At 41.3% G+C, this 144,179-nt stretch overlaps 2 protein-coding genes across 4 annotated transcripts in view; one reads left to right on the top strand and one right to left on the bottom strand.

The window, feature by feature from the left end:
* The first annotated feature begins 46,940 nt into the window (after positions 1-46,940).
* On the top strand, positions 46,941-128,244 carry KIAA0930 (KIAA0930 ortholog). Of its 3 annotated transcripts, none has more exons than XM_064461226.1 (10): positions 46,941-47,422; positions 84,832-84,980; positions 106,224-106,328; positions 107,595-107,672; positions 110,473-110,574; positions 111,017-111,157; positions 113,716-113,910; positions 116,147-116,309; positions 118,959-119,114; positions 123,259-128,244. In XM_064461226.1, the coding sequence occupies exons 1-10, from the start codon at positions 47,278-47,280 to the stop codon at positions 123,297-123,299; spliced, it is 1,275 nt and encodes a 424-aa protein (XP_064317296.1). In that variant the 5' UTR covers positions 46,941-47,277; the 3' UTR covers positions 123,300-128,244. The 3 variants fall into 3 exon arrangements, with proteins under 3 accessions (XP_064317296.1, XP_064317291.1, XP_064317299.1); XM_064461221.1 differs by having other exon boundaries at positions 106,221-106,328; XM_064461229.1 differs by lacking the exons at positions 110,473-110,574; positions 111,017-111,157 and having other exon boundaries at positions 106,221-106,328.
* A 9,064-nt stretch (positions 128,245-137,308) lies between these two features.
* The window catches only part of NUP50 (nucleoporin 50), a 13,463-nt gene continuing 6,592 nt past the window's right edge, over positions 137,309-144,179 (bottom strand). The window contains exons 4-8 of the mRNA XM_064461218.1: positions 144,052-144,179; positions 142,096-142,758; positions 141,033-141,108; positions 139,843-139,961; positions 137,309-137,689 (exon numbers count right to left, since the gene is read on the bottom strand). The exon at positions 144,052-144,179 is cut by the window's right edge and continues 68 nt beyond it. Of these exons, the coding sequence (XP_064317288.1) occupies positions 137,487-137,689; positions 139,843-139,961; positions 141,033-141,108; positions 142,096-142,758; positions 144,052-144,179 (1,189 nt within the window). The 3' untranslated portion in view covers positions 137,309-137,486. The remainder of the gene's footprint in view (positions 137,690-139,842; positions 139,962-141,032; positions 141,109-142,095; positions 142,759-144,051) is intronic.

Below are 144,179 nucleotides of genomic sequence, written 5' to 3'. Positions count from 1 at the left end.
TGTTGACCATCCTTTAAGCAAAGCTTCCCTTACTCTACACAATACGCAGAGACATTAAGATGTGCTAATAAAATATATTCAAAGTAACATTAAATCCTAAGGCAGTGTGCAATAATTTAAATAGTTATTTCAACATCTGAATAATTTTGTGGAATAATAAGTACTATACTAATTATTTAATTACATTAGAGGTCACTATTAAATGTTGAGACAAACTGGCAATATTACTCTAATGAGTTGCGTTACATTATCGGTAAACAGAAATGAACTGGTTTTGAGTCTCTTTATAAAATTATTTCCTCTCCAGCCATCCCCACCCCACATCCTTTTACAACTGTTTGGGAATACTGTGTTAGATGCATGTGTTTAAGAAGAAATAAGAGTTGTCTGAAATAGGGTATTGGTTTGTAGCTCTTACATTCATCACCTTTTGAAATGAACCTGCAGAAATCCAGAGGTTGTCAGAATCTCTTCAGAAGTCTATTTTTTGTGTATAGTTTAGTTTGCCTGGTTTCCCTAACAGTTCCCCAAAGAGTCGTGCATTGTACGTGCTTGTGACTTTGTAGGGATGTTGTTCACTGACATTTGTGCATGAATGTATCACACTCTGGTCCAGTGATGGGAGCAGCAGTCTGAAAGTCAGGATCTGGGGGGAATCTCTTTGACATTGGTTAGCTGATAACGAAAGAATAGCATTTCTAGGCAGTTTGTACTTACAGTTTCATCTACATAAAGGTGAATTCAACATTGTCAGGAATGTAAACATACATTTTGTGAAGCTATATATCAGAATCTGACCTTTTGCTTCCGCATCTCAGTCTGCTGAGAAATGGCCCTTGTTTGATACTCTTCTGTCTTATAGGCATCCAGGGATATAAAACTAATGAAGCATTTCACATTGGAATTTACTCTACACTGCAACTGCAGAATAGGCTAGAATCTCCCAGGAAAAGACACATATTTTCTTTCGAAAGTCTTTTCTCTGATTGAAGTAGTGACATCTGATCCAAAGCCTGCTAAAATGAAGAAACTTATGCATCTTTAAAGAGATTAGAGTCTACAGTGGTTTGAAAGAAATGTACTGTAAAAGATGAACTGTAATTCATTTTACCAGCCTCATCTAAAGAAAAAAATAGTCTGAGTATAGATTCTTGTTTTTATAGAGCGTATTAGCTGCACTGACCCTTTTTAAACACTTCTTTTTTTTGTCCACTGAAATATTTATGAGCAAAGTCAACATCCCCATTAACATTTAACATTCTTTTTACCTCCTTGAACCAAAATACCAAATGATGGATGAAGTGATAGCTTGAGGGTTGAGGAGACACAGGTTAGTGATAGCAATCTCTCACCTTTATATAGCACTTTCTCATCCAGATGAAACTGGGCACTAAAGCCAGCTTGCTTTACAAGCTAGTTCAGAGCTCTTGAAAGTGGTCAAGGTTACAGTTACTTAAAGAGAATGGTTTCTGTCAGTCCTAATTTAAGAGTGCATGTGTGTGTGATCAGGTGTATCCATGCTTATTTGCTCTTACACTTCAACCTGACCTGTAAGAACAGAGTTCTACTGGCTAGCTGTACAGCTCCTTTCAATCTTCCAGATCTTTGGCTGAGATCTAAAGTCATTGAAACCTGGGCTACTAAACCTATATTGCACTATTTTAATGAAATGCAATTATTATATTTGTAGCATGGGTTAAATGGGTAAAAATTCACTTCACATACAAGGCTTAGTTATCTAAGCCAGAGAATTGTTAATGTCTTTACTAGAATTCTATTTTGGACATTGAGAGTTAGACAAACCTTGGATTTTAGGATTAAAGTCTTCCTGGAATGAAAGAGTGTTTATGAGACAGACATATGGCCAGAATACAAATATCCTCCAAGTACCATGAAGGGGGAAAAACCCACATTGAATAAAATAAACTGAATACACTTCTTCATTATGTATATCCTAAGTTTCTGCAATTAATATTTATCTTTCTATTATATTTCAGATGGACATAGAAATCCCACGAGAGATGCTGTCTTTACAGTGGAAGTCTCTATACAAATACAGAAGAATAGCCTCCACTTTGAAAAGCTGGCAGTAAAAATAGGTAAGTGAGGAAGGAGAGAGACATGCACAGAGTATGTCTCTTGCTACCAACAAGAACATGATTCTTTGAAATACTGCTGTTCCATTAGTGACATTACCACAAGAGCCCTGGATGTCACAAAGGGAGATTTGTTTTCCAGATAGCCCATCAGATTTATAGTTAGCTTTATATACTGATTCCTGGACAGCTTGACCCCATGCTCCTCCTTCCCCATGGTAGTATGGTCTGTGGCAGAACTGTGCAGGCAGCATGCTTCTCCTTTCATGCAGACAACTCCATTATGCCCCACAGGAAGACAAGGTATTTTCTCCTTTTCCCCAGAAACACTTTCACTCCAGATCAAGCTTATGAGTTACTCAGATTAGCACAGAATGGCTTTACAGAATGCATGGAGAGAAACACGCACAGTTCATAGTCTCCTTTTTGTGCACAGGAGAGTATTTTATTGAATCAACCTCTGATTTCAGTCCTGACCTTATCAATCTCTCTTCCTGAGGATCTCTCTCTCCTGTCCTCCTGAATAAACCCTGCACATGGCAGTGATCTAACTTAGAAGGTAGTACTTGCAATTGCTGTTACTCCAAGATAAAAAACAGAGGAGATTAATTATGGTCCCAGGATTCTGCGAACAGGCGTTTCTAAATTGCTTCTTAGCGTTCCTTACTGAGTTTCAGACATAACATGTTTCAGAGATGTGGCCCAAAAACTTGGAAGGGGAATTGTCTTCAGATAATGAATATCTGGTTAAGAACTAGAAAGTGGAGCACTAAAAAACATAAATCAGAAGATCCTAACAACCAGGGCTGTTTCAGCATTGCCTGATCCCTGCACTTGAGTGTCTTATAGTTCTGTCTCTAAGTGTAAACCCCGATATGATACTATGTTACTAATTGATATTCTGAGGTAACCACTATTTTATTTGTGCAACATTTTGTATGATATGATTTATGCCTACTGAAGTCAGTGTGTGGCCTTTCCATAGCTGATTGATTGGGCCTATGTGAATATCTTTCAAGATACCCTATAGGGGAAAAAAAAAAGTCATTGTGCTTACTCATGGTTGAAAGGAGGTGAGAAATGCAGCACACATTCACTCTGCAGGTCAGAGAGCTGGAAGTGAAACCAATAAAATATTTACTGACATTATAAGCACTTTGTGAGTAGGATGTCATGATATTAATAGCATTATCAATTCTAGAAAAGGAGGACTAAAAATTTATCTAGTGAAGGTAAAGAAAAAATTCATATAAAGAGCATTGTTACTACCCAAGAATGAACCCATCTTTCTTTGGCTTAGATTTAATCTAGCATGAGATGCCTACCTGTACTGTATTTGCACTTCTAAATTGCAATGCCATTGCTAAGCCCATGATAAAGGAAGCTGACATTTTACAGTGGGGTTAGGAATGGCTGGCTAAATAAACATTGCGTACAGATCTACATCTGAAAAGACATTTTGGTACACAGTTTCCAGTGTCATTCACCATAAGAGCCCACCCGCTGATGTAGCCAGCTACACAGTCCACAGATGGTATTGCCTGGAAGTCCCAGAGCCAAGGGTGGGTTTCTATCCCAGCTGTCCAAGGCTCAGAAGCGCTGTTCCCATTTCACAGCTGTAGAGCTGGAGCAGAGTAAGTTGACAAGTATATGGGAGGACTGAACAGGAAGGAGGGGGACGGCACAGAAACTGAACACGTCTCTCTTCCATCTTTCATCTCTTGTGCATTGAGTAGGCTGACAGCTTGGAGAGAAGGTGATATGCCAGAGTATATCTTTCTGCCTCAGATGAGTGGCTGGCATGCTGCTAGAAGCCCAGAGGGGCTCTGAGATGCTCCCAAGCTGTTCAGATGAAAGGTGACAGCTTGCCTCCATAGGAGGCAGCAACTACAACAGATTTGGAAACTCAAAGGGAAACAGGAGCTCACAGCCGCTAACTTACACTGATACTTCTTTTGAATTATTGCAGGTACCTGGTCCTAGGCCCACAGTTGCCATATTGTGAAATCCAAGAATGAGCCATGTGCCAGGTTAGGCGTTGAGGCCAGAAGTTCCCAACTGGAAAGGTGGCACCCTTTCCTGGTTTGAATCCACATATCTGGGACAGCTGGAGAGAAGGCTGCAAGGTCCATGAGAGAGCTGATGTTTGGAGCAGACTGCCATCAGCAGCAGATTTCACAGGGGCTTCTGCCCCTCATCTTTGTCTGCTCAGTAGGGACAGGATGAGTTGCAGCATGCATAGAGGCTGTGAGTACTCCCTTGCTTTCACAGTAACAAATTTTGCACTGTCTCTAACTCCCATCAGGGGGCACAGCACAGGCCATCTGGTCCCTTGGGCCAGGAGCCAAGGGCATACCACAGCCAGCATGGCAGGGTCCTCGCCAGGCAGGGCCTCTCCCATAGCCCCAGGTGAGCAGGGCAGGCCTGCAGGTATAGTGGATGCAGCCAGCATCCAGGCCATCAGGCAAGGTTGTGGTGATGAAGCAGGTCCAGCATCAAGGCAGGAAATCAATCCACAAGTCAGGATCTGGTCCAGTGGTGATAACCAGACTCAGGCAGATCCCAGTGACCACCAGGCAGATCCATGGTAACAAGACAGGCATGAGGTCAAGCCAGAAGGTCAGCCCACAGGTCCAGAACAACAGGGTCCACAGGCAGGCAAGGGCACAGCTACAGCTAGGCTAAAGACCAGCACTCCTACCACCCAACTCAGGCAGGGGCTACAGCACAAGGCTGGGGTTAAATAGACCCCTGAGCCCATGAGCAGGGGTTTTGTGGAGGCCCCAGGTGAAGCTTGTCAGGAACATTTAGGCCTATTTGGTGCCCTCAGGGCTTTGACACTTCAGTAGAGTTGCCTCCATGTACAAGGAAATGAAAGCATTAAGTTTGGAAGATGACATGCTGGTATTACTTCTTTTTATAAATGGCTCACTCTAGAGGTTTACATAGTTTTGTATAGCAGAATACAAAAACCATGTATGTTAACTGAAAGAAAAATACACATTTTTAATCATGTGCCACTTTGTTTACTGACTTAAAGCTGCCATTACTCTAGGAGAACAAGGGAAGAGAAAGCCCATGCCTCCTTTGGAAACCCATATTCAGTAAAGTGGGAACATTTCAACACATGTAATTGATTTATACTTCAAGAAAATGAATTATTTTTTTCCTCCCCACTCCTAAGCTGCTTGATTGGAAAGTAATTGCTCTGCTTTAAGGAGGCTAAGAGAGTTACAGATCCAAGGCTTACGTCAAAGCCGGTAGCCTCAATGCCACATCAAAGCCACCCAAAGGTGGCTGTGAATGAAACCAGATAAATGCGGTGATACTCAATCAGCATGAGCACTGGCCAACCGAGACGATGTTTATACATCTGCAGGGAGCGTGTTTTATTTAGTGTTTAGGAGATGGTCATTTGATCAACCAGAACTTGAGTTTGGTGGGGATGAAGGGGTGGGGGAACTGCAAAGGTCCAACCAGATGTTCTGTTTGAAGACTCTGGTGCTGATTTCTTACTCCCTGTTGCCACCTAGTGAATTTGAAGGTGGTTTCATGCTTGCTTTGCATTTGGGGTTTTTTGTTGTTTTTTTTTGTTGCTTTGTTTGCTTTCCCCATTTGAGATTTTTGTTTATTTTGGTTTCTGAGGCAAAAATGAAAAAGAAGGGAAGCCCAGAAAATGTAACCATTGCTGGGAAGGAGTGGAGAGAGCCTTTTCTGGCACATTTTCAGTTCTGATATTCTGCTATATGGCCAGATACAGGCAAACTCATGAAAGCTCTCATAAAATCCCATGCTTATAAATTTTTATTCATGATCCTCTAAGTGCACGCTGGTTGCCTGGTACCTCACTATTACAACAGGGTATGTTGTTGTTTCTTATTCTCCCACTGCAACAGCAAGCTTCTTCCTCAGCAGCTCCTGCCACTTGCTCATTTTGGCATCTTCTCCCTCTCTGCTTCTATTCCCCCAGTCCTTGCAAATCTTGGTCTTCATGCTGCCTCCCTCCCACTCTCCCTTACTACGAGCAAGACACTTTCTTCATGTTGTGTTTGGGAAGTAAGTATCTCCTTCAGTTGCTGTCACGTGTTTTGGCAGGAGTAATGAAACTCCTTTCTGATCTGTCCTAATTCTGCCCGCTGTCATGGCCCCCAAACCATCAGGAAAGGGGTGTGATACAAGAACTCCTGGCTAAGATGCTAAATTGGGCCTTAGGAACTTGAGTTCCTGAATCTCTTCTAGCTTTTTGTGTGACTTTGGCAAGTCACTTAATTGTCATGTGCCTCAGCTGCTCTATCCTGAGAATGCCCCTGGTCTTCATGCTTTGTGTTGTGAGTCTGCTTTTATTATTAAAAAATGTGGCAACATGAAACAGACATCACAAAATGTGTCAACAGATAGAGAGTATCATAGAAGCTGATATATAACATTCACCCCTCTGCACTTAAATAAAGCTTGGTTGATTTCTCTGTGCCTTTGTTGCCATCTGGCTGGCCTTCACTCATTTATTCTGCTATTTTCCTTATGCTTTGAAGTTCTCAAGGGCAATATGGAGTACAGAGGAAGTAAAAAACCCTGCATTTCTGCTCCTTAGTAAAATAAGTTAATAGACTCATCACGGTTTCACAACATTGCTGATGCAAATATCAACCTTATTGATTTGCATCAGCACCTAAGAGATTCTTTGAGACACTGCATTTTACACATTAGTAATTTGATCAACAAAAGAAAGATTTCAACAAGGTAATGCCTCAAATACACACCCCTTGTTCAGTTTAATACTAAGTGAAGCAATAAATTATGGGAGTGAAGCAACTGAAAATCTCAGAAGCAAAAATAATCACCCCTTGGAAATAGCAAATATTGATTTAAACTCTGTCTTGGGAGAGGAAAGGTTTGGCTGCAGAGGTGCTTCATTTATAAATGGCAGAAGACCTGCTGATTAGAAAAGCTGGTAGAATTAAAAGATTGTTTTCCTCAAAGAAAACGCTCTTTTATTTTAGGAGGACAGTCTTTCTGGAATAGAGAAGATCAAGATCTAAGATCAAGAGGATTCATTAGCTGAGGTCAGAAAATTAATAGGTGTTTTCAAACTTCGCAGTTCCAATGCATTTTACTGCTAAAGATTTTCAAACTCACATACTTACACATGGTTGTGTCATTGTTACACATAAAAACATCCTGGAACATGTTCAGCTTCAAAAAAATGTCTGTAAGGTAAGAACTTTTGTAACTTTGATGCACACCAAGGACATCCTATATATAGGAGCATTCCAGTTACGTGTAGGTATTTATTGTCAAGAAGTATATAAGAGTTCTATGATTTCATTTGCACATAAGAATTTCTTCCCCGGTGCCACCTAAGTACTGCTGGCAGGATAAAGGAAAGTAGCAGAAAACTGTAATTTATGACAGGGAATGGACACTGCTCGTAAAATTGCAGGTGACACAAACATTGGCAAAAAGGTTATAATGATAGAGGTAAAGCAACACACAAACTGACCTTGAGAACCTAGTAAAATGCATAGTCAGATGCAAATATTACGCATCTGAACAAGGAATGTAAACCTTAACTATGGACAGGGGAACACAAAGCTTCAAATCGGTCAGTCTGAGGAGGACTGAAAAATCACGAGCAGGAATGAACTGACCCCAGAGAGAAAACTGCCATTGGCATGCTGAGATAAAAATGACTCATGTCATTCTTTGTGAGTTGAAATTGGGACACATTTTAACTAAAACATTAAGACAACATGATGAAGATCACTGGAGGCAATGATATCTGCATAAAATTCCATAAATTTCTCACAACAAAGATTTCAGTCTGTCCAAAAATAATGCATGAAGAGAGAAGTTGGTTACAGCACGTGAGAGCCTCTGCAGGAAGAAAAGACCAGGTACTCTAATCTCTTACTTTCATCTAAGGGAAAGGCAGGAAGAAGCAAGAAAGGAAAATGAAGGCTGGCAAACACAAAGCCTGCCAAAGCCTTGGCCATGAAAAATTGAGAGTAACTTTTGAAACATAAACATGAAGTAAGTGAGCATGCCATGACAAATGATGCATTAATGAATCATTGGTGAATTCAAAACATTATTGGATAACTGTAAGGTGGAAAGCAGAAGTTACATGGATAACTTCAAAAGCCATGTTCCATGACATGCAGGTGTGAGACTGAGTCACGTAGTGCTTCCTTCTAGGTTTAAATTGCACATTATGAACAAGAACGATTTTCAGATTTCCTGAGAACAGTAGCCTCTAAATAATTGTCATCTCTTTTCCAGCCATTTCCCTGTGTTGGAAGAGTTACAAAAGTAGAATTTATACTAGTATCAGTATTTTTCTTCAGGCTTTAAACTTCAGTATTCAGAATTTATTCCCTTATAATACAGGATCTAATTATGTTTTTATTTAGGGGATTTATTTCACCTCATTTCACATCCATTTCTGTAACTGAGTTACTTCTGAGGTAAGCAATAGTTGGCCTTTAATTACAGTAATTTTTATTTTCCGCTAATTAAGAATTTTTAGAGGTTTAGATATCACCTAACAAAAATTACTATTCTCAGTTTTCAAGGGATACCACCTTTGATTGTAGGAGAGTTCTTCTAGATAAGGTTGTAATGTATATTTATAGGAAGAAATTGAACACTTGGCATCTTGAATGCATAACATGTAAAAATGGACTTTAATTAGATGGAAAGAGAATAAAAGAGTCAAAGTCTTAAATGGGAGCGAGGTGAATGATATAAGTACAGAAGAACCTAGCTTATACGCTTGTATCCAGCATTCTGCTGACTGCCAGCCTCTCAGAAAATCTTTCTGCCTTTTATCCTATCTTTCTTTCAAAAGCAGGGGATCTCTGTGTCTTAGAGAAGAAAATTCGTGACTGAGAGGACAACAGAAGACAGTTACTATTCTGTACTGGAAACGTTCCATCTCCTCTGGTTGGTTTTGGTGAAGGAGCCACAAACTGAAATTAAATGGCAATGGCTCCCTCTAGTGAATTGTACTCCAGCAGTCGCGCAGGTGTGCAACCATTGGGACTCCCATTTTTTCTGCCAGAACATCCCCAAAACTCATTTACAGATTCAGCGCTATCACACACTAATTTCAAAACAAAACACTCACATCTAAATCGCTGGGACTTCATAAAAGCTTAAAATGCATCTGTTCCTAACCATATGAAGCTGTAGTCCACACGCTGTACCAGGCCAGTCAACCAAACCATTCTCCTACAGCCAGGATGAGAAACCTTTGAGCTTGGATTTATGCTGATAGGAACAGGCTTGAGGAGGAATCTGCAGGTGCTTCAGTTAAGCTCCTATTTTCCCCTTCCTCACAAAAAACAGAGGGTCAGGCCCCAGGGACCTCACTTTCCATTTCTCCCTCTTTGGCAAGGAGAAGGAGAAACAGGAGTTCTAAGAAGTATGGAGGAAAAGGGTTTTAGCAGAAGCTGTCAAACTGTCATGCCTAACCATCAGCATCTTAAATGCTCCTCTGCCTTTCAGATTGTTCATTTCAAGTGCACAACCATTTCTCTTCTCTCAGGCCAGCTAATGTTGCATCTTTTTTTCCCCCTCTCTTTCCAAGCCCTGAGCCTCACCTCCTTCCGTTCACTCAATTTCTGCAAATGACAGGTACAACAGTAACAAAAGAGAATGGGTGTTTCTGTTTCTCCTTCAAGATAAGACAAAATCCTTAAAGCAATCACCAGTTATTCTAAACATTGAGATATGAACTGTGTCTTCATGGTTATTACTATTTTGTGCTGCATAAACCCCTTGCAAAAGCTTTTAGTGCAGCTATAAATACAGAAATGTTTTCTTGTCACCTAGTTATTTTATTGCTTTTCCCTTCTGAATTGATATTAATTTATCAAGAGTGCAGCCTGCAAGGTGCTGAATGACACGCTCCATGTAAAGCAGTCATGGAAATCAAGTTTCCCCTGACTATGGAATAGAATGAGACAGTAACTGAACTGGAAATAATATTCCTCCAACTTAATTCCTGTGATGTCTTAGATTAACAACATAATTCTGATCTTCCTCTGAGAGAGAGGTATAAATGTTTTTACTCATGACAGGCACTGTTCAGCAAATGATTTTATGGGCATCTTTCATAAGTGTTGCACAATTTAAAGTGTGAATGTGACTATGGGCATAGAGCAAGATTCGCATATGCTTCCTGTGTGGCATTGTATAGAATTAGGTAGGCCGAAAATTAAAGTTTACTGGGCTGCCTTATCCACTGTGGGATGGGGAAGATATCTGGAGTGCTGGAAGGGAATCTGAGAGCTGAGATTCCATAGTGTTGTTCCAGATTATATGTTAATGCTAAACTAGGAGTGAATTAAGTCCACCATAAGCTTAGTCATATTCTTAGTGCATGTGCACAGTAACATCTTTTTCCTTGAACTGGGTAGTAAACTAGCTTGCATTAAAGCTAGTGAGGAAGGAAATAAATCATTTTATGAGCAAGCAAAGCAAGGTGTGCTGTCATCGACTTCCAAAAGGCTACTGAGTCTGCAAACCAAAAACTGAATTATAAATCTTCAGCTCAAACATTATTTCGCCCTTTATCTTTGACTGTGAAACCTGGAAATCTACCAATGTTCTGAAAAATCTCAGAATGCCTTTTGAAGACAAATACTTCGGGAAAATATTTGTTAATATATATAATTAATTCTTACTAAGTGTTGACATTGTCACACAACCCATCAACTTTATTCAGAAGAAGATGGGTAACTATGTGAGATATAAAGGAAGCAAAGCCAAAGGATCTACTGTGACAAGTATGCCTTTGGGCAGTCCAAGAATAAAAGGAAAGAGGTCAATCAAAAGATGCTCTCTGCTGAACAATACTGAGGAAGGGAAAGTGCACGGATTTTAATCTAGAAAATACATAAAGCATTGCCCAGGATTGACAGGGATAGAATAATCTTGCTCATGCCCTCAGCAATCCGGCTGGAGAGAAGTGAACTAACAGTTTCCTAGTTTTACAGACATTTCAACAAGTAGAGATCTTCAATAGCTTTGATTTTGGTTCTGAATTAAGAAGGCATTATCTGGGGAAATTATTTCTAGTAGGAATGATTAGAGGTGACATTGTTTGAGAAAAACTACTTGAGCATTCAGATTCGTGTTCAAAGTAATTTTGAATGTTTTTTCTAGAACTTCCTGTAGTAGTCCATCTTGCCTCCAGCAGTATCTCAAACCATTTCCACAACTGGCATTACAAGAGGACATTAGTAACAGCTATCTTGTTCTTGCAAATAGGGGGGGATGCAGCTCAGTTGCTCCTGGATGTTTAGTTATATATTTGGGTGCTTTGCACACCATAACAACTTCACATATATTCATCTTACGCATCTTATGCAGTTGTAGTTTTTGACTGGTACTTTAACTGATATCTCTATATTGCCAATATTTACACCTTAAAATTGTGTGTAATACAGATGGGTTGTGGTTATAGGGGAAACTATTGAAAAGAGTGAGTTTGTAGTCAAATTGCTGTATTACTTTGCCTTTTGTTTCTTTGTGATTAAAAAACCCAAGTATTCTCTTTTTTCCCTAGTTTTCTTCCTGTCTTGCTTGATTTTTATCCCTTTGTTTTCACATGTTGTGATACTCATCTCTGACACTTCCCAAGTGTTGCTCCTAGAAGTCACATGATAATGTGAAGCATCTGGGTTAGGACAAATCATACATTTGACTGCAATTTGGCCTATTAAAATGACCAGGAGTGTTTCAGGGAAATGCAAAAGAACTTTGTAATAGAAATCTGAAGAGTAGCAGTCTGATTTCTGCCATGGAGAAATCTTTTAATAGCAAAACACAGAGGCAACTAACAGAAGCGAATACGGTGTCCAGATTTTCCAAAGGACAAGCAAAATTTATTAATGCAAGTCAAACTTGGTTGGTTTGCGAAATAAAATTAAACCATCTATTTCTATGAGCCACGGGATCATGTGAGGGGGAGAAGAGGAATAGAATAGTCAGATTTTATATGGTAATATGTAGTACTGGTTGTATTCCCCTGTCTTGCAGTGCATGTAAAGCATGCAAAGGTCTTTTTTGCTCATCGCTTCCTGAGAACCTATTTTTAATTATCGTGTATGCACAGATTAAGAGTCTGTTTTAACGTACAGTCTGAGCTGAGATCACAGAGAGAAGGTGGGAGAAGAAAGTGACTCAGTAAGACCTAAAAAAGAAAAAAAATCCCAACAGACAAATGAAGTCAGTAGAAGAATCAGACACTGGATTCAGGACTGCAGGTCCTCCAGCAAAGTATTCTCTGCACTGCACTGCAGTGGATATCTCTTTAAAATGGGACATTTTATCCTTAATAGAGAAAGCAAATGTAATTAAATGAAAAAACAGGAAATGGGTTTTGGTAAGCAATTTGCTCAAGGGACTCTGGCAGACAGAGAGAAGCTTCATCTTCCATGTTGTACCTGATACTTTCTGGTTTAAAGAGAATTTAGGATGATGCACTGGAGAACAATCAGATAACGTAGAATGAAAGGTACTTGATCTATGTTTGATAGTATTGTGCAATACCACAGGGATATTACTCATGGATTTGAAACCTCAGAATGAATACATAAATGAAAATATCAGTGGAAACATAATAGCTAGTGCTTTGCATGTTTCCAAAAAAGGACATATATACTTCTTAAAATAGCTTTAACAGCTTCCAGAGCGGGTAGATGTATGCAACAGCATGCCGTGATTCCAGATGAGCAAATAGTTGTTGAGGAATTGAACAATAAACTAATATATGGCACCTTTAATTATTTCTCAAAGCTTAATCGGGCTGTATGCCAATAAACATGAAATATTTCTCAATAGTAATGGCACAGTCAAAAGATTCAGTGCATTTCTATAAAACATCCATTGGTTCAAAAAGTAAACACAGATGCTAACCACAGGAAGATGTCACAGATATTACTGAGAAGACAGTACACATTCTCTTAATGTACAAAGCATCTGTAGTAAGCAGGTAAGGGATATTTTGAAGAGGAGGATTTCTTTTATTTTAGGTATGAAGGGACTGTTCTGTCAGCCTGCAAGTTTTATTCTTTTTCTCCCCTCTCATGGCTATAAACTGGACAATTCTAATTTTTCTAAATGGGCTTTTTCCCAGTTTCTTCAGACTGGTCCTTTAAAGACAGTCTAAATGACTAAGGACACCAGTGGTGTGAACTGCGTGGACAATTCCTAGTGTGTGTGCTGACTGTCTGAGGTGCTGTAAGTGCCTCACACACAAATGTAAAGAGTGGAAAATATCTCAGGTTTGTGTTCAGAACAAGGACATTGCCTGTGTTCAACAAATAACTAATATCCAGAGAAGCTTCTATAAATGCAAAGCTGAGTTTAAGGAGAGGTTTTGCAGAGGACCTGGCAGATGAGCTCAGGCACTGTGTCACGTTAATACTGCGAATTGGCTGCCAGACAGGAGCTGGCTCACTTTCTGGGTGACTTGGAGAGCAGGTTAGAAACCACACAGCTATAAATGTTCATAACCAACTGAGCTAGCTACAAAAACCAGAAGAGAGGCCACATGCCTAGATTTCTAGCGCCCTACCAAAATGAAAATAAAAAGGTTTTGCTATTGGTATGTAAGAGATTTATATATCTTTATGTGTGTTAATGGTGATTAGCCAGTCCTTCAATGGGTATATCACTGTAAATTCTTAACACAAAAATGATTGACTCAAAAGAGAGAAGCCAAAATAGAAATCAAATTATGTGTGTCAGCCAGCTCTTGATAAGCTTCACTGGATTAATCTTCTGAATTGGCTCATCCTCAGGCTGTCATGATCGTGTGGCTGAGAACATGCTTGAAATGATTACTACTCTGCCTTTTAAATTTAAAGAGAGCTGATTGAATCAGCTTAAGTATTACCCAATTTTATTCCCATTTTATCTAATTGGAATCTCAGTAATGGAACATCCCAGCCCTTTCGCATCTTGTTATGGAGACACATATTTCTGGCACAGCTGGATGATTGAACTGTTGCTCAAAACAGCCATTACGATATTTCTGTCAGCTTCTCCCAAAGAATTCAGGGAGGACTTTTTTTTGCCTTGTATTCATGCCTGAGTTGGCATTTAGTAATTTTTCTGTGTATGTGCCTTGCCAAACTGTTCTTGTCCTCTGATCCCTGAACTGGCTGATGAAATGTGTTGTCATTGCAGGGAGGTGTATCTGCCATGGAGGCTGCCCTCTTCACTTACTTGATACACCACAGCATCAAGAGTAATGGCTGAGTTTGGGTTGTAAGGAGGATTCAGCTACTCGTACTACCACTGCTTACCTTTTCCAGGGTCAGTGATTTCCTGCGCAGACCTTTGCTTATGACTTTGTCCATAGCTATTTGCCAACAAATTCCTCTGAAAAGGCCTGAGGGAAGGGGCCCGTGAGCAGGTTGCTCTTTGGGGATATTCTCATCTCAAGCAGTTATAAAGCTATAAAGTAGCTTATTGTTTTATGCAGCATTTAAAGGTTCACCATGGAAATCAGAGTACCTCAGTTTCAACAGCTCACATAAACAGCCCTTCCCTGAAGTTTTTCAGTGTACCGTAACTCCAGAATAACTGCTTCTACTGTGTTTCTGCATTTTGTGTGTCAGATCAGCCTCTTCAATACCAGAAGAAGGAGGGACAGGAGGGCATGATAGAGTTTTCTAAAGTTAGCCTCACTGCCTCCTTTCTACTTTCTGAAGCAATACATTTGCCAAGGTAAAGACCTCTCCTAAGGAGGAAGAGTCCTACACTGCTCCCTTGTCCTATACTGCCTTCTCTTTGCATTCTGTGCTCTGAACAAGGTAGTAACAGGCTCCCATGCGAGCAGGCAGCAGATGAGGCAGAGGGCAGGAGGTGGAAATTGTAACAAGAAAGTCACTTGCCTCCAGAAAGGCTGCTGAACGCTTCCTGTCAAAATTGTTTTTTGTGGGAAAGTATTTGTTTGGTGTATTTTTTTGTTTAAGATAAGGAACTTTTTTTGTTTATAAGTTACAGAACTTCTTAGATTATCTGTTTTCAGGGCTGCTGGAAAGTCATTTTTCTCCAAAAGACTTCCCAAGCTATTTTTATGAGCAGGTCTATTTTTCATATTTGATAAGGAATTTGACTAAGCTTACTGTATTAATTAAACGTATACATTTTCTAGAAAGAAAATGTGGACAAGTCTGTATCATGTTGGAATTTAGAAACTGTAGACTATATCACTGACTCTGTGAAGAGAAAGCGGAACATAGCTGGAGGTGGGCTAACCTACACAAATACGTTTAATACTCCCAGAACCTCTCAGCAGATCTGCATCTGTCTTGTCAAGCCTAACTAGTGCTTTTTAAGTTTGCCCAAACTGTCTCTGCTAACTAAATAAGGAAATTATAAGAATTTAAATTTTGCTCCTTTACTCCAAACAGATGGGACAGAGTGCTAGAAAAGGGCTGCAACTTTCCCTTTTCCTTCTAGGAGAGGAGTCATGCTGCTCAAGGCATACTATTCCTTCTCTGGAGTATGTGCTATCACAGTGAAAACGCTTTCTGGTTTCTGTGATAGTAGGACGTTTAGCTTGAACAGAGCCATACAAACTGGATCATTTGAGACTAGGGACCACAAATGCAGTAGTTGTCAAGGTCATAAGCTCAATCAAAAGCTCACAGACTATGCCCCTAGAAACAGATTAAGATGCAGGGACACAATAAGATAGCCATTCTGGCAAGCGGCCTGCTAGAATAATGGGTCTTTTCTTGGCAGGCTTGATAAGCCTGCAAAAGCTACTAGGTAACTGCAATGTTGACAATCCTTTATTTCAAAGACAAAGCAAAGTAGATCTGAGGCATTTAGAAAAGTGGATGCAACAGTGAAAGTTATGAGGTGGCAAAAAATGTACAAATGTCATTTCAAGACTGTGGAAGAAGCTAACATCAGTGTTCAGGAGCTGAAAAAAAGTCACTCGCAGGTGACACTAAAGTTGTAAATTTTAAGGGAAGCAAAACTGAGTAGGACTAGCATTCATTGTGACTTTGAGAACAGAGAAGTGTTTCTGATCTAGAAACCAGCTAACAGCTTATTAGACCAACATGAAACACCAGCCATGGCACACGCAAGACAAATTGTGCAATAAGAAAGATGAATTGAGCACTCACAGAGGGTACAGCTAAGGTAGATGCTTAGTGGCAGAATTGATTTCAGGTCCAGACTGACAGCGCTGCTGAGAGGATCACCTCCTCACACTGGAGCTCCACTAAGAGTTCAAGCTGGAATAAACCAGTGTTGTAGTTTAAAGAGGTGTTCCCACCCTACATGCTATCTGTTCCTGTCACTGCATGCCTGTCATCTCTTGTGAATGTACAAACATTTGTGAAGCTGAACAGTGAATTGGTTCTTGTTAAAATCAGCCACGTGAAAATAAAAGGCTCTAATTAATCCAGAGAACTTCCCTGAAAATGTACATTGCAGAAACCCTCCAGGAATGTCTGAGCACGTATAGGTGCTGATGTGGAAAGCAGAAGTAGTTTGTGTATGGTAAAATTTGAGATGAAATTAAAAAAAAAAAAAAATCCTCAAAGCTCTAACATTTTACATAGGGCAAAAAGTTAACACAGAAGCATAACAAAAGGAATATAAAATTGAACCAAAGAATGAGATAAGTTTTGAGATGGTTAGACCAGTTCAAGAAATTGGCATGGCATCTTTGCTGTGCCAATACTGAGGAAGCCTTAACAATTGCAGTTGTTTTCTAGACAAGCAAATCTGAAGTTTGATGCGTGAAGACACATAAAGCTGTGTGAAAGAAGAGCTGCAAACTGAAGCTAGCACCCATGTCTCAAAAATGCTTCCAGAAAAAGAAGCAGCAAAAAAACCCTGTATAACATACATTGCAAAAAAGCAGCACTAGGAGAAATGAGCGTATATGTGAATTAACATTATCACAAAAGCTGAAAAAGCTTCTGAAAGGCAACAATGTAAATCACTTAAGAAAAGCAGAGCAAGCTTATATCAACTGGAAGACCTGTTACAAATAAAAGGAGGAACATTTTAGATACAGAAAAAACCCAAACCTATGGACAAATCATACTCGTGAGTTGGAACATTGGCAAGCAGCACAGAAAACCAGTGATGTTGGTGAAGAGATTAGACGGTCAGAGCCAAAACCCAAATCATTTCACATCATAAAGCAAGCTGTGAAAAAGCTATATAAAAGGTAAAACCAATGCAGTTTCAGGTAAAGATGAAAAGCTTTAAAAGAAACCAGTCGCAAAAAGGTGGAAGTGGTAAGGTTATCAGTAAAATCACCAACCTGTTAAAAAATCCTATAAGAGTAAGAGAAGCTTTTACATCAATCTGAAAACAGTATTTCATTCAAAATGCCAAAGATGACCCAAGTATATGCAACAACTACGCAGGCTCCAGGGTCCCTTCAGTCTTCTGCAGGCAAAGATAGTACTGACTTAAACAGAATTGAAGGACTAAGGCAAAAGTAAAGAAAGAGCAAGACATATTTCTTTCCAGAAAACCATTGCCCACCAGATTTTTACCCTAAGAATAGTCATCAAAGAGATAATTGAATAGCAGAAGACACTCATAAACTTCACATATTTTAAAAAAGCTTTTGACAGGCTTCAGCGTCAATGTCATTCTAAAACATCTTGAAATCTTATGATATCCAATGAAAATAATAGACATCAAAACTTATTGCAAGGCTTAGCTTTATATTTTAAGTAAACATAGTTTCAGTGAACAGTTTAACATAGAAATCAGCATCAAACCAAAATGTCTTCTCTTCTAACACCATTATGGAATTGCTTGCTTCATGATGAGAGTGGGTTATTACATGAGAAAGTATTTAATGTTTGTTTTATATAGCACCAGATAGCTTAACAGCAGTAAGCTTGATTTAGATTTTGCTGATGATACTGTGACCACCCAACCAACATGGTTATAAAAGAGCTTGTCCAACATTAAGCAAAAATATAGCCTTATAATTAGCAATGACAAAAATCTGGGGAGAACCCACCAACTTTCCATTTAGCTTTTCTGAAAGATGTCATCAACAGTGATAAAGGTCTTACCAGAAGAGGTTTAATTAGGCAAGACAACAGCTTTCTCCAGCTTAAACACTTACACCTTAACACTGCTTGGATTTGCAGGCGTATCAAACACAGTATCCATTCAGAGCTCTATCTGCCCAATAAAACCTATTCGTCCCTGAGTAACACTTATGATATGTACGCTGCATACTGAATGATGAACTTGCATTTCATATTCATTACAGTGAAATATTATAAAGGCTTAAGAAATACATTCCACGTGAAGAGTCACACATTAGCTTCCTAAGTAATCTGAGCTAAATGAAATTGAGAAAGGGCTAGAGAGGAGGACCTGGGAGGCAAGATACTTTTGCATCTGATTATCTTAGGAATGTCCTTTAATTTATAGAGCAAATAATTATTTATTTGTTTAATAATGCATTCTGTACACGTGCCTATAGCTAAGTCTACAGTATACTTTAAAAACAAAACATCAGCTGTTCCCTTGGTATTTATGTGATCATATAAACACAACTGTTGAGACTACATGAAGGAGAGATTAGGCCTCTGGTAGGCAGTAAACATCCTCCATGCAAACAGTGTAATTGGAGACTTGGACTAAGAACAGCCTTGGACCTCATGCTTAAGTGTCAGACTAGGGTGCTTATGGTACTCCTTACTGCTTCTGATTTTAACAGAAGATAAATCAAGCCTTGAATGTGAAATGAAAGTGGAGTAATATTTTTTCTAAGTCAACATCACTACATGATGAGTGCAGACTTCAATTTTGCAGTGGTAGAAAATAAGCAAAATACTTTATTTCATCTTTCAAGAAAGGGTTGCCCCATAGTTTCTCCTAGAAGACAAACTCAGAATGGCTTCTTCTAATTCCACCAGCTATCCAAAATGAACTCAGCCAGCTCATGAACAGGGAATGAGTTCTGTGGAATTCATAGAATTAATCACTACCAGTCAGTGGTCTTGAAATGTGAAAGTGGTTGGTTTGTTTGTTTGTTTTTTAACTTTCTGCCCAACATTAACAGAGAATCACCAAATCACAGAATGGTCCGGGTTGGCAGGGTCCTCTGGAGATCTTGTCCAATCCCCCAGCTCAAGCAGGGCCATCTAGACCTAGGACTGTGCCCAGATATTTTTTTAATATCTCCAAGGATGGAGACTCCACAACCTCTCTGGGCAACCTGTGCCAGTGCTCTGTCACCCACACAGTAAAAAATGTTTCCTGATGTTCAGAGGGAACCTCCTGTGTTCCAGGTTGTGCCCATTGTCTCTGGTCCTGGCACTGGGCACCACTGAAAAGACCCTGGCTCTGTCCTCTTTGCACACTCCCTTCAGGTATTTACATACATTGATAAGGTCCACCCCGCCCCACCACCCCAGCCATCTCTCCTCTAGGCTAAACAGTCCCAGCATTCTCAGCCTTTCCACAGATGTGAGGTGCTCCAGTCCCTTCATCATCCTTGTAGCCCTACATTGGACTCTCTCCAGTATGGCCTCACCAGCACTGAATAAATGGGAAGGATCACCTCCCTCTACCTGGGGCAATATTTTGTCTAATATAACCCAGCATGCCACTCGCCGCCTTTGCAGCAAGGGCACACTGCTGGCTCATGTTCAACCAGGTGTCCACCAGGACACGCAGGATGTCCTTTTCTGCCAAGCTGTTTTCCAACTGGCTGGCCTTCGGTATATACTGGTGCCTGGGCTTGTTCCTTCCCAACCAGCAGGACTTTGCACTTCATGCACTTGTTGAACTTGACAAGGTTCCTGTAGACCCATTTCTCCAGCCTGTCGAGGTCCCTCTGGATGACAGCATGACCCTGTAGTATATTAGCCACTCCTCTCAGTTTGGTGTCATCTGTAAACTTGCCAAGGGTTCACTCTGCCCCATCATCCAGATCATTAATGGAGACGTTAAACACAGAGATGCTAGACTTATTACTATACTAAATGTTTTCCTTTACCCATCAAATTTCTGATGATAGTCTTCTTTCATGAAATCAAAACTAAGTAAATATTTGCAAATGTTTTTATAATAGATTACTTTTGATCAGAACTAGATGACTAAGAACTAATTCTCAGAAGTGTGGGGTAGCTGTATTTTCAGTTAATGTGAGATCTCGTGACTACTTAAAACTATACTTCTCATGGATCTTAAGAGTTCTTTCTTGTTAAAGCTCAGGTGTATTTCATGCCATTTCATGCTCTCTATTCAACTGGCAATAGAACAGACATTATATACTCATATTTTTATGGTATGACTCACAATTATTGAAAAAAATAATTATTCAGGTAATGTAACTTAATGTATTCTAGAGATTCTGCAATTAGAGAAAAGTGCTACCACTAAAATGTCTTTTGAATAACTCTGTATTAGTGTCTTTCACTTTACTTCATTGATCCTTAGGCTGCTTACTTCCAGCAGTCTCATCTGGGGATTCTAGCTCACAAGGTAATAACGAGTTTCAAAAATGCATCATTAATGTCATTCTTTCTTTGTGATAGAGAAGAAGAAGCTGGGAAGAAAGGGGAAAAAGAACCTATTTTTTTTCTTTTGTTCATGGCAAACAAATACTGCTGATAATAATACTGCTGATTTAGGATCAACTGCAAACTGCATTAAATAATATTAAATTTTCTGAAGCTGTTTATTGGCCCTCTCCTAGTCCATGGGGATGACTTCTGTCCTCTAGTCCTTGAGACTACCTGCCTCACACTGGCATTTCAGCTTTGGTGAAGATATACCCCAGTTCCTCAAACACTCACCTGGTTTATCTGCAGCAGCACTTTGGCTTCATTTGCGTACGTACCTCTAGAGAAACCGAAAGCATCCCTAATTTGTCAGGCTCAGAGGAATTCATTTTAAGTGGTAAAGAAACTAAAAATTAAGAAAATGAGGCTTAGTCAAACAAGGTAGAGTTAAATTTTCATTTAAAACTGGAAATAAAAGCATAAAAGCAAGAAACACAGACTTTGAGTATGGCTAGACTTAGACTTTGGTCTGGGGTTGTCAAGGTACCTCTCAGCTGCAGTCACCAGGGCCTGACTCAACAGAATTCTGCCTCGAGGGTGCTGCCCAAGGCTACCTTCCCATCTCCATATATATCCCAGGTTTCCTGATTGCTCTTGAATGTCAATGATGCTTCAAAGGCCACCACAAAAATCCTCTATTTTCAGAGGACCTGGCCTGAGGTGCTGCCTTAGGCATCTGAGAGATTGCTGCCAGAATGCCCTTAAGCTTACCTGACAATAAATTCCTTAGAAGGGTAAAGGCATAATTCAGGAAGCCCATTTCTCTCCTCATGTTTATCTTTTCTTTTAGGAAGTCTTTTGAGTAATAGACTTACTCTAATACATTTTACAAATCATATGATAAATGTGGGGGGTTTATTATGTAGCAGTTTCAGTCACCTTCTGGTTTACTGACATTTCAGGGGGAACCACATTTGCACAGCAAAATGAGATGCCAATTTTAAGAGGCATCCTGTCTCTAAGGTACCTGCATCAAGATTTTTAGCAATCCATGAATGGGAAGTGCTCTGAACAGAGGTTTTGGCTTTAGTATAAAAGAAGAAGATCCATTTGCAAATGAAGTCCCAATTCTCTAGAGGTCCAAGCATCTCTTGAAAAAACAACATTCAACATTCACTGAGTGATATTACAGTAGTATAGAATTCTAATTCAGACAGTTCACTGCAAATTCAACTTTTGACTATTCTTTCAGTTTTTGACTTGTTTCTGTATCTTTTTTCAAACCTGAACAAAGTTTGCTGCTTCAAAATTTATTCCTTAGTAAATTTTTTGCCAGCTACCCCCAAAGCAAACTTCCTAGGATGCATGTGGGGGAATAATCCACTTTTAGTTTGGATTTTGGTGTTTGTAGCAAAAGCCATGTAGAAATCTGAATTTGCAGACTTCAAGCCCAAAAGTAGGGTCAAATGATGGGTTTATTCTCTGCAAACATACTTTTTGTCATAAAAGGAAATGTTTAACTATAATTAATAAAGAATCTGTTTCCTTCTGGTGATTATATTGTTGTTAGAAAGGGTTTAGTAGGATCCCCTTACTTGGAATCTGAAGGGATTTATTGTTTTGTAGTGGTGTTAGCAATGTCCCAGTTAGGCTGTAACATAGAACAAGATTCCTGCCTGCTCGCTGTTGTCAGTCACTGAAGACCTCACAGAACTGAAATTTCTGGAGCTCTGGCCAACTTTCAGCTGAGCTCAGTCTGTGTTCTCCTTCTAGTAATTCAGCCTGTGTCTTCAGTTGCAGAATCCTTACACCTCCCTTTCTGACTTGCAATGTTACAGTAAGTTATTACATAGCTGTATTTTTGCACCCTGACAGCAGCTATATTTCACCAGTAAACCACATACCGGTGAAACAGTTTTCATCTTCCTTTAAGAGATATTCAAGACTTCATTAATGCTAAAAAAAAAGCTTTTTTGAAAGGTCTTGTTGAAAGACATAACACAACCGCAAAATATTTTTAATTGTTATCGAGTCCCTTTTTATTGCTCTATGTATTTCTCTAGTAGGTGGAATTCAATCCTTTACGCAGTGCTTGGAAAGCTTCTGAACTGTCTTTGTGACAGGACTGAAGAATGGGTAATGAGAAACCTAAGGGAAAACGGGCTTTGTGCAAGAGCAATCCGCAGCTTCTCTCCCCTCCAAAAAAATCATAACATCAGCACATCTACTGCTCACAGTATAAAATAATTTCTTTTGAAATCACTCTTTCATACAGCCCTTCCATATGAGCTGTCTCTTTTGCTGTAATAAATTAACAGTGCTACTCCTAGTGAGAATGCTGCACATTGCAGCGAGATCCAAGTCTTGGCGTGAAAGCACTGGAAAACTAATTTTGATATAGAGCAACCTCTCTGAGCATGGCACTGGCTGATGTAAATTGAGATGACTAAACTGTATTGATTAGAACCAGTCTGAAAGATTAATCTTTTTTCAGGGAAAAAACAAATTAGAAGAGGCACTTTGGGATATTGGAAACTTTCTTGTTAGTACACCTATTGTGTTCAGGACAATTCAGCATCTGTTTTGGCCTATTTTAAAACTACTGGATGAAGTTACTGAGGATTTTCTTGATGCAATGCAATAGAAGGAATTGAAATGTAAACAGGGCTGGGTTACAGTCTGAGTTTTGTGCTGTCAGTGATAGCCAGGAACAAAGTAGTGATAAGATATAAAGATTTGAATATTTAGCTAGGAAATGCAACAAGTACAGTACTGTTGACCATTTCTGCATTACAGTCCACCTCCTCTTGGGCCACCTCTTCATGGGAAACTACTGTGGAATACACAAAGGTGAATGTTGGATGCAAGAGGTATTATGTGCAAAACTCTTTCTCAACACAGTTTTATGTCCCTTCTGTGGGTTTTTTTTTTCAGTTCTTTTTGAAATTAGACTAAGTTCACTAAATGACCCTGGAAAAAAACACCCTTCTGTTTTGAAAACACAAGCAGTATCTAAGGTGAAATGGCTACTCTGCAATCAGCCTTGTTGCGTGCACATGAGCCAAAAAAAAAAATCCCCTCAGGCCAAATTGTTTTGAGTTAGGTTCATAAATCCTCAGTTTTAATTTAGCACCAAGAGGTTTCTGGAGCCAAAACCTTTTAATAGCTGGCCTCTAAACGAATAGTTTGGTCCTTGAAAGCCTGAGCACCTTCAGTGTTTCTCACTGACTTAAATATGTGCCATTAGGTCTTTTGAAAAATCAAATCATAGTGGGCGTGCCAAAATATGACTTCAGGATTCAAACTGTACTTTCCTGTTTCAGAAAATATTGATAAATACCTGTAATATAGAATCTCTCCCCTCTGGGAGGCTACCAGTACTCTCACGGTCCGTACAGAGAATGCACAAGGTGGCCCATCCCAATTTCTTTTTCTAGACCTGAGGATGTACCTTGTGCCTGTACCCAGGTATTGCCACAGGTCAGTGATACTGTAGCTCAGAAGGAGCAACGCTCTCTGCAATGGAGCAATGCAGCATCTCTGCAGCCCACCATACAAACCTTGCAGGAACCTGAATTCTCAGCTGCTTTAAGTGACTGTTCTTCCTGCCAGGACACAAGCACATGCAAGCTGGAAGCGGGGAAGGGGTTAAAGCTAATGCCTTTCTGTCATTCAGGTTATAGTCATGCTAGGCTTCATAAATTCAAATTCCCCTTTGTGCTGGGCAAGTGGAAAAGATATGGTGATACATCTTTAAGTACTGAAGATGAGATCATCTTCTTTTTATAGAAACTGAAATCATCCAAAAGCTGCACAGCAGCAGGCTGAGTGCATTTCTCAAGCTGCATGGAAGGAGCACTATCTGGGAATTTCTGTCCAAATGAAAAGGGAGCACATACCCAGCCAGATCTTATCTTGAAATATGACTCCTAGCCACAGCTTTTATTTCTTGGAGAGAACTGAGGGTTTAACTGGTTTTATGTTATCACTTCTTCAGTCATTTAATTCCATCCTTACAGTCATGAAAGTAAAAAGCAGGTCTTTCTTTTTCCACTGGGCATTACTGAGAAATCATTATAACACCTTTGATATCATGTCAGAAAGGAGAAGGTATGGAGCTATTACTGGTCATCATGATAAAGCAATAAAACCCACATAGAAAAGTATCCCACCCTAATACTGTTCATTATCAGACAGGCACATAAGGAAGAGTGAATATTGTTTGTCAAAAAGACCTTGCTCCCCCATGCAAGCACACACATAAACTCTTGTATAGGCACACGCACAGATGTACTCGTATAGTCTGAGTCATTAGTAGGTCAAGCGTGGCCAGGCAGAGGCCAGAACCGGGATTCCTGCAATAGCGATGGTAACGTTTGCAGTCATGGCTTGTCCCCTATAAAAATTCCAATAATGTATTCTAAAATTAGAGTACCACAGGTGCGTCCATAAGTCAAAGTAATGCCTACATTTAACAATGCATTGTGAAAGCTGAGCAACATCACTTTTTTCCAACTGTTCTGCACCTTGCATTGCTTAGTGTAAGTTGTGCTAGAATCAGCTTTTCTTGTAGTTCCTAATTTTAGCAAAGGTTAAGTAGTTTCATGCAAGACCTGAATATGTTGTGAGGTTTGTCTTTGACTGGTTTAATACACTGTAGCTTTACCTGGCAGGGGAGAAACAGTCCTTAAAGCTTAATGAAACCTCACAGAGAAGTGAAGTGATTTGATCAACAGTATGTGTTGCATCAGTAGCTGCCAGAGGTCAGGTCTAACTGACCAGACTGGCAGTCTGGTATCTTGTTCACCAGATCCTGGTGCTTCCCCATGCCAGTTCAGAGGGCAGGGTTCAAACAGGATTTTAATACTCGATGTAAATGGGGCTGGAGGGGGTGGGGGGCGAGACATGTTGAATGTCTGTGAAGGTCTTTACTTGCAGTAAAAGGACAAGGAAATGAAGTGGTGCTCTGGTGTTCAGTGGTTTAAGACTGGATGCCTCCTCTCAGTCACAGATTGCCTGAGGCACAAAGGAAATAAGATGGCCATGTAAGGCAACACCTATAAGGAAGCATCTCTCCTGGTCATTAATGAGCCTAGACTGTGACAAAAACAACCCACAGTACAAGGATACATACTGAGCTGCTGCATCCTCATACAGACCAGGAGTCTATGCAGCTCCTGAGCCACATCCATTTCATGCAATCTCAAACTGCTTCACAGCTTTGAAGCCCCATTCCACTGTGACCTGTGAATGAGTAACGTTACTTTGATTTATGAGTATATTGGCTGAGTTTTACTATGGTACAGGCAGACTACTGCAGTATAGTATTACAGTGTAGCAGAGTCTATTAGGAATGACATAGATCGGAAAAGCACAAAAAGAAAAATGCATTTACAGTAGAATGTGAGCTCATTTCTGAAATAGTGTATTATTTTATAGCTGTCCTTTCAGTTTTGACTTTCATAACCCTCTTAGAAAATCAGCTGTAAAATTTCACTCCACCTTCATTAACAACTAAAACCCAAGTATACAGCATGATATGAAAAGCAGATAGTCTATCCAAGATAGTAAATATAAATCTTTAATACAACTAACACATGGCCATGTCCTTAGCACTTGTAAGTATGTGTAACTGGCACAGCTCCATTGGTACATAGGCAATACATCCCAGCTGAGAAGCCAACCTTCAAAATCTTATCCCAAGGACAGTCATAGAACAGTCACTATCAATTTAAAGATTTGTTTCGTCTTCCTGTCATTTTTTTTTAGACACATTTTTTAATCAAAGGGAAAGCCCTCCTTACGTGTTTTGTACGAAACAAAATTACGTGATGGTTTTGCATTTGGTTAGTTTTTTTATAGTTGCATTATATTATTATTATAAACTATTATTATTATAATAATAAACTATTATTATAAACTATTATTATATAGTTTATTTATAGCAGGAGAATGCATTTTAATTGCAAAAATATACAGAAATGTTCAGATCATTCTTTCGTTATCTTATTTTAACTGGGCCCTAAGTTAATTCATAGAAGATGGATTATGACCAGTAAATGGAACTATTACTGATACCTTGTTGCATCTTCAGTAACCTGAAGATTAAACCTGACCCTCTGTCTTACTATGATGGATTCTAACTCATTCTGCCATGGAATAATCAATAATCATACAGGCACTCTTACAGTTTTCATCATAACCCTCTTATTATTTCAAAACCAATAAATGCATTTTCATACAATTTATGTGAGTGATAAATATTCATTTAACATTGGAAGGTCAAGGCACAGAAAGAATCAAGTAAAAGAATTAGTCATCTGGCGTACCCCACATGAGAAAGTAAGAACTATATTTTTCACCTCTGTTGCATTTTGTGTCATTTGTTCCAGGCACAAAAAGCATAGACTTCAGTTTCAACCAAGCTGACCTTCAGGAGACCATATTTACTAAATGCATTCTTAGTTTCTGCAACATCTGAAGCAGAGATATCGTACACAAGCTAGTTCTTAACACAATCCTAAATCAACCCAAGAGCAGCTCCAGGTTGGAGGTCAAGTGTTAGAAACAGATGCATGAAGTGACAAAGGCTGCCTTCAGGTTGCACAAATTGTGTTAACACAGGCGTTGCTGAATGTCTGAGCACTTGGGTTGCGCTACTTTGGTTTTTTCTCATGCTTTTTTAATGCCATCCCCAATATTTTAAAAATGTTGACAAAAAAGATTTAAAATTATGACCAGAGCCCATCAATATAACTATGTTGTTTTTATATTCACAGGTCACCATCCGGTTTAGAACATCCTGATACGGTACAAAGCACTCTGCCACTTTACCTGAAAGGAGAATCGCCCCTGTAGTCAGTGGCCACCCCTCATACAGACCTGCAGTTGGCAGGATAATACTGGTCTTTGATGGTAAGTTCAACAGTATTTGTTGACAGACAGTGGAACAAAAGGACTGAAAGGAGTGGGACCCACATGGAAGACAATATGCCCTTGCAGTCGCAGGCAGCCCTTCTGCTCATGTTCGCTCAGCAATTCTGGTATTTCTCATTTTGTTCCTCCAATTGCCGAACACCAGCAGAAATATATTCCTTGTAATTTGCTAACAGGCAAAGATAATGGCAATTGCTTCATCTGTGTGATTTCCGTACATTCCAGACCATTTTGGCATTTCGGTGGAACCCTGGTCAGCCTAAGGCCTGTCACTACTCAAACTGCAGCCCACTTTCCAAGGCTTAGGAAAATAGATGTAGCCTTTAAATAAAAGCATCATCCCACCTTGAGGGTTATCACCCAAACTGAATAGCTAAAGTTTGAGAGTCATTTAGTACTAACAAAATGCATATATAACCAGGAAACCAAGCAGAAGTAGGAGAGAAGCCTGAAGCTGTATAACAAAGACAACAAGGAATGAGTATGCATATGTGCACGTACATGTGAGTGCATGTTTAAAAGATATTTTTTATCTTTTCATCGACTTTTCCTAACAATCAGTCAATCTACAAGTTACATCATAACTTTAAAGCAATCATTTCAAAGACATTGCATTAAATAAATTACCTTTTTTTCTGCTGTCCAGCTAAGATAGTAACTGTTCTAAAACTAAAACCAATGTCAATAAAAAGGAGGTACAGGAATACATATGGCATCTTGCCACTTAACGATTTTAATACCTCTAATATGAAAGGCTCTGGCTTTTTTGTTAAGGTTCATTGTATTGCACAGACAGAAGTAAAAAACCAACACAAAAACAAAGCCTGGTATAACTCATTTTCTGCTTTAATTTTGTCAGGCTGGTAAGAGCTGAACTGCTGCAGAGCTATGTACTGTAATTCCTTTAAAGCCATGCTTAGAGTGCAGTATGCATATCATTAGGCAATTATCTACTGCTCTGGGCTGCTTATCATACCTGTGATATCAGAGGAGGAAGAAGCATTTCCTGCACTGCCCTCAGGCTAAAGCTTATAATATACTGTTAAGATTGAGACAGATGCTGAACCACCAACTGGAAGGCAGCTACAGGCTGAAGCTGGATACAGATGACAGCGGAAGAGTTAAGAGTTCTCACTTCAACTTCAGTACCACAAAAGCACGTTAACTTCAGTTTTCTTTGATGGATACAGAGTAGAAAAAGATGAAAATTATCCCTTTAAAATGTACTAATCCAGAGAATAAGTTTGGTCAAATCCTGATCTCAATTCTGGGCAATCTTTATGTTCTGGTTTTATAAGCAGCTAATATGAGAAAACATGCAGAACTCTGTCCCCTTTAGCAAAATAATATCTGAGCCTAAAGAGTTCTCAGTTGTACAGGTCTGGCGATGTTTTTCAGGGAAACACATGGCAGAGCAGCTTCCAACCTAGCATAAAGTTTGGGTGAACTTGCCTAGGTAAAGTTTCTGCTAACGCCATCAAGTCTGAACTAGCTTATTTCAAGCTACTTCTGGTATTTCTACACATTATGCATTGTAAACACATTGAATCCTTTGAGCTAGAACTATAAGCCAGATTCAGCACTGTTCTTGTATAGTTACTTAACCAGTACAGAATACATAATGCAGCCATTTTTATTTGTTGCTATTTTCTGTTAACCTTCCATAATGAAAAAAACATGCACAGAGAAGTTACATCTTGGTTTCTTTCAGTTGTTTGGAAGCCACAAACCTTCATACACTTGTCTTTCAACATACAGGAAACAACTGTTTCCCAAATAGTTTGCCAAAATTCAGAGTTGAAGCTTTATTTCCATTTGAATCAAATATTGATGTCATAAGGAATGCATATTGTTTGAGGATTTTAGTTTATTCACAGAAATTAATCTAAAAGTCTGTAAAAGGAAACAATAGTTAACAATTTCTTTGATCGGGAAGAACATCAAGTGAGCTTTCTCCATGTTTTCTCATGCTCTTATTAATACTTTCCTAAGCTTTCTGCCGATTTCTGCCGACCTTCGTAGCCTATTTTGTACAAAATCTGTTATAAACTCTCTTAACATTTTCTACAATCCACATAACACTGTCTTCAGCAGACCTTCCACTGTGTACAACTGTCTGCCATGGGGAAGGAAGTATTTTTTGCTTCCCTTTTGCCTCTTAGTACATCCATTTACTTTGATTAGGTTTGCTACAATCTTTGCATCAGATTCACTTAATTGCAGCTATTAGCATCTAATTTATTTCATTACCATAATGAAATCCACAAGTATATTACAGCATAGAGACTAAGGAAAAACATATCTACTGTACCATTTCACTGAAGAACAGAAAACCAACTACTTCATATTTTTGCACACAGGGTATTTACTTCTCTACATAAAGGTTCTTATGTCCATGAATCAGTAGAAGTCTCAGTAAACCCTTCAAAATTTAACCAGATTTTCAAAAATGCTGAAAGATCAGAGATTTATCTGACCAACACCAGCAACTCCTTACATTTTTCAGAGTTCAGCAACCACAACTAACACTTATGATATCTGTCATAATTTTTTTCCAAACAAATCACTGCCAGAGGTAGAGGTATGGAGTACTTTTGAAAAGCCCACTTAGCTGCGGGCATTGAGCTACTTTGAACATCCTGGCCAAATGGTGGTTTAAGCAGCATGCTGTGCAATGGCTGTACGTGGGGTGAGGATATAGCCCTGAGCACTGACATGCAATTGTCCATACAATTGAATTGTTAGTAGTCATTTGCATGCTTTCAGTCCCAACCAAGAGCGATCTCTCAGACATCACGAGCAAGTTAATGCAACTCAGAGACCATTCATAGCAGGAAAATTTGGAAGTGCCCATATCTGAATGGCAAGACAAATATTTCATGATACATTCCTTTTTCTTGATACAAACCAAGCATTTGAAGTTAGAAGCAGAGGAGGATTTTTTTGGCTCCCTCTCAGGAGTCACATTGCAGTGTTGCATATATTCTCTGGCCCTTTTCATAAGGAAACCATAAAACCAGTGTCCTTAAACATGGCTAAATTCACAGGTTTTAATGGAAATTGTGTGTGGTTGTGTATTAGAGGCTCTATTCAGACTATCGCCGTCACTAACAAGGGACTTTGGTTTGGATCTCTGAAGGATGCAGAGATCCTTTTTCACTTTTCTTTGGTCAGAGCCACGTGAACTCTAGTCCTTGCTGCTTTTTTTCCTGTACAAGTGAAAAATAAAAGACTGCTCTTCAGTGTTTTTTTCTGTCACTTTCTTCTTATCACTGTTATCCTATTGGCAGATGCAAATCTCTCAGCTTTTCTGATTTCACATTTGCACAGTCAACAAGCTCACCTGTTTCTAGCCTCTTTCTTTCCCTTGAACTTCTAGGATTTACAACAGGTTCAATCACTTATTTAAAATACTGAAGCATGCAACTGAAAACACTGCAGTGTCTGTTAAAAGGTCTATGTCCAGCATCATTCTACTTAGGCCCAGATGATTATAGCAATGTACATTTAAGAAGGTAAGGGCTGAGGACCATTTTTGCTATCTACAGAACTTCATGTGCTCAGGAGCCACGTGAAATTCTCTGTTCTTTAATCTCATCTTTAAAGTAGTCCTATGACTGGCTTGATTTCTTAAATATAGTAGATACTATGGGTTAAAGAGGCTGTATCTTCATAGGACAAATTAATTCCACTATGACACTGTTTCCTGAATGTAACCACACTAGAATTATCAGTACTTACTTTGCTCTCAAATAATATGTGCTAGGTAGTGGGCCAATATGGGAAACCTGAATAATCATGCTCTGCAGATTTTTTTTCTGTTTCTAAAGTCTTCTTCGTTGCAGGAGTAGATACTAATGGATGATAAATAACTCTAAGGTCTTCTACCTCAGAAGAGCACATCTGTCAACTGTTTTGGGAACAAGTGGAAATATAATTGATGTGATCCATTCTTGACTTTAGAAATGGGATGAAATATCTGGATGCAGTTGCCTAATATTATTATTATCACTTGTCATTTTAACCAGATGATAAAGACCTAATACAAGGCAAAGCTATTTTTTATACACTTTTGACAGTGCAGTTCCAAATCATGTTCTTATTGGCAACTGAAGGAGCCAGGTGCTATTCTGCTGCTGGGCCAAAAAGCTAGGTTATTTTCTTTCACTAGATTTGTCCTTCCAGACCAAGATACAGATATATTAGTAGGACAAGTATAGGAAAGCTTGTATTGAAGTTTCCCCATATATGTATCCTTCACTGCCTAAATAGGGAGCTTCCTCCTTTTTACTATTCTGTTATGGCACTGCCTAAAGGATTCATCATGCTAAATGATCCACTGTGCTCGGTGTGACATGAGCCTCCTGAAGGGGTGAAAAAAAAAATATCACTACTTACTGTCTATACAAGTTTGTCACAGAAGAGGTTGGACAGGGATCAGAGGCACACTGGTCTAAAACAACTCATTCAGGACTGACCAACATGTCAGTAGCACAGCCAGGAGCAGAATCCAGATTTCCCACATTTCTAGCTTGCAAAGGTACAATCATAGAATGTCCGGAGTTGGAAGGGACCAACAAGGATCATCAAGTCCAACTCCTCTCCCTGCATAGGACAACCCCAAAATTCATACCACATGTCTGAGGGCATTGTCCAAGTGCTTCTTGAATATTGTCAGGCTTGGCACTGTGACTGCCTCCCTGGGGAGCCTGTTCCAGTGCTCCACCACCCTCTGGGTGAAGAACTTTTTCCTAATATCCCACCTAAACCTCCCCGGCACATCTTCCTGCCATTCCCTTGGGTCCTGTCATTGGTCACCAGAGAGAGGAGATCAGCACCAGCCCCTCCTCTTCCCCTTGTGAGGAAGCTGCAGACCACGATACGGTCTCCCCTCAGTCTCCTCCAGGCTGAACAAAACAAGTGACTTCAGCCACTCCTCATGCAGTTTCCCCTCTAAACCCTTCACCGATTTCATGGCCTTCCTCTGGACACTCTCTAGTAGCTTTATATCCTTAATATACTGTGGCACCCAAAAGAGATGTATCCCTGTGGAACACCACTATTGACTGGCTGCCAGGCCGATGTAACCCTTTGAGCCAATTGCTCATCCACGGCATTATGTGTTTATCCAGCTTTATCCTGGACATTTTGTCCAGGAGGATACTGTCATAGACAGTATCAAAAGCTTTACTGTCATCCAAAAAGATTACATCAACTGGCTTCCCGTGGTCAGCTAGGTGGTAACCTGGTCATAGAAAGAAATTAAGTTCGTTAAGCAGGGCTTTAGCCTCGTGAACCCGTGCTGGCTGGGACTGCTTTGTCTTTCAGGTGTTTTTCAATAACTCCCAGAATAATCTTCTCCATAATTTTGCCAGGCACAGAAGTGAGACTGATGGGCCTGTAGTTACCGGGATCATACCTGCTGCCCTTCTTGAAGACTGGGACAATGTTTGCCAGCTTCCAGTCAATTGGGACCTCTCCAGATTCCCAAGAGCATTGAAAAATCATTGAGAGAGATCTCGCTATGACATCAGCCAGCTCTTTAAGTACCCTTGGATGAATCTCATCAGGCCCCATCAACTTAGAGTGATCCAGCTGGAGCAGCAAGTCCTGCACTTTTGGGGTTGATTGGGAGTTTATCATTCCCACAGTCATGGTCTCTAGCCCAGGGCTCTGGGGGTCCCTGAGCCCATCATCAGTGTTGAAGACCGAGGCAAGATATTTCTGATCTTTGCCGTGTATGGATTGCAGAACCTCATTACCTTGCTGGAATGTGAAGTAGCAATCATAAAACACCCAGCAGAACAGCACATACTGTGGGGTAGCCAGTAGTACCTTTGAAGACTAGAAAATACTCTATTGGTGCAACAGGTGCCAGCATCAGGTAAAGTTGTGTGGAAGGTAGAGTTTCTGCAGATTTAACAAAGAACAACCTGTGAATTCATCTGCCCTGAATGTTTGTTTTTCAGTCTATGCTAATGACCAGAGGCTACCTGATAACAACTTCAAATTCTAATGTAGACACCTTTGAATGCATTGGAAGTGTTTCTGTAGTGTCTGTGCTACTGTTTTGTATTATGCTGTGCTCTTTTCATCTGTATCTGTTCATTTTATCTTGGTTTATGGCTGCATCACACATTCTTTGAGGAAGAATTTGTATTTGTTTGCACAATACATAGCACAAAAAGGATCTGGAATAATAATTACCATTAGTATGCTAAAAATAACAGCATTTTTCCATTTGAGCCAGGAAATTGCCTGGTGTCACTCACAAAGCCATCTTTCTGTTCTTTTCCCTTTCCTCTCATTTTCCTTACATAGTCACCATCTTAGTTGCTTATAAAAGAGCTCAGGTTCTCTCTCACCTAGATTTTCCAGGAATTATATCAATCCATGAGGGGAGGACAATCTGTGACATGAAGATGTGTGTTTTCAGAGTACTCAGTAATCCCCTGGTGCACATTGAGGATGTGTCAGAAGCCATGTGATGGAGCTATCACCATGGCAGAAAAATGTTGAATGGTTCTCCAATAAAAAGTTGTTTTGTTGAGTCTCCCTCCTCCTGTGAAAGAAGGGGAGGAAAGAAATAAGGGACTTTGTGAAGTGTCAGCTGTCCCAAACAGTCCAGTGCAGCAGTATATATATGTAAACAAAATTCTCTTGATAACTAAAAAGGAATATATTTAATTCGAAAACAAAACCTTCTATGGAATTGGTAACAAATATTTCAATTAGCCCACACTGTCATGGTACCCTCTCGGTGCTGGACAATTTGAGCAGCAGACTCACACTTCTCTACACAGTGTTAGTTCCAAAACAAAGTGTCCTGCTTTCAGGCTAATGTATTTTGGTGTCAAAAAAAGTATGCCAGGATTTACTGCGTCAAACTGCTCTCATCATCCAACCAGCAATATCAGATTGTTACATATGCCTACCACATGCAATAATAGCTATTATAATGCAAGATGATGACATCTGTTGTAATGACATCAGACCCTTATGCTCCTGAGGACTAAGGGAACATTACGTCAAAACTTATTTGCATTACGTGCATATTACATTGGCACACGTTCCTCATGATTGAAACCCTCTCCACGGTCACACGCTGGTGAATGACCACCAAAAGTAGCTCTTGTCAGGGTGCTGAGACAGCTGGCTGCTCTGCAAATGGAGAGCCGTGAGGTGGAGGGGATCCCCATGGGGTCCTCTCCAGCTAGAGCCTGTCCCACCACCCCAGCCAGGGAGCAGAGCATATCTATGGGGTGCCCAGGGGCAGTCCCTAACCCAGAGCATCAGACAAGTTCATGGCAACAGGCTGGAAAGTGAAGTTCACAAGTCTGGGCCAGTGTCCAGATCAGCAGGGTACATTGCCAGGCACAGGCATGGCTGCGGGAAAGCTCCAACTATTAAAGGTGTAAGCCTCAGCCTGAAAGCAGCTCCCAGAAGTAGTGTGAGGACCCCCCACTGAGGCTTCTCAGCAGAGATGTTCAGGGGGAGCCTCTGCTGAGGCTCCTTATCTTTCTTTCAAGGCTACCAGCTACAACTCTGGTCTGGCCTTGAGCCCAGGCACCCAAAGCCCCAGGGCTCTGACAGCTCTCTCAAGCAGCTTTTCAACATATTTATGCCATGTCAGCTCTGCCTCTTTTCAAGGCTCTGCTTAGTCATATTTTGTTCCTTTGTGCACCGTTAAGTCTGTTTACATTTTTATTATACCTCTTAGACATTTGAGGATGTGGTCAATGGTGCTTGAATTCAACTACAGCAAGTTCCCCAGCCTGAAGATATGATCCCCTGGTATTTTTCTGATTGAGTACATTTCAGTGAAGAGCCTTGGAAGACACGTTCAATAGGTCTTATTGCTCACTAGTGTGAGCTTCCCATACTAAATTTAATTTTACCCTAAATTCTTTCTGAACTCTTCCGCAGCTTCCAAGGCTAGCATATAGAACAGGAGAGAGACCCTTCTCTGTCCCCTAGACAAACTGGCACAACTGACATCCAGACAGCTAAACTCCCTCATCCTGCAGAACAAGATGTCACCACCACAAGTCACTGGCCTGTGCAAGCCCCCAAACCACAGTTGGGAATCATTTCCCCAGACCAGAGTTGCAATACTGACTCTCACCAGTATGGAAGGGTTGTGTGCCATGGCTCAGGGCCAGTCTCACATCTGCTTGGTTTGCTAGTAAAGGTGTGGTAAAATATTTCAAGAGTGAGCAGAATGAGCTGTAAACAAGTTTCCTTTCTCTCATGGGTTGCAGGATTCATCTAGGTTTGTCAAAAAGGTTGGAGAATGGGGAGGGGTAGAAGGGGGGCAGACCCAAACAAAAGAAATGGGAGTGAGGCTTGCAGCCAGCTATAAGGAAGGCAAATCTTTCTGGGTGAAGTCTCAGGTGATATCCAAGTTATAGCATAGACCAAACACTTCGGGATGCTTTTGTTATGACACTTTATCTTGATTGCCGCCATGTCTGATTTTTGAAAGTCTTCTAACATCTTATTTCTAAAGCTTTATGCGTAAGAACTAACTAGTCTGTTTCATCTCTTCAGGACAGGGACTTCCTCTTCCTTTGTGTATGCATAATAATTAGACCCAGCATAATTTAGAGCCTCCAGATGTTGCACAGAATATTGGAGCATTCAAAGATATATGCATGTCATTTTTCCTTCAGTTTAATTTGAAAATAATACCCTTATTCTTTTCATACCACTCAACAAATGAAAACAATCTTCCCAAGTGGAATTGTCCCTTTCTACCTATTGCAAAGACAACTGTGTTCATACCTCTGAACATACTGGCCTTACAATGGGAGTCCTGACCCGAGCTTATCTGCAAAGGTGCAAGCAAGCCACTGTAATAAAGCGTGACATCAAACTAGCTCATTAAGAGAAACTCTGGCAGTTACCAATTACACTGTTGAATGAAAACATTTGTCAGAGCTAATATACAGCCAGGCATCCGTGAACAGACAATGAAGCACTAGCTAATTACCTACAAAGTCTTTCCATTTACTTGATTGAGTTTGGCAAGTAGATACAGCATGTGAAACCACCATTCTGCAGGGACTTAATGCTTGCACTTAGCGACATTAGCTCTTCCTGACAGGAAATGGCTTTTCTCCCTTAATGTTTCCACAAAGAGCTAGTAAGACGCAGGAAATAATTCTGTGCACTTGGCACCTGACATTCGTAAGACTTCAGCAGTCCCTGTAAACAGCTATAACTAGATGCATGAGTTGGCACGCACAGTAAAGCCACAGAAGCACCCCTTGGCACTCCTGACACACAATGCTTATTAGAGAGATGATTTTCCAGGAGAGAAGCTGACAACTACACTTTGGGTGGATTGAAGACGATATCTGTGAAAGAGGAAAAGACATTTGCAATACGCTGTTGCTTTTGGTGTTAGGAATCAAATTCATGTTCAACAGTGAAAAGTTTCAGCCTGAATTCATGACATCAAGTAATCACTCGTGCTCTACAAGTACTTAGAACTGTGAAATTCAAATTGATGTGCCTCAGCTTATTTACGTTAAATATGGTAGGGGAAGCCTTTTTCAGTGGAAAGAGGCATCTTGCTTCCTGAAGCTCCTTAACCTGTTTTTCTGTTACACTGCATCAGGGAAAGAAATCTCATAGACTTCTGCCTGAGATAAGCACATAATGAGCTCCCTAAATCTAACACATTTCTACCTTTTAAGCTGATCTGGGTAGCACTTTTTTTTAAAAATCCTAAAATATTTGGCTAAGGAGGAACACCACTACATGAAAGAGTGCCGTGCTGGAGGAAACCTGGAGACCATGAATGGCCTTAGACCCTGCTAATGTCTGTTTTTATTGAGCTTAGTGCAAGGTTTATTGCATGAAGCAAAATGGCCTGTGATGTATAGACAATTAAATGAGATAAACTATTGGACCATTTTGTCCTTAAGCCTCTGTGTTGCTGAACCTATGACTGTAGAACAGCAAGGTGAACAAGTAAAAACAGCAAGTTCTTTTGTTCAGCAGATACCAGTTATTTGTACTTCCAGTTTTAGTCTTTATCCTTCCCAAAGCATCCTTGTAGTGAACATGTTTACCAATCAAATGACCATGTTCATGTGCACCATAAGTAGATTAAGTAAGCCAATATTACTCAAAATTTGTCACTTTAGCCTGGTCATTTTTTAGTACTTGATGATTAAAGTACCTGGGAAAGTGTATGCAGAACAGTGGCCCTAGGACAAATGGACCCAAGGTAGTCATGTTCAAGAAGATGGAGTGAGGAAAGAGCATCTTGGAAAGAAAGAAATTATGCCCTGATTGAAGATGTGGGGTCTGAGGAGTTGGAAGCATGTGGCATTCAAAAGACTGAGCAATACTACCTAAAAGAGTAAGAGACCAGGGTAAAAGAAGTCAAATGGTGACCATAAGGAAGATGAATTTCAGCGATGGCTTGAGAGAGGCACAGGGAGTGAGAGGAAGAAGTGAAACAGAAGATACTAACTTGATATTTGAAAAACACTTTCCTATAGGTTCCTCTGGAATATCAGTAGACAAAGAAAGGTGACAAAGGTATAAGCTAGCCATTAATTTTATTACTCTAACTTCCATGGTTTAGGATAACATTTTTTAGCAGTCTGGACATTTATTGAATACGAAAATGTGGAAAACCAGATACTTTAACAGATCCCGAAAGCATTAGTTCCACTCCAACTCCACTGAGGAATTTGGCTGCATATGCAGCATACACTTAAAGATAAGCTGTTCCAAAAAAACCCTGAGCTTAATGTTGCCCCCAGCTGTAAATTCCAGGCTGATAGGAAATACTATTAACTTAGCTTAGGTCTGTTCATATCAATAGGGTAGAAAAAGTTAACAGGTGAGAACAGGACATGTAAATGTAGTTCAATAGACACTGACTGTTTCTGCTAAGTTCAGAATTTTTTTTTAATATATATTTTGTTTCTCTCAATAGCCTGCTTCTGCTGAGAATTTCAAAATGCCAGCAACTGCTAATGAAGTATTCAATCAGTTACACCACACGGATGGAGGACCTAGAGCTCCATAAAAGGTGGGTAGCACTAAACACACTTATCCGTATGATTTTTGCAGGCGTGTGGTATTTGTGTGACAAAATGCAAGAGTCCTTATACTTTGCCTCCCAGTCCACTGTTCTAGCTCTTTCATAGAGCTTATGTCCTTCCTTGTCACTAATTACACCTGTGTAAATAACCAAGGTCTGCACTGAAATACACCTACTGCTCTTCAGATTCCTTTTGCTATACGCAGGTGGTCTTCATAAAGGCTTGTAGCTGTACGCTTCTACGGGAGAACTTATCTTGGGCCGCATATCTCTGGGACACAGGGCTCTACCCACCCTGGGGACAGTGATGCACAGACATCAATATGATGGATACAAAATGTCCGTTTATTTAGCTGCATCACATGCTTATATAGCTGTTGCGGTTCCTGTTCCTGCCACTCCTATGGGGAGGAGTCTATCTTTCCGTCACATCCCGTGATCTTCCGGTCGCCGATCCCTGTCTATTCCCCTACAAAGGCTGACTTAGCTTTTAGTCTAACTTTCTTTTAGAGCCATTACTAGATTTTCAGGGGTTTTTCCCCATCAGAATAAGTTATCTTTCTGTCTCAGAATAAACCAAACTGATAGGCAATTTGAGTCACTGAGGCCAGCCAGCATAAAGCTTCTTGCACTTTCACACCTTATGGGTTTAGGGCCAACCACTAAGGCCAAATTAGTCTGAAGTAATCCAGACTAATATGATAGTTTAAGTGGCATACCAATTCCTATGTCCATGTAAAAAGACAGAATTACACCAGATAGAGGCTTGGCTAAGCAAGAATTTAACAACTAGTGCATGATAGCACTAGAGACACATTTGTCAAACATACTGGTCTGGGAGGCTGGGTGCTGGCCTTCCAGCAAAGCAAACTCTTGGTTCTCAACTTTCCCTGACCCCAGAAGTCACTGTCCTTCCCTCTGCTGCAGTTGCCCTTTTCACTCCGTTAAGTTTTGTGTTTAGTAAGGACCAGCTTTTTGCAGGTGTGTACTCTGCTTGGATTAGTAAGGTCCAAGGCTTCTTGAAATAAATCCTGGTAAGGCCTGGGTAAGTCTCATTTATCTAGTTTCTTATGTTTCACCTTCTAAGCATGAGCTTGTTTAACTTTATTAAATATACGCTCACTTTCAGGGATAGTTGATTCAAACAGAAGGCATAACTTTCCAGGCATTGTTGTACATAAAACTTACTGTATAATACAGAAGTACAGTGTGTGACTTCTGAGATATATAGTCTGAAACGTAGGAGGTATCGTTTGTAATTAAACTGGATGAACAAAAGTTAGGATGATTTGAAGTGATCACAGATTGTTGTTGTGAACTCACTAGGTTGGTACCAGTTTAAGAAATACATACAGGTGTAATTTCTATGATATTCTGCAAGAATGGCAGATCCCGTGAAAGGAGTATGGCTAAGAGTTCTCAGAAGTAATAATCACTCTGGGCACTAATAAATGCTTTACAAGCCACTAAACAATTGCGACCATTTTCACAGCTTAAAGCTATAGCTACCTTAGCTAATTGCATTTTCTCAGTCCACTGCTGCTGAATCATTAGCACTGGTGGAAAAGGAAGATCTCATGGAGACAAGTGAGTGGGCTTAAGATCGTAGCATCTAACCTTGAGCTACCATGGAGGAAAAAACATAATGTCATCATAAGATACTCAGAATCACGAACATACTGTAACAGTTGGAGATCCATCTTCCAAATTAAATTCTTGTTTTTACACATTTCCTTCCCCCCACCTCTGACCAAAATAGTTATCTTTACGTTTTGACTCTTGAGAAAGAAAGGCAACATTGCATATACTTTCCTTTAAGCATGAACAGTACCTTGAGCCTTCAGCTTGCTTTACAACTTCAACACAACTTCTCCATCACAAAATTAGAGCTTGAGCTCCTTGCGCACATAAATTACTTGATGCCTTTGTAAGAGCCATTTACTATCTATATTCTAGAGAGGCAGAGAGAAAAAGTATTGAGTAAGTTTAAAAATCACAAGATTAAGTCCCAACCTCACTGACACCCACTGGCACCTTCCTTTTACAAACTTGAGTCAGTAAGGCCAAATTTCACCCAAGATCTTCCTGACAATTGTTTTTTCTAACAGGAAATAATTCCTCTAATTTGAAACTTTATTTCCGTAATTCATATATTATATGATGTTATATATATGTGTGTACCAGAATATTTTGTAAAGGTGAAGAAATATTCTGATTAGATGTCAGTGAAAGAAGAGGGTCTGAGCAGAGTTCAGCCAAGTGATCTGTAAAAAAACCCTTGGTCCTGGAGGTAAAGTGTTAAACATCACCTGAATTGCCTTGAACGTAGTTGGCCTACTCTGAATGTTTGCTTAAGTAACTAGAAATCCAAAGAAAATCCACGATACAGGGTTCTTTATCTAGAGCTGCTACTTGTGCCATTTATTAGAGCAATCCAGCCTACAAAAGCTGGAAAGCAAATCTTCTAGACTGTATGATTTCCTTTGCTCTCTGCTTACAGGCTCTTTCATGTTATTTAAAATATTAACTAATGTTCATTAATATGAATACTGAAATACCAATATAACTATACAATACAGTATAATCAACATAACATTAAAAAGTAAAATAAAAATACTGTTCTCTTACAAAAATTGTAAGCTTTTTATACACCTTTTTGGTTAGATATTTCTATAAAAATAAAAATGATGCAACAATTGCTACTTGCATTCATACAACTGTTACTGATTCTCAAATGTGGTTTTGCCCCAACATTTCTAGAAGTGTACATAAAAATTCAGGAGTTTAAAATCTTATTTCCAAATTCCAATATAATTAATTAGAAATTACTGCTGAAAATTCAGTTTATTTTTGGAAAGTTACACATACCTTTTCCCAAAAAGATTAATAATTTAATCACTACTTTCTTTATAATCTGTGCATGATTTGGTCACTTCTCTGAATGAGTAATTTCTTTTATACCCTCTATTACTGTCTGTTAGGACTTAACTTTCTCCTTAAAGCAGGCTGAAACCTGTTCTTTGTGGTTACAAACAGATCTTGCATAAGCTTTGAGCATCGTTTGATGTGGACAGCAAACGTGCAAGATCCCCGCAGCAGCCAGATCGTGCAGTTTGGTGTTACACCAGGTCAGCTGTTTACAACTCCAACTCATCTTGCTGAACCACTGCAGACTCACCATCCAGTTCTCTTCAACAAGACTTGTCATCTCAGAGGATATAGGTAATACTTGAGCACTCTTTCACACATTCACAGTTCAGAAATCCTCTGCCCCTAGGAGGTGGACTACATTTCCTCATTTGTTACTGCATATGCGCTCAAAGCTTGCCAATATATTTATAGGTTAAAGAGCACAGATTCATAGAGACAAGACAGAGAGCAGAAGGTAAACACTTCAAGGAGCTTGGCAATGTATTAGAAAGAAGTAACACTCCAGTGAAAAGCAATGCTAAGTTTATCACTACTTTGGACAGACTTCTCAGCAGATACTCAGCCTGTGCAAGTCCCAGGTTACCTCTGCTGTCTGAAGCAGCTTCCCAGCCAGTTCAGTTTTTTTCAGCAAAATCCTGTACCCTGAATACAAAGCCATAACCAGACTGGCCTGAGCTGCCTTCCTGCAGCAGGCTTGCCTTTACCAAGGGATTGCCCATTCTCCTCTTAGGCAAGAGCATAGCTATATAATCAGAAAAATTAATTCCTACTTGGACTTCAAATTTGCTGAGCTGATGGAGGGCTTGGGGTGGGTTCATAAGTGGTGGGGTGTTTCTGGACATAATACAAGTACAGTTCAAAGAAAACAATGAAACATGGATTCTGCACAAGCAGCTTTTAAAACCCAGGAACCTGTTACCACAGAAGCTACAGTTCACATCTCAATCCTATTAAGATAATTGCACTCTCAGGAACAGCACAGGAGCAACCTAGGATAAAAGGCTCAGGTGCAGAAGGCTCAGTGGTTTTGGCTGCAGAAGAGAGGAATCAGGCTGGACTGCAAGCTATTCCTACAAGTTCAGGCATATGTTTCTACTCCTGCAATGCAAGACTGAGGAACACTGGCTTCCATTCAGCATATTCCATGGCAATTGACTGACGAAAGCAGTGGCAGGGATGACAAGAGTAGTACAAAGAGAGGGGGAAGGACAAAACAAAGCTAAACAGTTAGAACACCTCTAACTTCAGTATTTAAGTACTCTGCTGTGCCTTCAGAAGAGTAACTACAAAGGATAATTACAGCTGAAAAAATTGTGTAACATTCTATGGATAGAGTTTTCAGAAGTTTTAATTTTAAGTTTAATCCTGGGAGGAGAATTGGCCCTGTGCCGAACACCGGAAAGTTCCAAAAGTAACTCTGAATTATCTTTCAAGCTGACCGATTTGACACAATTCATAATGGGAGGCCCAATTGTAGAATTAATTTTTGCATATCCACTCACTGGATGACCCACTCATGAGAATGCCTTCAACAGAAAGCAGCAGACTGCTGAAGATGGAGGTCCCCAATTCATGATTAAAGTATGATTAGAATTTTTAAGCAAATTACTTAATCTCTTCAGCACAACTTTATTTCATGCTTTGTATCCTTAAAGTAGATATAACATTCATTTGCCACATGTAGCTGTTATATATCTGAATTCATTATTATCCGTAAAGAAAGACATTGAAAAAGTGAGAGTACTTTACACGCTTGTAGTGGGTTGGCTAGGACTTTCAAAGCTTCAGAATTACAAAGTCCCTTCCTGCAAAAATTTTATGCACATACAGAGCTTGAAGCACCTAAGTAATGCTGATCTCTTTGACATGCTATAAGTAGCTACAGAAATTGTGATAGAGCTGCTACTGTAAGGCATCTATACTATAGGACTTATCCATCAGAAATACATTCCAATGCATTAAATAAGCCCATATCTGCTAACTTGCAAGCTCATTTTAATTGTTAGGTATTAACACACCATGTGGTCTTATGAGCATGCACTGCAGACTATCACTAATAGTTACTACTAAAATAAATATAGTAAGGAAAATATAACCTTACCTAAATAGCTTGCTTGACTTTTGTTGCAATACAGCAAAGCTTAACTATTATTGAGTAGTTCAAAAGACATGCTTCACAACATTAAATCACCTGGTTATTTCCAGTGAACTTGAAGTTTTTATTGTTTTAGGTTTCTGCTGTATAGGACACACAAGTTAAAAAGATGCATCCAGCCTATCCTCTGACCCACAGCCTATCTTGTTGATCTATACATATATATATTTTACATCAGGACACAAAGTGATTATATAAGAAATTACAAGGATCTATTGTCAGGTCACTGTGTAGGCTGGAAGCTCCCTGAGGGCCAGGAAACCAGGAGCAGATTCCCACATTGGTAGGGCCCTTAGGGGCCACAGCTCAACACTACAGAGCCTAAGCAAGGCAACAGGGTAAATCAGAACCTGGGCCAAAAGGTACCTCTACAGTCAAAGGGCAGGTCCATAGCCAAACCAAGAAGTCAGCCTGTAGGTCAGGGTCCAGATCAACAGCATCCATAGCCAAACATAGACACAGCTATGTTAGAACTGAAGACCAACACTCTTTCACCATAACTTAAGAAGAGTTTCAGGGCTGAGATCAAATAGAGTCCCCAGCCTGTGGGTGTGTGTGGAGGCCCCAGGTGAGGCTGGTCAGGGCCATTAGGGCCTATTAGTACCCCCAGGGCCCTGACACCCATCACCCCTTTGCAAGAAAGATAATTTATTATTTTATGTGTAATTGAGTTCAGTGAGAGCACGCGTGGTAGGTTAGGGCTCTTGATACCCATTATAGTGATAACATGGTGCTCGGTGTTGGTGAAGAAGACCTTTAGGAGCAATATGTAAAGACAGAATACAATCTCCCCCCCCCTCAAGAATTTGGCTGGACAGTGGGGTTTATTGTTTTAAAAAGTACCATGGGATCTTTAAAAACCAGAATCAGTTTGCATTTCAGATTTCTGACTGATCCCAAGGGTACTTAATCAATAGCCCCTTTAAGAAAACAGACTTTATCCCTCTATATTCTGATCAAGAGCTGTGATCTACTAGGATGTCCGCTTGGCTAGGGAGGCCTATGAGAAGAAAACAACTGAGGATTTTGTCCATGGGCCTGTTTTACTAGAAGCCAGAGAATGTTGAAGGTAGGGTTAGGAACTGAATAGAGGCAGGAATACCATTCTGTTATACAAGAGGCCTGGATGGGGCAGCAGAAGTTTTGCTTAACTGCTTTTTTTAAGTAGGGTTGCTGGAACTTTAGGGTGAGTGTTCAAGGCTCAGCAGAGGGGCTGAACTCCTGGAGGCTCTAGAGAAACTGCTGCAGGGCTTTCTAATGGCTGGTGACACAACAAGCATCAAGTATTTCAATGTACCCCTAACATGATAGTGGTGTTGGGATCAAGCAGTAATCTACTGGGGAGAAACGCCCAATCTTCAACTAGTACAGCATGACACAAGGTAAATGAGACCGCAAGCTCCTCTGGCAGCAGAGAAATTCCTTCCTCCTCTCTCAAGTGTCATATCTTGGTCATGTCAGGAACAGCTTGGAGTCTAACAGTACAGGACAGTCTTCTGCTGCTCTTTCCCTTTGTAAGCCTGTGGGATAAATAATTCTAAAGCGTGTGTTTACAGGTCCAGTGTGTGACTGCAAACCTGCATTCTCCCCGAGAAACAGAACCGTCATATTTAACAATGGAAGAGGTGCTTAAGTCCTGTGGTTGTATATCCACGCTTTCCATTGCTTTGTAAAAAACTAGGTATTTTGCTAGCAAAATGCTGCATCATCTTCAAAATTCTCTGTGTCCAATTCAGCATAGGGGCCTTCCATAGAAAAAACTTACCTGTATTGGGAAATACTGTAATGGGAAATCGGTATATGGTTGTAAGTAGCATTCAGCAGGTGTCTAATAGTTTATTGGTGTCAGAAGTTGACATGAAACTGAAATTGGAAACATGGTGTAAATGTATGCTATTGTGGAGCATGATGCAGTCTTTTAATCTTTTCTTTCTTACTAAGCCATAGCAAAAAGCCCAGCTCTCAGATGATGTCAACTCAAGTCTTAAGTCCTCTGTCCCCTTCTCTCCTTCCCACCACCACCTTCAAGGCCTGCTAAGTTTCAAATAAGACTTCAGAAGGAAGAAAAGTCTGCATAAGCCTCACAATATTTTTAGGAACTGAGGAGAGCATAAAGTAATATTAAAAACAAAAAAATGTTGAGGAAATTGTTTGCAGAACTGGGCAGACAGTTGTATTGCTCTCCATCTGTGGCTTAGCAAATCCTTAATTTATGAGCTGAGGAAGTTTTGGCCGTTATTGGTATCCGCTGGGGACAAGCAGCAGCAGCAGCAGGGCTTGGGGTCCAATCTCACAAGCACAATCAAGCACAAACTGGCTTATTCCCTGAGATCACCCATTCCTGATTTATATTACACCTCACTAGCAAGACGTGCTGATGCTAAGGGAGAGGTGACCTGGCTTTTGGTAGACATCTTAGGGGATGCCTTCGGTTGGGTTTTGCCCCCATAGTGCTGTACATGTATGGTTGCAGCAGGCAGAGGACAGGCGAACAAGAAGGAAGCAGCAGGTCAGGAGATTTTATGCCAGTGGGGCAGGCAGGAGAGCTCTGCCTGCAGTGGCAAGAGTCTGGGGTCAAATCTGTGGGACACAGTGAGAGGGAAGGATGGGGAAGGTGTCCAGAAAGTCAGACTGGAGACAAAGAGGGACGTGGGACTGTGTGGGCTGCCCTGGATGATGGTGTGTGGCTCTGCACTCCTTGCAGACCTGGCTTGCAGGTGGATTTTCTTATCTTTCTGCTTGGCCTTGTGGGGTTACAGACCTCCTGAAATACTGTTTTGCATTTTCCACTTGGATACTCTTGGTTCTTCCTACAGGAAAAGGTGTTTTTCACCAGTGTAGCATATGAAAGCCATACTTGCGGGTGGGAGCATGGGGGAACGAGCAGGGGGTTTGTCCCGGGTGAGAGAGCTCTTGCTGATGTTCTCAGAAGACCAACCCATTGATGGCACTGCTCTAGCATTTATTACCCTGTTTGTAGCTTCCAGTGGAAGTTTTTCCTTCCTAAGCCCTGCAGCTGAAGGTGTGTTAGTGCAGCAAGGAGGCAGGTCACTAGAAGGTTTGCGTCGCAAAAGGCTGGCGTAAATATTTTACGTTTATATCTAATCAAGGCCAGGAAAACCCTCTCAGGGGACGAGGAGGTGGCGGTGGGAAAGGGGGCGGGGCCGGTGACACTGACACCGCCCTCTCCCCGCCCCGGGGGTGGGGCCATGACCGGCGGCCCCGCCCCGTGGCGGCTGTAGCAGGAAGCGGCGGAGCGCGGCCGGGCAGCGCCTGTGGAAACGATCGCGGAGTCCCGGTGGTGGTGGGGGTTGGCTGCCGGTGAAACTTTGAGAGGGAGCCGGGGAGGGTCGCACCCCTCGCCGCAAGGCCGGAGGGGAGCGGGGCGGGAGGGTCTGCTTGCTGTTGCTACCGGGCGGCCCCCCTCTCGGCTCCGCCCGCCGCTGCCGGGAGAGCCGTGTGGGCGGCGGGGGCGGCGGCGGCGGCAGCAGCGCCGGGAGCCGCGGCCGCCTCCGCGGGGCGGCCTGACATGAGATCATCGCCGGCGGCAGCGGCGGCAGTAGCATGGCCTCTGCCAGGAGCGGCGGCCGCGCCGGGCCGAGGGACGAGGAGGCCAACGGGGAGCTGGACCGGTCCCTGCAGCAGATGCTGCGGGCGATAGCGGAGGAGCGGAGCCGCGCCGGCCTCCGCCAGGAGATCAGCGGCCTCGGTGAGTCGGAGGCCGGGGCCTCGCGCCGGGCTGGGCGGGAGGGGGGGCGGAGGGACGGGCGCGGCGCCCCGGGGCCGGGCGGCCCTCGGCGGGAGCGGGAGCGGGAGCGGGCACCCTCTGCGGCGGCGGGCTGAGTCCGTCTCCCGGTTCGACCTGTGCGGCCGGTGGCGGTGGCCTGGGGACCTGTTGTGTGCTGCTGTCACGGGGAAGGGCCCTTTTCCCGTCCGAAGTCCCTGAGAACCGGGGAGAGCAGCGGTCTGCTCCATTGTCTGGAATGCCCTTGGAGAAAAATGGTCAGAAGGCACCGCGCACGCAAGCCGATATTTTTATATAGTATAAACTACCTATCGTGTGTTTTGGAATACAAACAGAACACATATTTTGTTACTTTTGCCAATGCATGCGATCGTATAGCCCTCAAATGATCCCTGTAGATTTTTTTTTTTCCCTCTTCTGAGTCAGACACCTCCCTTCTCTGAGTAAATGACTTCACACTGCTTGCCATGGTCTAGTAAGCACATAACGTTGTGGCTCTCGCTGGTCAGCTCATTTTTTAAATCGTGAATGTTTTCTTCAGCTTTCTGGCTATCTTGTTTATTTACATCTTGATCAATGCAAATTTTATGCAACACATCTTTTATTTAGCTTTTGGCAAAGCCAAAAGTTTGAAGTTGAAATTCAGTTGACTTTAGGCGAGGGAGTGGTATGATGGCTCCCTTAACCAAAATCCTTCGCATCAGGGAACTCTTCTGGCTAGGCTAATGAATAGAAATAATTCATTTTTATGTGCAACAGTAGAGATCATAGGCAGAACTTCTTGATGTGAGGAATGTTTTCTACCTTATTCAGAACTTTTGTATATCCCAGACTGGACCTGTGCTCTAAGGGGATGAATGCCCAGAAATCTTTGCAGGGTCAGGGCTTTAAATTATTAACTTACGTGCAATGCTCCTCTTGTGTCTTCCGTGTGGCCTTTATTAATGGCTTATTGTTCTTCAGTTCATTTACAAGGTCCTGAAAGTCTCCATTTCTGAGTCTTCCTTATAAACTCAGAATGAGTTTTTATTTGAGTTGTACTGGCTTTGTGATGTGGATTGGCATGGAAAATCTCTCTGGTTCTTGGTCTGACCTTTGTGCATCAGTTTGTCTGCCAGTGCTTGCTGTGGTCTCCACAGGGAGGAATGGGCTCTCTCTTCGTTATTTTTGCCTTGCATATAATGAAAGCTTGTGCAAACAAAGAGAAATGATGAGTCTTTCTTGTTTCTTTATGCTTTTTTTAAAATGGAATTGGATGCCCATAATGTAAAAACATTACAGGGCCAAATAAAATGTTGTGGCAAAGAAGCTGTAAACAAAACAGAAAAAAACCCCACAAAATCTAAATGCCTGTGAGACTGCATTCATTGAAAAGCTATTGCTAGCTCATGTTTGGCCATATCATGTTGGAATGGAAATGAAGACTCACAGGAATAGAAATATCATCATAGCTTTCTTTTACTGAAGTTGGGAAAGAGAAAAACTGTGTTGGCTGTTAAGAATGTAGAAATGCTCCTCTGCACTTGTGTTTGAACACCTGTCCACAATAGCGCATCATGAGGAGTCCTGCTGTGTAACTTTGGGATAATCACGCAAGTAATAGGACAGTATTGCACCTCTCTTCTACCAGATGAAGGCTTGAAAGGAAAACCTTAGGAGAACTGCTTAGCTTATTGCACTGAGGGGCTGATCCTGGCTGTGGAGGTTTGTCTGTGTATGTCTATATCTGGATGGAAATTGGTTATACGTCACCACAGGAGTGCCTCGGTTTTTATATCCAGGGAACGGAGCTGAACTTTTAGCTGAGAACACTGCAGTTTGCTAAGCTGTTACGCCTTTCCCATGAGTGCAGTGTCCTGTGGGTGGAGAAGTGCTATAGACCTCTCTGCCCAGGGCAGCTGTAGGTATGATGGACCTTCAGCTGTGGTGGCTGTGGGACAGCATGGCAACTTTCATCCAGGGAGAATCTGTTTTATGGGGGCTGTTTCTGGGCACAGCTGCTGAATATCAGTTCCTGCTGGCACTCCCCTCGCTAATCCCCAAGCACTGCAGTCACAAAGCGGGACCTTTCTCAGGATTAGAGATTGCAAACTTGGGTTGCCATAGGGACATCTAAATTATCACAGCATCTGACCAATTTTTTTAAAATCTATGCATATTATTACTTAAAGTTTGGGAGGAAGATACTGAGAAGCTTCCCTAAGGCCTAGGAGACAGAGAATCTCTCTGTGCTATAAATCTCCACTTCTGTATATTGAAGGATTTTCTAAGATCTTAATTTCATTGTGTGCTGCGTGTTACCTGATATATAACATTGTCACAGAATCACAGACTGGTAGGGGTTGGAAGGGACCTCTGGAGATCACCTCATCCAACCCACTGCTTGAGCAGGGACACCTAGAGCAGGGGGCACAGCACTGTGTCCAGGTGGGTTTTGAATGTCTCCAGGGAAGGAGACCCCACAGCCTCTCTGGGCAGCCTGTGCCACTGCTCTGTCACCCTCACAGTAAAGACGTTTTTTCTCATATTGAGGTGGAACTTCCTGTGTTCCAACTTGTGCCTATTGCCCCTGTCCTGTCACTGGGCACCACTGAAAAGAGTCTGGCCCCATTCTCTTGACACCCACCCTTCAGATATTCATAAGCATTGATGAGATCCCTCCTCTTCTCCAGGCTGAACAAACCCAGGTGTCTCGGTGTTTCCATGTAAGAGAGATGTTCCAGTCCCCTGATCATCTTTGGAGCTTGTCACCCCCAGTGAATGAGTGCTTTTTTTCCCTGATCTGTGGTTTATTAGTAGGGGAGTAAATAGTTTAAAGACTTTTCATAGGGAAAACACTGAGCTTCTGGAGTGGTGCTCAGTCGAAATTGTAAATGAACAGAAGGTTATCAGCTGTAATCCTATGGCTTAAATTTATGCATGTCTGGACTGTGCTAGCAAATGCTGTTGCAGGGTACGCAACATAATTGGAATAGTCATAATCCAGCTATGCTGGGCACTAGCGGCACAGCAGATGTAAAGGCTTTTATGTTCACTACTCAGGAAAGTAGTCATGGTCCCGTGTAGGTTCAGGTGGCTAACACAGAGGTTTTGTCTGCTCTTTGTGCCTGGGGGCTGTTATTCCAAACAGTCCCAATGATCCAACCTGTGGCACGTCACCTGTGACCATACCCACAGCTGGTTTTATATTAGTGGTGTTTCTTTTTGTAATGGCCAAATCCTTTTCAGCTGTGTCAGTAGGTTAAACCTGTTGTGAGTTTTTCTGAGTTCTTTTGAAATAGCTGGGAAAGACTTTGACTGTGTTAAATTCTGGGTTTTCCCATAGTGCTGCTGTTAACCCCTCAAAAATGAAGTGGGACTCACTGGGCCATAATTTGGGTGGCCTCTCTCCTTTCGTGTATTTCCTCTAAGTGAGCCCCTACTCCCCAGCCTAAGGAGGAAATAGCTGGTTTTGCTGACACTGGTTTTTGGTGAAGGGAATTGGTTTACTTTCAGGAATATCCCTTGCATGGGATTTTCTGTATTGTCCTGTTTGTGTAATGTAGAAAATATAGAGATTTTGACATTGGGCTTCAAAATAATGATTCATGTGTGATTCCTTACCAAGCTACTTAAGGAGAAGGATGGTGACTGTCTGAGAAGTAGTCTCGGCTGGATGTAAGTATTACTCTTACCTTTATCAATATCCATATCTTTGTCAGTGATCTGCATGAGGGAATCAAGTGCCCCCTGAGTAAGTTTGTAGACAACACCAAGTTGTGCGGGAGCGTGTAACTGCTTGGGGGTAGGAAGGCTCTGCAGAGGGACCTGGACAGGCTGGATTGATGGGCTGAGGTCAATTGTGTGAGGTTTAACAAGGCCAAGTGCCGGGTCACAACAACCCCATGCAACACTACAGACTTGGGGAAGAGTGGCTGGAAGGCTGCCTGGCAAAGAAGGACCAGGAGGTGCTGGTTGACAGCTGGCTGAACATGAGCCAGCAGTGTGCCCATGTGGCCAAGAAGGCCAACAGCATCCTGGCTTGTCACGAATAGTGTGGCCGGCAGGAGTAGGGCAGTGATCGTGCCCCTGTACTTGGCACTGGTGAGGCCACACCTTGAATACTGTGTTCAGTTTTGGGCCCCTCACTGCAAGAAGGACATTGAGGTGCTGGAGTGTGTCCAAAGAAGGGCGAGGAAGCTGGTGAAGGTTCTGGAGAACAAATCTTATGAGGAGAGGTTGATGGAGCTGGGGTTGTTTTAGCCTGGAGAAGAGGAGGCTGATGGGGGTCTCTTCTCCCAAGTAACAAGACACTATCCTGGTGCCTCATATTGCACCAGGAGAGGTAAAGATTGGATATTGGGAAAAATTTCTTCATGGAAAGGGTTGTCAAGCATTGGAACAGGCTGCCTAAGGAAATGGTTGAGTCACCATCCCTGGAGGTATTTAGATGATGTGTAGATATGGCGCTTAGGGGCATGTTTTAGTGGTGGCCTTGGCAGTGTTAGGTTTGCAGTGGACTTGATGATCTGAAAGGTCTTTTCCAACCTAAATGATTCTATGATTCTGTCCAGTTGTGCAGAGTATTACACTAGTGTTGTGTGCAAAGCTTGCTCTGAAATGCTGTTTGTTATAACATTTCTCTGGCAAAATAGTTCTCCTGGAGGAATGATAGGCTTGATGTATGTCTCCTCAGCCAGGCTGCATGTAATGCTCTGAAGTTACCTTTCTGACCAAAGCCCTGAACGGAGAGGGTTTTATTTTCCATTGTGCCTGAAACTGCTGTGTAATGTTGTCAGGTGCTTAATTTCTCTGTGTCCTTCTGCCCTCCAATGACAAACTGCCCTGCCTTTAGTGTAGTACAGTGTGCTTAGGTGGAGGTGGGACTTTGTGCATACTGGAATTTACAATGAGTAAGAAAAAAAAAAGGTAGATCTGAATAATGTCTTGAACCATGGCTGATGGGTACTGGAGACATGTAGCCAGGTTAATGGTGGAGAAGTTGTAAGGATCCAGAGAAGCAGGTGGCTGCCCTGTGGGCTGCCCAGAATCAGGAGTTAATGAGCAGTTGAAAATTGCTGCCACCAGGCACTGAAGGTCTGTAATGGTGGTGGCCACAGGTGCTGGTGGAGAGGCTGGACCCTGCAGAAGACCCAGTAGTCATATCAGTAGTGAAGTGTTTCTTCTGTTTGGTTTCCTGGTGGTAGAGGAGGTGTTCTCATATTTGACCGACTGTTGATGAGAGGAGGGCAGAGGTGGGTGTACTTGGCATAGGGACAGCAGGAGGAGGAATATTCATCCTCAGAGTCTGAGGATTGCTTGGATTTGTTTGCGCAGCAGTGCACCTCAGGGCTTGTCATGTGAGTAAAGACAGCAGGATGATTCATGTGCCAAATTATGCTGATGAGTAAATCCTGGAAATAAATAGGTCTTTAGCCTTCCTGAGAGAAGGAAAGGTGAGGTGGCATACAGTAAGTGCTTGTGCATGAGACTGTTGCGAAAATATGATGGAACTATAAAGACCCAAGTGGGAAAACGTGGGTGTAAGGAAGAATGCTTTCCAAAAATTTCTTCCACCAAAAGAAGTTAAAATGAAGAATTAAAAAGAAGAATTAGTAATTTGGGTTTGAAAGTACCAGATTCAGGCCTTAACTCTATCCATAGTGTAATAACTTAATTAAATTATAATATTCAAGAAGGACATATTTGCTTCTGAAACTTTGAAGAAAGTGTAGCCACTGAGTAGGTGGAAGTGTCTGCTGAGAATTTGCTGCAGTACGAAACTGGTTTGGCAGGAGTAGCTTTTGTACAGAAACAAAACATGTTGTTCATTCATGGTTCTTCCTGGAGTGAGTTCAGTGAGTTGTCCAGCCAAAGGTGAGAAACTACACAAGCTGGGAAGCTTTGCTTTCTTTTGATCTGTGAATAACAAGAAGGTATTAATATCGCTTCTGTCCTAACAAAAACTTGAGGGACGTATACAACCAAATTCACTAACTACATGTAATGTCCCCTGTAATGTGTTAAATATCCAGATATGTTGATAAATTGATGTTCATTCAATACATTTAGAAGGTTTTAATTTGAGTTTAAAATAGTTTTATTACATCTACCTTAATACTTGTACAAGTTATTTTGTGTTATTTATAAAACATTTTGCAGCTAATAATTCTCTTCAAATACTGAAGAGAAAAAAAATGCTAATGTAAGTAACTAATAAATAGTAAAATCAAAAAAATTATTTACAGAGTAGCTTCTTAATCAGTTAAAAAAAAAAAAAATTAAATACCCTACAACATTCCAGCTGTGAAGAATCTTGTTTCTTTCCAGGAAAAGTTCTAGAAAGTACAAATGCAGAGCAAGATCAGAACAGATTATTTAAATCAGAGTTAAAGCAGGTACTTTGAAGTCATGATTTAACCAGCTCACCCTGGGTATTGAACCTCAGCTTTGTGTTGGAGAAAGATGAACAAATAGCAAAGGAATTCCAGTGTGAAAGTGGTATAATGAGGAGTTCTTTGCTGCTGTTGTTTGTTTGTTTTAAGAGGTAGAAGTGGAAGATCATTTTAAAGCTGCTTTTTTTTTGTTTTGTTTTCCTGGCATAGAAAACTGTCTGAGAGAAATTTCTGAAATCAAGCATGTATGTAAACATCTGATGTGTAGGCGAGTGCTTGGATAGGGTGGTATAGGAGGAACCACAGCTGGAGCCAGGTCTGAGACCCAGTGGGTTTGTCATGGCATGGGAAGGTGTCTCTGCTTGTCCAGCAGCCCTGTGTGCAGGACCGATGGGGTGAGGGATGTGCTCGCTAGGCCCTACAAGGGATCTGCCTTGCTTTTTATCTCAGGGGTAAGAAGGCTCAGGGGTAAGAAGCAGGTCTGGCCCTGCTAGAGGGTGGGAGAGGAGCTTGTGATGCTGGTCTGGGATGGGCCAGGCCGGGCCTCAGCAAATAGTACTCGTCAGGAGTACTCTCTGTACTCCAAGGACATCAGACTCGGGCAAGTCCGATGGAGGGTAATTTTGGATGCTTGTGTTGGGGCTGGAGTGGGTAATTTTAAAACCAGCTGTAACACCAATTTTTAACGTAATGTGGGGGGTACTGAGAGGGGGACAAATGTGAATTTTGCACGGGGACTGGGAGACCTTGTGATGTTGGGGCAGCATTATGTAGGATTACAGACAGAGGAAAATAATGTTCTTTAATATTAAAGGCTGAAGAGAAAATAATTGGTGTTGGAAGGAGTATTGAGATGTGCCCTAGGATCCCATCCTGCCACTTCTGCAGTCAAGCATAGGATATTTAGGAATATCCGTGTAGAATCAAGTCACAGAGAATGGCAATCTGGGGTAAACTCTAGGGCTGCAGCCCCCAAGGATAAGTACCTTTTCTTTTTTTTTTTCTTTATGATGGTTCATTTGAAATTCCATTTTTGTTGTTTATTAGAACCTTGTTCATGCTGTTGTCACTAGTGGCCTGACAGGCTTTCCATTACACACCAGTGTTTTCAGGGGATTTGTAATCTGGCTATGAAGGTTAGCTTCTGTCAGAAGCTTGACAGACATCATCCCAGATCAATAACATAATGTGGTCTTTCTTTCATTACAGCTTTCACGTGTTTTTTGAGCAGTTGGGTTATTACTATATTCTTTCTTTTTAATGTAGGTGAAGCTTTCTGGGATTTTCATGTCCTGCTCAAGAGTATACGAGTTAAAATTATGAGTCAAACTGGAGATGCTGAAGTAAGGAGGCAAGATATTTTTTAACAAAAAACAAAAACCAAAAAAAACCCCAAAACCCTGCCCCAACAAAAAAAAAAACCAGCTGTCCTTCAGAACATTGTTGCCCCAACTAAATAGGCAGTTTAGTTTTTAAAACGGGGCGTGCTGCTATTAATTTTTTGATGCTAGCGGAAGTTGCGGGATATCCAATTTTTTCAAAATTGGAGTCCCTCAGGGCTGAATTATGAACCTGTAAGCCTGAAAATAGGAATAATCAGGGTATTTTAAAATGCCCATCTCTTACACATGTAATACTGTTTTTAGTTGATACCTCAACTGTTTGGTTTTGTTGTTCTAGCAATATACTCCCTAAATCTGTAATAGGTTACTAGTCACAAATCCATTTTGAAGTCTGGGTTCTGTTTTGAGCTTTAAGATGGATGGGAGGTCTGTCTTAGGGATTAAAATACATCTTACCTTTACTGTTCAGGATGGATCTTCTAAGGATTTAACTGTGTATCTGGCTGAATTCTTTTCAAAGAAATGAAAAATTGAATTTCCTGAAGGATGAAGCATGTTAGTCTCCCCTTTCATCATCTGTGTTGAGGATGTTGATCAATAGAAAAAGCTCAGAGGATGCAAACTTTTCAGCGGTTGAAATACATTGTGTCTTATGTCCCAGCTACTTCTTTGGAAAAACAAACCCCTGCAATTATGGTTAGTATAACTGCAAAAAAATAGTTAATGATTGTTGCATCTACTTATCCCTGTAAATGGGCCAAGTAGGATCAGGGTAGCAGCTCACTGACATTGAAAGTATTATCATGAAGTATATAATAAGGTGTAAGGAGAAAGTCTGTACAAAAATCAGTTTGTGGTCTCAAGGAGCCTACTGAATGGTGAAGCTACAGTCGGTATTCAAAAGAAAGTGAAACAAGCTGCTTTTGGTCTGTTTGCAGCCCCTTGGGCTAAACAGGGTGAATGTCAGAGAATCAAGGTTGTGCTTTTTTGTGTGTGTGATCCCACAGAATGTATTGATTACTCTTCTTGATGCAGGAAATAAAATACAATCAGGATACAGAAGCACCAGATACAGCATCGTACTGTTCCCGCAGAGGAGCTGTGGTAACCTGGGCACACTTCAACAGGAGTTCTGTTGACTGAAGTTAATCAGATGCAGCAACAGTCTGAAATAATTTTTTCCTCTGAATTCTGTTTAAGGCATGAATACTACTTATAAGGATTTGTAGGGTTTTCTGCAATCCCATTTTAGAAACAAGGCTTTAAAACTGAAGTTCTTGTCATTTCAGTTTGTCTGGTCTGTGGTACCAACTGTGTGCTAGTACTATGCAGAAGTTAAACCCTGAAAACAGTATTCTTTATCTTCCTTCTGTGGGGGTTCCTTAAACATATTTAATTAGAGGTCTCAACTCCCTTTGAGGTGACTGTATTGTTTTGCAGGCAGATAGGGTGTTGTGACATGGAAAGCGATTCCTTTTGGGGCCATGTCCTTCCTGCTGCTGCAGAATGAGGAAATGGCTATTGATGCTGGTAGTTAGGTTGTATCTCATGTTTCAAAATATTCTTTGCATAATTTTCTTTCTTACAGCTGGATTTGTCAGAAAGCATAGCACATGGCAGGCAATCAATAAATAGCCCTTCACGTTAGGACCAATTTCAAAGCATTCCTGGGTGTTCCGAGGTACAATGGTGTGCTGGATGCTCAGAAGTGCATTTGAGGGCACCTAATCCTATTGTACTCTGTCTGGTTTCTCTCATGAGAAATTACATCTTTGGACTTTCTGTGTCTCGATGTGCTTGGTGAGTTGAGCTGAGGTTGCCCCTGGTTTTAGTGGTGGTGTTGGTGTGATGAAAATCTTCATGGCTCAATAGCGACCTAGCTTTTTGTAAGCCACAACCCAGAGGGGAGAGTCCCTATATTCAGTAGTTGCCAGGGTCTGCCTCCATGCCCGGACTCTCAGTTTCGGGAAATTTGCATTAGGTGTTGCTATCACTTTACCAGTCAGTTGAGGCTGCAGCATGTAGGGCCTATTGTAGGAAGACTGACAGCAATTAGCCTTTGAACGCTTCAGTGGTGTTTCCCTTGATCAAAGGATGTGGAAGATGTGTTACTTCTGATTATCTATATCTGGAAGTAATATAGACAGTTTTAGCTCCAATCTCTGTTTGCATGTCTAACTGCCAAGCTTGGATAAAAAGAAGTGAATTGGGAGTTCTTGGCCCTGTCTCACAGGGCTGTATGTGTTCAGCAGGAACTTGAGAGATGGATTAAAATGCCAGTGAATCTTGAGTTGTCTTTGCTCTGTGAAGAGTTTGAGTGAATTGCCTTGAGATGCTGAAACATCATCAAGGTAAGGGAAGTGTTTTGAAATGGCTTTATAGTATTCTGCTAAGAGCTGTGAAAGATTGCACCAGAAACTTATTCCTCTGCTTTTTTTTGAGAACACATACAGGAGTTCTTGAATGTCTAGCAGTGTTATATTTTCAATAAGGAGTTTACTTAGCTGCCTTAAAGGACCTTGAGAGATGGATTTTAAACTCCTGTAAAACTCAGTGCTCCATAGTAATACATGGGATGTTTAAGTAATCAGTCCTGAGGAGGTGAATTTATTGCCTCATAAGGGTCACTTCTGCTTAGTTATTGCCTGAGCTCATCTTTTCAGAAACAAAGCAGCAAGCTCATCGCTTGGAGATAAAGCTCTTCTAAGCCCAGTGGCTTCCTAAATAATTATGAAATTATGATCTAGCTTTTTATAGACTTCATAGGAATGCTTAAATACTTTCTTTCTGGTCTTAATGAAAAAGCTTAATTCTGCCTAAATAATGAAGATCTGAATGGATGACCTATGGTTTTCATAACAAGGGTGACTAAACTCTAGTCAAAGCATCATGTGATTTGTTACTAGGCTATGTTTTACATGAATAAAGGGGAACTAATTTCATCCTCTTTGATATTACAAGCACAGGTTACATTACGCTGTGTTCTCTAGTCTGACTCATCAGATTCATATGGGATTGTGTTTCATAAGCGACTTCTATTCCTTTCAGGTAAAGAAACAAAGATGTAAAGGTGTACATGAGATGCGTCGGGATGCAGGTGCTTCAAAAATGTTGCAGGATCAGAATAATTGTTGTGAAATTGTTTACTTTCTTCTCTTCAACAATGTCAGGCTAATTTGTTTATATAGATATATACACACGTGTGTATATATTTAATTTGATGCATTGATTGTATGACAAGATAAAACTATTTTTTATGGAAGAATTATGCCTTTAGTACTTGTTCTGTGTTTGAGTGTGCCTAGTCGCTCCTAGAAGCCAAAGGGGGAAAAGTCATTGTGAGCCTAACATGAAAAAGTAAAAAAAGAGGCAAAATATAAGATCCAAAGTATGCTCTTTGCTACTTTTAAAGTTTTGTTGGTTTGCATTTATTTCTAAAGTAATATTTGTAGGTCTCTCCAACATAAAGAGATGAAAATGTTTGGACTTGCTTGGCATCATGCCATGACACTCACTAATGTTCTGCTCTGAGGCTTTATGATTTGGCTTTTGTAGGTGGTACTAATGATGTAAATGTTGCACTCAGAGGAGGCTGGTGTACCACTTCTGGAAGCTGTGCAATCCTCTGCACGAGAGGCAGTGTGTCTTATATCCTACTGTAGCATGGCTGGGAGCACCACCTTCAGCTAGTGATATTGTATTGTCATGAAAATTTTTACATGTTGCCAGGATATAGAAGACTGTCATCCATCTGATGCTTGCTTGAGACTTTGAGTCCTTAGTCAACCTGAGGTTTTATTGTTCATAGTTCTTTTTACTGGATGTTTCTGGCACTACAGAAGGAGGGGGAGGAATGAGTCACTTCCTAAACTGGAACACAGTTGAAGTCTGTAACCCTGCATGCACACACTGAGGAGGGATATACCAACCATTAATGCTGAACTTCAGAGATCTGGCGTTAGTGTCTGCTCTTCTGTGGATTTTTTAGTGATTTTGGGCAAGTTGCTGGCACTCTTTGCACTTGTGTTCCCCATCTGGTATTGGGAAATAATAAGCCGTTGCCTCAGAGGGAAAGCTCTCCTGTGGTTGACAACTCTACTGATATCTTAGAGTCAAAAGGGTGAATGAGAGCTCCCTCCGTAAGCGACACCTTGTCAGCGTGGAATAGCATAACCACGGTGGAGTGCACCAGGGAGAGCATGGGTCTGTCCAGCACGGACTGTCCTCTTCAGTCCTGAGCTTGTTGGTTTGGCAGAAAAATTGAACAAATGAGATAGCAAGGAAAATGGAAGACTAACAGTTCATATATTGCAGCGTTAAGTGATTGAATGGCTTTGTTCCACATCTGAACAAAAACAATGCCTGTAAATAACATGAATTTTGCTTTATTAACAAAAACCATAAACACAGCACTGTCTGTGGGTTTTTTGGGTCAGAACTTGAATTCTGAGATCTTTTCGAACCTGAATTATTCTATGTACCTATGTACCTCCCAGAGATGAAGAGAACGCCAGACTGAAATCTTTCATCCTGTATTGTTCTGAATGAGGCAAAAGGGGGAAATCAAGCATAGGCATGTCCTTCCTCATTCTACTTTCCTGGCAAGAAAGTTTAGAAGGAACCACAAATGTTTTTTATTCAGCAAAATGCTGTGAAAAATGTGGCAATTAAAAATGTAATGCTTACCTTGTACTTGTTTGTCACTGTCTCTTAAACCTGAGGTTGAGGGCATTTTTTAAAATTACAGAAAACAAAAGGACAGGGTGGGGAATCAGAGTTTCTGTGTCTGTATCTGAAGCCTTTTTGTGTCTCTTCAAACGTGAGATCTATGCTTCAGTGCTTTGATGATTGAATGGAAGATTAGGATTTATATTCTTTACTTCAAAACTCTAGTGGCAACATCAAAAGGTAGTAAGCTATGTAACCAAAATAACAGGGGAGGGTGTTCATAAGCCCAATGGTGGGGGAAAAGCAGAACAAGACAATGCCTTCCTGTGCTTTTGCTGAGGAATTTTCTAAATAAGGCCTTTCTTTCCCAACTCACATGTTCCTACTTGAGACCTTTTCACTGTCATGAGAGAGAGGTAGTGATTTCTCAACAGATAAAGGTTGTGGTTGTTTCTGGTTTTATAAACTGTATTTGGTAATTATTTTTTAGTCTGCAGAGAGTGGCTGGTTGAGGGTGATGTGGTGGGTGGGAGACAGACCCAGGGAGGGAGGGAGTGCAGAAGAAACAGAGCTGAAGTGTCAAACCAGAGTCATGTTGGAGGCAAAAAGCTAGGAAGTCTCTTAAATATTTAGTCCAACATCATATTTCTTGGGCCACTTCACTGTCATACACCCATATGCAAGCCTTCCAGATCTGTAGGGGTTCATAGCTGTGCAGGTCTCCTCCTTAGAGGAGAAACTGGACTAGTGATGCTCGTTACAAATGGAAAGGGATGACATGTTTTCAGCAGCGAACGTGTTAATGGTAGGCTAAGCCTCTATTTATTAGACCAAATGGTAGCTTTGCAGTAATTGCTCTCTATCTTAAGGAGTAGGGTGCTGCTGGTCTTAGGGCAGTTGTTTTGAGTTCTTTCTGACTGAAGTTAGTATGCCATGAATGCTGCTAAAATTCCTCTTTTTTTCCCCTCTCCTTTCTCTCTTTTAACCAAGAATGACCATTTCCCCAGAGAGCCATTTTTTTCTTGTTTTCAATTGTTCTGTTGTGGACCAAATTAAAATCTTGTGCTTTACTGAGGGCGATCAAGGAACGATACCTTCCCTTGTACGTACAAGATGCCTGCAGCACAAAAGGCTGGTGTGCTGTTAAGGGGATTGATGGTCTGCAGATCCGCAAGCTACATGCGGTGCCTACGGGCCAGCCTTGGACTGGTTTCTTGCCCCTTTGGTTTCACAGCGAAGTGATAAGCTGTTAGAGGGAACGTTTTTCTTCCTGGTATGAATGTGGTTTGTTTAAAGAGAGGGGACTGCTTTTGCAGTAAGAGGTGGTTTCACTGGATATATGTGAGTGGGCAGAAACTCTTGACTTTTATTTTTGGCTAAACAGCTATATTTGTTATCTTAGAAGCCTGTATTAATAATAATGGAAATGCTAAAGGGAATGCTTCCTAATTAACTGAAATATCTAGGCACTGGCAAAGACATTCAATTTGTTGGACATATCATTAAGTACCATGTTGCTTTAGCCTGAAGAGTGGAAGGCAACCCAAAGTGGAATTTTTAAAGGGCTTGTTTTTTTAAGAAGTACCTCCTTCTGTAGATTAGTCATCTTACATAGGCATGTCAAGTTGGACACCCAGTTGAGAGATGCAGTGTGAAACGGTGGTTGGTTTTGTTGTTTTGGTTTTTTTTTAATCTTGGCCACAAGACGGGTGAAAGTGTTGGTTGTCAGCTTCTAAAAGTGAGTGGGTTTGTGGTCTAGGAGGTAAGTGAGAATTACGGCTTCCAGTGCGAAGTTGCCAAATGCTCACTCAGAAAGCTGCTGCCAATGTTTCTACTTAGAACAAAGCAACTGAATTTGGAAAATACTAGTGTGTGATAGTAGGCATGTGTAGGAAATAGCTCTGCTTCCCTGCAAACTGCTGTTGTAATAATTACTCCTTCCTTCTGCCTTGACAGCATGATACTGACTAGCAGCCTGCAGCAAAGATAAGGTGCTAGGGGAGGTACGTACATGAACAGTAACAACCACACTCTGGGTAGTTTTGTGAGGCTGGAATTCTTCCAAAATGCAGTTTGCTGGTTTTACCTGATCTACCACAATAGTCTCTCAAGTAGTGCTTTGACAGTGTTATTTATTAAGTGAGAAAGTAGAGACATTGGATGTTGTAAATTTATAGGGCTAGCAGTCTGACCAGAGTGATTGCTTTGGCAGATAACAAAAATAGCGTGTATATATAGCATTGAAAATGTACATTTGTCCTGTTAACAGACAAGTTTCTGCACTCTGGCTGTGCTGGCATACTTCATAAGTTACCAAGTGATCTTCCCAGACTGGATTTAGGTCTTGGAAAGCTTGGGACTATTGCTGGTAGATCCTGGAAGCAGCAGTAGGGAATATGTTACCATTTGTCCCTCTTCCACTGGGTATAAAGTGATTGCATGCAGCGGAATCAAGGTTGCCTCTGTTCAGGGAGGATGGTTATAACTTCACTAAGTTCCCACTGTTATGTTAGTTAGGAAACACAGAAGCTTTTTGTATTAGTTTCTTATGTGAACGGCATAACAAGGTGATTCCTCTGCTGTTATCCTAATGAATAACGGAAATCTGTGGAAGTGATGCTTCAGTCACTCATGGAGTTGCACGTGGGTTTGAGTGAGGTTTGGATGCAGCCTCTGGAGAACAGAGCTACCACATCCTCTGAGAGGCTGAAGCACAGCAAAGTAGCTGATGACTGTTGGATGGAAATGAGTCTTATTTCTGTGCGCTGAAGTTCAGTAGCAGGTAACTGTATCTTGTCAATTGTGTTGACCCTCTCTATGATGAGATATTTAAAGTAATCTGGCAGATGCCTGGAAGATGCTGTCTTGATTTGGTATTTCATACTGACATATGATATTTAATTATTTATCACTAAATTTAACATCTAGGATTGTTCTGTCTTGGAAAATAGTCCTCAAATTATTTATGGTTCAGTTTGAATTCCACTTTTTCAAAGGGCATATCTGTAGATGGTGCACAGTAGTTTCTGCTTTGATTCAATGTTAAGTGTTAACTAAATAGATAGTTTCCACAGTGTATGTAGTAATAGAAGAGAGAAGACTGACAGGAAGAGGTGTGAACTTTAAGACTATCTTTTACAATTTTTTTTTTCTAGAGGAGGTTGTGTTTGTGTTCTCAGCCATAATGATATGCAGCAATCTTCTGCATCAGAAGAACAAGTGCAAATGGAAATGGAGAATTGAAACAAATGAGAGAAAGTAAGGTCTCCCCCACCTTCCCCCTCCGAGTAATACAGAAATCATCCCAAGGAAAATAAAGGAGAAAACCACAGTGCCCAGGGTCCAAGTACTGAGACATCTTGATGCTTTTGTGTAAGCAAACAGCTGTTTTCCTTTGATACTGTCATTACCTGCATGAAACGAAGTAACAAATAAGCAAGGCGACTTCTTTCAGGATGGGAGGAATCAAAAGAGGGTCCAAATTTGAGGAAGGTCTAAAACCCCAGCCAAACTTTGTTCTAGTGTTCAAACTCAGGTGTGTTCAGTTATACCTTTCTCTGTCACTTTTAGTGGTCTTTCAAAATACTGCAAAAAGATCTGTATGTCCATTGCATTTTGGTAGCCAGCATCAAATGTATTATAGCACATATGCTGTAATACACATACAGCATAATATATGATATTATGTGGCTGTTGTAAAAATAAGCATTCATCGTTTGTGTTGCTAAGTACAGGTATTCATATGCTCAGAATATACTTTATCATGAATTGCAGGATCAGCTGAGTTGTTCTCTTCGCATGACTTCCACAAAAATGTTTTGAGAAGTTGAACTTAAATAATGTTCATGCTAGACCTCTACAAAGGTCATTCTGTGTTCCTCTCAGTGGGAGAAAACAAAGTGAAAACAAATGTGATAAAGGTGGTCAAAGCGGCAAGTGGTATGCCAAGTTTGGAACGCAGAAATCAAAGTGTTCCAGGAAATAGTTTTCTGAGGTGACCAGAAGTACTTTAGAAGACAGTTGAGGATGTAGATAAGGTGCATTATTGGTATCTAGGATGGTGAGGTGAGTACTGGGCAGAAAATCTTAATTTGGTAAGAAAATATGAAGGGGAAAGAAATCCCAACCAACAACAAAAAAAACCCCACCAAAACTACAAGAGGATGCTTATCGAATCTAGTATTTGAACCATACTGTCCTTTCTGTCACAAGGTAAGAGCTCTTCATGGGAGTTGTTCTGTTGGCTTTTAGCTGGTTTCTGTATAAGAAGGTGCTCAATTTGACCTATAAAAAGCGATTCAGTCTGTGAAAGAAGGTCTCTTTGTACAATGAAAGGAGGACAATACACAACATGTTACAGACGTGCTTAAAGCCACACGCAGGATAACTTCTGTGAATCAATTCTGTCTTGGGTGAAATTCGGTAAAGCTGGAAATAGCGGAAAAGAATGGTTTGAATTCAGAACAGCTGTACAAGATTTTAAGAGTAAGGAGGCAACTGAGAAATGTGTTGGTTGATTGGTCTTCAGTTCCAAGGACATTCCTCAGGTGGGTGGTAATTATTTCCATTGATGCAGTGGGCTTTTATGAATTTATTCTTGGAAAATGAAAACATTCAATATTGAGCTTTCCTTTTTAGGGTATTTTCCTGTGTTACATATTCTTGATAAAGAGGTGTTCAAACCAAAAAGCTCTGGGCTGAATTTCCTTAATACAAAGCTGTCCAATTTCATACTATGGTTGTGTTTTAAATGTTATCTGTGAGGGCTCAGTTATACCCTCTCATAGGCCTGTTAATATGTCCTGTTGTACAACAGTACATGTAAAATCTTGATCATTGTTCCTGGCTGCGTGTGAGGGTATATACTTTTGTCTAGTCATGTTAGAGCTCTGCAATGAGAAGATTTTAAAAGCAGGGAAGAGGAGATAGCTTTGTGGAAAGGCGTGCATGTGCCCAAAACCTGGTTGCATTAGAAATGCTGCCACTGGGTTTAGCTGATTTACAAACGTTGTATTCACAGAACAAGTTGATATTACCTGGTTTTGGAGCTGTGATAGTTCCATAATAGTTCCTTTGTTCAGTGTAGTCAAGAGAGGAAGTCAGGTGTTAGAAGTTATAAGGGAAGTGGTGGAAATCAGTATTTTGCCATAGAATGATTCAATGGCACATGCTCATCTTTAATACTATAGACTAGAAAAGGTTGAAGGAAGGTCAGCAGAGGTGCTATAGGGATGGTTTCAGTACAGGCGATGTTTAACTGGTTGGCTAGGACTTCTCAACGTGGAAAAGGATGCTTCAGGTGTGACGAAGACTTGTAAAGTGGGTGGCGTGAATACAGTGTGTAGGCAGTAATTGCCAACAAAACCACCAAAACCCAACGACCACCAAAAAACCCATACACACCCAAAACAAACAAAAACAAAACAAAACAAACAACAACAAAAACACCAAAACCAAACAAATCAACCCCAACCACACAATGTACGGTAAAAGCTGTGGGGTTCATGGTCACAGACGGTTGCAGGTTGTAGAAGCTTACATGAGTGCGAGGAGGGCATGAACAGGTGAGTAGAACAGAGATCCAGTGGGAGCTGCCGATACACAGGTCTCTGGCTCGGAAGGTCGCTGACCTGAGAATCACTGGGGCTGTGAGGGTCCTGAGGAGCACGGTAATGTACTCTTGCCTTCCTCATCTACCTCTCCCTGTCCATCTCTGTTGCCTACTGTTGCCTACTTGACGACCCTTCGGTTGCTGAGTTGATAAGCCCTGCTCTCTGCTTTGCCTCCTCTTTTTGTTCCCTCCCTGGGAAGGTGTGTGAGGCCAGAGCCTCTTTTGGTTGCTTTTCATTTCTTTGGGGCCTTTCCCAGGTGAGCTAGAGCCACCTCTTGTACTTTGTGGGTTTTTTATCCCACAATACTGTATTTTGTTGTTGAAAACCTGCTGAGACCTTCCTTTTCCCAAACTGAGTGCTGCAAATGGTAGATTTGGTGCTTGTGCCTGAGGATTTTCTTTGCCCTGTGCCCTCCTCTTCCCTTTCCAAAAGTCTTTGAGCCTAGTAGTAACACTGCGGCTGAATTAAGTCCTTAAATGCATTAGACATACATTAACTGTTGTGTTGTTGACTAGAAGTGCTGTCAGTGTGTCCTTATGTACAGTATCTAGAAAGACTGCATGGTATTAATGAAATTAGAAGCTGTGGTCTGGTATAATTTCTGTCTAGATGCACAGAAAAGAGAACGTTACTGTTAGGAGGAGGAGAAGAGGTTAAAACAGTAGGGGCTGCAGGAAAAGGTACGTGAAGAGGTTATAGGCTTTAGATGTGGTTGTAGGATAGCAAGACCAACTTCTTTAACTTCAGTAAAAACATTATTTAAAGATAAAAGGCGAAGTAACTCAAAAGACAGCACCTGACATACAAGATGAATGTAGGAATTACTTCTCTAACAATAAACATTTAAATGGGATAATGACAGCCTCTAAAAAAATCTGCTGTAGAAGTCAGGATGATAGCTAGTTATACCCAGTAATAGTCATGTATAATTAGGTGCCCGGACTATATTTAAGCACTGTTACAGAAAAATCAGCAGAAAGCAGTGGAATAAATGTACTACCACTTCTTCTGTTCTTTGTACGTAATATTTCTTTTGCAAAAGTCTGCAGAGAGGAGGAGGTCAGTACTTTCTCTGTATTTGGTAGATCATTACTGATGCTGTTAATAAATCAGAAGTAACTGGCAGATCAACAACGTAAATGTCTCCTTTCTGCTGATGGGACACTGAGTCAGATGAAAGCAGCTTCGTGGAGGAACCGCGCTCTGATCTCTCAGCATTGACTGTGTCTGCACTCTTCTTCCTGCTTGCCAGTGGCTAATTAGGAGTAGAAAGAAAGACCCCAAATACACTGCAGAAATACTATAATTACATTTATTAGGAAGTCTCTGCATACGTGTTAGATTAGCATTGGCTATCCTTGTCTTTAATTATTTGATTTTGCTAATTCAGTTCTGCAGCCAAGCTTCTTGTTAATCAAGGCAGATTTACACAAAACCCTGCTGTAATGCTCGAGTAGGGGAAGGAAACAGCGGGTAAGGATTTTGGTGTTCCTGTCTCCTTGCCTGTAGCTGTTTCAGGAAGGGGATGGGGAGAGGCAGGTTGTGTGACTGTTGAGCTGTTGGGGAGCAACGCTTTAGCAGTTCCCCAGCAGAGCCTGCAGAAGAGTCCCTTGTCATGCTGGGGTAGCCAGGCTGGTTGTTGTGATCCCCCAGTCCCTTGCAAGGGCTTTTCCAAAGGCCAGAAATGTCAGGGATTTGATGGAGGATGGCAGTGTAGGGAAAGTTGTGTAATAGCTCAGCGTGACATCTCATGGAAGGGGAAGGGAATTCTGCTTTCCCCAGGCTCTCATCAGATTTATTCTGTGCACTCGTGCATTAGGCTCCCTTAGTCAGTGGCACTGAGGCCGAGGTGGGGTTCACTTGGTGTGACACAGAGGAGGAGGGATGCCACCTGCCAAGTCCTTCCCTTGTCTCTTGCCTGGTGACGAAGGGCCAGCTTTTGGGCCAGTTGGGCCTGTGGGTATTTTGTGTGTGTTTTTCTAGGTGGTTTCTGTGGTTTGTAAAGGTGAGTTCAAGCCTCATCCTTGACCTGCACCAGAGGCCTTGAGTATAGAGCTTTGTGCCTCTGTTTCCATGGTGCTTTTGGGTAGATGATGTCTGTGGGACCTTCCTTCTCTGGCCAGACGTGGTTTTAACGGCCCAGGTGTTCAGAAGGCGCATGGGGGGTTATGGTGGGAGATGTGAGCTCTTTGGAGCCTGTTCAGGGGCCATGGAGGCAGAGGGGTCTGCAAATAGAGACCATGGAGAAGGGTCTGGCTGGTGACCTTGTTGTCCTGTGCCCAGGGCCTGAGACCATGCTGGTGGCTGGTGTCACCGTGTTCTTTTGCATGTGAAAGCCTGTAGGCTGCTTGCAGCATTTTCTGGGAGCCCTTGCTCCCTGGCACATCATCATGGGACTGGTGTGTCACAGGGGCCTGAGCTGGCAGTTGCTGCACTCCTGGAGCACCCATGGAGGTGGGAGAAGGCGAGAGAAGCAGTTCTCTGGGCCCCTCATGCCAGGAGCTGGAAGAGCACTTCTACACCTTCCATGTGTCCCGTGGCATCGCTGGCACAGCACCTGCGTAGCCTTGGTAGCCTTGCTGTGCAGGGAAGGGCAGAGGAACAGCTGCCCCAAGCAAGTCTGGTGCCTGCTTCCCATCAGGGACTGGCGTAAGGAGCGTGAGTGGAAGAGGAGCGAGGCTGCTGCCACTGAACTCTCGGCCCCAGCAGGTCTGTTGACTGGTTCCCTGTGTGTCCTGGTGGAGCATGGGCAGATTGGCAAGGATGGCCAGCCACTCGTCAGGCAGTTGGAGGAGGAGGAGGCCTCTCGCTCATCTGCATGGATGCAACAAGTCCTGTAGAGCAAAGCCAGATCCCTGGTGCAGGCAGATCCCCCGTTGAAGGAAGCACCGTTTGCACAGCCTGTTAATTCTTACTTTGTTTTGACTTGTGTTTGTCTAGTTCTCTAATATTTGTAATTTCACTTTTAAAAAAACCTGGTAGTTGTGTCACTGTCATGTTCAAAGCAAGAATTTTAAAACTCCCCTCTTGTGTTTTTTGAAAGCAAAAGGCAAATCTACCTGCCACTTATGTGTCGCTTTGTTTTTTGGTGATGAAACTATATGATTGCCAGTCATGCTTGGTTTTGGTTGGTAATGGGTGGGTATAACAGTGCAACCTTCAGAGAAAGCCTGTGTGTTCACACTGCGTCTGCTGTTGGGAAAGCAGCCTATGCTTTTCAGCGATAGAAGGAGATAATGGGTAGAGTATCGTCTTCCTAATGGATTAGTCCTCCAAATCTGTAGCAGCTTAGACTGGAATTGGAAAAAACCAAGGTACCCGATGAAAAAACCCAGAGATGTTTTTAAGGTGGGTTAGAAGCAAGGGGAGTCCTGTAGGCTCTATTTCTCATAGTATCTTGTAGGATCTGATGATGCCATTTCTCCCTGTCCCCAGAGGTTCTGCTTTCAAGAGCATCTTCCCCCTGCTCTTTTTCCACTGCTTCTGCTTGCCAGAGCAGTAGCAGGATTTTGTGTGTTGCCTGTGGATGGTGAAAGATTCTGAACCTTCTGTGGAGTGTGGCCTGTGTTTGGAGTTGGTGGAATTTCACTAAGGGTGATTTTTGCAGTACCCAGAAGCAAAATAAAGGGTGACAACTGACTTTGAGAGACAAGGATTAGCCTGGTGTGTGGGAGGAAAACCCTGACTCCAGTTCCGGTGCTGAGGGAGTCATTTCGTGAGGAGCTTTGAAGGGCAATAAACTTGAGCATGGCTAATGGCACATGCCATGGGACCGGACTCGGTTTTCTTAACATGGCTTTTGCTTCCCTACAGAAAGCTGAGCTTGAGCGCTGCAAACGTGCATGGTGCAGGCGAGGTGGGAAGTGAATCTGTGTGAATGAGGTAATAGGCTTCAAGAGAAGTCCCAGCGTTGTTGTTCTATGCTGGCTTTCTGGTGAGAGAGCCTCCAAGTTCAGAGTGGGATCTGAGAGAACTTCTGCAGAGTTTTGGTCCCTGCTTGGGCTTTACTGCTCTCTGTCAAGTGTTTGCTTCTACCCACTACCTTTCTCACATCTTGGCCATACATAAGTCGAAGAGGGAGAGTTTTCTGAAAGCGTACCTTGGTATACTTGCTTATATCCCTTTCTGGCGAAGGAGCACCATCAGCCTTCTGTGTCTGGTGCCAAGGCATTTGAAGGGGTATTTCATGGTTTCTGCTTCCAGAGTTTAAAGCCTAAGGCAGGGGAGAGCAGGCCAAAAAAAGGCAAAGTGACACAAGGTGCTTTGCTGGTGGTGATTAGAGGTTTGCTCTTGGAGGAAAAAGTGTGGTCTCCTAAGAGTCCTTAGGAAAGATAAAGCCCTTTGACCAGTTTTTAACAAGTGTACTCATACTTCTCTGTTGTTTTGCCCCAGTGGCCTGGAGAACATGATGGAAAACAAACATTTTTAAGGTGACCTAACACCACCAAATCAGGAGATGGGGATGATTCATAAGAACCTTTCATGGCATGATCCTTTCCAAGCACCATGGCAGACTAGTACTGTCCTTGGGAGCAGGTGTAAAAGAGGATCAGTCTGAATTATTCAGACTGAGAGAATCCTAGGCAGAGGTGAAGTATTAATGCAGCATGGCAAGCGTGCATTACTACAGGTGGTTGTTCTGTGCGTTTGCTTTTTTGACCAATATGTGGATACTTGATTTGTGGGGGGAAGCTTAATCACTAGGATGTTTTTTTGGGGAGGATGGACTGGTTTTTTTGATGTGTATGCTTTCTGCAAAGGTTTTTGAGAAGCAAAATCCCATTAACCTTTGTAAAATTGCATTAGAAACATCACTGTAATTACCGAGAACACTTTGGGCAACTGATCTCAGTATAATTGATGTTTCTGAGCTGAAAATAGTAAACAAAATGAACAATGAGGTGATGGTGGTGGGCAGAAGAGAAGGATGACAGGCCAGGTAGGAACCAGCAGCATGGTAGCTGTGCTTCCTGCTCTTGGGCGTGACCTGTGCTGCAGGGGCAGGAAGGAGGAGGGGAGCACTCCTGTGCTGGGTCCCACTGGTACCTGGGTGAGGTCCTGCTGCTGTTGGGGTGGGCCAGGTGGGACTGTCCTATGGCTCTGGACCAGAGTTCCCCTCCCACATGCAGGTTTTGTGCTTTAGGCACTTGGTGAAGGAAGGGGCTTCTTGAACTTTTCTCCCGAGTGCTTGGGTTGGCCAGTGTGTCTACTCTGGTATCTTTGGAGGACCTTCCCCCAGCCTGGTTTGCTGTGGCTTGTGCTTGTATGGGAGGTCTCTGGCCTAGATGCCACATGGGTCATCTCACCAGATAAGCTCCTGTACTATGTCTGGCTTGGGTGGTGTTAACTTTCTTCATAGAAGCCTGCTTGGTGCTGTGTCTCAGATTCAGGACCGAAATAGGGTTTCCCATGTGCATTTCTGCTTCAAAAGGTTGCCCATAAAATGTTACAACTCAGTTAAGTGCAGTATCCATGATAACCCACTTTGCTTATACTGCTATTGATTGAATATATATATATATAGAATATATTCAATATATCTATTGATTGAATATAATATATATGGGTTAAAGTCAACATGTGTGGCTTGAAATTGTTGTTTTTCCTTTTGAAAACTTACGTCTTTTTCATGGTTTGTGAGACATTCAGAGATGCCACATAAGCAGCATCCTTGGGATGTTACATCAAGCTCAGTGTGCTTTGCATGGTTCATTTTGAGTTCAGCCCAGGACACTGAAGTTTCCTTAACTGGGGGTTATACCAGGTGCTGGGAAGAGCTGGAGCCGCGAGTCCCTGGTCCCAGGTGGCTGCCTGACCAGGTTTCAAGCAAATTTTTTAGTGCTTGGTTTTCCTACCAATTTTCTTACCTGAGGATGAAATGTTCAATGGGAATGGGGTGGCAAAGGGGAGATGATACACTTCCTAAACTGTTTTGTTCAAGTTGGTGTTAAACTTACTTCAGAACTGTTTTATAGAACTCTCCTCATTGCTGTCATCTGTGTTTTCTACAGTGAGTTCATGGAATTGTTTATGAAGCTTTTCATGCAGCTTATCTCAGGTTTTGAAACAGTTTTGCTGTTACTGCTAAGAACCTAAGTGCCTGTGAATCCTTGAACCACAGGGATAGAGAGGATTGGCAGCCTGAGCAGAAGATGTAGGTGGCATCATATGCCACTGTATCATTCCTGTCTGGTGGGGCAGAGCACTGGAAAATCTTTGGTGACAGGCTGATGTATAGATCTGAGAGGAATGTGTGTGCTCAAACATGCTATTTCATGGCTGTTCTTTGTGGAGTTTTGGGAGGCTGGAGGGACCTGACAGGGCTTCTGATGCGACATCTAGGCAACGAGTAAAAGAACTGATCTCAAAGAGGAGAAGATGGGGGGACGTTGAAGATCACCCAAAAGCTGAAGAAAAGACAATTGATGCACTTTTTTGATTAAGCAATTTCTACTTTTTCAGCTGCTGTAGTTTTTATGCTGCTGAGTGGAGCAACAGAAGAAAACCCTTTGAGTTCTTCAGTATCTGCTTCTCTGTAGTGGTACTTTCTGCCAAACTCCGTTCTGTTTTAGTGGTACTTTCTGGTGAACTCCTTTCTGTTTACCTCCATGAGGTTTTTTAAGTCTCTGAAGCTAATGAAAAGGAGGAAAGAAGCTCATCTTCCCAGACTCCAGTGGAGGAAGGGGGGCTGATTGCTTTTTCACTTTCTTTAGGAGAGAGGGGTCAACTTCTTCCCATTCTAACTCTCTCTAGATAATTTGATGGGTTTCAAGGCACAAACTTGGTAAGAGGTCACTGTTGCTGTGGGATGACTTCCTGAATTTGTAACTACACAGCTTTATAGCACAGTATATGGATTATAGCACAGGTATGGATTTCCTTGAAAACAATATTTGCTTGACTGAAGCCAGGTTACACACCCTTTTATGGATTTCTTGGCTTATTGACAGTTGTTTTCTGGATAAGCATTAAGCTAGAGATCTCAGCTTTTCTTGCTGGGGTAATAGAGTCTAATTATTTTATTAGCTTTGTGCCTTTAATTTGCTGTGTTTTCCATGATCTGGAGAAGGCAGTTCTCTGTAAGCACTACTTATCTGTGAGATTACTGGCTTGGGCTTCTGGAGAACAAATACCTGGAATTAATGTGAAAAGACATGTAGTAGATGATCAGCAGACTCATGCTGAGAGGATCTGAGAGGCTGCCAGCCCCAGCTGTGTCCACCCTGCTGTCTGCTGGAGATGATTGCCTCCATAGCGGGGTAGCAGAATGGTCGCTGGGCCTGTTCCTCAGGTGCTCACAGCCTGGCAGAAAAAAAAGGAAATCAATGTTAGTTCATGTTAATACTCCGAACTACAGCTGAGGTGCAGATTCAACACCTCTTCTGCTGTTCCTGCTCCAAGGGCAGTAATTTATGGTAGAAGAAGGAACTATCAGCCACAGATGACAACCTTTGAATTTTTTTTCCAACTGAAATTGTGTAAGTGTATTTGGAGTCACCTTGTGTGCATCCGTGGTGGAAAGGTGATACTTTCATGTGTTCCCTTCTGTCCCCAGTCTACTTGTGCTAGTGTTAGCTCATCCCAGGAGAAAATTTGTGATCCAAGTAGTGTACTAGGCTATTTTCGTTAAGTGCTGTGCTAGAGGAAGGCTGTGGTTTTAGTTCTGGTTTTCTTTGTTACACATTTTAGTCAAGAGATTCAACTAACTATACAAAATTCTAACATATGGAAGTGTCTTCCTCCTGGCAATTTATCATCCTGACACATCAGGTTTAGGAGTAACTTTTTCTTTGATAAGTGTAATACCTGAAATAATGTTAATAATTAAAGGAGGGATTATTTCATAATTAACTCATGGTTTATTTTTCTTTTTCTTTCTCTAGCTGGGAATCCTCACTCACAATGATTTCTGCTATTTTCTTTTCCGTATTTTAATTTGACAGAAAATTTCTGACAAATGTGTTCAGTGCTTAAACAGGACAACAATAGTGATGTGGCAGTGATGTGAACGTTAGTCATCTTGACAGGTTGTCAACTGATAGACTGTGAAGAAAGCTCTCTTTTTCCCTGCAGAAAGAAATGCATATGTCAAAAGTATCAAGATGTCATATTTCCTACACAAAAGAAAGCTGGATGAGAGAGCAGATACGAGTTGAGGTTTTCAGTTTGTGAAGCACAAGTGCTGGGCTTCAGTGGTAACTTTTTTACCTCCCCTCTTCTCCCTTTAGCAAATTGGAAGCTGTTTATCTCTGCTCTGTCATACTCCTTCTCTTTCCTCCAGTTGCCTTACATGCCCAAAACACCAGCCACTCACTCAGCTACATTTGCTTAGGTGCATTCTCTGACAGAATGAAGTTCTTGTTTCACCAGAACCAAGAAAGTTTGGGGCCCTTGTTGGTAAAAACAGAAATATTTCATTTCTCTTGTCTGCTCAGGACATGCCTTTCAGGGAAATGCCTGGCATCTCTAAGCTATGTTGAAAGACTGTAGAATAATTTTTATGGATTTATAGTGTTTGATACTAAATTCTCCCTTTTTTCTTGCTTTGATCTTTCAGATGTTCTGAATTTTAGTGGTGTTTGGCTAACAATTGATTCAAGAAATACATTCCTTCCATGTAGCCAGAAGTATTTGTGTCAAAATGGCATTCAAAGCCTGAGGGTAGATTCTGGTTTTTTCCCCCAAAACATGCAGGAACATCTGTAGTTTGGTCCATGGTCTCAGGTGATACAAATACCCGCGGAAGCTGGATGTTGGTATGCACAGAGGGTAAATGAAACCCAGTTTTCACTTTGCGATGGTGCCGTAACTCTGGGCTTTATGGGAAGAAAAAGAACAAAATGAGGTTAGAAGGTAGAAGATGAATCATGTTCCCCTTCCTTCTTATTGTTTCTGTTGTATCCTGTCTTGCTTCTTTCACTGAGGGTAAGTTACACTGGTTCTAGGGCAACTTAACAAAATAGATGTTCCTGTGCCCTGTGCAGTCTGCTTTGGCTACTTGGCAAACAGGCTTGTGTTGAGGGCTCTCTCCTGTCAGTTCCGTGTTTGTTGATGTCACCACAGGTTTTTTTTTATTCATACTCTGCTTTATCTTTTCTTGAAGTGGGCCTAGGTAACATTGAAGCAGTGTTCGATAAAATCTCAGTAGGGTTTAGATATCGGAGCAGCTATGCATGTTAAGTTTGGAAAGGAAATTTGGTTCTGTCCCAGTCTCACAGCTAGAAGCCGACAAAGAAAAAGGGGAAAAGAAAGAAAAAAGGTCAGGAAGGATATCCTTTTGCATCCTTTGCAGCCTGCCTGTAAGGAATTTCAAGATATTCAGACTGAAGAGCTGGCATGTAATCCTGGTATCACTGTTATGCTGTGAATGGGAAACAGTATTAACACGTCCTAGCAGCCAGTGGCAGAGCATGCAAGCATCCCCATGTACCTGTGCCTTAACTTGGCATGTGCAGTTACTGACATCTGTGCAAGTGTTGAATAGAAAGAGCTGAATAATGTCTTGAAATAGTATCTCAAAGCTTACATAATGGGACTAAGTAGCGATGGGGCAGGTTTCAGTTTTGCCTTGGTTTTTTTAGCCAGCATAGCTTTCATTGCATGTGTCTTTCTACAAGTGGAGAGTTCAGAGACAACTCAAAGACTTGGAAAAATGAAATTAAAAAAACAGCTGTATGTATTTTTTCAACTTGAAGCAAAGCCTGACCATAGGAGAAAGCATCCCTTACCCTGTTTTCCTGAAAGGAAACCTGGGCAGCTTCCCAGGGTAGCCAAAATAGCCTGCAACGGAAGCCAAAGCAAAGCGTCAGTGAGCGATGCAGTCCTGGCTATGATGGCAGCCCTCCTTTGTGCCACCTATTGCTTTGAAGCACTCTTGCTTCTTTCCTTCTGTATGGTTAGTTTTAATGAGAAAGTTTTGAAGGTTAGCATCTGAAAGTAAATTGGTGTGGTCTTTTGTTAGCATTGGAGAGCAAAATTATAACTGCTACCTGCAGTTGGCTAGTTTTAAAGCAAGTAGCTTTTTTTTCCTCCTGAAATGTACGGATGGAAGGATTTGTAAGACAGAATCCTATTCTGCCAGGTTGTTTTTATATATCTAGATATATATCTAGAGTTATATATATCTCTAGAGAGACAGACCTATGATATACATATGACTCTTTTTTTTTTACTGCTTGCTATCTGTGAGTGTGGGTTTTTTGTTTAAGAAGTACTCCTGTTTACTGAAAGAGCTGTTTCATGCATGTCTCTTGCATTACATTTTATAAAACATTCAAGACTTCCCAACTCTGGTTTGATCTTTTGATGTAGATATTTACTGTTCAGTTGTCAGTCCTAGTCTCCATGTGTGCTTGCAACAAATCACAGTCCATTTGAAATTCCTGTTTTGTAGCCAGAGAAAGTATATTAAATGTAATAAATTAAAAATTTTATTTTTTCTATCTTGATAATAGTTGTCTGTTATTATCTTCTGCTCTTAAGTGACATATATTTTAAGTACATAGCTACTAGAATAGGGCTAGAATTTACACCAATTCTGGTAATGATGGCATCTTGCAAAATCTGACGTCGTTTGTGGTAGGCTTTGCTTGACTCAGTAGATCTGTTAGCATTTCCAGTAACCTTTCCCTGCTCTTGATTTAATCCTTCATTTGCCTCCCAGATGCTTTTGTTTGCATTTAAAAAAAGAAAAATCTGTTCATTTCTTTTTATGGAAAAAAGCTTAAATAATATTAAATCATATTTAATGGAGAAATTCAGGGCTTTGGAAGGCAAGAAAGTGCTAATTTCCAGATTCCATGCATGAATCTATTCAGGCTTTAAAAGGTTCTATACATTTATCTGCTGTCTCTTAGCTGTTTTGATATCCTGATTTTATTCTATCTGTTGCATGTCTTCTCAGGGAAAAGGAGACATACAATGGGAATTTTGAAATGAAGCCCAGGGATAGAGCAGAGGGAAATGCGACCAATATCAATAATGTTACATAATAAAGTGAAACTTGGGTTTCCAAGTCCTTTGACTTTCCATGAAACTTACACTTAAAGTGCTTGCAGTTGCTTGGAAATGCGATCTGGATTTCTAAGTTAGATTTGTTTTTAAAATGTTATCATTTTCTCTAATAAGTTCAATTTGTTGTCTTTGAGGAGCCTAGTCTGTGCTGGGATTGTACTTGCTTGTGTCAATATACAAATGGCTATCTGTAGCAAAACCACCTAGAGAATATTTTGGCTGTACTCTAAAATTTGTTGTGTTTGTTCATAGTCATTGCCCTGGAAATCATACACTTACCACCTGTTACTTGTAACCAGGAGTTTGCTAATCCATTCCTGTGACAATATACTTCTGTCTTGTAAGCTGCAAGAGGAATTTTATCTTCTTCTAGGAATGCTCTAGCTGGCTGTTTTGCAGTGTGGTTTTTTCCAGAAGTGGCAAAGTTGAAGTCTGAAAATGAGCAGTCCCACTTTTTCTGTTATAACCCTCATTAGCTCTACATGTTATGAACTATTAAACAAACAAAAAACTCACAAGAACAACCACCCCCCACCCCCTTCGCAAAAAAAAAAAAACCCCAAAATCAAAAACCACAAAACCCAAACCCACCAACAAAATAAATGCAAATCAAAACTACATGGCTTTTTTTTTTAATTAAAATTAATTTACAGAGTCTGGGAACCTGCCAAGTTTGGAGAGGAATTCCTATATTCGTAAGGTTTCCGACCCCCACCCCCCCACCAAGATATTGGAGCAAATTAGGGTAATCCCAAGGTTCTAGAAAGGACAAAAATCTTCATGTTTCAAGATGCAGCATGAACTCCAGCTGCTAAGGCTTAGGGTTAGACTTGGGTGTGCAGTGGGTTATCCCACACCTACCTGTTGGCAAGTGCTTTTAACTCTAGCATGAAATATACACCTTACACTGTTTTCTGCAGACCTTTCGCAAAAGAAGGAACTTTTAACTAAATGATAGACGAATGTAAATGTCATTGTCTGATTCTCACCTATCTCCATTCTATTGGATATTTTGGTAAGGTACATTTTGTGGCATCAAAATTATTTGTGGATGATTCTTAGTTGAGAAGAATATGCGCTCCTAACAGCCTTGGGAGATATTCAGAAAGTTTAATTTGCATGAAGTATTTTCTCCCCTAGGCAGAAAGTAAGAACTTGTTTATGATACCCAGAGTGCAATATAAATGAACTATTTCATATTTTCCAGGGAGAGAGGAAACTGGTTGTAATTGGCTTGCATGTTATGTTGAAGAAGGTGGTAAATTGTGGTAGCAAAGATAAACTGTCTGTGAGGTGTCTGCTGTTTAGGTGTTTGGCAATTGTGCTATATTAAAACCAAAGCCTTCTGTCTTACGTTTACGGCATAAATCTATCCTGTCCAATGAAAGAGCAAGTGGCTAGGTAGCGGTATGGTTATGGTACAGGGAATCTGAACCTCCTAAAAGCCACCTCTGTGATGGAAATCCCTTGACACATCAGCTTTGACCCAGACTGTATAGCCTCTGTGGATAAAAGAGAAAACTTCAGAATCTAGGCAAAGTCTGTATCTAATTACATGAGAGAAAATGCATTGTATTAGCATTAGAGGAAAGTCTGAGGGGCCAGGAGGGGCATGGGGCACAGTGGAGAGCCATCACTAGTGAATGTCAAATATACTTGAAAGTTATACTTTGGTCCTGAGAATCAAAAGTTTTTATGCTGGCATTTTCCTTCCGGTTTTCGAGAGTGATATAATTCCATTGCTTTGCAAGTAGAGGATAGGTATGTGATGTGATTGACAGGTGTTTTACAAGTACGGACCATGAAGTTGCGTCGCTACAACTGTGGTTTGACTTTTATAGAGTTTCAAAGTTAAAGCTCGGTGGTATAGGAGAGAAACTATTACTGGATAGGGCAAACTGATCTTTAGAACAGAATTAAATTTTGTCTGCTATTGTTTAGTTCTGCATAAGGCGTAAGCACAACTTCTGTTTAGTCAGCTCTGAGTAATTTCTGTGATTTAAGAAAAGGAAGTTAACAGTTGAAAACTAGTTCAGTTTCTCTGAATCTCAAGTGTGTTGGACCTATTATTTCATGGAATTGTTCACAGGCCTTCATGAAAGACTTGATAGTCTATTCCTGAATGCAAAAATGTGTTTATCTTCCCCTCTCCACGCAGAGGACCACATTTGTCTTTGATCCAGGCTTCTGGCTCCTGTTATTTTGGGCCTTTGAGTCAATTATCTGGTGTGAACAGGTTTTAAATTTAAGGTGTGCACTGAAGCTGCACGTTGACTCTGGGGTTTGTAATAATGCCTAATGTTCAGTTGTGCTTCGAGAAGGTGATAAATATGAGAGAGGTGACATCATCTACTGGCAAATGAGTAAATACACACAGCAGCTCTAAGAGTAATTGGCCTAATGTTCTTCTCAGCCTTTTAACATTGATGACTCAATGCTTGAAGCTCAAATTTTGTCAGCTCCTTTACGGATATGCTGTGAAGCCAAGGTTTGAATCAGTTATATAGCTGTAAAAAAGTCTAATATATGTGTGCAAGCTTGAAAGCGTGCTAGAAGATGTGCTCTTAAAACGGCCACAGAAAGAAAAGGAAGAGCAGCAACATGTCTATTTGGTTTAGACTGTCCTTCATTCGGCTTCAAATGTGCTTCCATCTATCCTCTGTGTAAATTACTATCGGTTAGCGAAGACGTGTGCGCTGTATTTGTTATAAAATTATTCTCTCATCTTTAACTATATTCTGCTTATCCTCTTCATAGTATGTTAATGAATGTCTGCATGTAACACATGATGGGGTAGAGGAGCAGTTACCTTCATTTTAGGGCAAGGAGAAGAGGAGGGTTGTGTCTGTGGCAGAGTAGGATGTTTAATCTGTGGCACCTATCTTGTCCCTGTCACTGCTGTTACCATGATGCCTTCCTCTTCTAGCTAGAGTTCTGGCAGGAAGACTTATGTTGAAAGTATATGGGGTTTTTTTTCTGACAAATTTAGGACTTGTGTGCTTGCAGAAGTGCACTTCTCACTGTGCTATGTCATTACAGCTGCCATCAGTGGAGGCGCTCCCTTCCCAGCCCCAGTATTTATGAGAGAGGAATGTGCTGCAATGTGCTCTGAGAGCCTTTGGTTTGGTAATGCATTCTGTCTGTGGTGCCTCCTATTAAATTGTTGGTTGCCAGGGGACTTCTGAAAGTTTGGTGAGGTCCTGTATAAGGTCAAACTCAAATAGTTAATGGTGGTTTTTTTATGTAGGTGTGGGAAGAAGACTGAACTTTAGATTCCTAATGATCTGGAGGCTGGCAACTATCACTAGACAGGGATCATCCATTCTTATTTTATTCAGTCGTAATTATAACTTTTTAATATCAAAGGTAGCTTTAATCTCTGTGAAGCACTTCTTATATTGTCCTTGCAGAATATTTGGCTAAACTCAAAACAAAAATTAAATATAGTGTGAATCGCTCACAACTGTAGATTGCTTTCCATGCTGGGGCTGTAAAGATCTTCATAAGCTTATAATTAACCCCCAAACATGTAAGAATGCTTATTTTACAGATGATAGCACTGTAGCAGAGTTAGATGAAATGAGTTCTATGACATTTCACAGTTAAGAGTAGCTCATGGCAGGCTAAAGGAATAAAAGCATAGGAAGAAACCCTGTCTAGCTGAAATTATTGTTCCTCTAAGCTCTGAGTGGTACATGCTGAAAAAATGATTAACCACCAAATAGGAACCCTTTTCTTCTATTCCTTTGAAGCAAAATAATATGCTGACACTTCTCTTTATCCACTTATTTTTTGGAAAGTATTAATTAAAAAAAAATCACAACTTCTTATGTGGATCTGGAGTCAGTTCCTTGAAATGAATGCTCAACAGAAAAATCTAATAGGTAAAAAGACATTTATTACATAGCAGCTGGCATAAATCTTGCTTCTAATGAGGATAAAATCCATGTAAATTAATCATTACAGTAAATTGTTGTAATTAGGATTTATTCATGACAAAGGTCTCATAATTATATAATCAACTTTTAGTGTATTAAGATTTATGGTCTTAATTCCATTTTATTCATTTAGAAGCAGAATTCGCATGGGGAGGAGTGTTTTCAGGAAGCTGTCTTGCTACATGCTCTTAACTATAGATGGAATTTGATTCCTTTGTAAATATCATCTAATTCTGGTGTTGCAGCAGGCTCAAATTCTCCTCTGGCAAAAATAAAACTGTTAGCATTTTAAAAGGTCTCCCCAAATACTGAAGTCAGCTTCAAGAGCTTTTAAGTGCCAGGTGTTTTATTAAGGGCCTTCCAACTTAACGGTAGTGTGTATGTCTGTCTGCACATCTGAGTGTTGTGCAAACAGTGATGGACCAGCATGGCAGAAAGCTGCTGCCAACTCGTGATTGCCCAGGCTACGATAAACTGGCTGCTGTTTTTGATCTCAGTCTTTGCCAGGTGGATAGAAGCAGTACCAAGTATAATAGAGTGTTACGGTCATCAGCAATCCAACTGTGAGCTGAGTCTGTCCACTTCTTTGGTGGGTGGCGTGTAATGGGGACAGAGCTGCTTTCTGAGCCCTACCATCTTGAGTGCAGCTGAGGCCCCTCAACAGGGTGCTGTGGCAAAGTCTGAGAAATGAAGGCTTTGTGCTTTGTTCTGTCTATTGAAAAGAATAACTTGGTCGGCTGCGCTGTTAGCCTGACGGTTTCAAAACCATTACCCAAAACAATTTTAAAAGCAGCTTCCAAGTTTCCTCTTGGAAAAGCTGGAAGGCTTCCAGTGCAATGCTCTATGCCACCAAAATAAGTTACGCTGTGCTTTTGGGGATCTAATAGTTGAAGGCAAGCTTGGGTGGACATATTGGATCTGACAATTTCTGGCTTGAAATTGGAATAGATTTTTCCCCCTCTCGAGTTTTAAGGACTCTTGCAGTTATGAATTTTCTTGTCTCCTTTACAAGTTAATGCTATTTAGTCGTTGATTTTAAAGGCTAATTTTTCTTGTGTGCTGTCCCCCATCCTTCCTGCTTCTACTAAAATCTAATAAAAGCAGCTGTGTTGCAGTGATAGGGCTCTTTTTGGCTTCAGGAAAAGTCCTTTAGCCACTGCGGTCAGAACAGTTAGAACATCCTCAGGCTGGTTTTAATTACAGCAATGTCTGCAAGTATCCCTGAAGCTTGGAGGACGATTTTACATCTAATCTGTCGCAGGTAGGGTTTTGAATTGTTGGCCTTCCAACTTTGCTATAAGGGTTTTCAGGTTGTTCCCCCCACAGCATTACGCTGCAGTGCTGAAGTAGCTTCACTGCCGCAGCACTTCTGTCCCCTGGTTTTCTGTTTAGGCTAATGTCAAATACATTGAATCAGTTTGTCCTGCATTCCCCAGTAAGGGGACAAGCATGCACAAAGTCCTGGTACCTTACCCTATTCAGCCGTTGTTTTGCATGTATTAATGCTCTGTTGTAATCATGCATAAATAGTTCGGAAGAGCATATTAACTCCTGTGCTTTATTGCATAAAATGTATCTGATGGTGTAAGCAGCTCATATGACAGCTTCCCAGATTTTTGCAGGTACTGCCAGAATCTAAAAGTGGTTTAAGCCTTGTTTATGATGCTGGATTTAGATAACATAATCATTTTTGCTTTGTAAGGGAGAAATATTTTCCCCCGCTAGAAAAATACCCTTATATAAGTTTAGGAGTGACTTGGCTAGCGTTATTTTGTTTACTCATTTATGAAGCAAAAGCAAAGTGGGGTACTTCTGGACACTAGAACTTTTTTCAGAGGTGATTCTTACAGAATGTAGGTTCTTTTCCCTTTGATTTTCCTAGAACTCCAGGTGAACTCAGGGTAATCCTCTTCCTCCTTTCCACCTCCCTCCCCATTTAATTAAGACTGGGAATTCAAGTACTCAAAACCCATGAAACATAATAAGTTTCTTTGAGACGGCTAATGGGTCATGATGAATGCATGCCCCGTTTTCTACTCTTTGCTAAATATAGAGGCTGGGCTGGGCCATGGTGTCCTTGGCTGTCATTGGTACCACATGAAACTTCTTAACCAAATTGAGCTCTCTTTACAGCTGTAGGGATTTTTGCCTTCACTATTCCTACTGAGGGGGCTGCTCACAGACCTCATGACTTGAATGCTTAGGAACTGGCTTGGAATTTCTAGCCTACATATGTGTTGGTGGGTAGTTTAGAGCCATTTGTCCTTGTGTCAGCAGGATATCTTTAAACCTGAATAGTTCTTTTTCTCTTGATGTTTATCTGTGAACATACTGACCGATGGTAATCCTGTGCTTTCTCAGCCTGGTTTTGGGAGTCTGAACACATTTGAATACACTTTTATGTGGAAGGCTCTTAGATATAGCTGTTTACCATACAGTCCTGTTCAGCTGTGCCCAAGGGAGGGGTGCAGCTGTGCCCAAGGGAGGGGTGCAGATGCCCAGCACCCCATATCTGATCTCTCCGGTGCTTGATTCCCTTTCTCTGCTGGAAAAACTGGATAGTACTTAAGTGCATTGCGGATTTTATACATGATTGCACATTATGTTCTATGATGCCTTAAGTAGTTGAAATTACTGCACTGCAGCCATGCAAATAAAGCAATTGCAGCGTGGACTGGAATTAACCTGCACTGGGACTAACTGCCTTGGCCTTTTTCTGGTTTCTCTCAGCTTTTTAGTTAATTTTTTTTTATATAAACAATTACATATGTATTTTCAAATACCATCCTACTTGATGTTGATCAATGTATTTTGTGCACAGTCCATCAGTGGAATTTCATTTTGGTTTCAATATTATTTTTCCATTTAGTTGGAGAGACCTAAAATTTTTATTTCAATCACCCATTTGTCTGCTAAAAAATTTGAAAGTCTAATCTCCTGCCCACCACAGTAATCAAAGATTGGAAGAAAGGTTTGGCTTGCAAATATTGCACACAAATGAAGTAGTAAAATGTGCTGAGTTATACTTGTGGATTAAAAGATTGATTGCTTTATGAAGCCCTGAAGTTAGCCACTAGTGTCATTGTTATGGTACATGTCAGCTTTCTTCACAGTTGATTGGAAAATCTTCTAAAGCTTAATCCAGATATTGCTGTAAGTAAATGCCACTTCTGTCTCATGCAAGATTATTCTCTCCGCAGAGATATGCGCAGCGTACTGCTGGGAAGGAAGCACACCAACCTGAATGGTAGCTGAGGGCTGGGGAGGAATGTGTGTACCAATCTGGCAGCCAACGTATAGCTTTTAGGAAAGTAAGCCACTGTAAAAGTTAGGTGCTCTGGAGGATGGGCTGTCAGTTGCATGAGTGTATGTACACCCCTGCCCCAACCTGTCTTGCTGTCTTGTACATAACACTGCCATCCATCATACAGCTAGACTGTGGCTAACAGCTGTGGTTATCTCTCAGCAGGGCTTCAGGGAGGGGATGCAATTACTCCATCAAGGAGCCTCTAGTAGGACCGAGGAGCAGTGGAGATGTTCACCAGGCACAGTAGTGACTTCTCTCCTTGTCTGTATAAATGTTGGTCTTCAACAGTGTGTGAGCATTACACCACAGAAGAGATGCAGCACCTTTTGTTGTTTTGCTGTAGTTAAGTGCTTTAGAGCTTTTCACAAAATGTGATGTCACCTCTACTGTGTCCTGTTCCTGGTGAGAGGCCAACTGCCGTGCTATTGCTGATGCTGATGTAACTTGTCTCCTTGAACAAAACTTCGTTGCATCTTCCACTTCCCATTTTTCCCTTTCTCCCCCTGCTTTTTCTTGTTTAATTGGGATTCAGGACTTAAACTCCTCATTTCCTTGAGGAAGAGCTGGGCTTTGTTCCTTGTCAGAGAGACGGTGGATTACAGTCACCCCTGCATGGGCACATTCTTGTGTATCAATTTAAGGAAGGTATCAGCTGCTACTTTCTGAAGGATTGGCTATACTCCCTGAGAGCATATAATGAACCTGTTGGCAGCTGATGGCTTCATATCATTAACTGAAGCATATATTGGCACTACATGTCTTTGAAATTACTCCTTGAGTACTGCTTTGATGTATTCTCGCTCAGTGCACTGGTCCTGTGATTCTTTGTGGCACAGTGCTCTGGGCTCTGATCTGTGTTTGTTATGCACAAGGGCAGAAGTTGCCAGAAGGTGGTTTTGGTTGACGATGGCCAAAGGTGGGCAGTGGGATCGTGCCGAATGACAGCTGTGCTGTACGCTGTAGGAAAAACTTACTCTGAGCTGTGCGAGAGTATTTCTGCTACCGTTGGGCTCAGCTGCACCATATGTAGCAAAGACTTCAGGTGTCATGTTAAGCACAATTAAATGTGACATGCTAATTCCACAACTCGTATTTCTCCTTTCTTTTATGCCTCTTAGGGTGTTTCAAAGATGACCGTATTGTGTTCTGGACTTGGATGTTTTCAACTTATTTTATGGAGAAGTGGGCCCCTCGGCAAGACGATATGCTCTTCTATGTCCGTCGGAAACTGTCCTATGTCAGTGGTGATAGTACAGAGGGGAAAAAGGTGAGTAATGATATATTTTAACCTGGGAAATTTAAGGTAATGTGGGATTTGGTGTTCTGGAGTACCTGACATATCTGAAGAACTACAGATCAAGGATAAGGAATCTGCAGCTCTGCCCATCACAAGAAGTTATGCAAAATTGACCCATAGAGAAATACCATGGTTAATGCTGTGAACATCAGCAGTAGTATAAGTGAGCTTCACTGTCACATACAGGGAGATCAGACAGTTTGCATGCTCTTTTGGGAAGCTTTTATGTTGGTCAGCCTGCATTTAGGGGGAAAGGGAGGACACCCATGCTGACTTTTGTTCTGCTTTTCAGTGATGATACTTTACAAATTGGAAGTTTAAATCTGTAGAAAGGGAGGAAGAAAGGAGGAGGAAGATGGTAACTCGGTATTTCTAGAAGAACCCTTCCTGAGATACCAGAGTATTGGGAATGAACACCTGTTGGGTGCTCGGTAGCAGAATACATGCAGCCTCCTGGAGCCTGGATACAGTAGTGAAAAACAGTGAAGAAATTACTGTATTCTCATAATCTACCCTCAAGACAACATGCCCCCCCCAAGTACTCTTTAGAAATGATGGTTTTATTGGGAATTAAGGAGATGGCTACAGAGGATCAAAAGCAGGAAGATAAATGGAGGAAGAAAACAACTGGGATTAACTTCCTGACATATGTAAATAATTTACAGTGTTGCTGATATATGCACGTGGTGTATGTGAGAGTGTTTTTAACCAGGTATACCAGAGTTCTTTGGGCTTAAATGTAGTGACATAGAGAACCATAATGAACTTTTTGCTTTTTCCTTAGAGAAAAGGATTCCAGAAGATTTTTCTGATGTTTTTGCTGGAGATACAGGAAATTATCTTCTCTCTTCCCCCACCCCCTCCAAGTTCCATCCTGACAACCACTAAGGAGAAGATGGCAAAATACTGTTCTTTCTCTGTCAGATCAGTGGTTTGGTAGTCTTTGACCAGAATATCTGGAGCTTTAAGACTCTTGGAGGAAACTTTCGTCCTCATCATTCTTTAAATTACTATAAATGCATTCCTGTTTCACACCAAACAGGCTTTATTAAGCTTGTTCAGCCCAATAAAAGCATGGCTTGTTTAACCTCTTGTCCTTCCCAACGCAGAAGGTAAACATCAGAGGAAGCCTGGTCACTTACATTCATTCACAGACCCCTGATCAATCTCTGTTTAACTTATTAATCAGTTTAAAGTGTTTGAACTTCTCATGGAGAGGAGACAGTGAAATAAACCCTTGCATTTGCTCTCAGAGCTTTATTTAAGCCTCCTAAAAGCATCATAAATAATTTTTATTTGCAAGGGGATTTTGTAAGTGGTAGTTATTACAAAATCTGCATTAGTGGATTGCTTGCCATAACAACTGAGATGGGGAGTGTGCCTTATAGCACACACAGTATTTCATAACTCCTCCTTGACTGTTTGCATTTTGCTCAGCCTCTGAGAAATGAACCTTTCCTGTGACTTTGAGGTACTTCAGATACTTTGTGAAACTTCATAGTTTGATTCATTGGTATCTGTGCAGCTCTCCTCCTGTTTGATTTTAGCTGACTGCTTTGCAGTTCCAACTCCTCTTGTATCTTATTTTTGAACCTGTCCTGTGCAGTGAGACACTAAACAACTACCCCTACTCTTTGAATTATGACTAGACATATTTTTATTTTACACTGTAGTTTTGACCATTCTTTCTTGAAAGATGGTGTCAAAATACCAAAATCATATCATTAAAAGAGGAAGAAGCTAAAGACTGATATTTATAGAAGTCAAACATAACTTCAGGCATTCCTGCCACCCCCCAAACTGTATGCTCTCATTTACATCCCCAGAGGCAGACTGAAAAGGCGGGTGAAGGGAAGAGGTTCAGAGTAGTTTGGGACCATGAAGGGCTAGAACTGGAGCTGCACTGTTGGCTCCTGCCTTATGTGCAGGCTGTGTCAAATGGTCTGGTGATGATTTCTCCATGGGCCATGCAAAAATTGACTGTCAGGTAACCATAGAAGTGGGTCTCTGTGTAGCTTGGGTATACGGCAAAGCAAGTAACTGTAGTTCTTCCGTAGACACTGTATATGTGCTCTGCATTTACCCAGCAGTTGTAGGTTTTGACTGAAGGAAGCTGGCAGAGGTGCGTGAGGTGAATTGTTGTCCTATGACATCTCAGAGCATTAGTTTATATTCATGAAAATAAGATCTGTACAGCTTTGAGCACAGTAATCTTCTTTAGGGCTGATGGCAACGACAACAAAAATGGATTGAGTGGGGAGGGGCTGTTTGTCTGAATGCTGACAATGGTGCTGTTTGTTTTCTGAGATGATGAGCTCACGTGGCATGTTCGCATCATTTGCATGCCATACTGCAATGATTCATGTCAGTGAGAAACAAGCGACAATTTATCGAACGGTTTGCAGGTTTTGATGGCTGTCCTCTGTGATTAAAAGTCGTTGCTGCTTGTGGAGTGTTCTCTGTGCTTACTGGAGCTGAAGAGTGTCAGCAGCAACATTTGATTTTAAGTTGAAGTGTAATAGAGGTTAAGCAGAAAAACCTGATAGGATCAAGATTAGAGGTTCTGTTCAATTTTAAGGCTAAATGAGAAGGGCTTTGGATGCATCTTAGTCACAACAGCTTGAAGAAATAAATCTCGTAATTTGGTGTACCAGTAGGCGATGATGGTAAGCTTCTCTACCATCATAAATTTCATTTTAAAAGGCCTTTTAAATTACCTGCTTCATTGACCCCCTGGTCTAACGGACTTAAAGTTTGCTTCTCTTTTCCACCCTACCGATTTCTGAACTATGCATGTATGGGTGAAACAGCAATTAACCTCTTAAGATGGTCTGTGCCAGGGCAGAACTGCAACACTGAATTCTGGGCTATATGCATGACACAGACTCTTGGATCCCAGAGAAGTGTATTCAACTCAGTTTCCTTGGCATGTCACAATTACACTCTTGCAGTTTTTCATACCAGAGATACTTCTTCTCTTAGTGTCTTTAAGCAAAACCACAGACCCCATCTGCCAGGATCTGTGCAGGCAAGGCACTGTAGAGCGTAGCTCTTCTCAAGGTTAAGGGATTTAGTAGGCTTTTTTAAGGGTGGAATCCCTTTAACCTGTCACTTTTTATGCACCATTAAGTCAAGACTCACAAAACCCCTTCACTGTTGCCTCACACACCAGCTGATGTGACCTACTGGAAGATGTAAGCCCTGATCCTCACTTACAAAGGGTCCTGTACATTGCCAAAACCTACAGCTTTAAAAGGTTAAAGTGGTTGGACTTGGGATTCTGGTTTTAAAATGGTATTAGGTCAAGCTTTAATATCCCTGGCTCTTTCCAGTGCAAAAAGCGTTTATAAAGGATTATGCCTTGTTACAGCTGCAAGCTTCTGATCTTTCTGTAGAAAGAAACTTTACTTTCTCATGGGACTGCGGAAGTTGCTAGTATGTTGTTAACAGAAACAACTGCTGAGTATGGAAACTAAGTGATAGATCAGCAGAGCTAGGTTGCATTAACCCCTTCAGCCTTGTATCATGCTTTGTCACCTGAAAAGGGTGCTGTATTTATAGGGCAAAGCAATAAAAAAGATAAATTTAAGATACTGTTCGTATATGTTCCAAGCTTGCCTGGATTTTGGAGTAGGTCCTGTTTTCTTCAGCATCCTACAAATGTGGAAGAGTAGAGTTGCTGCCAAATACATGGGGTAGTCATTCAGGCTTGTAAGTCTTCAAAAAGCTTAAGCTACTGATGTTGTGGCTGCAGCTTCAGAAACTGAACTGAACAGGAGCCATGGTTTGCACATTTATGTGCATCTGGACCTATGACACAACAAATACTGGCTATGGTGGGAGACCAGATAGTTTCCAAAGCTAAGTAACTTTAGGCACATGACTCCCACGGAAAATCACAGGATTTTCATAGCTGAATCTCTAATTTGCTGTCACCATCTGTCTGGCTGGAAGACTTGACAACCTGAACTCAGCATCTAGCAGAAATGTAAGTTTTAAAAATCTTACATTGCTGTCTCTGTTGTACCTTTCAGAGCAGTGCTTTTTATTTATTTATATTTTTGAACACTGTAAGCAAACAGGATGTCCCCAGAAGAGCTGTTTGATATTGTCATGGTTTAGCCCCAGTCAGCAACCAAGCACCACGCAGCTGCTCGCTCACTCCCCCACGGTGGGATGGGGCAGAGAATCAGAAGAGTAAAAGTGAGGCAACTCATGGTTTGAGATAAAGACAGTTTAATAGGTAAAGCAAAGCTGTGTGTGGAAGCAAAGCAAACCAAGGAATTCATTCATTACTTCCCATGGGCAGGCAGGTGTTCAGCCATCTCCAGGAAAGCAGGGCTCCATCACGCATAACGGTTACTTGGGAAGACAAACGCCATCACTCCCAATGTCCCCCCTTCCTTCTTCTTACCCCAACTTTACATACTGAGCATGATGTCATATGGTATGGAATATCCCATTGGTCAGTTTGGGTCAGCTGTCCTGGCTGTGTCCCCTCCCAGCTTCTTCTGCACCCGGAAGAGCACAGGGAGCTGAAGAGGTCCTTGACCAGTGTAAGTGCTACTTAGCAACAACTAAAACATCTCCACATTATCACTGCTGTTTCCAGCACAAATCCAAAACATAGCCCCATACTAGCTACTACGAAGAAATATAACTCTACCCCAGATGAAACCAGGACAGGTATACTTTATGGCAGTTCCACATCACTATCTGAATGCAACAGAGAAACAAACGGCCAACAAATGCATCTTTTTTGCCAAACAAATTCTCTCCTTGTACATGGATAACATGTGGGAACAAATGACGGTTGCGACATGTGCCAGACAGTGCAAAGAACGCTGTTCTGCCTCGACTCTTCCATTGTGCTAAGTTCATGGAGGTGTTGCAGTAAGTAGGAATGGCTTCTGCAGAAGAGGACAGCATCAACGGATTGTGCTCATTTTGAAATGTGTAAAAGGAACGCTGACATTGTCAGATTGATATTATGATTTTATGTAAGGAGCTCAACATCTTAAATGCAAAGATTTGGCTTTTCTTTTACAATTATCCTTCTGAGAAATTCCTCTGCTTTCTCATGCTGTTTTGCTGACATTTGGTTGTCTAAATACATTAATGTAAAGGAGCTGCTACTTGATAGCCTACACTCCTGGTCCAGTTTTTGCAAGACCATCTCCATTTCCTATGTGTGCTGTAACAGACTTTGGCAAAAACGAAGAATAGTGCCACAGGAGTGCCAAGAAGATCTCTTTCTTACACAGAACTGGATCCGACTGTCTGTGACCTGGAATATGCTTGTATACCTGGGAGACTAATGAGCATTCAAAGTGGAGATGCCTTCATATTCTGTCCTGTTTCCAGAGTAAAGTTGAGTCTGAGGCAAAGCGAGCATGCAGATGAAATATCCTTGCAGTGTCACAGGCAGTAAACTCCTGACTCAGAAAGGTGGTGCGGGCTGTGGGGGCATTTTTAATGAGCTGCCTTTTATTGCTTCCAGTCTCTGAAGAACTCTTCTTAAGCAGTTAAATAGTGTGACAAGAAAGCCAGGATCAGAAGTTAATTTAGTATAAATTGCACTGAAACATGGGAGCCCTGATTCATGTGGCTTAGAAGATGCTTTGTTCTCTGCAGCAGAGGGAAACATCATTGGGAAGAAAAGAAGCCCAGACCCTGTTCCCCCATCTGATATAACTGTAATGAATAATTCAATATTGCAAATACAGCATATCTGAGTCACTATGGGGTTGAGGGACAGTGAGCCGTGCTAGCCTGGGCTTCACACCCTGGAAAAGGTAAAAGTGTCTGCACAGAGCTCCGTGAAAGCCTCATCAGGCTACTAGCTTAGCAGAGTGCTTAGATGTACAGGCTACACAGTGTCACCTTGCTCATTGGAGGTATGAAGATGTCTATTTTCAGTGTTGAAATTAATACACTATTGAATTGAAACTCTGGAGTATCATAATCCAGTCACTAGTAACACTAGTAATTAGAACTTAAATGTCTAGTCTGTCCACCAGGGATTTTTTCCCCCCAACATTTTCTGGTCAGTAACCCAGTTTATGCATTTCCACATCCAACAGAGGTGGTTTGAAATACAGTGGTTTATTAACATTCTGTGATCCTATTTCTCCCATGTCTTTGTTGCCTTTGTTACTGATGTAGCGTTCCTTCCCTTGTTTTGCTGACCAGATTCTGCAGGAGGCATGCTATGTGTTGCTTCATGCACTTGTGCTTTGCTGGGGAGGGCTTCAGAAAGGCTGGGAAATAATATTACAGGAATAAGGTAACAGTGAGCAACCCAGTACATCTGAAAATATTAGTTACTCTGTGGTCTGGGGCCATGTTTGATAGTGCTTAAATAGTCACGTGTTATCTATTCTTCCAATTTTTGAAAGCTGATTTAGCAGATTTATGGAGTGTTTGAATTGGGGAATGAAGGTTGATGTGATTCACAGAGTACAAGTATAAGGTAGCAGCTAGGATTAATTTGTCAGTATCTCAAATATGGTGATTTCTTGCCCTGCTGATACCGATAACCATGTTTTAAACCCCAGCCTTGCCTTGCTTAGCCACCGTTACAGTGGCTTTCTTGGTGCCAAAGATATGCTGCAGGAGAACAGTTTGCACACCCTGTGTGTCCTATGATTTCATGTTGTTGCTTTTTCCCTCATTTGTTTGAGCATCATCAAGCATTCAGACTGTTCCAATAATTTGAACAACTTGCACTTCTATTATTTTTGATCTTTTATACCTGTTCTGCTATTGCTAGAGTTGCAAAGACTTTTTGGTTTATTTTCACATAAGTAATTTCAATTATGGTTGGATGAAGTCAACTTTTAACTCTGTGGGTCCCATTGACTTTTCTCAGTCTTATAATTTACTTGTTCTTATTGCTTTAGATTCTGCTTCTTCATGTACAATATGCAGATACCAGGAACAGTTAGATGTTTAGGCTTGTTAAATCATTGTTTTCCATGACTGTGACTTGCCAATCCAGAAGGAATGTCTTGTGCTCATTGGAAACAAGAAAACCAAATACGTTTGGTATGAATTCACTGTGATTAAGAATTACTTTTGCAAGAACTGTAATTAATGTTAAAGTGACTTCTTTAATATTGAGATAGAAACTTACATAATAATGAAAGAAAGGGAGAAAACACAATCTCAAGGCATTGCAGGATCTAAAAAACTGTTTGGTGTGTGCCCTCAAATGAGGGGGACACACAGAATTTTTTTTGCTACATATTGGTGAAGTGCAAAGGTTAGAGGAGGGTGTTTTCTGTCTTTGAAGAGGGAGAAAGCTGCTGTTTCTCACTGCCACCATATGCTATAGATTGCCTTGCGTGCCTTTTACTCTTGTCTCATTAGTGATAAATGGGGCCTGACTTCTTGAAGTTTACTGTTCAGTTCAGACCTAGTCATAGACCAAAGTCTGTTCTTCCCCCAAAAGTGTAGTTGGGTGTAAGGAGAGGATGCTAAGAGATCAAAGTTGGGGAATGTTTGCAGTGACGCCTCATCTTTTCTGAAAGGGGTTGGGATGATGAGCAGCGTAATTAACCTTGACCTTCAGGGGTTGGTCTTCTCAAATCAGAGCACTTATCACTCTAAGATAAACTAAAACATTGACTTTAGGGCAGCCTTATGTCATTAAGACATCATCTGCAACCACACCAAGAAATGACGGGAGAAAGACTAGGTTGTAAGGAATTATAGCAGCACTGAAACCCATGTGAGTAGTGGGAATAGCTTGGCAGAACTGAATATCAAGAGGAAAAGAAATGGGAGGGAATAAAGGCTACGTGTGAGTTGATTTTGCTGTTTCAAAGCTTAGACTGTAACTGCGCTTGTTCAGTGAACAGGCCATGAGTCAACCGGTCTGTGGTAACAGTTACCTCTGTTATTCCCAGCCTGAGCCTTTTAGCATTACTGCACATTAGCCTGTGGATGGTACAAGAGAGTTGTGTGATGAAGTGGTGCAGGATCATAATTTTAGCATGTCTTACTCAGAGCTTTGTTCAAGGAACAAAGCCCTGCCTTGCTCTCCTTCACAGGTATATGAGGCTTTCTCCCTAAAAGCTCTTGGTTAGCACAAGAAAAAGTTCCCAAGCCATCTAGTTCACGATCATCTTATTCCCTTAAGGATTTAAGTCCTGTTTGGTTGTTAGAAGGGAGAGCAGTCAGCCTGGTCATCTTACTCTCTTCTAAAATCCCAAATTAACTATGAAAAGAAAGCATACTTGTAGCTATTTGTCTGAAAAAAGCTAAACTTAAGGTTCAGCATGGTTCCCAATCACTTGTCAAATACGATGAAATCACTGCCTTCCTTAACCTCCTTAACAAATATCAATCTTCAAGAATAAAAAAATACTATATATAAGGCAAATCAAGCCAATGATTCTCCTTGTAATGGCTGTCTTTCTCAAATTTATCTGTCAAGTTTCATAATTGCAAGTGAAGTCTTTAAGTGACAACAAAATAGAAATTAAATTTTCCTAATGCAGGATTTTACTGCCTTTTGGTTTTTTGTACCAAATAGAAATGTTTTCAGAGAATCACAGAATCCCAGGCTGGAAGGGACCTCAGGGATCATCTAGTCCAACCTTTCTGGGAAGAGCACAGTCTAGATAAAGATGGCCCAGCACCCTGTCCAGGTGACTCTTGAAGGTGTCCAACGTGGCCGAGTCAACCACTTCCCTGGGGAGATTATTCCAATGGGTGACTGTCCTCACTGAAAAATTTCCCCCCTCGTGTCCAGTCAGAATCTCCCGAAGAGCAACTTGTGTCTCTTCCCCCTTGTCCTCTCCATGTGACTCCTTGTAAAAAGGGAGTCTCCATCTTCTTTGTAGCTACCCCTTAAGTACTGGTATGTGGTGATGAGATCCCCTCTAAGCCTCCTTTTCTCGAGGCTGAACAAACCCAGTTCTCCCAGCCTAGCCTTGTATGGCAGGCTTCCCAGTCCTCTGATCATGTTGGTGGCCCTTCTCTGGACCCCTTCCAGCCTGTCCACATCTTTTTTGTATAGAGGGGACCAGAACTCTACACAGTACTCCAGGTGTGGCCTGACAAGTGCTGAGTAGAGCGGGATAATGACTTCTTTCTCTCTGCTGGTGATGCCCTTTTTGATGAAATCCAGCATCCTGTTGGCCTTCTTGGACGCAGCAGCACACTGTTCGCTCATGTTGAGCTTCCTGTCCACCAGGACCCCCAGGTCCCTTTCCACAGAGCAGCTCTCCAGCCAGGTGGATCCCTGTCTGTGCTGCACTCCCAGATTATGTTTTTGCAGGTGCATGACCTGACACTTGTCCTTGTTGAACTTCATAAGGTTCTTGCTGGCCCACTCTTCCAGCCTATCCAGATCTTCCTGCAGAGCAGCTCTCCCTTCTGGAGTGTCTACTTCCCGGCTCAGTTTGGTGTCATCTGCAAACTTCATCAGGCTACACTTGATCCTGTTATCCAGATCACTTATAAAGATGTTGAATAACATTGGGCCCAATATCAATCCCTGGAGGACTCCACTTGTCACAGGTTGCCAGTTTGAGAAAGATCTATTTACCACCACCCTTTGGGTGCAGCCTGTCAGCCAGTTCCCCACCCACTGCACAGACCACTTGTCTAGGCCGTAACGCATTAATTTCTCCAGAAGAAGGCTGTGGGGGACTGTATCAGAGGCCTTGGACAAGCCTAGGTAGACAATGTCCACTGCCTGCCCCTTGTGAATCAGGGAAGTCACTTTGTCATAGAAGGCCATCAGGTTTGTCAAGCACAATCTGCCCTTAGTGAAGCGCTGTTGGCTTTTCCCAATCATGTGATTCATTTGACTTGTGATGGCCCCCAGGAGGATTCGTTCCATAACTTTCCAAGGGATTGAAGTAAGTCTGATGGGCCTATAGTTACCCAGATCCTCCCTCGAGCCCTTCTTGTAGATAGGGGTAACATTTGCCTTCCTCCAGTCCTCTGCGACATCCCCCTTTCTCCATGACTTCTTGAAGATTATGGAGAGTGGCCTCGCGACGATGTCAGCCAGCTCTCTCAACACCCTCGGGTGGATGGCGTCTGGGCCCATTGATTTTTAGGGGTCAAGCTCCTGTAATAATTCATGTACTAACTCTTCCTTCACTGATGGTGGGTCGGTGTTTGGATCAACCAAAGCTTTGTTCCCAAAGCCTGGGGCCCAACAGTGCTGGTAAAAGCAGAAGTGAAGAAAGTGTTGAGGACCTCTGCCTTTTCTGCATTGTTGGTCATTGACTCTCCTTTTCTGTTTAACAGTGGGCCTATGTTTTCCTTCTTTTTCTGTTTATGGTTGACATGTCTGAAGAAACCTTTCTTGTTATTTTTGACATCGATGGCCAGTTTCAATTCGAGCTGGGCTTTTGCTTTTCTAACTGCATCTCTGCACACTCTGGCTATGCCCTTGTAGCTCTTGATGGATAATCCTCCACTTCTCCATCTCTGTATGCTTCCCTTTTGGATTTGAGTAGACCCAGGAGGTCGTGGTTGAGCCAAGGGGGCCTCTTGCTCCCCTTGCTCCACTTACTTCCCTGTGATTGTTTTATACAATCACATTTTATTTTTAGCTTCCCCAGCACTTATTACTTTCTTTATAATCATTATTGTTGCTTTATATATTTCTTACATGAACACTAAAACCGTACAAAGTCTGTGGCTTTTAGTGATAGGACTGCAAATAGGTGTATAAATCCAGCAAATTACTTTGGTTAAAAACAAGAGGTCCTGTGTGGTGAATCTTCATATTAATGAATGTTATATGTAATTATTCCTTTTTGGGCTCTGACCATAGTTACAGTGGTTTGCCTGGTTTTTGAACATTTATATCTAGACTACTGTAGATACACCAATGTCAAATTTACCTTGAGGTATGTGTATATAAGTTAGAAATACCTGGAAAACCTTGAGGTGAAATCCCAGCTTCCCTGGCCCTTCTTCAGCACTAGTAGTAATGTGGAGGTGTCTGCTGATTGTCACAATAATACAATCCGTGAGACCAAGTTTGTCTGAGGTTGCCCAGCACATTTGAAAGATGGGTGGAAGTGGGAAGGAGCTCAGTGGTTTAAGCCTCATTTTCTTAAACCAGATGATGTATTTTTTTCCCCATTATATGCACCATTACGACAGCAATCCTACAGCTTTTTATGCATATAGCCAGTTTGCTCTGTGATGACATCTGGTAATCCCACATTCACATGAGGTGATTGCTGCTGTTGTGAAGTCCTAAATACACGTAAGAGATGTGAGAAAGAGGACAGGAAGGGAGAAGACATTTTTCAACAAGTTCAGCTGCTTATTTAAACTAACATGGCTCCTCTGGGATAGGAAATATTGCAGCTAATCTTGCAACCTAGTGTGGATGATTTTGACTTGACTAGGTCTTCCATTTACAGACAAATGTGACAAAATGGTGTGAATTGTTTGTTTACATTTCAATTTTGAAAGCATGTTTGCTGGTAGCCACCTGCGAACCCCTGTTCCTATTTAACATGGGCTGGAGTAGGAATGGTGTCTGTTTCAGCGACACCTTTCATGTGTTGTCAGCCCTCCTGCAACTGGGTGATGAAAGAGGATAATCCACTGCCACTCTCTAAGGCTCTTATTCCACCTGCAAGCACCCTTCTGTGTCCTTGCCTACAAATATACATAGCATTTGCAGTAAGTCTTCCAAGTTGAATGTTGCAGCTAAATGTCAGCACGGGGTTGGTAGAGACAGGGCATGATCTGGGCTGCAAAGTTTCTTGCCTGCAGGTTGTGAATGAGTAGCAGAAGTTACAGTCATTCAGCACTTCTCATGCCAACAAATGGAAGAGGGAGTCCAAAGCTACGAAAAGACTCTCCTAGGTAATTGTATCACAGAAAAGACGAGCAACTGCCTTTGGGCACGCAAGTTGTCCTGTTTGGACCTTTGAAGGAACCTCTGCAAGGCACTGGAGTCTGAGTTACCTTCTTGCTGTTCTGATTTTTCCAGAGACTCTAGAAATTACAGTCAGCTTTTTCGATCTTTTACTGCTCTTTCTGTTGGTTTGGCTTTTGATTATACAAAGTGGTTGTGGGGAGAGAATTATAAGTAATTAATATTGAAGCAGATTTTAGAAAATGAATGGTTTTGTCTGTAGCTGAATTTTGCCTCTTGCACAAAACAATTTACAGTTGCTTTATTGGACTGGGTTTGCTTTCAGCTTTATAGCTAAGGTGGGTGTCAAGTTGCCATAGCTACTGGGCATTATGCTGCCTGTGTGTACTCCAGAGGTACGTTACAGGAGGATCAGGTGCAACTTCTAAATAATTAACAGTATGCAGGAAAAAGGAATTGGAATTTTGTTTTGGAGGGCTTTCTGATACTTGCCAGTGAAAACTAGTAGCCATAATCCTAAGAAGAAAGCACCATATGACATCTGAATGAATGATCCTTTTTTTGTCAGTACATTGTTACACGTTAAATACAGTTGTCCCCTTTTAAATATTATCTTGGATATAAATATTCTAGGGCAGTCTTATAGCATAATCTGTTGTCAATGTCATTGTCCCTTCTGCAGCTTCTCTGTGTGACAGGACTGGGGAGGCACATTTCCCATAAGGCTTCTCTACATGCCCCAGAAAATACCAGACTTTGATTTTCTTCCCATTTAATAGAGATAGGTTGGTCGATGCCAAGCGGATGGGTGAGCAGATGGATTTTCATGGGTGACTTGGTCAGATCTGTCCATGTTGTCGTATCGGGTGTATAATCTACAAGGATGATTGGCAGCCTGTTACAAAACACAAAAACACTGCTTCATATACAGGTCTGGGTTATTGCAGCTTCTTCCAGCTTGTTAAATGCATGTGAGGCCACAGTCTTTGGAGATCAGAGTAATGACCTCCATGCCATTTGTGGTGATTTCTTGTTCTGAGAAAATGCCCTATTTCTGTGCCAAAGAGTCCTGGCAGCTCCTGAGAGAGTGTCTTTTCCTTCTGAATTGCATCATGTTGTTGATACATTCTGGTACGTAGGCAAGGAAGCAAGGAGTGACCTCCCTCTCAGTGGTCTGGTAGGGATTTTTTGCCCAAAGAAACAAATGCTGTTGTAATGGCAGCTCCACGCTGTAGGGAAAGTTAGGACATGGTTTGGCCGACTTTTGGCAGGTCAGTTTGTGCAGCCAGCCTTGCTCCAATGAGCTGGAGGAGGTGCTAAAGCCGGAGACATTGCAAAGACTTCAGCATTTGTCACACAGATCTGTATTGCTGCTGGGTTTCAGGCAGCAGCCTTATTTATCATGTTTCCTTTTTTTATGAATTACATCCACTCTTTCCCCAAGAGAAAGATGAACAGGAATCACTGCACGCAAACTCTCTCTTCTGGTACTGGGTAGCTCTAGCTTGGACTGCATCTACCTTCTAATATCTGCTAATCTCAGACATGAGACCTGCTGGTAAAAATAACATTAAATGTTCAAACCAGGGTAGAGTGCTTTGCATTAAATCAGGGTCATGGAGCATATTGATTTTTTTTTTTTTGATGCAAGAATCAATATAACCCTTCCTTTTCCCATCACCAGTGTATTAAGTTAGCTTGAAACATTTGTGAGGCTGATTCAAAACTTAGTCTTTAAATTAAATAATATTCTGAAAGTTATGAGGGGGCATGCATGTTTGTTTATTTTTTGTTGTTTTTTTTTTCTTTTAGTTAACATTAGGAGCAAGCCTACTGGGATTTGAAGTATTTCAGAGCTACAGTGAAAGTAAAACATAGAAAGTGAATGGCCGTTATCATCTGCATTCTAATGGGGATCCACTTCAGAGGACATGGATTTTCCTCTTAATTTTATAGGACTCTTCTAAGCATTCCAGTAGCTTTTTACAGCTTGATTGTTGCTTCCAAAATGCTTTTGTATCAATGATAGCCTTGGTGACATTAGTCATGGAGATGATGCGGAAGTCCAGAAGTATATTGCGTTTTGAAAATCCATTGAAGGTACTGTATTTTTCAGGTTACTGGAGAGCTGAGCTTTGGGAGTGAGAATTGATGTCTTTGCGTAGGTCTGGGGAAAATGGTTTAGGTTTTGTGGCAGAAGGAGCCAAAGATGACTGCTTATGCCCCAAAATCTGTTCTTCCTGTCTAACCAGTTGATTCTATTCAAAAGCTGCTGTAGTTGCAAATTCTCTCTCCTTCACATCCATAAACTGTCTTATAGTAGTAGCACTAACTGGTGCTGTATGAAGTGTTTCAAGTTACTTGGGGGGTGGGGTGGGGTGTGTGTTCAAAGGTCCAGAAAGAAAAAGGGTTTTAATGTTCTGCCCAGCTTGGTAATATAACTAGAACTTACATTAACATTGCAGTCATAGTTAAATATCATTTTTTGGTTTTATCCTGACAGTGCTTGATGGCTGGTGTTTAGCATTTAGCACCACTTCTTTCTTGTACTTTAAATATTTTCTCTTTTTTTAAGACATCTTCCATTCCCCTAAGAAAAATAATTTTGATTGTATATATTGGTAAAAATGTAATCTTCCTTCACGGTCCAAATTTATAACTAAATGCCTTGCGCTGTGTGAAGCGTGGTATGTATCAATTGTATACAAGTCTGATGTGAAAGCAGCTGAGTATCTCACGGGCACAGAAGGGCTCTTCTGATGCCCTGAATCCTGGAGAACCGACACTTTTGCTCGGAAGCAGTCTGGAAGGGGTATGTGTGCATCTGTGACTGCCTGCAGGCTGTGGAACTCCTCCTTACTTCCAACTTCACACTGTAGTGTTGGTGCTGCTGCATCTGAAGCTGCTTAAATGGAACAAGAAAGCCGAACGGCTTGAGTTGCTGACGTGCACCAGGCTCGTGCTGTTGCAGCTACATAGGTACTGGTACCAAAGCTGTCTGGTTTCCTACTGCTGTAGGTTTAGTTGCTGGGGTGAGGGGACAGGACGCCACAAAAAAATCCCAGCTATGTGATTAGGTGCATAAATAAGTGCCTATGGAGGCACAAAATATTAGGTGTTCAAGAGTAAAATGGAGACATGCTATGCTGCTGGTAGTACCAATTTGTTCTGTTAATGTCCACCTGGGTTAAATGCTTACTTAAAGGTACCTTAGTGCTGAAAAGAGGTTGTTAAAGTGGGAGGAAGTAAAACAAGTGGCTGGTGGATAATGCACAAGAAAAGAGCGGAACAAACTAGGACTGTGTTTGGGGGTAGATCTGAAGTATGGGACAGAAGGACGTTAGTTCATTTGGTCACTGAATTTAGAAAGACCATTTAATTTGGTAGGTATTTAAGACACCATTTTGGAATTACACCTTTTTGCTACAGGGAAGACTACTGAAAGGCAATGCTTGGATAAATGTGAGATAGATGCTTCTAATATTGAAAGCTACTAGGCTTCACAGTAGTTGGATGCACTGCGTGATGGGGGCTTTTAAAACTGTGCTGGTGAGTGTGTGCTGGGGGATAATTCTGCTTTTGTAGAAGATGGACCACTTCTTGAAATAAACTTTTTTCCTTTGCTGATTCTTCCTGATCTTTTGAACTAAACCTGTCGATGTATAATTCTAAAAATCAAATTTCGGTCACTGTGTTGCAGCTGCCTCTGGAGACAGTAGGAGTATATCCTTGCAGGACTTGTATTGTGGAAAAAAGTCTTGCTTTGTTCACTGTATACTTCCTTTCCCTTCTCATGTTCAACCCCCTCCCCTTTACTGTTTTTTAGTGAATGTGGTCTTGAAAAAAAACTGAAGAGTGGTGCTACTACTAGACAGACCTGTAATCCCATTAGACTTCTCTTTAACAGAAAACCAGAATCTGCTTTTTTCTTTTTTTGATGGCTTCTGAATGCCAATAAAATAGTGCTTCTTGTAAATCCTGGTCTTGGTACCTCATGTTTTCTGTGCTGCCCACCTGACAGCCTGTATTGATTTTGATTGCAGATTTCTTTCTAAGAGATTTTCAAAGGCTTACGTGCTAAACCATGCAAACAAGGTGCTTCTCAGTTCACACAGGTTTCGTCAAACAGCTCTAATACCTTGGGAACTGTATAGAATTATAGCTCTCCTTAGTGAGGGTTTTTTGGCAGGAGGGCCTAAATTATCCCAGCATCCATATTATTAATATCAGTTAAAAAGATTGATTGTATCCTGGAAGCTTTGGGGAGCAAATAGGCATGGTGGAAAAAGTACACGATTTATCACAAAGATTTTAAACTAGACTGGGGTCTTAGATGGGGTTTTCTGTGTTTTGTGATAAAAATGTTCCAGCTGTCTGTAGGTGTATAACTTAACACACGTTATATTGGCTTCCAGTACAAGATCTTGTATGGCTTGAGTTCTTATCTAAAGATAACCAGTCCATAATATATACATATTCAAAAGGCATATTTCTGTGAATAAAATACATCAGTGTTAATATATGCTTTGCTTCTTTGCACTTAGGATGTTCTTTTTGTGCACATAACTGCTGCCAACAGTTTGTGTTGTGGGTGGGAGCAGCTGCAGCTATAAGTAGCTATGGGGCTCTCCAGGACCTCTGGTGTCACTCCAGAGCAGGCACAAGCATTTTGGCCCAGAAGCCCATGAAGTCCCAAAGATGGACCATACCAGTACACAAGAGCTGTGTAAGAAGGGAGCCGGAACATTTGCCAAGCGTGGAAACAAAATGGGCTAAGGAAAAACAGGATGACGGTGGGGTTCCTGGCTAGCAGGAGCGGTGAAATGGAGCAGGCGAAGGGGGAAACGACCTCAGGTGGAAGCGTTGGTAAGGGGGCTCTGCAGTGACTGGGGTTATAAAATTACAGTGGATTCAGATCTGGGAATGACACACATTTGGTGCTGCATGAATTATGAGGGCATGACCATTGGACTCTGCAGCCTGATCCCTAGGAAATGTGGATCCGTTTATTAGTATAGTTCAATACTTCAGTGCCAGGAGCACACACAGGCTCTTAGAAAGGACAGGCAAGGCACAGAGTGCAAGTTATTTAGCATGCATGCTAAATAGTGTTGCACACCCTTTTCTGCACAGTCATGTTGCTGTACAGAAAAAATGTAATCCTGAGGGAGGATTGTCTGTGTACACCAGCACCGTGCCAGTAACAGAAAACTCCACTACTGGAGAGTTACCAAGAGGGTGGAAAAGGAACAGCAGTTCTGCAGAGGTGCCCTGCTGAGAGGCATGGAGACCTCCTAAAGGAATTTTTGTCTGGTGTATCTGAATGATTAACAAATGACCCCCCCCAAAAAAAAAAACAACCAACCAACCAACCACCACCTTAATATAGTAGAAATAGGCATGACAAGAACCAGAGGCTGGTAAAAGGGAAGGAGCTGAATTAAACGAAGTTGTACACATTCAGCCAAGAGGATGATTAATCATTGGAACGAGTTCTCAAAATAAGGTCTTTTCCCAGGCACTGTCTAGTCAAATGTGATTAACTGGGTTTTGTGAAGAAGTAACAGGGTAGGATGTGACACGTAGGAGGTCAGCCTAGCTGATATAACTCTCCTTTACAGCCTTAGCTCAGTAACTGTATGAAACCTTTAGAAAGGTGGCATAATGGATTTCAGTCTGCTGAAACTGTAGCAGGGTTATCATCTTGACCTGAAAAAGGAAATACCCAGTCTGGCTTTTGGATCGCATTGGGAATAAATAATTAGTATTTACATAGTTCTTTCTATTAATAACTTTCCATGCTTGCAGGAAGGCACATCTAATTTAAAGCCAGATAAACAAGCATAGAGGTGAGACATGGCCAAGTAAATCAGCAGCAGACCTGGAAAAAGACCCAGTTTTTCTTCAATCCCCAGCTGAGACAGACTTGTTTTCTTGGGAGGACTCAGCTGTCTGAAATCCAACACATTCTCCAGTCCGTATCATTTCTTAACCCCAGATGGCCAAATGTGACGACATGAATTAAGTGTAGAATATCACAAAATGGTCTGGTGATGAAAAGCATGAGGTATAGTAAGAAATTCTATATATTTTTTTTTCATATATATATATAAAAGGCTCACATTTAGCATGTGATTTCTATGTAAATATAAAGCAACACTTCTGTAAGACAGGTGTTCCTCTTCATTTAGGAAGCACTGTGCTCAGCACTGGCAACGCTGACTTACCTGAACTCATGTAATGTTTTATATTACTGGGAACTCATCGAGATTTTGACAGCACTCCTGTTTGTTGATGTCTGAGCACTTAGATGTCAGAACAGTGAACACATTGGTCTTCTGTTTTCTGTGCTGTCAATCCCAAGTTGCCTACATTCACTTGAAATTATTCACTGAAATATGAAAGGTTAGTACTTACGCCTTAATTTTTGGATTGGGACTTAAATGAAGAAAATCTTAGTGACAGCTAAGGTAGCTACTTCTACAGCATTTATGTGACAACTGCAATTCTTTTGCACATAAGGAGCCTGAATAATGTGGGTTTCTGAGACTTCAGGCTTTGATTTTACATTCTTGGTATATATACCATTTGTAATAGTACCAGGAAGATAAGCATGCAGATGCTGAGCAAGCTTCCTTGGGACGTGGGCAAATTAGGTCAGCCTGCAAAGAAATTTAGATTGTTGATTTTAAGCAATAGTGATTAAGATGGAATGGTGAAAATTGTGTTTAAAGTTCCTTGTATGAGGTTTTTAAATTTATTTTTTTAATGATTGTTTTGGATGCCTCCTTTATTGGCTAATGCTAAACAAGTGGCTGCAGGGTCTAAATGGAGCCAGCCTCAGTCTTTCCTGCATCCTTGGCCCTGCCTGGGACTGCACAGTGTGCCCGGAACAGCAGGATCATTTGCTCTGAGTTGAACCGAGCCTACTGATTTATTTCGCATATTGCATGGCCACCTTCACATGTCCAGCACTGTGGCAGTAGAGGGTATCAGAGATTAATTTGTGAGCTACAGCACTTGCGTGGAAAATGGAGCCCCTGGAAAGGGTGTTTGTTTTGGCCACCCCATATTTAGTGCTTTGCTTTATGCCAAGATGCCTTACGGTTGCCTTTTTGCTCTTTCTGGAAGAATTGTTTAGAAATTACTAAAAGAGATGTTGCAGATACCTTTATCTGAGATAAGGGGTGAGACTTTTTTCAAAAGTGACTTGGAATTTGTCTGCCTGCACTGTGAAGCATATTACCAGTCAGATGGGGAGCAGTGGTGCTGCTTGTTATAGCATCCTGGTGAGGGCTCATTCTGTTTTATAAAGCAGACCATTTGGTGGTGCAGCACATAAGGCATCTGAAACCATGGGCTGTTGTAGCAAATGCAGGCTTCTTGGTCTGACTACAGCTAGTGCTGGCTAGGGCTGGTTTGTTCCCCCGATGCTCACAGAGGATGCATACCTGGGCATGAGCAGGAGCTGCAAAACACATCCAGCAGATGCCGGCACTATGGAGAGCATTTGGAAGTCCATTTTCTGTCTTTCTGAGGTCAGATGAATGCTGCCTCTGTTGCTTCTGGCTGCTGATGGCTCCTTTCTCTCTGGGAAGAGGTCACCCTTGTCCTGCCTGGTTTGACCTGTTGAACAGACACCTATAGCCTGTGCAGTTTATTCCTGGCAAAAAATTGAATTCTTTCAATTGCTGAAATTAGTTTCCTTTGGAATACAGCGTGGCTTAAGCACTTGGCTCAGGGAACTGCTGTGGTGGTGATTCACAGTCATCCACCATGCCCTAACCCACGGGTTGTACTGCCTGGGAATCCTACCCTAAATTGGTGGTTAAGGAAAAAGTGATTAAAGAAAGGCCCTTTTTCTGTCGTTACCTGTTGCAGGGTTGGGAGCTGTTTTGTGAAAGACTCGTCCAATGGCTCTGTAATGGCTGGGGAGAAGTAGTTCAGCGTATGAATTAATTTCACTAGCAGAAAAAATTAGCAGCTGACGTCTGCAGAGGGTGGTTTAAACTTTATTGTTAAGAGACGATTAAACTCTGCCTGGATTAAAATAAAGGCTCCATGGATATGGAGGCAGAAGAGACCAGGGTAGTGTCTGCTGAGCACTTGGTCTCACTTACACTGGTGTTAGTTTTGGCTGGAGTTTTACCTTGCTGTTACTCAGTTGTCCTCCACCCAAACCTCTCGCTGCATCTTTCCTTCAGAGACAGGATGGCTTTTGTTTCACAGAGTATTTCTGGAATCTTGCAAATGTGATGTTTTTGTGCTTTTAGGCATGAAAGTGCAAATATCACCTTTGATTATTTGGAGATGAATTTTAAATTAGATTATTTCCCTCAGCTGCTCCTATCTCGTTTTTTACAGTAACTCTCATTAGTTTGTGTGATTATATTGCCAATAGAAAAATTCATGGTTGGGAGCTTTAGAAGAAATAAGAACAAACAAAGGAATGATGCTGTATGAGTCTATAGGCATTTCTAAAAGATATTTATAAGCTAAAAAATGAATTATCATAAACAGTGCATTTGGCTTTCATGGTATCTGGTGATAGTGTCAACTCTGAAATATTGTACTGTCACTGTTCTCCTATATTTTGGTCTTGCAGCTTTCTTCTCCAGTTGAAATAAATGCACAGTTACTATAAGGCTTAATCTTATTTCAAGTTACTATAGGGCATCATCTTAATCCATTTGATTTCATTCACATAATCTGACTTTTACAACAATGTTTTCTAACAAATCAGCTCTACCCTTTTTTCTCTGCCCTGACCAAAGCCAAAAGAGGTTCATGAATTGCCCTGTTTACAGCTACAACAATCATCCAATCAGTACTGTAGTGTGAAACCTTTTAGAAGAGGGGTTACCTAAATGTTGTCTGTGAGGTATTAATTAGTGGACTTTGTCTTCCCAGAGACTCCCACCCCAATTGGGAACAAGTGACAGCCACCTGCTAGATAACGTTGAGCATTAGTCTAGTGACATATTTGGTTCTAAGGGATTGTGTTAAGAGAAATACTTTTGTGTGTGTGTATCCCTGAGCCTTATTAATTTCATTTTTGCTAAAACATAGCCAGCATAAAGAGTAAATGAAATGCTGTCCAAAACTGAGATTCCTCTGCACAGACCTGCCTTTCTTACCTGTTCTCCTTTACATCCCCTGTCCCCCAGCTTCACTTCTGCGTAAAGCCTTCCATGAGGGCTGGCCTTGCATGGTCAGCAAAATCCAACCCTGACAGAAAACTATAGAACGAAGCTACGCAACATGCAGCTTCTGGTGTCAGTTTTATGTTTGCATACAGGTACCTTTTAATTAGTATTTTTCAAGGAGATGTGATGTTTTCTTAGCAGGTTGAAGTTGAAGTTTACCGGAGAGATTCTAAGAAGCTTCCTGGCCTGGGAGACCCTGACATTGACTGGGAAGAGAGCGTCTACTTGAACCTCATCCTACAGAAGGTAACAGTGATGCTGATCTGATTTTCATGGGCTATTTATACTAGAGAGGTTTCAGGCTAGGCTTTGATCTGGCCCCTTTGCTCCATGGCTTGGGGGATTTGACCACTTTTGGAGGATATAAAGAAACCACGGCTTTAATTTTGCCTTTAAGAGTCTAAATGAACATAAACTGAGGTGTTTATTATTTTTCAGTAGAGTCCTAATAGCTTTTCTCAAAAACCTTTTAAATATATCCAGTGAAGCTGGGCTGAATTTTATGCTCCATAACAGTTTTGCAAAATGGAAGGCTGTGTCAAGTTTAATAGTTTTTGAGAATGAATGAGACTGTTATACAAGGAACATCTCTGTTAGAGTTCACAGTACTGGTGCAGCTAAGAGAGGGAACTGCTAAGTGGAAATGCAGTAAAGGTGTTATGTATTACACTGGGAGTTAGTTTGCCGCTCTCAACATCAGAACTTTAATAAAACTCTTTGGTGGTGGAAGCATGAAGCTAGCACAAAATATCTCTTCAATTAACTCGTAGGCTGTTATTGCATATGTTATGTTAGCACTTAGGGAAGCTGAATGTTACTATAGTCATTTGAGATCCCTTTAAAAGTTTAGTTGATAATTTCAGAATGAGAGATTGCTGGTTCATTGTACACGTCCTGGAAAATAAATTGTTTTCATTCTCTCTCCTTCCTCCCAAAAGCCTTGTTGCAGAACTACTTTGCAGAGAGCAGTTTCTGGCTTTATTTGATGCTGAATAAAAGCAGAATCTGTTTGCTACAGTTAGAATTCAGAGATGCTGTTACAGCTGGGCTTCACTATCATTGCTGTCCAGAGCTATCACGCTTGCTCCTTAGAAGTTTTTTCAGGTTGTTCGGCAGGCTGTGTTAAGGTTTCTGACCTCTCTAACATGTTGATCATGTTCATCAGTGTTTCTATTTTTCGCTTTTCAAAGGGAGGATATCTTTCCAGTTCTACCTTAAAGTGTGCTTGCGTGTGTGTGTGTGTGTGTGATGCTTATTTCCCCCAGCTGACCAGTAAGCTAGTGTAAACAATATTGACAGGAGTTTCTTTACCCATAGGTTGCGCACCTCAGCAAGCATCTGTGCAAAAGATTTCAGTATCATTGAGTATAGTAGAGAGAGTAAAGACAATAACAATACTACTTTTTAGCCAGACAGCTACAAAAAATTAAGACAGAACATCTTCTGCTTCATGCACATGAATGTTTTGCTTTTCTAACTCTGAACCTTTGTCTAACTGGTGCCCTGTTTTAGCTGGATTATGTGGTGACATGTGCTGTGTGCACACGCTCTGATGGAGGAGATATTCACATTCACAAGAAGAAATCTCAGGTGAGATTACCCTGTTATTACTGTGAATAAAAGGTTGGCATCCAGTATTACCTAATCCTAAAAACTGTTATCAAAACCAGGTCAGTGGTTCTCAGGCTGTGCTCTGACAGATGCATCCTTGTGAAGCACCTCAAGTCTTTGTCTAGAGACATTTCCTGCCAGTCGTCTAAATGTGAGATCTAAATGTCCTTTATAGCCTCTCTCAAGAAATTGTAAAGACCTCTGCATGCTCTCAAGATTTATGTATTTGCCTACTGGATTTGAGGGGGGGGAGGGGAGGGGTGCTGAGGGGACTACGCCCAACTGTTAACCAATCTGAGTGTAAACCTGAAACTGTATGAGACCTGAGTTATGAGAAGGCTTCAGGGTAAATCTGTAATGTAAGGCTATTAAATGGTAGACAACTTACCGGTTACCAGTTTATCTTTTCATTGCTTTGAGATTCTTGTTTTTTCTTTTAAACTGCTCATTCCTTCTATCTCCACACCGAAGGCTTTTATCAGTTGCTTTTGTGAAGTATACAGTTAATCCAGGGTTTAGCATAGTGGAGGAGGCTGAATAATAATGCATGGAGGAGATATGAACAAGAAACCCCATGCTTCTTCACTCAGTTCCCAGCAGATCTTGTAACAAGTTCTCCTAGTTGGCAGAAATCCTTCTAAAAAAGGCTCCTGCTGCCTTTAAAAGGTTGTTTCTCCCAGGCATTTCCGTCCCTTTAGCTTATTCAGCTGCTTGCATTGCTTTATAACTAAAATAAACCAATGCTCTTTCATCCTTTAATTTTGTTTTACCATTTTAAACCAATTGCTGCTTTGTATAGGAACAAAACTAGTAATGCTGATTAATGTATTTGTAATTTGCATGAGTGAGGCACATAATTCCCATCTTTTGATACTATTGAGACACCACATTACACCACTGATGTAAGCCTCTTGTTTCTCATTGCTTTTTCCACTGTTTAGTAGTGCAGATTTCACCCCCGGTTAACTTCTGCAAAACTTGTTTGAGAAAAATCTGTAAATATTACTTGCAGATTTGAGAACTAGGAAGATGAGGATGAAGGACCTGCCCTCACTGTGTGTGAGCAGTGTTCAGAATAAGGAAGAGGTTTTCTGTTCCTCATTCCTAGAGGCTCATGCTGTGGGACTCCTTATAAATTTTATTTTGTCTCCCCTTTTCTAGGAGAAACTCAGCACACACTAAAACTTACCAGTATCTACTAGTAACTCTTCAACACCATGACATTGATCTATGGAGAGAGAAAAAGGCAATTCTATACACTGTGGAAAGCATATTTGCAGTAGGACATCTCACATGTGCTATTGAGGCTTTTAGTTTGTAATTAACAAAAGCCAGCTATTTTGATCTATATTTCTGCTCTAATGGTTCTTGCTTTTGAAAGTGTGTATTGTCCTGTCAGTGTGCCACCAGATGTTGAATAGGTAGAAGCCCTATTCAGGCATAGGACTTGCTGTGCTACTCCAGACCTATGACAAAGCTTCTGTGTTCATACCAGTAGAGTACCTAAGGCATGAAACCAGTGTAAAGAAGGCTGATTTCCCCTAAATTATTTTGCAGACTACATTGATTCTCTGCTAGCTTGACGATAAGATCTCTACAAACTGTATTTTCCTTAGCTGTGTCTGACTGGAGATAAGTTTGGGTTTTTTGTTTTTTGGGTTTTTTTTTTTTTTGCTTTACATTGGATGGCATGAGAACAAGGATGCCTGGAAGATGTCCTTGTTTCAGGCATTGGTGCAGGTGTCATCTTTGAGGAGTCTTGTTACATTTTAATGCTGTTTCTTGTCATGAAGCAACCTTTCTTTTTAATAATTTGTATTTAAACATGCATTAGGCTTCATAAGTACAAATAAAGAAAAGCAACCCTCTCATCAGTATCTTATATCCTACCTTTAGTCATGTTTTGTGTTGAACGGTTTGTAGCAAGAGTATCACAAGCCTGACAATCTGGGCATATTCAGAGCTTTCAACACATTGACAGTAGGCTAAGATTTGACAGGTTTCTTTAATTCAAAGCTTTGTTTATAAACAGAGGTGGAAGTAAGGAAAGCTACTTGGTATAAGTTCTTCTCCCTCTGTACCTGCTTGTTAATCTTGTTGGAATGGTAAAATCTAAAGCCTTTAGCTCTTTAAACACAGGTTGGTTTGAGGAGTGAAGTGACCAAAGGAATTTAGGAACTGCTTCAGAGGGGGGAACGCAAGAGGAAGTACAGGGGATAGAGAAAGAAACAGAAGATGAGGATGAGAAATCAAGTGCTTTTTCTCCTGAGGCCCATGCTTCCCATTACTGAGCGATGTTGATCTTATTGTGGTACTAAGCAAAAAATAAGAATGACATTAAAAGTACGAGCAAATAGTGTTAGGTCACCTACTCCATGGTAACTTTATTGCTGTGTGTGCTTTTACTTTGCAGCACATTGCAGTAACTTTAAGGCAGGCCAGGATGGTTTTCTCCGTTAATAAAAATGAGGATACCTTAACTGTGTAGCATAGGATGGTGAGAGGTCAGGTACCCACAGGGACACTTACAGTGGAGCAACCAGTATTTGATAACTTGCATGTGAAAACTAAAGGATTTCACAAATACAAAACAGGCTCTAGTCAGAAACCAACTCAGCTTTGCCTGCAGGATGTCCAGCATTTCTAGCATACGTGAAAATGTTGGCTGACTGTGCAGTGTTGAACTGTGGTGTTTTGGTATTGCTTACCTTGTATTCCGTGCATCCATTCCTGAGCACATTTAACTGAGAAGACGTATTTTTTTCCATATCTTTCTCAGCAAGTGTTTGCGTCTCCGAGCAAACACCCAATGGACAGTAAGGGAGAGGAGTCAAAGATCAGCTATCCCAACATTTTCTTCATGATTGACAGTTTTGAAGAGGTGAGTTCCTTGTTGCAGCAGCAGTTTTGTCCTATTCTAGTCTTATATACTGATTAGTTTCTTTTCTTGTACCTTTTGGCCAAAGGTTCTTGGCTAATTGAGGGTTATCTTCCAGTAGTTTTTGTTTTTATTTTACTTGGCCTTCCTCTTTCTTTAATGTTTGAAATCTGAGCTTAAAGCTGGATTTTGGTATCTGTCTTCGTGATGGGCTAAAGCAAGACAGGCTAATGTGAGAGCTCCTTATCTCAATGCATGGTTTGCAGTTTGCACTGCCTGAAGCCTAATTTTTTTGAAAGACTGGGATGAAGCATACAGCTCCCTTGCTTTCTTCCATTTACATTGAAACTGCCTTGGGTCTAAGGAGAATCATGGGAATCTGAACATATTTGACCTTTAACAGCTGCAGTTTGCCTTGAAGTGTTTCATCTTGCACCTTTGGCAGGTTTTCTGTGACATGACTGTGGGAGAAGGAGAAATGGTCTGTGTGGAGCTGGTGGCCAGTGACAAAAGCAACACCTTCCAAGGGGTGATTTTTCAGGGGTCCATCCGCTATGAAGCACTCAAGAAGGTCTATGACAACAGGGTAAGGTGCTTCTGAAAGACAACGTGCTTTGCAACAACGATACTCTGACCATAGTCTGTTTTTGCTGCTGAAGCTGTTAGCTTTTTTTCTGTTAGATCATCTGCATTGTAGCCTGTCTTTTTTTGGCTTTGAAAGTTACCTGAAAGCTAATGCTTTTGGCTCAGACAGCTGAGAGTATTCAGATCAGGATATATTACTCTGGTGTTTGCCAAAAGGATTGAAGTTGATGAGCAGTCAAAATTGTGACACAGGGATGGATCTGAATAACAGAGTTCTGGGAGCCCCTTCATTTTCTTGAAAGGTCATAGATGTTTGTAGTTACTTCAGAGAAGGCATGTTTTGCAGGGAGGTCTTAAACTCTGATAGCTACCTTCCTATATGTGAAACGTGTTTTCCTTTACTGTGTTTTGTACTCAGCTCTATTTTCAAAATACCACTGTAGTTTCATTGCCACAGAAGGAAGCTTTATTTGCTTTCCTACAGAAACATGAAATGCCAGCACTTTTTCAGCTTCAAATTCAGTACTTAGTGCTGAAGTCAAGAGAGTGCAAGAGCCAATCAACAGTCTTGAGAGATTTTACAAAACAAACAAATGCCCATAATATCTAACGTGTCTGTAAACTTTATTTCCCTTTGTTCCTATCCTTGTCAGGAGAAGTTCTAAATACTTTCCCTTCTCCCTGTTTTAAATGGGAGTAGCTATACTCTTCTTTTTTTTGAGAGAGTGAGTATGAAACTGAAATTGTTTCTCTGTCCCACTGTCTGCTTACAGCCTCATGCAATCAGCAGGTGGGTTATTAAAATACATGGGAATGCAGAAACACTAAAGACAACATAAGAATAAAGCCCTGCAATGGAAATACAAGATGTGATGTGGTGAAGTAACTTCATAGCCTAGGAATGTCCTGTTTGACCACACAGTACTTTACTTTGTTTTGTTAGATGAAATAAAATAGAATCATAGAATTATTAAGGTTGGAAAAGACCTCTAAGATCATCAAGTCCAACTGTCAACCCAACACCCTGCTTCCTAAACCATGTCCCACAGTGCCACATCTACATGTTTTTTGAACATTTCCAGGGATGGTGACTCCACCACCTCTCTGGGCAGCCTCTTTCAATGCCTGACTACTATTTCAGTGAATAACTTTTTCCTAATACCCAATGTAAACCTCCCCTAGCACAGCTTGAGGCCCCTTCTTCTCGTTCTATCACTAGTGATCTGGGAGAAGGGACCAACACCCACCTCGCTACAACCACCTTTCAGGTAGTTGTAGAGAGTGATAAGGTCTCCCCTCAGCCTCTTCTTCTCCAGGCTAAACAATCCCAGCTCCTTCAACCTCTCCTCATACAACCTGCTCTCCAGAACCTTCATCAGCTTCCTTGCCCTTCTCTGGACACACTCCAGCAACTACATGCCCTTCTTGCAGTGAGGGGCCCAAAACAGAACACAGCATTCAAGGTGCGGCCTCACCAGTGCCGAGTACAGGGTCACGATCACTTCCCTACTCCTGCTGCCCACACTATTACTGATCCAAGCCAGGATGCTGTTGGCCTTCTTGGCCACCTGGGCACACTGCTGGCTCATGTTCAGCAAGCACGTTGTTAGGTCTTCAAATACTCAATTATGGCTGAAGGCAAAACTTGAGATTTGGCCATTCTTTTAACAGAACAGACGCAGTTTCTTCATGCTTTTGAAGGTTATTTGATTTCAGTTGTGTCTGTATTAATTCTTAGTACAATAACAAATTGTGTTACATGATGAGCATCTTGGACCTTTCAGGTGATAAACTGATTAAAGTTGTGATATGCATAAGTTTAGGTGGTTTAAGTCCTACGTGTTTCACTTGGCAAAACCTTGACTGTTTTCATATTTCATATGAAAACATCATGATTTTCACATTTCCTATGTCTGTTCCTTTTTTCAGTTCTCAGTTCAGTTTTCAGTTCAGTTCTGTTAACTGGAAATTGAGCCCTTCTGTCTGTTGAGAGGGTTCAAAAGCTGTCAGGGTTTTGCGGTGAGCAATGCAATGCAGGTTAGTTGTGCACGGGGGCTGGTTCTTTATGCTTTGGCCTTGACACTGTGGACACACACAAATATCTGAATTGACTTGCCACAAAGTAGTGCCAGAATTGTGCAATGCGCTTTGTTAGTTCGAAGGATCTCATGTGTGTGTGTCTGTTGCTTTTTGGGCTCAAACGAGTGTCCCTGCACAGGCTGTGTTGAGTTGTGCACGTGCCTGCTTGTGCTCTGGTGTGCCATATTGTATGGGTTTGGATAAAAACCTTCTGTTTTACCTCAGCGTGCCATTGGGTAACTCTGCTTTTTGGATAGCTGAAGGAGTTGATTCTTTCTGAGCCTCTATTTTTGTATCTGTAAAATTCCTTCCCTTCTGGAGATCACTTCACATTGTGGCTTAAAAAGCTTCTTAAGAATCAAGATAATGATCATTATCCACTATGTTTTTCACTTATTCTTAGATAACTGCTTTCAGAGACCATTATTTTTTTGAAATATAGAGACAGTATTACATGGTTTTCTTTCCTGTCTTGAGTAGGTGAGTGTTGCAGCTAAGATGGCTCAAAGAATGTCCTTTGGCTTTTATAAATATAACAACATGGAGTTTGTCCGAATGAAAGGGCCACAAGGGAAAGGACATGCAGAGATGGCAGTGAACAGAGTTTCTACTGGTGACACTTCACCATATGGGACAGAAGAAGATTCAAATCCAGAATCCCCAGTGCATGAGAGAGTAAGTAGCAGACAGAAATACTGACTTAAGGGTAAGGATGAACATGTTTTGTTCCAAAGCCAGTAGTGGACTGAAGCCGGGATTAACTCACATCAAGGTTCTGAACTTAAGTTTGCTTGTGTGTATTTTGAACATACTCAGTGTATGCAGATGGATTTCTAGCACAGTTTCCCTTGAGCAAATACTGAATGCAGGGATGACTGTATGATTCATACTTCTGGAGGAGTGTTTTGTTGAAACAGCAGCAATGTTGATGCCAGGGAAAATGATGATTCTGCCTATTTTCTCTGAAAATTAATAGATTCCATTTCTGTACGAGATGGGGATTTAGCTAGAGATGTGCTATATATTATGTAGGTTTCTTGCTAAACCTCACAGGAAATAGTACCATTAGGAGATTTTGCCGCTGATGAATGCTGCCAATGTAAAGCCTGTATAATATTAAAGCAAACATCATGGATCTAGATGCAGTACCATATTTATGCATATGCTTAATTTTAATGCAAGTGCAGTAAAATACCAGAAGAACCAGTCCATACATGCTGATTTGGCTCTTATTAAGTCCAAAGCCTTGTTTTCCATTAAGGCATTTTACCTAGCTAATAGGGATTAGGCAACATGTCTTCAAAATGCCTGCACAGACATGTCATGGACCTGGGCTGGGAAGTTCCTGATGGATTCTAGTCCAGTTTCCTGTGTAACATAGCTAACTTGTGTAGTTCAAAGGTTTGCAGGACTGCTTCAAAGATCTCCATGCAAGGTGTGTGATTTTTATTTCTGGCTTCCTAAAAGGCAAAATGAGTTGTCAGCATAGAGCTTGATAACTGGATGTGCATGCTCTCTACAATAGAGATACAGCCTGGAGAAGTCAGGCCTAGAGGGAATTACTGATCTTTTGCTCCAAGACTTCCAGTGTCAACTGGAAAATGTCAAAATTCATGTGATAATATATTATTGCTTTTTGCTAGTGGTTTTAATGGTAATTTTTCAGTTTCTGGTTTTCCCTCCAGATGTGATGTGAAATGGCTTCAGAATTAAAAATGGAGACAAGCACAAATTAAAGATCAAGTGAACTAAAGAGGAGATCAGCTGAGAAAGTGTTTTGGGTTTGGTTGGGGTGTTTTTTTGTTTTGTTTTTGTTTTTTCACATTAACGATAGAGGGGCAACATGAAGTGTTTCTGCAGTGCAAAACCAACCTGGCTTGTCTGTCGTGCTCACTCACATGTCACCTCCCTCCTTATTTGTATGGATAGAAGTGAGCAATATCAGATCTCATCTCAGGAAGAGTTATGGGCTTATTAAATTAACTTTGTGAAGAAGGAAGGACGAGATAAAGTTGCTCACCTCCACTAGCAAAGTAGTTACCCTTATTTTTTTATATTGAAATGAAGCTATTAAAATATTACTGGCAAAACTAGTACATAGGCACTGCATTTCAGTTCTTTCTGAAATAGATATGGTTGACTATAATTGTGGCTTATGCAAGAGCAACTACTGCTCTGAAGGATGGGTGTTGCTATACGTTCATCCCTAACCTGTGTTTCACCACAGACAATTATATTCTTGTATTTGTCATCACTTCAACTAACCGAATCATCAGGGGCCCTTCGACTTGTTTTTCCCCATTCCATACTGAAATATGATAGAAATACAATTTTGCATTGACCTAATTTTTGCATCAGCATCTTGGGTTAAGTAATTGCCTTGTAACCCTGCTTCACAGAGACACCATGACCTTTCACAGTAATCCCATGTGGCATCCTTCTAAGCAGGTAAACTACTACCTTGTGTTTGCCAAAGAAATTAAGATGCACAATTTTAGTATGTTCAGAATAATACATTCTTAGCCTATTAAGTCTTCTGAATTTCAACATGCAAAAATAAGATTGACATTCTTGGTGCCTAAATTATTAATATTTATTTTGTTCCTTTATGACCATAAATCCTTGTTAAAAGTGATCAGCTGAGGAGAGAGGATTTTCATTATCCATGTACAGTTGAGGGTGGTGATATATCAAAATACTTTCATCTTGATGAGCATCTTGAAACTGAGAACTGTTCAGTTGACATTCTCTAGCCACACTGATAAAACTTAGAGCTAGACACCAGTCATGGTTCTGATTTTTACACATGTAACTGCCTTGTGGCACATATTTGAGACTGTTTTGTGTTTCCAATAAGAAGCAATCTTTTTAAACAAAACTTTCTCTAGCATTTCTTCTATTTCCCTTTCAGGTCACTTCTTTCAGCACACCGCCAACCCCAGAACGCAACAATCGCCCATCCTTTTTCTCCCCATCCCTCAAGAGAAAAGTGCCCCGAAATAGAATTGCTGAGATGAAAAAATCCCACTCAGCAAATGACAGCGAGGAGTTCTTCAGAGACGATGACGGTGGAGGTGAGAGAAGTAATATTGGCTAAACAGACTTGTCTGGAGAGAGCACAGACCCATGGAAAGGGATCCCAATGCCGGATTTTCCAGAAGGTTTGCAGTGTGAAAAACCTAGCTCCACAGAAAGTCCAACACCAGTGCCACTCTGAATATGGGGTAATTCACAGGCTTAGCCTCTTTTTGAAGGCTGGATACCAACAATTCCTGCGTATGTTTAAAACTTATCTCCCCCCTTTTGTCTAGACCCATTTGAGATAAACTTGAGCAGGAAAGATTCTCCTGCTTTCACAGATACCATGCTCTCAGGTGGCTCTCTTCCAAATATCACAGTGTAGTGGGGTAGAGCATGCTGTCATGGACAATTTCTCTGAATTCCCTGATTAGAACAAGAGTAAAGATAAAAAATTGAGTCTTGAGTCTGATTCAGAATATAGTGTGTAAATCCAATCATATCGCAGTTTTGTTAGGCGGGAAACTCACAAATGTAATAGTTCAAACTGCTTTTCATGTGTTTAAAAACAATTCAGTAGAAAAGCCAAAAGAATCTATCTGTTGGCATGCTAATAGATAAACACAAAGGTAATTTCCAGACCACAAGTTCTATTTGTAGTAGTGAAGGTGTTACCCATTAGTGGTACTGGATCATCTTAGCTTATGAGGATTTGTACATTAGAAAACAAGCTTAAGTGATAATATTTAATTCAAATTCTGTCCACCTTAAACTGGTTGTAGCTAATTCAGAGTTCCATCAATAGAAACCTTTCCTCCTCTCTTCTTCCTTAATTTGCCTAATCAAAACATCTGTTATTTCGAATGAGATGTGTTTTAGCATGTTTTACTAGGCAAAGGGTAGGGCTTGGGTCAATTACTACATAATGTGGAGAGAAGGGCAGCTTTCCCAGATGGGGTCCTGCTTTTGATACCTTTCTCCTGGAGATTGCAGTGGACAGAATGGAGTTCACAGCATTTATCCAGCAGCCTTCATAGGTAGTGTTAGTGTCTGCTCAGTATTGTTTTGCAGGGTCTGATCCTGGCATATGTAATCATAATGATGAACATTCTTCTTATTTTCATTTTCTCCTCTTTCTATTATATTTAGGGAAGTTAACAAATTCCAGGTTGTCCAGACATTTTATAGCACGCGTATAAAATACTGGGAAGTGTGGTTTCAGTAATTGTAAATGTGTTGACCTTATTATTCCTGGTCCTAAAAATAGAGGAATATTTTAACAGCTTATGCTGTGAAATTTAATTTATTCAAATATGAGATTTATACAAGGAAAAGTGACTAAAATGAGATTTCTTTACAAATATTAGAAACATGAGTGTCCTTCCAATGTCCGCTCAGGATCTGTGGTGGTGAAATTCATGTTTCAGGGTGGGGAAGCTGAATTAGGTTCATCTAGTGATGGGGTTTTGTAGAAGCAGAGATATTCTGGGGAATCTTGGCCTTTGTGGGTGGAGGATAATGTGCTTGTCTAAAGGCTAGCGTTGTCCTTGGTCTGGCCAGTGCTGCCAGAGACCTGCCCCAATGCAGACAGACCTGTTGTGGACAGGAACAGCCTGTGAGGACCCACCTCACTTGCTTTTACTGTGCGCAAGCATGACGCAGCAGAAGAATTGTAGTTAGTCCAGCTACCGGAGTCAGGCCCTTCTGACCTGATCACCACAGTGCTCTTGGCATAGTGGTAATGCGTGGGGAGAGGGAGTAGTCTGCTTTGCTATACACCTTTGCAGGAAAGGAGGGAAAACAAGATACAGGTGGGGTTTGGGTTTTTACACACATGCTCTGTTATGCATCTTGCTAGAGTAGCTGCCACTATGTATTTTTCCTTTGCTAGGTCTGTTTGTGTGGATCAGGACCCGCTTTTAAACAAGTGAGTCCCAGAGCTTGGGTTCCTCTGGATCAGAATTGTTGTGTTCACTTCAACATCTTCTTTTAGCACTCTGGGTCAGGGCTGAGTTTTACAGCAGAATGGAGGGAATGTTTAGAAACACTTAAAATATATGGCGCATGCATTCCTGGCTGTGGGAGACACCTGCAGCTATAAAAAAAAACCACCTCTAGCCTACAGTGGATTCAGGATCCTTTTGTTTTAGAAGTTATTTGTGGATCTCTAAACTAATTATGGGAAGAACGGCACTGCTGAAGAGTCCCAGGTTTGGCTTGGGGGATGCATGGAAATTTGCAGTAAACTGGCTTATTAATGCTGACTCTCCCCCTGTCTTGTAGATGTCAATTTTCTTGACAAGCTACAATTTTCCTTCTGCTACACTTGTGAATTTATGCATGAGTAACTACTTAATTGAAGGGATATTCTATTATTTTGCGTACGAGGGAAGGCTGTGTTAGGATTCTGCTTGTACAGTGCGGTAGCAAAGACTTCATTCCCTTTCCTGGCTGGTCTGTTAGTGGATAATGGTTTACTACTGCTGCCAGCTGCTGATATAATTAATTAGCTTCAATGTAAATAGTGGATGCTGTGCTGGGCAGGATCTGAGTAATTTAAAAAAAAAAAAAAAAAGTAATTATAACCTGCATGTGATTTCTCTCTAGACAATGAATAGTAGGCCTTTTTTTTTGCTTTCATTGGGTCTTCCAATAAAACACACAAAGTACAATCACTTTAAGCTTTCTGTTTTCTACCTTTACAGATCTACACAATGCAACAAATCTGAGGTCGCGGTCCTTATCTGGAACAGGACGGTCTCTGGTGGGCTCGTGGCTGAAGCTGAACAGAACAGATGAAAACTTTCTACTCTATGCACACTTAACTTATATCACTTTGCCATTGCATCGAATTTTAACAGGTGAATTTTAACATGTATTATGCATAAAAAGAGAATCCTTTGATTCCAAGACAGCCTTCTGTGTTGTGGGGTTTGCTGTTAAGATAGAGTTTCTCTGTAAGGGAAATACTGTAGCAGCAAGTCAGTGTGAACAAGTGGAATGGTGTCAACTTGTTCTCTGGCTCTGGACCAGTTTTGCATGGTTACAATTCAAAAAAGTTGGTAGATGTGTTCCTCTTGAAGTTTGTTAGAACACAGTTGCTTTAATAGCGGAATTTAAACTTCATCAATCTCATGAGCACAAGTCAACTCATTGTGAGCCCATCCACGGACAGCAATAGTTGTAGCAGAGACCTGTGACTGAAAAGGTTACAGAGAGGCAGCTCTTGAATTTGGAATGACCTCCTTTGCCATTTTTGACTCTTAGATTTTATTTCAATATAAGTTGCTTGGACTAATCAGGGTGCCCACATTGATGCCCATAAATCTCAGATGTCCAGTGTCTTTAACTAGACATAATGATGTTTGTATGTTCTACCATGAATAATCAGTCCCCCATGTTGTTGGCCTAATTATGCCAATTACTCCATTGATTATGGCCAACTCTGTAGTCATTTGGCTGGGCTAGGATAGCACAATAAGTTGGGGTTTACAGACTGCAGGCAGTACTGAAGTTTTGATTTTCATCCAGATAACTCTTGTCTGCTTACAAATACAGGTGGACTAGAGAAAACAACTGGTCTGTTTGAAGTCTATCCATCAGCAAGCCTGTTAGCCTTTCAGGGATGCAGCTTGCAGTATGAGGGTGCCCATGGGACTCCTGAGATACATCTGAAAACTGAGAAAGCAGCAGTGGTTAAGGACTCTCTCCTCTTTTCTGTTCCAGACTCTTTCTGAAAGCTAGGAGCAAAGTAGTTGGGAAATCTGTTGTTAAACAGGTTAATCTGTGCTAAAAGAGATGAGAATCACAGAATGGTAGGGGGTTGGAAGGGACCTCTGCAGATCATCTTGTCCAACCTCCCTGCTTGAGCAGGGACACCTAGAGCAGGGGGCACAGGACGGTGTCCAGGCAGGTTTTGAATGTCTCCAGGGAAGGAGACTCCACAACCTCTCTGGGCAGCCTGTGCCACTGCTCTGTCACCCTCACAGGAAAGACCTTTTTTCTCATATTCAGATGGAACTTCCTGTGTTCCAATTTGTGCCGATGGCCCCATGTCCTGCCATTGGGCACTCTTGAAAAGAGCCTGGCCCCATCTTCCTGACACCCTCCCTTTAGACATTTACAGGTATTGGTGAAAACCCCCCTCAGTCTTCTCTTGTCCAGGCTGAACAAACCCAAGTCTCTCAGCCTTTCCTCATAAGGGAGATGCTCCAGTCCCCTGATCACCTTGGTAACTCTCCAACGGACTTGCTCAAGCAGTTCCATGTCCTTCTTAAACTGGGGGGCCGAAAACTGGACACAGTACTCCAGATGTGGTCTCGCTAGGGCAGAGTAGAGGGGGAGGATAACCTCTCTCGATCTGCTGGCCACACTTCTTTTAATGCAGCCCAGGATATTGTTGGCCTTCTTGGCCACAAGGGCACATTGCTGGCTCAGGGTCAACTTGTCCGCTAGCACTGCCAGGTCCTTCTCAGCAGAGCTGCTTTCCAGTAGTTCAGCCCCCAGCCTGTACTGGTGCATGGGGTTGTTCCTCCCCAGGTGCAGGACCTTGCCCTTGCTCTTGTTGAATTTCATGAGGTTCCCCTCGGCCCAGCTCTCCAGCCTGCCAGGTCTTGTTGGATGGCAGCACAGCTTGCTGGTGTATCAGCCACTCCTCCCAGCTTGGTTTTATCAGCAAACTTGCTGAGGTTCCACTTTGTCCCATCGTCCAGGTCATTGAGAAATATGTTGAACAGGACTGGACCCAGCACAGACCCCTGGGAAACACCGCTAGTTACAGGCCTCTATCCAGACTCTGCTCCATTGATCACGACCCTCTGAGTTCTGTTGTTGAGCCAGTTCTCTGTCCATCTCACTGTCCACTCATCCAGCCCACGCTTCCTTAGCTTGTCTGTGAGGAGGCTATGGGAGACAGTGTGGAATGCCTTACTGAAGTCAAGATAGACAACATCCACTGCTCTCCCTTTGGCAACCCAGCCAGTCACACCATCATAGAAGGCTTTCAGGCTGGTCAAGCATGATCTTCCCTTGGTGAATCCATGTTGACTGTTTCTAATAATCTTCTTGTCCTCTACATGCCTGGAGGTGACCTCCAGATGAACTGCTCCATCACCTTTCCAGGGACAGAGGTGAGGTTGACTGGCCTGTAGTTTCCCAGGTCGTCCTCCTTGCCCTTTTTGAAGATTGGAGTGACAAGATGAGAAGATAGTATGGGTATCAATGTCATCAGTTTTATGATGCTAGCGTAATAGCAATAGCTGTAGTCTTCTCATTTGCAGGCTGAGATCTCAGAGCCTGTTGCAAAAGTACACTGGCTTTTACCTACAGAGAGGAAATTGTAGCTGATAAGGCAGAGGTGGAAATTACACTCGTAAAGAGGTGTTTCTACCCTTGCCTTTTCATTGTATGTAGGGATTGATTTCAATTTAGAAGAAATAAAACATTCCAGTAAAAATTGATCCTCTGTAATTAAGGGTGGATTTTAAACAATGTTTCATCAAAATATGTAATTATTCCTTATGATAATTGTGTTGATAATCTTACAGCTAGTTAACTGGAGTTCTCAAGCTCACTCACTCTCACCATGGGCATTTTGGAGTTCACAGAAGATGTATTGTTCCTACTGGTATTTAATACTCGCTGAAGTGGGTGGCATATATGCCTCCATGCTCAAATATTTGCTTTGAGCTTGAACATGCTTTCTGAGACTTAATCTGATTTGGTATACAGTTGCAGGAGTCAATGTATATATTGAGATGCAGAGAAATAGGATGTGAAATGTCTGGGCTCTAAGGCAGAATTTTAATCTGCAGTTTTCACTACCTGCATTTGCTTTAGCTTGGCATATCAGGTGGAGCCCATTTCCAGTGCCTTTTTGTAATTAATGTGTTTGTGCCGGTGGCAGTATTCCAGCAAGTGGGAGCATTACACCTGGGGCAGGGTGAAGCGGGTAAGATGCTCATCTCCCTTGGGTAGTTTAGGAAGCCTGTACTATGAGATTAAAATCCTAGTGATAGTCACCAAAGTATATTTTAAAATGCTGGGAGTTTATACATACTGATAAGACTTCCCTTGCTCTGAGCCTTCTCTCCATGCTAGATAATCTGTGCTAGTTTTCTCAGCCTCTCCTCATATGCCAGATGCTCCAATCCCTTAATCGTCTTTGTGGCCCTTCACTGGACTCACTCCACTGTGTTTCATTCTTTGCAAGTGTGGCTAGAGCCCTCTGGAGCTGTGGGTCAGTCTTTACTTGTGTCATCCTCTTTGCACACCTGAATGCAATTGGCCTCCTAATTAAGCATGTGCTCTGTTTTCCCCATGTTCTTTAATCTTTGTGTAGCCTTGAAAAGGACATAGCAGCCCAGTTTCCAGATATTTCTATGCACTGCTGTGCCAGCATGCTGGGTTTATGGTCCATATTTGGAAAGATGGCCATGATTATGACAGATATTTTACAATTTCATATTCTGGCACATTTGGACAATATGGAGCTGAGAAACCAACAAAAGGAGTGGGTTTTGTGGCATCTCTTTGGGTGCAGAAATGTAGGCTTTGGGCTAAAGAATGGATGAAACAGTTGAATTATTTGTGCCCACGTCTTCAGAGCCAAAAGTCTCTTTAAGGTTCTTGGGTATGGTGCATTCCTCCCTTCAAGAAAGGGAAAACCCTCGGCATCTCCTATAACAGCACTGCCACTAGTTTCCCTGGAAGATTATGCCACTCTGTGTCCGACAGATGTTGCTTCATCCTGCTATAAATGATACTTAGTAGATCAGCCGCCATTGCTACGCGATGGGATATATTTGCGGCTTACCACCTCTCAGCTAGGGTGCAGCTGGGGAGGAATTAAACAGCACTTAGTTAATAGGCAGTGTCGCATGCTCGCTGTGTGCAGCACGGGGGGACTGTGCTGCAGCCCACAAATGCATCTGTGGTTCTTGTGCTTCCTGGTCCTGTGGCTACTTTCAGGAGTCTAAGTTTGCTTTGTCTCTCTCCCTTGCCCAGATATCCTGGAAGTGCGGCAGAAACCAATTCTGATGACATAGCAGAGAGCGGGCACTGCCTTGGAGCCTTGTTGCCAAGTGCCTAACCACAGCGGTTTTCTGTGCTAACACTACCATCTAGTGTCAGGAACATAAACCTCCGCAGGAAAAAGGGAAGTCCAAGAATACCAGCCGATCAAAAAGTGCCTCTTTCTTCCTTCCTCTGCTGTCACACACCGTATGCACACTTGCAGTACATCGCTTGAGTGTTTCTGACTGGAAGAGGACTTTTCAGCAAGATGAAACGAGAAGGGGCTGTGTTTAAAACGAGTCAACGCTTTATGGACAGTTTGTTACTGTGTTTACTTTATAACTAAGAAACCAACAATATGTACAAAATGTGTTAAACTTTATATTCTTTGAGAGAAACAACCGGAAAATTTCATAATGATGTACTAATGAACGTCGTTCCGTAGAGACTCGCCCATAAACTCTGTGTCAGTTTGGCTTAATGTGTGTGTGAGCGTGTGTGCGTGTGGGGGTTTGAAAGGATGAGAGAATAATTTCCTGCTGAGGGGGGAAAAGCGAAAAGATGCTACAAAGATACATTGCCATTTTGGTACGTGCAGTGGGTCACGTCAGAGCTTAAAAGGGGCTGAAAATGTTCCCGTTTGTTCATATGTCAGTGTTAGGACAGGTGAACTCTGCTGACAGATTTACCAAAGAACAGCAACATTTCATCCTCAAGAACTGGCTGAGAAAATGAGCCAGTGAAAAGAAGGCTAAAATGTGCTGCTATAGTAAAGCTGAGGTTCATATCAAGTACTAATGCTGCTTATTTCTCTCTGTTAGCTGAGTTGATATGAGTTTGAGTCTAAAGTGGAAAAATAGAGGGCCGTAATCAGACTACAAAACCCAAAAACCTTACCGATAACCAACATCCTCCTGCATGCACTGGACTTCAGAGTGCATAGAGTCATCCTTGTGGTAGGGTTTGTAGCCAAGGAGGACATGAGAGCTGATTAATGGTCGGGCGGCTTGCTCAGATTCTTCTTCATCTGGTGGTGTTTTGCTGTGCTGTTACATGCCGAAGCACGGAGAGTTTTCTTGAAACACAAAAGATTGAAATGTAATTCTGCTCTGAAAAGTGTCTAAATTGCATAGTGGGAGGTCTGAAAATTCTGTGTCAAGAGCTCTCGGGGGGGAAAAAAGCCTTATGTTTACAGGTAAAACGCAGCTTTCTCTAAATAGCAAAACTCTGTCGTCCTTGACCTTTGATAACTAAATGATTGAATACTGAGACTACTGCTGTCTGGTTTGCTGTTTTGATATGGGAGCCAGTCAATACTTAAGTTTATTTACGACTGCATAACTGGCACAGCAATGGTTTGGGTAGCGTGTTGCTTAAACCATGTGAGACCCCGATACACACACAGAGGGAGAGCAAAGATGCCATTTTTGTCACTTCTCAGACTCTGAGCACCTGAACTTAACACTGTTGCCAGAGTTAGTGAATAGCATGTGCTCTGAGCCTGGACCTTTGTCCCCCTCATACACAGCCTTTCCCAAAGTGTTTTGTTGTTATTCTCTCGAGAGCACCTGATGACTTGACCTTTCAAATGGGGCTTTCTGCTTTTCTTCCTCAGGCCAGGTTCCATGGGAATAGCTCCACTTCAGTGTAAAGGTAGACTAACTTTATCATTCAGCTCAACATGGTGAATCCAGCGCGGTAAGGAGGTCTTTTTTTTCATTTGAGGCTAGGCCTGGAAGCAGCCACCTTAGCACAGAGCGATGGTGTTTCTAACACTGGCAGCATGAGTGCGTGGTAGGGAAGGCTGACCAGTTTTTAGTCCGCTTCAAATGTGTTTCAACAGTGTTAGGAGAAACGTTTGCTTTGTCATTACCAGCACGGCCATTTTTCACATTGCAGCCTTAGAACTTTGCTCCGTGGGAGGGTGCAGTTGTGCTTGTGTGTGTGAAGGTGTTCATGCAGTCTAACCTGAGGCGTGTAACTTGTGTGCCTAGGCTTTCTTCCTGAGCCAGGGGAAGAGGTGGAGTCCTAAATCAGCAGCTGAAGTGCCCTTTCAAGGAACTTGTTGGGCAGCTCAGGTGCTTACCTGCGATCCCTAGGTAACGTGCCTAATGTCACTCAGTACAAATCTTCTCCCTATGCCCATGCAGAGAATTAAACCACTCTTCGGCTGGAAGACTGGTCCTACACTGAAGCTTTTAAAGATGCTCCTTATTCTGCACTTTCATGCTGCTGGGCTGGGCAAATGAGTGCTCGGTTTTCCTTTATATATTCATTGGGGAGGGAGGGGAGAGAGGGTTAATATTTGTACTACTAGTGACAGCTGATACCTTTCAGTCAAACAGCCAGAGGAATAACACACATGAAAAGGAAATGTATCCAGATTGGAACCCAAGTGGTAGGTGCCTGAATCCTTCTTAGTCGACAGTAATTTGTAATGCTTTCTTGGTATCGTGTATTATGTTTAGGTAGCTTAATTTCACGTGATCTGAAAGACTGAGCAAATCTTGCTGCATAAGACTTCAGAGCAAATGAAGAATGATTCTAAACTAGTACATTAATATAAAGGCAACGTTACAGAAAGTACAGTTCAGATCCCACATCTGTTATGCAGGAGGTATTGTCTGCTTTGTTACATGTATGTGGGTGGATTTTGATGTCTAATTTTTGAAGGGCTGCAGTATAAATGTCCTAAAAAAAAAAAGTTTACGTCTTCTATCTTGCTAGTGGGTATGCTATAGGTACGTTGAAGATTCACCTTTTCTAGTAAAAAAGGGCTACAGGTATGCCCAGGTGGACATCAATAGAAAACAGAGGTCAAAGTCTACTGAATGTCAATAGTGCTTTTTGGAAACAAGTAGATGTGCCAGATTCTCGGTTTTTCCTTCTCGAAACAACTGACTTAAACTTCTTATGTATAGCCCCTGGTTCCCACTTTCTTGTTATAAAGTGGGGGAAAACAAATTCCTCATTTTGTTCTGCCTTCAAAAAGAAAAAACCAACCCTGAAAATTATAATTTATTGTCCTCCTATAGACAGATTGATGAGGAAGATGATAAAGTTTTGCCTGGGTCAAGACAGCACAGCTGGGCCCTTAGCATGCTATTGCTCTATACCAAAAAAGAAAAGCGAATGTTAATAGGAACCTCTCGCCCTTTTGATTTGGAGGGGTTTTTAATTCTGTAGCTCCTAAGCAGTAAACCATTTTGAGCCTCAGTTGGCTATTTAAATAATTACTGAGGAATGAACTAGAGTGTTCTGCATGCCATAACAGCTGCATGGCTGTCAATATCTCAACCGTTGGAGCACAGTGGTTTTCATTAGTTATGCTGATGCTTGAGAAAGCAGCACGGTTAAGGAATTTGGGAAGCTTTGCAGAACAGCTTTATTTATTTACAGAATCCCACCATGCCTCATTACTCAGTTAACTTCTTCCATCCTTCTGCCCATTCACTCCCTCTGGAGATCGAGGCTTACCACTTGAACTGTCTGTAGATGATGTATATTGACAGATGTCAAATGCAAGGATGTAAATCTTTTCACCCTTAACAGGTTTTTTTTCACCACTATCAATTTGACAAGTAAAAAGCCTTTGCTTTTTAAGAAAGCTCTTCATTTATTTTGTATCAGCAGTTTATTGCTCTGCCTTAGAGACCATCGCACATGTGAAATGATGTTCTCTTATTGCCAGCCAGCACAGGGTGGGTTCCAAGTCTCCTTGTGAAAGAGGAAGCCGTTTTTAGAAATGCCACAAATCTTTCAGCTGACTTGGCTAATACAGTTTGTGTGGGTTCGTGTTCCTTCTCTTTTTTTTTTTTTTCACCTGGTATTGTTTACAAGACTTGAGCACGTTGGGCTCTGGAGCGCTGTTACTCAGTTTTCCATTTCTGGGCACGGTGTGCTTTCCTGAAAAGAGAATTGTTTGCACGGGTGACTTTTCAAAGTAAAATGATTTTCCCAAAGTATATTCTTACATCAAGTTTTAATTTAAACAGTGAAGTCCTCGGCTCTGCAGCCAGATTTCTTCCAGCAGACCCTCGTGTACAGAATCCCATCTGGTCACTGAGGTTCTGTGTGGGTGAAATCCACATAAATAGTCTGCACTTTCAGACGGTTGGTTTGCTTCTTGCCAATCATTAATGTTCCCCTTTCCAGGTGATTGCTTGTCCTGTATATTGTAGTCTAAAGCTTCCCCTTATTAAAGACAGATATAAGATAAAATCTTCAGAAGTGCCTAAGCCCTGTTGCTATCCAGCAGGGTTTAAGAAGAAATTTTTATTTAGGAAATGAATAAAGTAGTCATAAATTCTGTCTGTGTTGTGTGTAGCAGCGTCAAGAAATGACAAGTTCATAGTTCTCAGAAGAACTGGCCGTCTCCTGCAGACTCGCCCTTTGCGTTTGAAAGACTCTTGTGGTCTCCTAAGGTCGTAGCTGAAAGCTTTGGAAAATGGATCTCTTGTGATCACAGCAGTCAGATACCTGCGAACGCCTTATCTTTTTTTTGTGAGGTATGACTGAAAACGTGTGGCACTGCTGTGGAGAAATTCTGTGTTAAAAATGGGTGCGGTAGAATCCAGTTAAAGGCATTGTGAGATAAGTAGCTTTGACACCAAATCTTAAATGAAAGAGTATTTCACACCAGAATGAAGCTGTTTGGATGCTTGGTCAAGATAATACAAGGCTGCAAGCAGATTACAATGTTGAACGTTCTCTGTGTAAATATATAAATATTTTCAGCCTCATTTTATCAGACTTAACACATGTTGCATGGGTTGGGCTTTTTTTTTGCCTCATTGATCATCAGTGTTGATTAAAAGATGATGGGTTGAATGTCACGCTGGCGCTGTACTGAGCCCTTTGAACAAAGAGCAAGGAGAACCTTTGTGCACCAAAAATGGAGTTGACTTTGCGTATGGCAGCAGTGCAGAAAGCGTTGGACCCTGCAGCCAATAAACAGACCTCTTAAATGACCACGAACTTTGTTAATAGTGTTTTCTCTCTAGTGTGCCTAGCAGTGTTTGAGTTTGAATGTGTTCCTTACTAGTGGCAAGCACAAACAACAGAATAACGCTCTGTGGTGCTCGTGGGAAGCATTGCCAAATAGACACTCATGAGGCAAAGTAGCCTCTTTACTCTTTGTTCTTGTCCACTTTAAGCGAAGCCCAACTTCTGACTCTTGTTGCTGAACCTTTCAATGATCAGTGTCTGACAACTTGACATTGTATGAGGGGGAAGAAGGTAAAAGTCACTGTACTCCTGAATTTATTTAAAAAGGCTCTTTGTTTTTAACTTTAGATGCTAGCATTAAAAAAAAAACCAACTGAACAAACCCCAAAACAGCCCTTCTAAATTAATCTGTGTTTTGGTTTAAACTTTACGTAGTCATTAACATTTAGGTTTGTGCAGTGTATAATATTGAGAGACTGATGGCTGTAATGATTTCTTCCTGATGAATTCAGGGAAAACTTTAATAGGGGTTTGTACAATGTTGTAAAAATGAGATTGCCCTTCAGCTCTTAACTGCTTGTACTAGCTTAAATTGTGCATACCAACACTGAATTGGGTCTGATTTAAAGACCTACAAGGCACTGCATCCTCCCTCTCCACCAGATTTTTATGACTAACGCTTCACAGTGGGCTGCTTTGGGGGATTTTTCTACCTAAATTAGTTCAAATGAAACACTCATCAAACACGTTACTGACTATAGATAGGAGGTGACTTGCTGATGATTCCGTTTCAAAGAATCCCTCACCAGGACTGTTGTACGAACCCACGTGTGTGTGAGATCATCTCCGCTAAGCCACACGAGATATCTTGGAGATGTGTGGTTTGTTAGGCAAAATTTAAAAACAGAGCTTAGGAAGGAGAATGGGGTGTTTTAGTTCTTTATGTGGATATTAGAGCAGATTGTTGGCAGTGGCGCTCTGTGCGTGCACATGCAACTGGACAGGAATCTTAACTGGTTGGGAAATACTAAAGCACGGCTTAGAAACAAACAGTGAGATTTTCCTTGAGTGCTTCAAATTGAAAGCTTTTGAAGCAGCCATAGTGGAGAGAGCATTATTTAAAACAGTAGAAAAGGCAAAGAGCAGCAGAAGCTTAGAAATCACAGTCGTAAACCTTGCCTGTTTAGTCTTTCAAGATAAGTTAGTGACAGGAAAAGGTGTGCTTGTTTAGGGTTTGCTAATGCTGGTGGGACAGAAGACAGCCAGGTACATCTTGAAAAGCTTTCACAACTTAATGAATTAATATAAATAATAAAAATACTGTTTTAACAGTGTGGCAGTATACCTTGTTCCACAGAATGCCTGCTTTGGGGAGCCAGGTTAACTCATGTCCTTATGTCCTGGCATGCATTTTGTCTTGCCTGTCCTCAACTGGAGAGGTGCTCCCAAGAAATACCATAACATTGCTTTGCACACAAGTTCGTCATCAAGGCCTGATTTTACAAAGTAAAATCACACTTTGGAGATGGAAAGAAAAATACGCGTCTTTGTTAGCAACTAGTTACTTGCGTACTCCTGTCAGAAACGTCGTTCCTGAAACCTGTAATTAAAACTTTACAGAAAGCATAGGAGTAAAATGCAGGAAGACTGTTGGTCTGCTTTCCCATTAACTGTGTAGATGAGAATTTGGGAGTAGCCGATGCTACTCAGTAAAGAAAACAACAAAATACGTCAAGGAAAACATGAGTTAATTCAAGTTCTGCCCCCACCTTGGTTCCTCACGGGGCTAAGAATGGGATCTAGTGATCTCACCATGGGAAATATGTTACTTATTAGGTAAAGAGCTAGAAAGCTCTTCCCCAAGTCAAGCTAGTTGGCTTTTCCTAGTAGGGTTAACATTGATTTAGATGGTGGTGTGAAAACCGCGGTACATAACCCATTTTCTTGTTCAGGCAAGACAGAAGTGTTTGTGTGCACGAATTGGGTTTACCTCTGTGTGAGGAGCGCGGACTTCTACCCTCTGCTGCACTTCCACTGCAGAAGACAAAATTGGCCAACCGCGCAGCTGTCATTGTGCCTGCGTGCATCGTATACCCGATGGCACCTACGCAAAAAGAATGATCTTTCGGCAAAACATCCTTGTCGCAGCATAGGATGGATGAGAGGTGGGAGAGGACGAGGAGGCATCCTGTTAAACAAAGCAGGCTGGGGCGGCCGCTGCCTGTGGAGGCGTGAGCATGCTGCTGGAGATGCTGAACTTCAGGCACTAACATTATTCACATATTTATAAGTATGCAAGTAGCTAGCTCAAATGGTTCTGAATTCACCTCAAAGAAATTGGTTAAATGAAGACGGGAATGAAGAGTTTTTAAAACCTGGTTGAAAAGAATGGAGCTGGCTGATAATTTTCAAAAAGACCGAGTGACCCTGTGCAGGTCAGTGGAGACCACCTACATTTGAAAAAAGCTCTGCCTCGAAGTGTTAGTTCCAGCTGCTTTAATGTTTCCCCTGGTATCTATTTATGCCAACATTCGGTTGATTCTGGTGATTCATAACTTAGTATTTCACAATGTGTGATTACTCAACCCATGCTCTTCTGCCTCCCATCTCCCCGCCAGCATAAAAGGGTGTTTATGTTCATGGTTCTGCTTTTCCTGGTGGAGCAATATTGCTGGGGAAATCCAGCAAAAGCAGTTGACTAGTCTACAGGCTCTTCAAAGTCTCACACTCAGCCTTTAATTCAGATGCAACCACTGTGTTCATCAAAACCCCGTGTTTCCTGGTAAGTACCTCCGTGGTTAACCTGCCCAGCACGTAAGGAGAAGTCACAGTAGTCGTTTCTGCCTTCATTGTAAAGGTAAGGAAACACTTATTTCATAAAATGTCAAAGTAATTCAATTTGGTATATGATCTGCCGTTTCTCTCCAGTGTTAGGATTCTGCTTTTCACAATGGAGAAGCCATCTGCAAGTTTTTCCTGGAATTGCAGCCAACAGAATTACCGTCTGTAGGTAGGAAGAATGCCGCGAGTGCCCACCAGTTCAGATGCAGCTCCATAACTAGCATTGACCATAATTTAGACAAAAAACTTCGTACTGTCTTATGTCATCTGTGAAATAAGGTAGTTAAGCAAAGTCAGAGACTTTTTGCTCAGTGGTACTGCCTGGGCAGGTAAATCGTATCTTTGAAGCCTCTGCAGACCTCCAGAGCTGATTCATTTCTATGTCTCAGTAAAGGTTATGATGTTCTAATAGTAATCCGCACGGAACTGATGATTATGAATATTTATTTTTATTGTAATACTTATTCAGAATGCTCAGATGCAAATAAGAATTTCTAAATGAGTATGATGCCTTAAAAAAAACGAGCAGTATGCTACCCTAACAGGAACTTGGGTAAGCGTATGGAGGACTTCTTCAAATAATGTACATTCTTCTTCTACCTCTTCACTCTTCTTACATAGCATTTGATTCCTGTGGGCTGTTCCACCTCTATCTCGTGCAGGTCGGTCAGTTACGAGCGCTCGCACAGTCGCATACTGTAACTTGTGCAGTCGTGCAGAGGTTTGTAATCCGGTCATCATTTACTGAATATCCAGAGAAGTTTGTTGCTCTTCTCCACCTCAACTTTAGTTGTCTGTCTGTCTTGTGACCTTTCTGTGAAGCAAGTATTTTACCAAAACAAGATGTTCACCAAACTTAAACTCATTCACAGCTTCAAATCTGGCATCGTATGCAAGGCTGTGTTACACAGAATTACTTGGCTGGCTGGTGCTCTTCATTTGGCTTTCAGTTTTGTCTTGAGCAGGAGGTTGATTACAGCAGGTAACCTGTCCATCGATGCGTTGTTTGGGTCACGGTTAGAGTTTCCTTGTCGTCATCTTCAGTATTTTTCTAGCTGATGACATGTACACAGCCTTTAGTTTATACTTGATGTGCTTTTCAGACCAATCAGTTCTGACTTCTCTATGCTTTGGTTGCTGTAACTAGTCTGCTGCAAGGGGCGTTTTCCTGCTGGATTAGGCGTTTTCCTGCTGGATTAGGCGTTTTCCTGCTGGATTAGGCGTTTTCCTGCTGGATTAGGCGTTTTCCTGCTGGATTAGGCGTTTTCCTGCTGGATTAGGCGTTTTCCTGCTGGATTAGGCGTTTTCCTGCTGGATTAGGCGTTTTCCTGCTGGATTAGGCGTTTTCCTGCTGGATTAGGCGTTTTCCTGCTGGATTAGGCGAGAGACTAATTCTGATGAACACAGACTTGGAGTTCTTGGAGTGTTGCATTTTCTTAGCCTGGATGTTCAGGACTTGCTCTCTTCTGCACTGTTACTTTTGCCTCTTCCTGTTGTGCAAGCGGCAAGACCTTTGGGGATTACCAAAGCATCGAACACTGGGTGTTCTAGATTGCCCCAGCATGAAATGAATAAGCAGCTCCTTCCTGCTCTTGAGAACCGTTACTTGCCTTTCTTTTCTTTATGGCTGCCAAAAGCTAGGCAGGCTGCATAAGCAGTACTGGCTGTCTTTTTAAGTAGAAGAAAGACATGTCCAAAATGTGAATAACGCCAACATCTGAAGTGCATGAAGTTGTGGGTTTTTTTTAAAAAAAAAAAGTACCGGGCAGTTTAGGTAAATGCTCTATTGCTAGCAACTGCGTCCTTAACAGTGGAACATCGGCTCTTGGTTTTCCCAGTCATTGTAATGGCGGGGGGTGGTGATGGGGGGATGTTGAGATAACTTCTGCTGACCATTAATTGTATCCTCATGCAAGAATGAGCACAGGCTCCCGTTTGTGGGCGTAAAGCGGATGGCTCTGGAACTATGAACAAAATTAAGCTAAACCCAAACAGCCTGGCAGTGGCTAATAGCAGAAAGTACTGTTGGATGGCAGGCGCTGCCATGGTCTGAGCGTTCATGGTGCATTGGAAAGGTGAGCTACACTTGCCCTGACAAGTCTGTCAAACTGTCACAAACCAACAAAGAGAAGAATCACTTTGTGGCCTGGCTTTAGCATAGTGCTTTTAGATCTAAAGTAAATTCTGCGTATGTCATCAGGCAAACACAGATTACTGTTGCTCTTAAATCTTTCCATATCCAAGTGGAGGGATTTTAGAGGTCGATCTCTACATTCTCTTAAGCTAAAGAACTAGCTTGTCTCTTTCTAGTCTCTTTCTAGTAAAAGGCAGCCCTAGCTCCTCCCTTGAGCCCATTCAGCTCACTGACCCGGCAAGAAGAAAGCATTTTTGCTCAACCGGCTCGTAGCCATGCGACAGGTTTGAAAGCCGGGGTGGCGAAGAGGCGGAGTAGGACACCGCTCCTCTTAGCAGCGGTAAGGCCACGCGCAGGGTTTACTAGGCAGGAGTTCACCTGCAAGCAACTGATTGTAAGATTAATTTCATTAATACAGTGTTATACACTCAAATTGAAAGCGACAGACATGAGACACTTCTCTCCCATTCATTTATTCACATTTTCCATGGATTTTTGTACACTTCCTCAACGTATTAGAACTAATAAAAACATTGTTACATGACAAGTTACGTGGAACTTTAAGTACCCACTGAAAAACTCAGAGCAGTTTGAAAACTATTAACAAGTCGTCACATTCAGCATTTTGATCAGATCTATACTAGCTCATGCCACTTTAAATTGTTTAATGTCAGTTAATTTCTGCACACAGGCACCAGCTACAAAATTTTAGCAAATGCAAATAAGTTAAGGCATCAGAAAGAAAGTCTTTAAGGACATTTTAAATGTTACAGTGCTGCAAAGGGAGCTGAACTGAAATGCTTAATAGTAAAGCGTACCTCCTAATTGGTTTACGTTCTACAACATGTTCATTTGAACTGTAATTTTAATTTAAACTTTCACATCCATCAACCAATAGGGTTCACAGGAACACGCTGTTCTGCTCCAAAATAGTTTTAAGTACATTACAACCCCACCCCCACCCCCGCATATAGCAATTTAATCTCCCTTACAGACTATTCTCATAATTAGAAGAAGCAGAGATCTTGATTTTTCTATTTTGGGGAGGCAAGAGGGAAAGGAAAGCTTTCTAAGCAGCTGAAACTTCAAAACTACAGCAGAAGGAAGAATGCACAGCCCGTGAGACGCTCCAACACCTATGTACAGCTGAACAGTAAAGGCATGAACTCAAACTAGGAAGGAGACTTGCATCTTTAACATCAGGTATCTGATATCCAGCTGTTAAATATATTGTCTACCAAGATACAGGAATGCCTCACTGAGCTGGAATTCTGATCAAAATCCCTTCCTTGTAGAGCATGTCCCACTTGCTTAGGAAGGCATTAGCATGTTGATTTCTCTGCTCTCCACTAACTTTTGCTTTTAACCCATTTTAGGCATCTATGTAATCATGTCTGGCCTTTTATATTATTGATATATTCTAATATTTCTTAACTAGAAACTGAAGGATCATCAAAAATGTGTTTTCTACAACAGTACTGGAGAAGGATTGCGCTTTATAACTCAACACTACATGAAAATTGTACGACTGACTATCCTGCTTCATAGGCCGGTAATTGCAGGGTCACTATGAATGATGTTATTTAAAATCTCTAATTTGCAGTAAAATTATTCCCCGTTCTTTTAGTGGCAACTTCCCCCGCGTAAAATGTTTAAAATCATATGTTTAGAAGCATATATTTGACATTTTAATTAACACGAGACTCCAATTACATACCTTCCCCTAGAGCTTTACCGATAAACATGTACGTTGCTAAATTAAGGTGTCTCATCTCAATGTCTTTCCCACAGCTAACAGAAGACATTACTTGCTACCATGGATATTGTACGGTTTAACGTCGCCTACCCAATTTATTATTATTATTATTCTACTTATTTTTCCTTGCGCTCTGCGCTCACGCTCGAGCATCCACCCCTGAAAACACGACAGAGCTGCAAGAGCCACTATTCATTTGCCAGCTTTAGAATTGGGCCAAATAGGTGCGTGCAAAACCCCGAGACCGCCTCACCTGGGAGGCGAATTGCAAGGGCACAGTGGAAGTTCGCTTTGTCTCTCGCTTGTTTAGGTTAATTGGTCCGCATTTCAATGAAGAAACAGTTACATATCCGTGAGCTTTCGGAAGGAAACCAACACACACCCAGGACCACTGACACAATCTGTACAAAGCCACCCTTGAGGCGGGATGTGTAACGAACCCGTTTGCCACATCCAGCGCTCTCGTCTGTACCTCCCTGTGTGGAGGCGCGTTTAAGACGCTTCAGTCAAAGGACAAATGCAAAATTAACTGAGCCCTCGGACACTAAACCTGAGCCTGTAATAAAGCTTTCAGGCAGTGTTCTGCTTTTCATTCATACGCAATTAACATGCAAGCCTTCAGCTTTTGGACTCCCATTTAGGTAAAACAAGACTTTACCTTTTTTTTCTTAAGAAAAAAAAAATTTTAAGGAAAGTTACCTTTAATGGTTAAGTACTGAGCCAGATTTTAAAAAGGCACCAGTTTGTATTTCAAATAATATTTGAAACCATATCCAAGCTTCCTTTACACTTGAGTGTTAACAATGCAACTCCTGTGACCTCAGTGTAGCTGAAATATGAACAAAGGCCTTTGTTTTTGAACTGTGGTCAAGAGGGCTGGAGACCCTATAAAGTTTTTCCTCCTTAGTTAAGGGGGGGGGGGGAAGGCCGTAACGTGAATTGCGCAGTGAATGAGGAGCGATGGCAGCCATCTGTCCCCTCCCAGAGAGCAGCGGGGAGCAGGTAAGATGTGCTGCATCTCATCAAATGGTGCTGCTACTTTTTCCCCACCCACAGGATGCCACTGCTGTGGATTTCCAGGTCCCCTGTGCGAATTGCAGCATGATGCTTTTGCCTTTTTTAAAGAATGGGATTTTCTTCCCCTCTGCCGCGTTGGCCAGAGACAGGTTGGCCTGTTTCTTCCATCCCCCCAGAGCTGGTCACTGAGACAGATCAGAGAGCAGTCTGAGACAATATTAACATCTAGCTCTTGGATAGTTTCCAGAGCTGGAAATGAAGCAGAAAAACGATTATTAGGGAAGGAGTTTCCAGCAAACAAGATTTGAAAACCAAAAGGATTAAATAACCAAACAAGTTCTGATAAAGTTGAGATGGAAGCCGAGAACAGAATGCTGTGCTGCTCTGCTCCACAAATTATTGCCACATGGTTAATTTTAACACAGCTGAAAACGAAGTTATAGATTAACGCAGTGCTCCCTTCTTTTGTGACAGAAACCTTGTCCTAAAGCTGCAAATTACTGCTTCACTCCACGTAATGCAGTGAAGCGCTCTAGTTTTAGCACATGGAGAAAATTAATTGCTGACACACACATTTATGCATGTATTCTTGGTAATGGCCAGAGGCAATATAAAGATCTATAAAAATCCTGAAACTTGTTTGTGAGAAGAGATATCTTCAGAAAAGTATGAGTAGCAGGACAAGTACAACATTTACAACTCTGCCTCTGCTGGGTTTCTTTCAGTTTTAGCCCGAGGGACCAGGGAAGGATCCCTCAGAGGGACCATAATGGAAGTGCAACCCTTTGCCTCCGACTTGTCAGAAGTCAGCGAGTGCCAGCTGCGGTTGTGGTCCAAACAGTCTTCCAGTTGTCTGCTTGTACTATTGCACATCATTAGCTTGTTGCTACAGTAAGAACAGAACTGGCAGTTCTTCTCTAAGAAACGCTACTGCCAACAAGACTACGCAAGCAAAATCTTTTAAATAGCTGGAGCTGCAGTCTCCAAGTCCTGAAAGCACACGAGCCTGCAAGAGTTAAAACACAGTACAATATCTAGTACAGTCGTTGTGGGGGTACGCTGTTGTCACCACCAGTTTGATAAATTAGTCTCACCAGCATATGATGGACCCATTGAAATTAAAAATCTGGAGTCTAGAAACAGTTTCAGCTTCAACATCCTCCCTTCTCAGAACAGGAGGTTGGTGCATTGCACGGCCGTCTGCGAGGAAGCGCCGGTACCGTATTTTTTGTACTGATTTCAGTCCATTTGGTTAAAAAACATGCGCTTTAATTTACATCAGTGTGCTTTATCCAGAAGAGGTCCTGCATTTAGGTATTGAAAAATGAGGGAGCACAGTCCAACACTTGTGTTCTATTAAAGCTTTTATTAGCTAGTTTAGCTTTTCCTCACAGAACTTTTCCAGAATTCCTGTAACAGTTCTTATATCAGAGTAAAGAATTAAGTGTTCAAGTGAAGTTATGGAAGAAAAAAAGAGCAGCAGCAGTTTGGCAATAATTCCTCAAATCGCTAACTGCAACTTATTTAAGCCTCCTTTTTCTCCAGTAAGATTTTGTGCAACTCATCTGCATCCTCACTTGTTTTCACCCTTATTAACATAGTGACAGGAGCAGCTGGATTCTTCTCATCGATCGGTGGATTAGGAACACAAACTATAAGAACATTGTTTTTTCCGGTTCTCGTACACGGCATCTTGGGTGGAATTAGAACATTCAACAGTATGTTTCCTGCATACGAGGAGAAAAAAAACTACAATTAGACATTTTCAGCTTTTACTGCGATAGGGATGTTAGTATACTTTCTAAACAGGGATTTAAGTTGGTGTTTGGAAGGAAGGCAAGTCACAAATGTCACATACTTGTCTTATTCTTCCCTAAGCATCTGCTCGTGGCCACTGTTCTTACAGCTTTCTTTCCTCATTAGGCATGAGGAAATCTCTGAAACTACTGTCTCCTCCTTTTTTAAAGGGAGGAGTCTGAAGAATATCAAATGATGGTAGGGACACGCAGGAAAAAGGGAAGGGGACAAGGGAGAAGCAGCAAAGGAGGACTCGAGTCACAGTCCTTAGTTGATGCTTATGCAAGTTACTCACTCTGACCATCAAGCACAGTTCGTAAGCAGAAGCAAACAGTTAGCTTTAGCACACATACAGACGTGTTAATCTAGAATTGGACAAGCTATGGTAGAATAAGTACTTCGTATCCTCAAACCGTACAACGCATCTGATGTGGTCTACCACCGGGTTACTAACAACAGCTCTACGTCAACTTGTTAAATTACGTAGTGAGTTCAACAGCTTCGGTATTAGTGGTCTATTAAAACAGTTGCAAACAAACTCAAATCTGCTTCCACGGAAGATGCACGCGTTTTGTAAACCTGGTAAATAGTTCAGAACACGGTAGTAGTATTTAGGGAAAAGTCAGTCTTCGCCTTCCTTTGCAGTTCAGTTTTTCAACACAGTGAGATTTTAGGAAAGGATTATAGCACTGTGTGAAGATAGCAAAAAGGAAAGTGCGCATCACTAGGACTGCAGCAGCTTCTAGAAACCAATGCTTGGAAACACCAAGCTGAAACGTCTTAGTGTATGAGCTGAAGAAAAAGGAAAGTTTTCCTAATACATCACCTCAGGTGAAGGTAGAGGGAATGTACATCAACATCATGAAAATTAGCATCAGCTGAGTGAAAATCAAGAACTTGTGTTAAAGAGTAGGTAACCTGGAGAAACCACGTTTTCCTCTGCTCTATTCAACACACTGACATCCCCAAGGGAATGCTGAAAGCACTGACAACTCTGGCCTACATCTGCCTTTGGTTTTACTGTTAAGAACTGCCCTTTGTCTGGCAAACCTTGCCTCCAGCAGAAGTTGTTGATGATTTAGAAGTGACTAATGCAAGAGGCCTGACCTCACCAGCTATTTGAAAAGTGCCCCAGTGAGCCTGCGGAGGCTTCATATAGACTTACCAGCGTGCATTATAAACAGAGTGAGGGGAGATTTACCAATAGCCTACAGCACAGCATGGCTTTAGTCCTCAGGCCTTCTAGAAGCATAATATTTGTTCTGTCTTATGGAAGTTGTCAAGTGCATGTAACCCCACAGGTGAGACTGTTGAAATCAGGTACTGAAGTGTAGCAAAGGTTCTCAATGCTGAATATTGAAACACTGATTTGCAAAGTTGGAGCAGGTAAACACTTTTCAGCCAGAACACTGCACCTTAAAAACTTCAATACATCAAGTCCCCCTAACTTCTAACAGTAAAGAAACAGTTGGGGTTTTTCCTCTTTGATTAGCTGTATCTCAAAAGATGTTCTGAGGAACTATCACACTACCGGTCACTCTAATTCTATAGAGTCAACCTACTGTTTGCAATCCAACTGAAGCTGGCTAAGACAGCTGAACAGCTGGACTTCAGCATGCATTTTAAGAGCAACTCATACAGCAACACCCTGGGTGCCTGATCCATTTAATGCTCCCCTTTGCCCCCCGGTACCACGGCTGTCTGCCCACACAGCCAACTATTTACATATTCAGGATGAGTTGCTGGCAAGTGCCAGTTCACCTGCATCTTACCACAAAACTTGTTCCTCTTTGTTCATCATCCCTGATACACATATACCTCGTTGTGGGTCTTAAGCCACTCAACAAGTCAGGGATGGAATACCCAAACATACACCATATCCTTTTACTTCCTTGCACTGCTTCACGTGCACTATTTTGTAATACTCGTTAGAGGCATCCAATTGCTTGTTCAATACTTGAAATTATTAAAAGAAGTAGAAAGGTTTTCACTAATCATGTCTGTTATGCTGTGTAACCAAAAAACCCCAACGCTTAGCAGGGAATTTCACATTAAGACTCACTACTACAAGAAACTTACTTACCTAAATTGGTATCTGCTCGGACTAGGAGCTGAGTTTTTTCATTTCCTGCCGGTTTTAAGTGTAATGTTCCTACACCTTTTTCTTTAAATTCGTTATCCTTTTTGTAGAACAGTTTGCACCTGTGCAAAAAACCCAGAACAAAATAACTTGTTTGTGCAGATATGTGGAGATTAAATACTAAGATATCTCCCAAATATGCACACGCACATATATGTATACATCTGACTCACAGCAAGCCAATAGTTTAATAATCAGGAGTTGACATGCTGTGAGTAGCATAAATCTTTATTCTTCTTGACCTTGTTTCATGTGCTAACAGATAGTACTTCCAGTTCAGAAAGACGACATTAATTATTTCTTTCAGTATTGAAATGACAAAAGGATTACTTTCAGGGAAAATTAAAATGCACAGCAACTCATACTCAGGGTCTATAAGGAGTAGTAACTCTAAGCTATTGTTTAAAAACACTAATTACAAAACCCTAAGAACTTGCTGTATCACACTGAAGTTCTAATAGGACTTTTATGTAAAATTTCAAAAACGTTTTTACATGAAGCTCTAATAAACTTAATGCCATTCTTCATAAATTAGCATGTACCTTCTCTCAGATAAAGCAAATGACTTTTTGTGGAAGGACAAATTCTGTGCTAAGTGTGAAGCAGACATACAATTACTTGGACTGAATATGCTTTGAAAAACTGCCCCTAGGTGGTCTCACTTTGAACTTAGAAGTACAACTTGTTCAGTCCTTCATACAACAATCAGCATTTTCCAACTGAAGAGTCTTATTTTAGGCTACGCAAATAGCTGAGCACCTGACTGATTTTTCATAAGGATGTACCTTATTTCTGTGGTACAAATCCTACAATTTAGACTTATAAAACCTGAGATGATGTTTCTGTCTTCATTTGTAAAAAAACTCATCACAAGTAAAACACAGACTAGCTATCAGTGCCATGCTCAAGATACACAAGAATTTTAGAAAATATTTTACCCATTTGTGGCTGTAGTTAATTTTCTCACAAGTAGAACTTCACATCCTACATGGCTTTCTAACAAGCTTTATTAATAGGAAGTCAAGAACATAGCCAACATTAATTGTGCACTGCAATGGTGAAGAATAGCAGTAGTTACGAATTTTATTGTCAAAGTTGTAATTCTATTCACTCTGCTACTTAAAGTCACTTACTTCTTTGAGTAGAAAGCATCATCCTCTTTTATTTCATTAACAACGACTTTTGGTGGCTCTTCTTCCTCCTCTTCTCCTTTAAAAAAAAAGTTTTAATATATTCATGTTGTTAGCACATAATCTGGAAGGTATTTTTGGCATTGTAGTAGATCTAGTTTATGCATGCTATATTTGACATATACGTGTGTAGCCTGTCAAGGATTTAAAAGTATTTTAGCAACCGTTGTGGGCTCTGAAGCATCTCCAGCTACAGAAAAGCAGCCTTATTTTCCTTCCATTCAGCCACACCCCTCAAGCAACTTTATGCTCTTCAATTTAAATGGAATTACAATACCCAGTCCCCGCCAAACAAACAAAACCAAAAAATGCAAAGCTTAACCAGTCAAACTTAAGTCAAAACCTTCTCTCAGGGGGAACACAGTTATAATGTTTCAAAGAATAGTCTCCACAAATGGGTCCAATTAAAGCGCAATAAATACTTCCAACAGCCAAGTTTAATTTGGGGGAAGGGTAATCAGTTGCAGGAATGTCAGCCAAGAGACAGTGGCAGGATTAAGCCTTCCCAGTCCCTCAACTGCTAGGATTTCTATCAGCCATCTGCACCCAGCTTAACTAAATCGCAGAGAAAAACTAAAACTGGCAGGTAGGCTGCAGCTTTTTTGGCCTAAGAAAGTTGTATGTAAGAAAGTGGTATGAAATTGTTCCATATCTTATGCATTTTACTGAGGGATCTCTTGAATAAGCCTACTAGGAAAAGCAGCAGGACTGAAATGTCCTGCAGGCTCAAAGATGAATGTACCAGTTGCTTTAAAATTTGTCATTGCAAGTCTTCTATTCAGCTAAAGATTTACATTCTATTACTGACAGTATAAATCTGACAAATACATAGCTTTGGTTAATCATATACTTTCAGATATATTTAAACAGTATGCAGACTGAGATATTTCCAGATTAGTGCTACAGTTTTGTACTTTCAAATTCAAAATCAATTATGTTCAATGTACTCTTAAGTCACATATGTTCACAGCATACCATTAAAATAATCATTTTAAATAGAATTTACCTTTATCGTCGCTATTGCCACTTTCTGCCTGAGCTTCCAATACATTGGTGGATACCGCAGTGACAGACTTAGCCTGGTTTGCATCTTTTCCAAACAAACCTGAATTCCCAGGAGAAAATGAGAAGCTACTAAGCGTTCCTGAACCAAGGGAACCCAAAACGGAACTGTCGACACTCTTGCCAAAATTAAATGAGACTGTTGATGTAGCTCCTAATGAGGGGTCTTTCTTTTCGGATGTAGCTTCAGGTTTTTTGTCCGAGGTATCCTCAGGTTTGTTGTTGCTGAACAAAAAAGTTGATCCTTGCTGTAGCTTTGAATTCCCAAATGTAGAAACAGACTGAGCGCCAGGTGTCTTGTTGCTTTCATTTTCAGAGCCACTATCACTACTGCTTCCATGTTGCTGTTCAATATTTGCTAAATACTTCTCATAGTCTCTAAAGATGGGCGTCAGGTCACAGAGTGGGTTTGTGTTTACATGCTTAACTATCCAGTCACGCACAGAACAGTTTAAAGCTGCTAACTGTTTGTGGTAAACACTGGAGCTACACACTTTACTCTGAGCATAGCCAGATGAGGACGGTTGACTGCCACCATTGGCTTTTGGGCTTGCAGCCTTTTTCTCAGTAAATGCAGTAGTAGTAGGACCATTTGACACTGTGGATCCTATTAGAAGAAAAACATGGTTTAGAACATTTGGTTTTTTTCCCGAAAGCACAGTTCTCATAAAAACTTGAAATATTGAGAACATATAGTTTTTTATCAAATCACTCATTCTTGCTCAGTTAGGTGCCTTGTCTTTTATGACAAGGCCGCGTACCAAATATTGTGGTACGAGTGAACAGACAGTGCTCTGAAACAGACCTATGCTCACTAAGTTTAGACAAGTTAGTTCAAGTAGGTGGAGCACAAAGTTGTATTAGAAAAAAAAATTCCCCCCCCCCAAAATCTCTACAGAGGAACATTAAAAAGTAAATTTTTGTATTTCACCAAAACCCCCAAAATCTTAATTCAAGCTTTACCAAGCTGTAACAGTTATTAAAACAAAACACTCATTTGTCTCTTGCTACTTGTGTTTTAAAAAACTCTGACCACACTAGCCTATGATTTTGCATATTTTTGAGTGGTTTCCATATAAAAAGCTTAATAACCAAATTAAGAAAATCCCCATTAAATATTTAAGTTTCTCCTAATTTAGTTAAGCTCACTGAAATCTAAGTTACTATAAACTTCAAACTCCGCCATTTCTATTCTGTGGCATGCTGACTAAAACACTGACTGGCATGGTTAACGCTTCTGCATCTCCAACACAAAGGGATAGAACTAATATTCTTCAGGGACTACCAAAGCATGAGATTACAGTTAGATTTGCCAAAATATTTCACGGGTCTTAAAATATAGGTAAAAATGTAAGAGAGAAAATTCTAGTATGACTGTTTGCAATACAAGATGTACAGGGGAAAAGAAGTTAAGACTTTAGCTATGCAGCATATCTTTACCAAGAACTGCAAAAAATACAGAAAAAAGACCTTCCCAAAATAAAACAAACAAAAAAATCACACAAAGAAACAGCAGTCATACTAAACGGACATTTTCCATTAGCTTTTTTTTTTATTAAATAATTGTCCCTACTATCTGAATTTAACTGGAACATGTTATCAGCTATTTTATACTATTCAGAGTGTCTTATGCCAATGTCTTCTATTCTGCCTATAAAGCTTTTACCTCCAGTACTAAATCAAATATGAATTTAGTTTCCACCTCTTCAAACTGAGTGCATTTGATAACTTGTCCCTCCAGCAGTCTAAAATCTTTTTAAGAAATCTTACAAAGAGGAATAAAGTCTCAAAACCTTAAAACAGAACTACAGGGTTATTTGAATTTGTTCTTTCACTATGAAAATACACCTACAGATTTTATGGCTGAATTTGTTGATATGTATGCTTATTTAAAACTTACCAAATGCTGATTGTGTTTCAGAGGTGGTCTTTAAACTGCTGAAAGAAGGAGTGCTAGAGACACTGCTGCTTCCATTAGACAGCCCTTCTAAAGGCTTTATTCCCGCACCATTACCAAATCCACTGAAG

The sequence above is a fragment of the Phalacrocorax carbo genome, chromosome 1 (genome assembly GCF_963921805.1).
Source record: "Phalacrocorax carbo chromosome 1, bPhaCar2.1, whole genome shotgun sequence".
Taxonomy (NCBI): Eukaryota; Metazoa; Chordata; class Aves; order Suliformes; family Phalacrocoracidae; genus Phalacrocorax; species Phalacrocorax carbo.
The sequence above is the reverse complement of the archived record's forward strand: the minus strand, read 5'-3'. Positions and strand labels throughout refer to the sequence as shown.

Excerpts from the sequence above, each read along its gene's own strand:
- KIAA0930 (XM_064461221.1), top strand. The coding sequence starts at position 47,278 with ATGGCCTCTGCCAGGAGCGGCGGCCGCGCCGGGCCGAGGGACGAGGAG. Across the intron at positions 110,575-111,016 it reads TGATTGACAGTTTTGAAGAG|GTTTTCTGTGACATGACTGT; the intron begins GTGAGTTCCTTG and ends CACCTTTGGCAG. Across the intron at positions 111,158-113,715 it reads AGAAGGTCTATGACAACAGG|GTGAGTGTTGCAGCTAAGAT; the intron begins GTAAGGTGCTTC and ends TGTCTTGAGTAG.